We start from the raw sequence: 139,356 nt of genomic DNA, 5'->3' as shown, positions 1-139,356 counted from the left end.
ACCGTAATTTATCGTTTTTAGAGCCTTATTAACTCATAATTTGAAAGCTACAAAATTATAATAAAATTACAGCAATAATATTCAGTATATTATGAACGTTTCTTTTAAAGTTATTTATTTCCTATTTTTGTTTATTATATTACCTTATCATTAAGTGGTAAAACAGGCCCTTACTCATGATATCAGCTTCCAAAGTAATACCAATTTATTTCAATTCAAGAACACATTCAGAATCTCCCTAGTATTTACAAATTACTAGTATTTATTAATAATTTAAAGGAGTCCCCTCGATTCCTCATGGATTCCATCATCAGATCACCACTTTTGTGAACATGGTACCTAACCTTTAAAGATAAGCTATAACAGAGGAAGGCAGAAAAGTGCGGCTATTCTGGCTAAAAGCGCACGCGGGTACTCCAGGAAACGAAAGAGCGGATGAACTGGCAAAAAAGGCTGCACTTACCATAAACACGGCCTCAGATTACAACAGAGTGCCAATGTCCTATATACGGAGAAAAATAAGGGAGGGGACAACAGTTAAGTGGCAGGAAAGATACCAATCCTCCTCAACCGGATCGGTCACAAAAGTTTTTTTCCCCACTGTTAAAAAGGCGTGGGAAATACTAAGGCACGTTACAATAACGCCTACACACGTGCAAGCCATGACCGGTCATGGAGGATTCGCAGCATACTTGTATCGTTTCCACCTTAAAGACAGCCCCTCCTGCATTTGTGACCCCGTAAAGGACGAGACAATATTCCACCTGCTCATTGAATGCCCAAGGTTTGGTAGTAACAGGTCTGACTTAGAAATACAACTGGAAATGGAGCTAAGTCAGGCAACCCTCCCTACCATCATGGAGGAAAAAGCCACCAGAGAACCGTTGATGGTATTCATTAGCAAAGTTGTCTCCAGTGCAGCCACAGCAAATGGCTCAACGTTATACACAGGCCACAACAAATTAAACTATACACCAAGGCGAGTAATAACAAACACATCAACACAACACACACGAAATCAAACACAACGCACACGATCACAAACCCCAACGTCCACACAGACACACTTCACATCAACCCACAGGCCAGGAGAAATACATGCGCCAACACAATCACAGGCACACACAGAAATACAACGGGCAGTTTCAACCGAAATTGTAACACAGCCGACCCTAGAGCAAACCCAACAATTACTAGCCCGCGGACAAAACGGGGAACCGAAAATTAAACTAAGGCCGATCCCTCTCTTTATGTCTAATCCAACCGAAACATTGGGTATAACATACAGCCGTCTTAGCACTCCCAACCACGTCAACATCTCACCGGGACTAGCAGCAATCCTAAACGGAAGTACATCAAAGACGAACATGAAAATGAGCAAATACTTAGCTCTCCCAACAACTACCTTCGCTGGCCAACCATGCAGAATACTGAAATCAGACACCAAAACGATAATAGTATTCGAATGGGATGCGCAAACAGCCTTTGAACGGGCATGTTCGTCTTTGAAGGAGTTGGGAGCAATGGGAATAAGACACAGTATCACCCCACGCATAATCAGCGTAGACGCCATGTCACTGGGACAGGACAAAGGCAGGGCTGCAAATTACTATGGAATAGTAAAAGCCTCAGAACATCATGAGATAATCGTCTACGAGAACAGAGGGGATGACCTAAGCTTCCTCAAAAAGAATCGTGATGATCAGCCAGCAACGTCCCAACCCAGCAATAAGGCGAACTCATCCTCCGCAAGTGAACGACTCCAAGCATCACGGGAGACCAAAAAAGAGGATGAGAAAGAGAGAAATAAAAATGAAATTAAGAAGTCTCTAAACTCAACGGCCAAATTAAAAGCGTTTGTGGGCTCCATCAAAAAAGTACTTCATCGTGAAAGAATGATCGAGGATAAAAACACCCTTTCTCGGATCAAGGCTTCGTCACAAACAAATCGGCAGGCTTTAGCAATGGAGGCTTTTTTGAGGGAACCATCTACACAAACACCGGCAAATAAAAACAAAAGATATAGGGCCGATCTCGGGCAAGTGCTCCCGCCAAAACTCAGACTGGCCCAGAGCCCCGAAGATCATATAATAAATGCCTTCCTCGAGTTCCAGGCGATAATAAGAGCAAATAAGACCATAAAGCTCTTGACCTGCAATAAGATCATGCAGGCCTATCAGCGGAAAAATCAAAAGCTGTTAGAAGTGAGACTCGAGGATGCAAAAGCTGCCATATACGACAATGTCACCTCCACAATAATTGCCGGGGCGATGACAGGGCAGTATATGGCGGCGTTAAGTGCCGACTGCGGATTCGTGGTTCTGGACGAGGATGAGACAAAACGCACGGGAACTCTCAAATTTATCACAAAATCTGAGGATCCAATAGTGGTAATAGCGGAATGTACCAGAATAATGCTGGAAGACAGGATACTAGAAATGGCAGAAGTCCTATCTGGGGACCCCGAATCCAGCATGGACTGGGATATATTCGCGAAACCTATCAACTACTCGTGGGTCAATGGGGTTCCTGGATGTGGGAAAACAACTTGGATCATTAATAACTTCAATGAGGAAACAGACGTTATAATAACAACGACAATCGAAGCAGCCGAGGATCTAAAGCAAAGGCTATCGCTACGAACTGGCAACAAAGTTAAAGATAAAGTTCGTACCATGGCCTCTTTGCTGGTAAATGGGACAAAAGAAACCTACAAAAGGTTGATAGTTGACGAGGCCCTCATGAACCATTTCGGCTCAATCGTCATGGCGAATCAGTTAACAGGCGCCAACGATGTTATCCTCATTGGAGATATTAACCAACTCCCGTTTATAGAGCGTGAAAACCTCTTTAAACTTAATTACACTCGTCCAAACCTGGTAACCAGCATCACCCAGGAGTTGTCTTGCACACACAGGAGCCCTATGGATGTGGCATACGCCTTAAGCATGGTCTATAATAACATCTATTCATCGAAGGAAATAGTGCGGTCCCTAAAGCTAATGAAGTATTCAGGAGCGAGAATACCTAAAACCAATCTAAATACCCTGTATCTTGTCCACACACAAGAGGAGAAAGCAGCCCTCACTAATACAGGCTATGGATCGGGAACGGACTCTCGCGTCCTCACAATCCATGAAGCTCAGGGATTAACGAGTCCCTCGGTGATCATCATACAGACCAAGTCCCGAAAGCTGGCAATCCATGACAGCGTTCCTCATGCAGTTGTAGCCATATCCCGGCACACTAACACCTGTGTCTATTACACTGACACTGATGGAGACGCTGTGGCAAGCTTCATAAAAAGAGCCACGGAGGTGTCAACCGAACACATAAGAGATTATAATATAAAAATGGCTATAAAAGACAGGAACGATAAAGTCCTAAGCCACATGGCGGGTAGATTCGACACAGAACGATGTCTTTTTAACAACCTAGAAACTCCACCTAGCTTGAGTGACCCCTCTCCACCAAGCCAATGTCACAACATCTAAAGGCAAAGGGTGGAGCAGCATAAAATCTAAGGAAATCGGAAAATGTCGGATCTACTGGCCGCCACACCGACTGGGACCTCACCGTTCAAAACATTAATATTATTATTATGCAATTTATAAAACAATAAATGTATATATTTATTTATTATATGTACAACATATTATACTCTATTCTATTAAATATACATATACACATATATATATATATATATATATATATATATATATATATATATATATATATATATATATATATATATATATATATATATATATATATATAAAAAAAAAAAAAAAAAAGTGTCCATGGCGTGATGGACCACAATTAATTAAAATTCATAATATTATTTCAATTATCCTTGGTGCGAAAAATCTAAATAATAAAATAACAAAAAAAGGATATGGACGAACAGTCTATAGACGGCCCCAATTTTAAAATAAAAAAAAAAAAAAAAACCTTTAAAGATAATAATAATAATAACTTTTTTTTATGAAATAAGGGGGCAAACGAGCAAACGGGTCACCTGATGGAAAGCAACTTCCGTCGCCCATGGACACTCGCAGCATCAGAAGAGCTGCAGGTGCGTTGCCGGCCTTTAAGAGGGAATAGGGTAATAGGGGAGGGTAGGGATGGGAAGGGAAGGGAATAGGGGAGGGTAGGAAAGTGAATATAATAAAAAAAAGGGAATATAATAAATTAAATATAATAATATAATTATATATTTTACGTGGGAGAGCCATGCTTCGGCACGAATGGGCCGGCTCGACCGGAGAAATACCACGTTCTCACAGAAAACCGGCGTGAAACAGCGCTTGCGCTGTGTTTCGCCGAGTGAGTGAGTTTACCGGAGGCCCAATCCCCTACCCTATTCCCTTCCCTTCCCTACCCTACCCTATTACACTATTCCCTCTTAAAAAGCCGGCAACGCACCTGCAGCTTGTCTGCTACTGCGAGTGTCAAGGAACGGAAAATGAACGGAAGTTGTTTTCCATCAGGTGAACCGTTTTCTCGTTTGCTCCCTTATTTTCATTAAAAACAAAAACTGTTTAAGAGGTGTCCGGGGAAATAACCACATTTCGGCCAAATGTCCGGGAATTTGGGTGATGGCAACCCTACTTATACATGTTAGAGAGTTTCAGCGTTGTTTAACGAAGGAAAGATATTGTCTTTAAATGCTACTATGCAGATCACATTTATCAGCATCTTCGTCATCACCACCATTAACCCATCCAAGATTCAAGCCCGATACGAGCACCGGTGTTCGCGACAACAATAGAATACAATAGCATTTCCGAGAATCCCCGATCGAAAGATTCAAATAATTATGCATCCTTACAATTATTATGACCTTATTATTCGTACTATTCGCATTTAGCTCAAGTCTGATGTTTTTGTTTGACAAGACGATGTTTGCCGAATAGGCGCTGGCAGCCTATTCGGCAAACATCGCGTGACTTCGGCAAACTTCGGAGTTCGGAAAACGGCGCCGGCAGACATTTTGGCAACCGGCGCCGGCAGCGGAGGCACTCCCTAATACTTTTTATTACAATAATTTTTAACCGACTTTAAGGAGGAGGTTAGACGTTCGGCTGTGGATATAATATTTTTTATGTATGATCAACGATTACTCCGCCGTTTGTGAACCGATTTGAAGGTAAAGACAATAGTAATATTATACATGAACTAAAAAGTATTAAATAATCCTTATTCTGTATTCAGTATTTCTGTTCTCAATCTTCATAATTTTGAAGTCGGTACCAGTCCTAATAAGTATAATATAAGTTGCACTTATACCTATTCTGTCAGATAACTGTCTATCATATTATTGAAAGCTGCATTCAATTAGATTGAAGTGACTGATCTGTGAAACCTTGATTTTATACTAGGTATGTCAAAAGATAATTATTACTTAAAAACAATCGTTAAAATAAGATAATATGTCCTTTTTAAGGTGATAAATATAAAGGTAAATGATTTTATTTTAGTTTTATGTTATTGTAAAATATCGATAAGCATATCGATAAATTTGATTCAAGCACTAGCGTATATGTAAAAAAATTTAATGAAAATTTTTTCTTCAAAATTTGTGTAATATTTAAGAACAATAGTAAAGTTACGCAAAATATGAAAGTAAAAGGGAGGATTCACAATATTTTATTTGAAATAGAGAGCTAAAGACCAGAATATAGCAAAAATAAACACATCGTAGCAATTAGGACATGAAGATTAATTACGGGTGAAATTTATTTTTCAGGATTATTCCTATGATTTACACTGCAATCACTCACAGCACAAGTTATTATTGTTATATATAATAGTATTTGTTGAAAATAACATACGATTTAAATAATAAATTGCAAATTCCGAAAGGGCATAAAAACGATTGACGACTTTTGACGACCTGTCAAATAAAAGTTGTTACAATTTTCATTAGACTGCCTCTCTCTTTTCATCTTGTTATAATTCCATAAAGGATTTTCTTCTCTCTCGCACTCTTTGTTGGTCTATGCATTATATGGTCTGCGCAATGTTTTTGGTGGGATATATTATACGTAGTACCATAGACTTATTTATATACAAGTTTATGCGTTATAGTACAGGCAACTAAGGGTTGATTCAGACCGCAACGCGACGCGTACATGCATTTCTAAATTTATATGGATTTGACAGATTCGTAAGACGTCTCACGCAATTGAAATCTGTCAAATCCATAAAATTTATGCCGCGCCATGCTTCGCTTGCCTCGTCGCGTTGCGGTCAATTTTTTTTTGCCGGGCTGCTAATCTATACTAATATTATAAATGCGAAAGTATCTCTGTCTGTCTGTCTGTCTGTCTGTCTCGCTTTCACGCCAAAACTACTGAAATGATTGTAATGAAATTTTGTACACATATAGTCTGAAGCCTGAGAAAGGACATAGGCTACTTTTTAACTGGAAAAAGGGGTTTTAAGGGGGTGAAAATGCGTAAATTTGTTCAAATTAAGTTGGTTCTAAAAATTCAAAACAGATGGCGCTAAGAGTCATTTGCATCGCGCTATCGCTTGCTTTTAAAAGTTTCTATAAGATGTTGTACCATTCCAAATTATGTTTATCGATTCTTTAGATTGTTTTATACGATTTTCAATTAGTCACTACTCAGTAATTTATCTATGCAGTATGCAGTGACGTAACCTTAAACCTATGAATGATAAATTATAGCTGTTTATGGGTAAAGTTGTGTAATGGGGGGCTATATAAGCTTTAAAATTTGGCATAAATAAAGTTTAATTTAAAATAATGAAATATTATGTGCTGTTTTTGGGTATTTTGATTTAGGGGGTACCAGGGTTTTAAAAAGCTTTTAAATTTAACAACAATTTTGTTGACACCGCGCGCTTTAAACTGAAGTCCACGCGGACGAAGTCGCGGGCAACAGCTAGTCTAACATAATAGGCATATCTGTGTTATCAAATCAACGCGCCGAAAAACGTGCCTGCTATCACAGGCGATGCAATTTGTTTTTCGATTGATAACATTGATAACGATGGCCCCAACGAATAAACGTGCAAGAGCTCTTACCCAAAAATTTCTTTTTTATTTTTCGTTTGCATGGCCTATGTAATTTTAGTAATTTTTTGGAAATTTTTTGACTTAAAATAACGATTTTATAGCAATGTAGACCTTTATTGTACGGAAAAAATAATAACATATATCACATTCATAATAAAACATGCGATTATTTTGTTTATTTGAGTTCACCAGAATAAACGTGTTAAAACAATCTGGCGCACGTGTCTATCCTTTCCTTTGGGTTTTAACTCTTGCACGATTATTCGTGTAAAAATGCAAGCGACTTCTATGAGCAATGCCTCCATGCAGATGGCGAAACTTTGAATATAATAATCACAGCTATTCTATTATATTTTACTAATTTCTCTTGTCTTTTCTGTTTTGTTAGGTGTTATTGGCTATTGTAAAGTTTATCAGAAGAGCTGCTGGTGAGTTTCCGGTCTTTTTAAGAGGGAATACGCTCTCTTCTTGAAGGTTTGCAGGTCGTATAGGTCCGGAAATACTTCTGGCGACAGTGCATTCCAAATTTTACAGCGCGCGGCAGAAAGTTACGCGAAAACAGCACGGTGGAAGACTGGTGGAAGACATCAAAGTTATGAGGATGGTATATTTTTCACGTGGAACGATGGCGAAAAGTTACAGGAGGTATGATTCCGAACAATTCCTCAGAGCACTCCCCGTGATACAACAGATTGAGGATGCAGAGTGAAGCTATTTACATCTCGGCGTAATTCCAAGGGGTTCAGCCTGTTTGAAACATTGTGGCAGTCAAGCCACCGATTTTAACTAATGTGTAGAGTTTTTAGGTTCTCGTCAACCGGCTGACACATTATAATATTATTATCAAATATTTTCCCGCGCTTTAGTGTAAAATTACGGTTTTTAGATTTAGGGCTGAGTATGTAAGGTTAGAAACTTGGCTCTACATGAGATCTCACTACTTTTTGACACGACGAACTATAATATTATTATGTTCTCATCTTGGCAACATTTTTACATGAAAATGTTTTTGGTGGGATTTCATTTCTTTTTGTAAGCTGGTTTACGTTGTTTTTTCTTTTAGTTCATTCTTTAGGGTTCCGTATCCATCCATCCAAAAACGGAAGCCTATTACTGAGACTTCGATGTCTGTCCGTCTGCCTGTCTCCAGGCTGTATCTCAAGAACCGCTATAGCAAGACTTCTGAAATTTTCACAGATTGTGTATTTCTGGTGCCGCTATAACAACAAATACTAAAAACAAAATAAAATATATAAGGGGGGCTCCCATACAACAAACGTGATTTTTTGGCCTTTTTTGCTCTATATCAATAATGGCAACAGGTAGGTACTTGACTTTTTCTCAAAGTCCTTAGTTATATGTCTACTTTAATATTTAATAATAATATTAAAATAAAGTAAAAAATTAAGAGGGGCTCCCATACAAAAAAAAAAAACACAAAATTTTGCCTAATTTTGCTTTATAATGGTACGGATATAGGTTAAGTTGGTTTTGATAATTTTTTTGTTGTTTTAGTACTAATATAATGTTACATACCAAATTTCAGCTTTCTAAGACTTCAGGAAGTACCCTAACAGTTTTGATGATCGGTGAGTCAGTGACCAAATTGTGGGTTTTTGGACTCCTATAAAATCTAAAGTATAATAGCTACGATATTCAAATTTTGCGCATTTAATAACTATACCCATGTCACTTTATCTTAAAAATTTCAACTATCTGGCATTATTCAAACCAAAGTTACGAGGGTTCAAAAATACAACGAAACTTTTCGAGAAAAGGTAGGTAGTGCCCTTGCGCGCTTCGCTTGGCTCATCTTGGCGGGGGCACTCCCGTGCCCCCAGATTGACTTTATAATTTTTTTTCAACTCTTGTCTCTGGGACTAAGCTGATCGTATAAGCATTGTCTAATTGGCATAAAAAAACAATAATCCATTTTCAATTTGTCAACTTGTTGTCAACAGACTTCAACCTTAAAATATGATAAAAGCATAATTTTAAAATTAGCTCGATGCACTCCTTCACCATATAAACTATAACTGTGCAAAATTTCATTCACCTACGTTTCCGCATTTTTCGTCAAAAGGGTTACAAAGTTTTTCGTTCGCGTAATAATATTATGATATAGCATTTAAATACATCAGAATAACACATAGGCAATTTTAACCGACTTTCAAAATGGGGGAGGTGTTATGTTCGTTTTCTTATATTCAACGATTACTCCGCCGTTTGTTAACCGATTTTCAAAATTTTTCTTTTGGTATATAGGGTATCATCCCAATTTGGTATTATATTCACAAAAGTGGTGATCTGATGAAGTATCCATAAGTAATCGAGGGAACTCCTCAAAACTTATAGGGCAACATGTGGTGACTTCGGTTTCGTGAGAAGTATTCTAAGCATATGCTACCAACAAGTAAGATTTTGCACCGAGATATACCTGGTATACCGTGGTTCGGAAGGAGTTGAGAGAACTCCTGATTCTTTATAGATACAAGTTTGGGAGTTTCGGCATTGTTTTAAGAACAGAAAACTGCTACTATGCAAATTACATTCAAATTACATTCATCATCATCATCACTACCATATTATACCATTTCATAGTCTTTTAGATCGAGACTCGAGTATGTCAAGCGATAATTAAAAAAAATCTATACCTACCTAATATTATAAACCTGAAGAGTATGTTTGCTTGAACGCGTCAATCTCAGGATCTACAGGTCCGATTTAAAAACTTATCTCAGTGTTAGATAGATCATTTATCGAGTAAGACTATAGGCTATAAGTATTATATTATAACGCTAAGACTAATATGACCGAAGAAACTCAGGAAAATGTGGGAAAAACGGGGGAAATATTTTTTATGGGAAAATGTACGGTTTCTGTAAAACTACTAATTTACGCGGGCGAAGCCGCGCGGGACATCTAGTTAAAAATAATTTAATTCTGTAGTCGCCATATTATACTAACTAGAGATCGCCCCTTGTCGAAATTCGACCTTAGTTTCAACGACATTAGGACTACCTATAATTTGTAAAAAATATTGACTTTATCATATTTTTTTCAACTCTCGTCTCTGGAACTCAGCTGATCTCAGACTGGCCGTGTAAACCATAGACTTATAATATATACTGTCGAAAACATTGTCTAATAGTATCTAAAGTGGCCCATTCATTATCCTGCTTTGCAGTCCATCTAGGGATGTGATATACTAGCAAAATTTAATGTCAGGGCTTCTAAGTACGAATACGTAACGAAACGAAGCTTAGAGGCATGCTCTACGTGGAAAATTAAGATGGTTTTGTTCAGAGTAGAACCTTCTAAAGGGTAATTTGAGGGAGAAACAATAGTTTTTTTTTAATGACACGGCTCACGTGTCATACGCCACATGTTAAAAACATATATGACACGGCTGCCGCGTCATCCGCACTAAATCAGTTAAAGTATTTATTTATTTACACGATTTTGCTCCTTATTATTTTCATACATATACAGATTGAAGTCCTATGCAAGTATTTTCAGGGAGCCTTAGTGATTCAAGAGGAAGGTTTATAAGTATAATAACATTCATTAAATAGCGGAGAAATACTGTTATTGTTGGGGTTTGTAATGACGTGATGTCGTAAATAATTATATTTTTTCCGCTTACATTGCAAACGCAGGCTGAACCCTACGAGCTTTATCAAAATAATGTACCAAGTATTGTACATATTAAAAAGGTATACAGAAAACTCCGCGATGGTAGGTATATGTCTGTCTCTTATGGATATCCCCTACGAATAATAAAAACTAAGGAAAAGTAACTCCGTCAAAAAACATGCTCCACAATACTTGTCAAAAAAGTGTACCTTAGGTACACATTTCAATACATTTGCAATATTTAGGTGACCTTAAACGGTACTAGGCTGACGTTACATGACAGATCAAAAGGAACCAAATTTAAAACGGTAATAGTATCGGAGTTACGATTTCCTACGAGTTTTTATTATTCGTAGGCTATCCCACAATAACAGTTTTTTGTCATTTACTTTTAACGACAAATAATGGGTAATTTTCGAAGCGATTTTAACTAATAAAGCATTAATCCTTATTCAATTAAACACTTTAAATATATTATTGATTTAATATAGATGTATATGGCCCTTTACAGCATATGATTTAAATGAATGTTTTCGAAGATAATATGACATACAGCTCGACAAGGCTTTAAATGAACGTGGGTGATATTGACCTGTTGATAAAAGAGTGCAACGTTTTTGTATGGTAGCATCATAGATTAAGTATAGCATTATGATAGAAACGTTTAGTTCCTTTTCTCGCCACGTTCATATAAAGCCTTGTCGAACTGTATTTAAAAATTGCGAGACGTAGCTTTTGCGGCGGCACCGAATGCAGGCCACGGGTTACTACCCGTGGCCTGCATTTTGCTTCATCTCAATTCGATAATGAATATAAATCAAAACTGCTAAATCGATTTTAATTATTTTTTCAGTCGCTATATATTTTATACCCGTGCGAAGCTGGAGCGAGTGTCCACAAAGAGCTTTGCCGGGAATGGGAAATAGTGATGTTGTGTTTTTGTATTATTTTCCTAAAATTGTGTTACTGGGTTTTTAATGTGTAATATTGGTAGGATGTTAACCATTAGATATTCGTTATCGTGCACAAGTATGGGAAAGTGATGCAATATCCAGAAACGTGATATTTTGTGTTCCTTCCAAAATTCCATAGAAAGTTTCAGTAAAGCGTCTACCACTTTACTGAATCGACCGACTTGACTTCCTGACTGTATTGACTTTTACTTAGATTTTGACTAGACTTTTAGACCTGACAATATAGAAAAACGAAGCTGAAATTATATTGTTTTCCCGCCATAATATACTCCGCCGAAGTGCCATACTAGCCGAAGTGCTATATTAAGAAAACAAAATGTCAAAATGCAGGCCTGCAAACATCCTGCAACCACATTCACAGTCCTTTGCGGCGGACTGCAAGTGGTGGGCGGAGCTTGCACACTTTGTGCAGGACTCAGGTCGCGTCCTGCTCGGTGTTGCAGGCTGCCGTGCAGGCCTGCAACACCATTCACTATCCTGCTAAGCCGGCGGACTGCAAGGCAGTCGGGCCTTTTTAGATTCAATAAAAAAAAACTATAATCCATTTTCAATTTGTCAACTTGTTGTCAACAGACTTCAACCATAAATAAAAGAGTATAATTCGTATGTATAGGCATGTCACTCAAAAATTTGTCATTTCTCATGTGTGTGTGTGTGTTGTAGTGTGTGTAATGTTTTATTTGTTAAAAAAATGTATGATAAAAGCATAATTTCAGAATAATATCTTGTAAAATAGCGGCCATTCCGCTCGAGCGTTAGAAAGAACACATTCGCAACTCGCAGTACATAGTTATAATATAAACCGAAATGATAATGATTATAGGTAACAAGTGGGGTCTCTACACAAATATCAACAATATACTATCTTTCATAAACAATTATTATCGAACAAAGTTACCGACAATGGGGATTGTCCATTTTTTTTTAATTTTGCTCATTACAAAAACATTTCGAGGAATAAGGTCAGTGACCGTTTTTCTGTATATAAACGAAAAAAATACCCATTAGTTACTTATATTTTTGAACAAATACGTTTAACCTTTGTTTGACCTTCAATGGCGTTAAATTAGCAATAAATTCGACCAACATTACGTTTCGAACTTTTGGTAAGCTTCTCGTATCAGCTTTCACATAATGAGAACTTGCATTTGACGAACCAGCCATTATAAATAAGATTGAAAGGAAATTTAAAACATATGCAGAGGTCAATTGGCGGCCGATGATGACGTCAGAGCGAAACTTTAAAAATTTATTGAGAAAAAACTAGCCAATGAATTTCAAAATTATTTAATTTATATTCTTAAAATACCCTATTTTAACGAAAAAAAATATAAAAAGTACATGTGATTTTTTTTGGACAATGCCCATTAGCTTATCATACACTTGAGCACAGTGGCCGGCCAAGATCTTTTGATGTGGGCAAGATAGTTTTTGCGAGGCCCTCTGATGGATGTATGGATGGACGTAGGCGGACGAATATTTTTGACGAAAATAATTTTATGATACTCGATTTTTATTTTTAAAAAATTAACCTGCCTACGTCTTGCGCCACCTCCGCTAGAGCATAAATAAATGCAAGCTAATCCTGTTTCTCGCGAGATCTCGTTTTCTCGAGATCTCAGCCTTTTTAGTGAGATTGATCTGGATCGAAAAATGGGCGAGATCCCGCGAGATTAACGAGGTTTTATTCGAGCATTAGAAGTGTCTAAACACACTATGCCGAAGTTTCGCGGCGGAATTTCCGCATAATTCCGCCTGCAATGTATTTTAAATTACCTATGATGACACACTATGCCGAAATTCCGTCGCGTCATATTGTTACATGCGTTTAAGATTGCTGAGATGCTGACGTAATCATGTAGAATTTACGCCGCGGATCTTCGGCATAGTGTGTTTAGACCATAAAGTTAATCTAGGTATATTAACTTTATGGTTTAGACACATAGGTGGGATTTCACCAGGCACACTCAAAACTTCGTTTTATAAAACTTAGTTCTCATTGAACGCGTTCACGCGGTGACGTAAATCTCGTTCTGTTTCAAATAGATTTCACAAACTTCTTTTGATCGCGATTATTAAATCTAAGTTTACGTGACATCACACGATTATTTTACATGTTTTCATCATTTTAAAGCCTTTTCACGTTAATTTAACCACAAAATAGCAAGAAACAATACATACTTAAACTAGCCAAACGCATGTGTCGAAACTGTCATTTCTTTTCTTTGACATTTCTTTTGTCTATGTTTTTCGTTCCGCCATGACAGGGCTTGAACGAGTTTTATGACGTTAAACTTCGGACTTTGGATGTTCAGAAGATAAAACTCGGATTTGCTGTGAACACGTTCAGTTTATGTTCGTGAAATGCAATTCGAAGTTATAATCGCGTTTAAATACGTTTTGAACCGGTTCAGTGTGCATTGAACGCGTTCCATTTCTTTGATGAAATCGCACACGTAAAAATCAGGTTAAAGTGGCCTAAATCGGATTTTTACGTGTTTTATCCGGTCTGATTTTTGCATTCCCTACTTGAGCACCGGCACAGGGTCAATAGGTTGTCAAATCAATGTATTATCACCAAACACAATGTGCCGACGAATTTTATCTTTATGCTGTAATAAAATAGTAAATTTTTACTATTGTGACTAATAAACATGTTAATATTATCGTTGGGCGAGGCATTTTATCAGGCGCGGCGGATTTCTGTGCGTTTGTCCCGCACTTTTTAACCGACTTCAAAAAAGGAGGTTATCAATTCAATATGTAATATTTCCAGAACTTCCCAGTTTCCGCATATATGTTAGTCTATATCAGCGTCTGAACAATCGATCCGTTCGAACTGATCGCAGGCCGACCTGACTGGACTCCCGTGCATTCCCGTGTGTGTGTACGAGCCTGGGGCCGTACCACGAAACCGTTTTGAGACTCAAACGAATCAATCGGAATCGTGAAATGACATTGTTACATTGCGCTGCGCGGCATTCCGATTTTGAGTCTCAAGACAGTTTCGTTGTAGGCCTCCAGGTTAGGTTAGCTTGCGAACAGTGCGAAGGATCAATCAGCTTCCCGTATCACCCTTATCACTTCTGTCTGCAACTCTGCAGCCGTTAGACACCGGAAATTCATTGCTTCAACGATAGCATCGAAACCGCGGTCATTTGCTGTCACAGATACCAGAGTAGACAGAACTAAGGAGTATACCTACCTCGACTTCAAACAAACGGGTGAATATACGCGAGTTGGGCGTTAGTATCAATTTCAACATGTTTCACAATATTTAGTACTTACTAACCAGCTTAATGCGTTACTACTTACTAACGCATTAAGCTGGTTTCAGACTACGCTATAATATAAAAGCATAATATAGTACTTAAAAGTATATCAATAATATCAACAATCAATAATATTAAAAATAATAATGCGCGATAATCTTGTGCTATGAGCTATATACTATGGTATGATATTATCCTACTAATATTATAAAGGCGAAAGTTTGTTTGGATGTATGGATGTGTGGATGTATGGATGTTTGTTACTCTTTCACGCAAAAACTACTGAACGGATTTTAATGAAACTTTACAATAATATAGCTTATACATCAGAATAACACATAGGCTACAATTTTAACCGACTTTCAAAATGGGGGAGGTGTTATGTTCGTTTTCTTATATTCAACGATTACTCCGCCGTTTGTTAACCGATTTTCAAAATTTTTCTTTTGGTATATAGGGTATCATCCCAATTTAATATGATATTCACAAAAGTGGTGATCTGATGAAGGATCCATAAGTAATCGAGGGAACTCCTCAAAATTTATGGGGAAACATGTGGTGACTTTGGTTTCGTGAGAAGTATTCTAAGCATATGCTACAAACAAGTAAGATTTTGCACCGAGGTATACCTGGTATACCGTGGTTCGGGAGGTGCTGAGAGAACTCCTGATTCTTTATAGATACAAGTTTGGGAGTTTCGGCGTTGTTTTAAGAACGGAAAGCATATGCTACTATGCAAATTACATTCATCATCATCATCATCACTACCATAATATTCTACCATGCATCGTCCCATGATTATGAGCCTTTTCATAGTCTTTTAGATCGAGGCTCTAGTTTGTCAAGCGATAATTTAAAAAAATCTATATTTAATATTATAAACCTGAAGAGTATGTTTGCTTGAATGCGCTAATCTCAGGAATCCCAGGTCCGATTTAAAAACTTATTTCAGTGTTAGATATCTCATTTATCGAGTAAGGCTATAGGCTATATTATATTATCACGCTAAGACTAATACGACCGAAGAAACTCAGGAAAATATGGTAAAAACGGGGAAAATATTAGAAAGGGTTTATCTCACGAAATACTGGATCAATTTTTATAGCAATATTTGGCACTTATATAGAGTAGACCACGTGAAAGGAGTATTTATAGCTATTTTAATTCGAAAATGTACGGTTTCTGTGAAATTCCTAATTTACGCGGGCGAAGCCGCGCGGGACATCTAATATTATTATAGTGTAGTCTGAAACCAGCTATAGACTATAGTACGGCGCGGGCGCGCGCCGGCCGATGACATTATACGTCCAACAATGTCCAACGTATAAATTTCGAGATCGATACCTTACTGACAATGGCTAATTACTCCATTTATATTTCAATAATCACCTACCTGAATTACTCACAAATAAGATAAGTCGATAATAACGAACATTCCTAGCTGATAAAAATATTGTTAATTCAAAAATTCTAGAAAGATTAAAATTTCCGTTGTGATTGATTAATAATCCGGTAAATATCTTGTTGTTTTTCACATAATTTTGTAACTTTTTTTCAAAATGACATTCTTATTTGGCTTATTTTAAAAGGGAGAGAATTAACAGGTAAAATACTTGCCAAAACAAATTAAGAAACATTTCAAATTGTTGTGCAATAATTTTGATAAGTACCAGAAATTTCAATTTATCGTAAAGGTCATTTTGGTGAAAATGAGTAATTAATAAAACAATAATTAATAATTGTACTACTGATAAAGTGCCGGATAGGCTATCCACAGACCACAACTTATTTGACAGATTCTCCATGCTTTATCTGTCAAGTTAAGTGGTTGATAGCCTATCCGGAACTTATCAGGAAGTGGTGAAACTGGCCTACTATATCACGTAATTTGTGGACGCCCCCTATTCAGTGTTTACTTTATTCCAGTAGCAATCTAGCGCTGGATTGGATCACTGGATTGGAATAATGTACACCGGCCATTATGTTTATTTTTCCTGTTAGTTTATAGACTTGTTTCTAGACTTAGTCCACATGTCTGTTACCTAGGCTTGTGCATTGAACCTATCAACGCGAAATATTCAGAATGCAACAAAACTAAACGATAATACTTAAGGGTGTACAAGGGTCACATTCCCTTGTACAGGGCGTAACAAAACTAAGTGATAATACTTTAGGGTGTGTATGGGTCTAATGGGTCCCATAAATAGAGTTCGCTGTAAAAGTAGCAGCACTGAATGAGTATTTTTTTTTCACCTTTGTATGGAAATAGTGATGACGCGTGGGCGCTTGCCCATACTCATTAAAATTAGCTCTTAAGTTCTGCTACTTGCTATACAAGGGACACATACACACCCTAAAGTATTATCAATTAGTCTTGTTACACCTTTCGTATGCCATCAAATTATTATCTCTATTCGCACCAACTTATAGGTACGAAATTATTTTTGATAATCAAAATGGATAATTTTCAATGTGGCTGTGTGTGTGTGTATAATATGGTGAATAGGATAGTATGCCATCAACATATTAACAGGGGGTTTGATGAGGCACAATTTAAATTAAAATTCAATTTCATTAAACCTACTTGCTTTAATAAAACAATACTATTTCTCAGTAACAGAAAACAGGTTGATTTTTCCGATACGGCATCATCGTTCACGCAGCACGCTATTCAATTCACAATTATTATTGTGACAAATAAATTATGAATAATTTATTTCGAATAATTTATTTAAATTGAACACATTTAAAATGGCGGTCTCTTATATCTCCGTTGTGCTATCTTGGCACATCTAATAGACCGACTATATTATTATTGACGGACTTGATTTTCGTCATGAATATTTACGAAACATCCTTAATTTATTTAGTAACAAACGATATTTGGAACGTTGTATAAAATTAGAAATTAACATTTTGTCAATAATCAGCATTTTAAGGATCGGCAAGTTCTGACTCTACATTTTCGAGAAGATCCGTAAAAAACAGAAATGAGATCATTGATCAACTATGGTTTTCACAGCCAGCCAAAGATAAACATAGAAAGAAATTGAAATAAAAAAAGGTAACACTAGATGAAAATGAACAAAAACTAAAAAGAAATGAAGTTGTTAAAATAATTTGATAACAATTCTATAAAAATACCAACAAGAAATTATATGAAATTATACGGTCTATATCATCAGTATATATTAAGTCTATGGTCTATATTATAACAAGAAAATTTTCTTTTTTGGATTCTAGATTTATACACGATAATTTCTATACATTTTCGTGTATACTTGTTTAAGTACTTGAAGCGGGCAAGGTAAATAATAAAAAATCGAGCAAGCTTAACACTCTGCGAGGACGTTGCCCTATTCATACGTCCTGTATGTAAACTGCAGACACAAATTCCCTCCCTAATCTTCGTTGTTCACCTATTTTTAAGTATCAGCATACTGGTCCGTGGTATCAGTAATTCCGCTGATCGACATGAAAGATGTTGCGATAAGATTACATTATTATAAGGTGATAACTTTAAAAACATATCGCCATTTTCAAGTGTAAATTTAAGTGGTGTGGTTGTAATAATGAGTCAATAGCCAATATGATTTTTGTGTTGATTCTGGCGTTCCTAGACTTAAGTAGTGCTCAAATTATACAACAAGGACAATGTGATCCGGATATCCAGTTGGCTACGAATTTCAACGACACGGAAGTAAGTGAAGTCAGATACTGGCGGATTTAAGTCTCACGCTGACCGTCGGCGCTGGTGGCCTGAAATTTTACGGCCTGTCCACATCTCCACGTCACGACATCGTCAACGGTGCGGTCACGTGATACGGTTAACGTGATGTGCAAAACGTCAACGTAACGTAAAAATGCACTTCTTTTTACTTCTCTTTCTCCGTTTTTAACAAAAGCAGAATACGTATTGTGCGGTCTACTTCTAGATCAGTAGTGAAGAATAAAGTATACAAGGCATGTCGTCATGCCTTGTATACAACAATGTTGCTATATCATGTTGTGCATTTAACGTTACGTTGAATTTGCATGTCAACGTACCGTTCCACGTCGATGACGTCGTGACGTAGAGACTTAGGAACATTTATGAGTAGGCGCAGACGTTTTCTTAATCGCTTCTTTATAGTTTATAGAATCGCCGATCAAAATGTATGGAATTGACATTAGACGAGTCGAACGTCAACGTCATATTAACGAACGCTTTATACAAGGAAAAGTCTTGGCTAAAGGGCCTGATATACGATATTTCAGGCCCTTCGGTATCGGCGCCGACGGTGAGTGATAAAACGAGATGAGATAGATGGCCCGGCCGCAACGGTACATGAAGAAACCGTTGACGTCGCTGCTACAGCCGCGTGATCGAACTTATTTTAAAGTTGGCAAAACCATAAAGTTAATATACCTAGCGGAATAGAGAAACAAAGGAATGAGCAAGAGAGATGTCACTATCACTTTTTACTGCGTGGTAAAAAGAGACGTGTGATACATGACAGCAGCACTCTTTTTTTGACGTCCAGTCGGCACGTGCCGCACGTTGACAATATAATCTCATAGAAATCATGTTCAATGATGCTTGTGTAAGTGTATATTACGTACACATATTTTTCACACAGATGAAAACCAATTATTTTGGTTTCGTTTGATAGCTCGAGATTGTTGCTCTATTCCGCTAGGTATATTAACTTTATGGGTAAAACTCGTTGCAAAAATATCGTACCGGCCACCGCTCTATGCCGCGAAATGAGGCTTTATTAGTAAATAAAGTTGCAATTTGGAATGGTTAATTTAAAATGTATTACTATTTCAAGTTTTGTTTTGTTTCGGTGTAAGCAAACCCATGAGTAGTTTGGTTCACAAGTTTTGAAATAAATTGCAAACTTTATGTCGGTGATTGTTAATCCTCCTGATAGTCTAAGTATGAAAATCACTGATAAGTGATAACAAACAGGTGTGTCCGTTTTGGCCACGTTTAAACAGATTATAAACATTTTATCACATGCCCTTTAGCCCGCTATACAAATTGGGCCAACACAATCATGACCCAGCGTATTAAGGCCATCCCCTGAACAAACGACCTTGACCATACATTTGGCGCGTTGCCGAGATCGTACCAAAACCAATTTTTTTACATATCATAGTTCAAAATTGACTAGAAAAAAGTTCAAACGGCGAATAATTATGTAGGTCATGAAATTTTATATCTATTGGCGTGTGTTTCAAATAAACGTAATTTGTAAATACTAGGGAGATACTGAATATTGCTTGAATTTAAATAAATTGGTGTTACTTTGGAAGCTGATATCATGAGTATAATAAACAAAAATAGTAAATTAATAACTATGAAAGGAACGTTCATATACTGAAGATTATTACTGTATTTTTATTATAATTTTGTAGCTTTCAAATTATAAGTTAATAAGACTCTAAAAACGGTAAATTACGGCATCTCCGTAGGAGGAGCGCCTTAAGGTACAAATTGGAAGCCGGCTACATGAAGCTGCAGAAGACGACGTGTCGTCGCGACACTATAGGTTTCTATGTACTAATTTCTATGAATAAGTGTCGCTAGCTTCGTGTCGCTAGCTGCGCAGGGTATTTCATAGACATAGAAATAGTGTCGCGAAGATACTACAACGGGACACGGGTGTAAAAACACCCGGTTCTTAAAATTGGAACATAATGACTTAATTAAAATCTCACTTTGCCAAATATGGCCTCAAAATGTAATTTGGACTTTTAACTTTTAAACAAATGCATAAAAACGTCGTATTTATTATAAGAATATCTTCTACCATGACAATTAAGCAGAATCCTGAAAACTGAAGAAATATTACTACCCGTATGAAAAATCTACTATATTGTATACACGAGTGTTTTAATTTATTGACAAGTCTTATTATTTTTTATAATCATAGTAGAGACATAACAATAAGGCACACAAAAATATTTATGAACTTAAACAAATATATCTTCTTTTTGTAATTGAAATTTCCATAAAATTTGTATATTAAAAAGTTTCTATATCACGAAATAAATTATCCGTACATGGCAAAAAATACAAATTTATATCGTAAACGTAAACAAAATCAAAATAAGCTTAGAAAGTTCAGCTTGACAGCCTTTTTTGGCGACAATACTTCATGCATTATTTAGTAAACGACTTTTGCTTGTGGTCCAATTTATCAGACTTGTCGATGTCCGAGGTAGTATTTGAGACAGTATATGATCTAAATGAAACATAAGAACGAATTTTTAAATAATGTGTTAATAATAAAACTAGGCATCAAAATAAACAATTTAATTTTGGACAAATTTTAATAGCCCACTATGACTACAACAGTCCACCTTCGTATATATCAAAATCTGCGTGTGCTAGCCGCTGTTTTTCCTGCTTATTCGGAGGCTACTTACCTTTTAGAAGAATACACGATATCACAAGCGATCAGTTTGCGCAAAAAAAAACTATAGCCAAAAGATTTCGTGAGACGTGTGTAAAAACACCGTTGTAGCCTTTAAGGGTTAAGGCACTGAATATTGGCATCGCGTAGCGGCAAACAGCGTGCTACGACGGCCTACGACGTAGACGTGAAGGGATTGTGGCGTAGCACAGAGCGTAGAGCCGTAGCCCGTAGTAAGTGGTCCTTACTTTACTCAACTTTTTAAAAAGTGCACGGATCGTACTCAGTAAATTTTGTGCAATTATTAAGAGGATACACCAGGGGCTAGAGAAATGAAAAAAAAGAACGTGTAATATCTATAGCTGTCTCTCTTACCTCAAGCCTATACCGCAGAACGCGATAGAGACAACTGCAGAAAATCCAGAAAATCAACGATTCGTTGTCCCCTGATTCCTTCTCCAAAACTTAACCGATTTAAGTACTTTTTTCATTAAAGATTAAAAAAAGGCTTGAGCTGTGTTCCTATGTTTTGCTTTTTTATGTATAATCTAGCCAAATCTGTTTTCTGGACGTTTGAACACAGCGGAAAATCTGACCATTTTTTTGGGTTTTTGAACGTTCATATCTTATTTAATAATTAAATTATGCAAAAAAAGAAAACATAGGGACATTGTATTAGTGGCCGTAGATATTCAGGAAAAAAATTATAAATCTAGGTACTAGCATTATCCAGGGAGGAAACAGGGGACAACGTTTGTATGGAAAAAAGGGCGGTGTGGACTCCTCTTAAATTGGAAACATAACTTTAATTTTGTTTTTGGTTTATTTTATCAACATATTGTATATTGTATAGCAATGGTAACGAAACACAATGTAATTATACTCCAGTGTAAAATTTTAAAGTTCATAATATTGTTATTGTTATTCAAGACAGCTGAGAGTGAAACTAGAGAAAGCTTATACTTAGTGACTTCCGCTAGATCCACACTTATAATTATATTTTTCTTATAATATTATAATCCATCCATATCCATACTTCCATACTAATATTATAAATGCGAAAGTGGGTCCGTCTGTCTGTCTGTTTGTGTGTCTATCTGTCTGTTACCTCTTCACGGCCCGCTGAACCGATTTTGATGTAATTTGGTATGGAGATTATTTGAGTCCCGGGAAAGGACATAGGATACTGTATATGTCCCGGGAAAATGTACGGTTCCCGCGCGATAAACGAGTTTTGGCGCAACGGAGTTGCGGGCGTCATCTACAGTTGCTATAAAAAACTAAAATGGTGCTGAAAAACATTTAAAAATATATCATTTTATTATTATTCAGCTTCCTTAATAAATGTAATAACTAATAAGAAATAAAAAATCGGCCAAGTGCGACTCGGACTCGCGCACGAAGGGTTCCGTACCGTTATTGAGCGAAAGTTGGCAAAAAATTGTGTTTTTATTTTTATCGGAGCCCCACTTAAATATTTATTGTATTTTAATTTTATTATTAATTATTAAAGTACAAATATAATTAAGAATATTGTGAGTGCCTAACTGCTACCATTGTTGATTACGTTGCTCGTAAAAAAAAGGCCAAAAAATTACGTTGGTTGTATGAGAGCCCCCCCTCAAATATTTATTATATTTTATTTTTAGTATTTATTGTTATAGCAGCAATAGAAATACACAATCTATGAAAAATTCAGAAGGTTAGCTATAGCGGTTCTTGAGATACAGCCTGGAGACAGACAGACGGACAGACATACGGACAGACATCGTAGTCTTAGTAATAGGGTCCCGTTTTTACCCTTTGAGTAAGGAACCCTACAAAAAATTCTTATCATCACGATAACCTTTTTATAAGTTTAAATAATTAAAAATATCACCATCAGATCAAAGGTGACGCTATCATAATTCGAAAGCAAATATAATGATTATAAAATACATTAGTGATATCAGATAATATATCATAATCTTGTTGGTAATGTAGGTGAAAATGTTTTTCATGATGCAAGAATATCCTGTTCTAGAATAAACAATGGCAGGAAATCTAATCTGATCTAACAGGATGTGATAGGATGGATAATGTTTTTAGAGAACATGTACTATAATTTTATTTTTTATTAAGAACTGTTTAGCTAGAGCAACAAGGGGCTAACTTGAACAAAATGATGCATGCGGCAAAATTCATTTATCGCGCGAGAACCGTACATTTTTCCAGGATAAATGTCCTATGTCCTTTCCCGGGACTCAAAGTATCTAAATAACCAATTTCAGCCGAATTTGGGCATGAAGACTGAAGAGGTAACAAACATAATTTATGATATAAGTATGGATATAGATGGGTTGCTCTTAGTTCCTGCTGTTATAACTCTAACTATTGAGGTCTAAGCCAGACCTTCAATAATTCAAGTGGCACACACACACTACAGCTTGAAGGTCAACTGGTAGTCAAACTTCTAAACTTTTTCTTGTCTCAGTCAACTCTCAACTCAACTCTTCGGCACGAATGGGCCGGCTCGACCAGAGAAATACCACGTCCTCACAGAAAACCGGCGTGAACCATCGCTTGCGCTGTGTTTCGCCGAGTGAGTGAGTTTACCGGAGGCCCAATCCCCTACCCTATTCCCTTCCATACCCTCCCCAATTCCTTTCCCTTCCCTACCCTCCCCTATTACCCTATTCCCTATTAAAAGGCCGGCAACGCACCTGCAGCTCTCTGATGCTGCGAGTGTCCATGGGCGACGGAAGTTGCTTTCCATCAGGTGACCCGTTTGCTCGTTTGCCCCCTTATATCATAAAAAAAAAAAACTCTGGAAAATTCTTCGACAGACTTCATCCTAGTCTATCAGTAAAATGTAACCTAACACACAAAAATTCATATACACACAACCCAATACACTATACCCCTAGTGGAGCTTCTTCGAGAGGAGAAGTTTCCATCCCAAGATATGAGATATCGTAGGGCTAGGGCTACACAGGGTTACATACACATTAATTCACCACCCCCTAGCGGAACTGGATCGTATAGGAAGCAGTTATCATCCCAAGATAACTTGTAGGGCTAGGATCATTTCCATACACGACACACAGAGAGACAACACACTAAAGTTAGTACCTATAAGAACGGGTCATGTGACCTAGTTTAGGTACTTAGTACCATAAAATTGTTTATATTAAAATTAACTAGATATTTGACCGAGCTTTGTCAGTATTTGATAGAACACGAATTAAATGGCCATTTCTAAAAATAATTCCTCGATTCGATCGATTTATCGCCCCCGAAACCCCCTATATACTAAATTTCGTGAAAATCGTTGGAGCCGATTCCGAGATTCCAATTATATATATATACAAGAATTGTTCGTTTAAAGATATAAGATATATTGTAACAATAATAATTATTATAGAACTGTCAACAATGTACCTGTACCTATATTATTGTCATCAAGAAAGATTATTATTATTATTGTTATCTACTAAAAGGCAATACATTCTTTCGCAGTTCTATGGGAGATGGTACGTAGTGGCCAGTACAAGTAGCAACCTCATCAACGGGGATTGCTCGTACTTTGAGTTTGCAAATGAGAACAACGCTATATCTTTATACAAGAGGAGCGTGAGGAACAATTTCCTGGAGGAGCTATCCGGAACAGCCTCCCTCCAAGCTGGAACTGCTAAATTGTCCTTGACAACTACATCTTCAACGCAACGTGAGTAAAAAGTGATATGTACCAAGACGATCAAACAAACACTTTTTGAAATTTCCTACAACTAGGTGGGAATTCTGGGAGTAGCCTGGTTAAAAATACCGGGATAAGAAACTCGCACGGGCCATGTTTTAGTTAAATTATTAAGGCCTCATTATTTAAATATATAAATACTATGTTTCACGATACAAACTTTTTACCAATAAAAAAAACAGTTTCAAATAACCTACAGTCTGTCAAGAAAGTGAAGAAATTAAAAAGTGGCAACATCGTAGTGTCATCCCTTTTTTCTTAGATTGATTTGAAAGGGATGACACTACGATGTTGCCACTTTTTAATTTCTTCACTTTCTTGACAGACTTTACCTCTTTATTAAAAACCATTAACATTTTCTTTTCTTTTGCAGCCACCGATTTTTGGATTCTTTTAACCGACCCCGACTTGTACGCCTTGGGATATTCTTGCGAGAATCTCGGCACAACTCAAAGAAGCAGTAAGAATATTTTTTATTAATTATTTTAAGGTCTTTTTTGCGCTACTGTGTTTTACATTTGATTGTAGATGGTATCATTGCCATTTTGAATTTTTTGTCTAAAGCACATTGAAAATATTTCATGAGCTTTGCATTTTTTTGAGGACGCGTTTTTTTGGGACATGTGAGGGGTATTAATTTCTATTGATCGTGGCGACCCCACAAACTTAAGGTTAAAAATTTGTGGGGTCGCAAAATTCATTTAATTAATCATCGCTACCTCCAACATAAGATGCTGCTCGTTTTCACAGTCTCCGAGTATATCACCAGGTCCAGTCGTGGCTCGGAAGATTCCAAAATCCCGAAGATTGGGCCTGGAAAAAGAATGCAAACATTTGGATGCCATAACAAACTTCCAAGCCTCCAGAACCCCCGATCTCATAAAATGAGTTTCCTGCAGCTGCAATCGAAACTGTGGAAGCATGTGTAGCTGCAGAAAAGCGGGCATTCAATGCTCTACACTCTACAGTATGCCTCGACTGTTCTGGCGAAACATGCAGTGATATAAATATTTTCTCAAACTTGAGATTAAGCTTCTATATTGATCTCCCGATGATCCAAAAATAAAATTGCGTCCTGTAATAAATGCAATATTCGGTCCTTAAATTGTAACATTTCAATGGACTACTATAATAATATTATATTGATTATTATCTACTTCTGCATTTAAAAATAGAAGGCATGGCCAACTCTAGTGCATGAAGGTTTCAGGTTAATACTTCGATCACAGTTTCCAGGAAATGCTGTTGTATTCTATTGTTGTCGCGATCACCGGTGCTCTTATGGGGCTTGAAGAATTAAAATGTAATAAATAAAAATAAAGTTGATTTTGGAAAGCAGATAGACTAATTTTAATATAAATTACTGAGACCAGTTCGTGCCTACTGCCTACCAATTCATTCGCAATGGATCGAAATCAACGATCGCGATTAAGTCAGCTAATATACTCTTCTTCATATTATCCTTCGTTTTATTCCAGTAACAATATGGCAGTTGGGTCGAGAATCTGTCTTCGAATTCGAACTGATCAAAGCCCTTATGAATGTGACCTTGAACAATCTTCTGGGCATAACTCTGGACGATCTAAACAAGCTGGATCACTCGGAGATGGCTTGTGCAGTACTGCCACAGATCCCAGAAGGAGAATCTGTGGTGTTGCCTGGACAATGTGATCCCAATGTAAGCGTGGTGGAAAATTTTGATGTTGAAGCGGTAAGTTTTTTTTTTTGGTAAAAAATGAATTATGATAACAAAAGTTTTAGGATTTTTGTATTAGACACTTTGACAAGCAGATAAAAATCAGGTAACTAAGCCCGGCCGCACATTGTCCGAATTCTGATCAGAAACAATAATTTCGCCGGACCGCCCGCGCCACCCCGCACACTATCCAAAATATCTTTCCGGCGAGTTCGAGCTCACTCGGCTCAGTACAAAATGTAAGAGACAGCGCGGACGTTCAACTGTTTCGTATCAGAAATTTCGGACAATGTGCGGCCGGGCTAAAGTGAAAACAAAAATCGTTGCCGAGTACTGCTAGTAGGGTAGTAAGTTGCTATACTGTACTCGGCGGAACATGGCGGTAGCGGTCATTGACTCCCCGTCAAAAACTTGTCATTTTCTATACAAAACCGCGATAGTCAACATCTGACATTTCATTGTCAATCGCGGTTTATATAGGAAATTAAAGTTTTTGACAGGGAGTCAATGACCGCTACCACCATGTTTCGCCGGGTACAGTATAGTATCCATGTAAAAGCTTTATATCTTCTTCAGACGAAATATGAGGATGACAACTTAAGATTGATATTGTGTTACAATTATTATGCCAACTCTATACTAAGTACATCCTTGTTTCTAGGTGATTGATAATATTGCTATCGGTACTTTATAGCTATTAGCTATTAGCATGCTTTTAGGCATTCAGATAATATTTGATTTGAATTGTCTAACATTATAAATAGATTGACAGAAGTTTTTAGTGAATTCGACTATCGATATAGTCTATTTAAATTTTTAATACGTTTAACAATAATAATTATTAATTATAGTATTTATTAAGAAGATCGATGAAATGGTTCTAAAAGTATCAATTGCAAAAGTATAAAAGCAAAATACTGGTAGGTACTCATTACTTCAGAACAAAAATCTCGAGACTGAATTATGAGCTGCTGACGTAGTTTATAGAACCTGTACTAGTTCAAGTATAAGCAAACAGATTAAAAAGTAAGATAATAATATTAAAAGTAATATAAAAATACTCCTAATATTCGCACGGAAGAACTTTTATACGTATAGAGGATCGTATTCCCTCATTTATGAACTTACAACCTCTCAGATGTTTCAATGTGAGACGGTAAATGAAGGTGTTCGACAGAATATCACAACATTGAATTGACATGATCCGACCATATGGCGTTGGTCTGTCAACTGCCTAGAAATCAATTTCCTCGATGGTACATATATGTTATAACGGTACACAAAAGCTTTTCTGTCAGGAGTTCCATATTTTAAACAAACCATAAATGTCTGCAGTTCACCGGTGTCTGGCACGAGATCGCCAGCTACTACTCCCCAAACGCGCTGGGCGACTGTCCTCGAGCTGAGTACACCTTGGCAGGCAACGTTGTCAATGTGGTTAACAGCCAAGTGGTCAATCAGGCCCTGGACACGGTATCTGGCACGGCCACACTCGCCAGCACTGACGGAAGCGGACGCCTGACAGTCCGACTGGAAATAGCCCCAGGATGTAAGTATAGCACTAACCTCTATAATACACTGGACAGGCGATCGCTATCAATAAAATGTTCCTATTTGAAAGTCGCCATATTGGCGCTGATTGCTATGTGAAAGCAGTAGCGAGTGTACTTGGAACTACTATTTTGCAAATGGCGGTTGTAATTTTCTATGTAATTAGTTCACAGTACGCTCACCGCGGCGCTTCAAATCGGCACAAAAAATAGCTGTCATTTTCTACGGCATAGCCTGTCCAGTGTATTATAGAGGTCAGTGAAGTTTAGGCTTAAAATTATGCTCACTGCTTTGCAGATTTATGACACAAACATCAAAACTATCGTCTACGTTGCTTTAGCGCCATAGCACAACAGCAGGAGCTAACGGCGCACCTCATCATTCCCACCCTCACGAGATATCCTCACTCCTCAGTCCTCACTCCTGCAGCTGTCGTTACGTCAAAACACCGACTCTCATGACGCATTAACATGCTATGTGAATGTGAAATGCCGTTGCGATGATGCACTGAAATGCTAACCAAGAACAATGGTTAAATTATTTATAAAAATAACCAACACTAACATTCACAGTAATTATTGTATTGTATTGTATTCAACTCTTTTAACAAACTTGACGCGAATGTTCCAAAGTTGGTAACAGGAAAATACGAGTTATTTATTATTAATCAGCTATAGCTATTGATCGAACATAGTTCTTTCAGTTGGTTAGTGTTTTGTCTTCTTATAATATTTTGATATCATCTTTAAAACGCACGTATGACGTTACGTTATACAAACATAGTATTTTGGAGATAGGTGACCTATCCGGGTCGCTTTCTGCAATCGGTATAAACGTGGGAGAGCCATGCTTCGGCACGAATGGGCCGGCTCGACCGGAGAAATACCACATTCTCGCTGTGTTTCGCCGAGTGAGTGAGTTTACCGGAGGCCCAATCCCCTACTTTATTTCCTTCCCTACCCTCCCCTAATTCCTTCTCATCCCTACGCTCCCCTATTACCCTATTCCCTCTTAAAAGGCCGGCAACGCACCTGCAGCTCTTCTGATGCTGCGAGTGCCCATGGGCGACGGAAGTTGCTTACCATCAGGTGACCCGTTTGGTCGTTTGCCCCCTTATTTCATAAAAAAAAAATCGGTACGAAGCTTGATTGATAAAACATTTTATGAATATATAAAAATATTGTTAAACCGTTATAATGATGCCCGTTGAAAAAATATGTTGAGCGATTCTCGTGTGTCACCGACGCGAGCCGAGTAAGTTCGCGAACTTATAACCCGCGTGCTTTAAGTTCGTACGTCTATCAGGCCTTTAAGGCCATCCTCTGAGCAGACGACCTTGACCATACATTTGCCGCGTTGTCGAGATCGCACCAAAATCCTATTTTTTTACATAACTTAGTTCAAAATTGACCTAAAAAAAATCAAACGGCAAATATGTAGTTAATTGTGTTTCAAATAAACGTAATTTGTAAATACTAGGAAGATGATTCGTTCTGTCTATAATTGTGGTAGAATTTTACCTATTACGTTTATAGTTACTAACGGCGGTTCCCAATATTTCATCTATCTCTGGTTTGGCCCTACTAGAGATAGGAATAACTCACATTAGACATTAGAGACATATATTTTACGTCAATTGTGAGCTATTCCTATCTCTAGTAGGGCAAAACCAGAGATAGATCAAATATTGGGAACGGCCGTTAGTGTATTAATTCATCGATAGAGCTAACAGAGAGGGGTAACAAACTTTGACTTTTTGTTTCAAGTGCCGCAACTATACATAACATAATATTATGTACTTAGTAAAATAAATTAATTTATTATTTTCTGTTTCCAGTCTTTACCGAGTCTACTCTATTGATACTTGCAACTGACTATAGTGATTATGCTGTATCCTATGTTTGTGTGGATCTTCCTGACAACCAGAAGCAAGGTATATTTTGTACTTGTATAGTATACTTTAGTATTAAGAGGAGTCCTCACCACCGATTTTCCATACAAACGTTGTCCCCTGTTTCCTCCCTGGATAATGCCGCTAGAGTTATGATTTTTTCCTGAATATCTATGGCCACTATTAGCATGTCTCAATGTTTTCTTTTTTTTCATAATTTTATTATTAAAAAAGATAAGAACGTCCAAAAACCCAAAAAAAAATGGCCAGATTTTTCTCTGTGTTCGAACACCCAGAAAACAAAACTGGCTAAAATATACAAAAAAAATAAAACAGGAACACAGCTCAAGCCTTGCTTTAATTTTTAATGAAAAACGTACTTAAATCGGTTAATTTTTGGAGAAAGAATCAGCGGACAACGAATCGAAGATTTTCTGTTCTTATATTAGAACTTTTGTCATGTTGTCTCTATCGCGCTCTGCGGTGGGAGACTTGAGATTGGTGAGACAGCAATACATTTTCAAATACCTATTTTCTATTTCTCTTGCCCCTGGTGTATCCTCTTAAGCTTTTAGTTCTTAAAATTAATACCATCTAAACCAGAATTTTTTAGTGCCTCTAGTTTTAAAAGTGTTGCGTCACAATTGATTTCAATTGCATGATTATAATTAATGATTTAGCGTTTGGCCTAATGAAAAAATAATCTCAAATCTTAATACAGTGGTTTCTAAATGATAAAAAAATTGAGCAGTAATTCCTTTTTTAACTACTGCTTATGTAAGTATTGAATATATTTAAAAAAATATTATTTAGTATTGTGATCAATTCGACTTCACCAGGCTTTATCGGAAAAATGTAATTACAGTAACAAGTTGGATTGTGAGTAGAACCCGCCAACTGTCAGCAAACGCGACGGCTGCTGTCGCACAAGTGATAAACTCGCAACTGGACTTGAACACGCAGTTCTTCATACCGGCTGACCAGAGCGATGCAGCGTGCTTCTACTTCCCCGACCCAGTGCCGAAACAGCCCGTCATCTTCAGGGGACAGTGCGATGAAAGTATTCCGGCTATGGCCAACTTTGATCCGGAAAGAGTAAGTTTTTATAGATTTGCGAGTGCAAAAACAAAATGAAAAAGTTTACCCATCTTTATACCAGAATGGGCTTTTAGCAAGGGGTCCGAGCCTAATGCAAATTAGGCTCGGAAGATCCTGTTACTGTTTGGCCTTAAAAATTATTAAAGTTTACCATTAACGTGGGAGAGCCATGCTTCGGCGCGAATGGGCCGGCTCGACTGGAGAAATACCACGTTCTCACAGAAAACCGGCGTGAAACAGCGCTTGCGCTGTGTTTCGCCGAGTGAGTGAGTTTATCGGAGGCCAAATTCCCTTCCCTATTCCCTTCCCTACCCTCCTCTATTCCCTTCCCTTCCCATCCCTACCCTCCTCTATTACCCTATTCTCTCTTAAAAGGCCGGCAACGCACCTGCAGCTCTTCTGATGCTGCGAGTGTCCATGGGCGACGGAAGTTGCTTTCCATCAGGTGACCCGTTTGCTCGTTTGCCCCCTTATTTCGTTAAAAAAAACTATTTTACAGTTCGTCTACCACGATGAAGAATCATTCAGTCGTTAAGCTTGGAATTGATAAATTGTTTTATTTACAGTACATGGGAATCTGGCATGACATTGAGTCATATCCATCAGAATTTCAAGAAGGCGCTTGTAACAATGCGGAATATGAACTCAGGGACGGTGTAGTCGACGTATATAATACTCAAGTAATAGAACAGCAGCTGGACACCATAAGAGGAGTAGCGAGATTAGCATCTACCGATGGTAGCGCAAAATTGGTGGTCAGCTTCCCTATAGAAGGAACAAATCGTAAGTTTTGGTGATAACCGATAGTTTTGGTGAATATTTTAAAATTAAATCTCTGGATTCTCTAATACCTTCTGGGGAATATTTATTATAACCGGCCCTTTTAATTTTTCAGAAACAACCGAAACAAATTATTGGGTTCTTGACACTGACTACTCAAACTATGCCTTAGTTTACTCTTGTGCAAATATAAACGAAGACGAAAGAAGAGGTAAGTGCCAAAATTTGTTTCCTGAATATTATGATTCTCATTAGCCAAGCATTTTTAACCGACTTCCAAAAAACGAGGAGGTTATATATTCGACTGTGGCACAGTATAGCAATGTTAGTTAGGGATATGTCATATTGCTATACTGTGGCTGTGGATATTTTTTTTTTGTATGATTACTCCGCCGTTTGTGAACCGATTTTCGAAATTTTTGTTTTCACAATATGCATTTGTGCCTCGATTTCAGTTTGGAGTTGGAAACTAAGCAGAAGAAAACAATTGACTGTGGAACAAAATAATCTAATCAATCAAGTTATTGCAACTACACCTGTACTCGACCAGCGATACTACGAAATGAAGGATCAAAGCGTGGAAGGTTGTTTCTACTTCCCAGAACCACAGGGGGGGGTGCCAGTGGTGTTCCCTGGACAATGCGATGAGAATATCCCTGTCGTACAGACATTTAATTTAGAAGAGGTAGGCTATTTATTTCATATGCTCAGTCATCATAATATTGCTTTATATGTAAGGACTATTATGGGGCCGGCCACGCACCTCTTCTGATGTTGCGAGTGTCCATGGACGACGGTAGTTGCTTTCCATCAGGTGACCCGTTTGCTCGTTTTCCCCCTTATTTTATAAAAAAAGAACATGGGTTCGCAATGCCCGATTCAGAAAGTATGAAAAAAGATTTCATTACTATAATAATTTATTTTTTACCTCCACCACGCATTATTAGAGATACTAATAAATAATTATCTATCTATCTATCTATCTGTGGACGCTTCACACCACGTCAGTCTGGCGCCGTGTTAAGTACCTGAAGAACTTGTGTTACGGGTTCCAGACAACGGAAATATATTTAATACTTTATACTATGTATTTAAGATTTTTATTATATTATACACGTATTGAATACACATCCATGAACTTTGAAAACTTTTTGTTCCGTCGGTGGGATTCGAACCCGCGACCCCGACTTGAGCTACCAACAGCCTACCAACTGAGCCACAGAGGTCGTCAATACTAATATCTCTTGAGAGATGTAAAAACCTATATAAAATACTAGTACTATATAGCATAGAGGAAAACAATACATGAAAAAATAGTATTGTGCAATGATCACAAAATATACATATTATTATGTAAACTGAATGTTGGCAATGTTGACTTTAATGAAAATGATTTTAAAGTTCGCAGGTACATGGTACGAAGTTCAGGCATACCCAAAGGAACAACAGTCCGGACAATGTATCGGACACGCAATGACGTCATCAATGAACGTCCTAAACCTTCAGTCCTCAAGTGTTACGGACCAACAACTGCAGGTTACTACCGGGACCATCTCATTCGCATCAACCGACGGAAGCGCGAAATTGGTTATAACCATCAACAATGGTAAGTGTTCTTTCATCACTGTCAATAGTAGCATGAATTATTTTTGTTAACATAATAATATTATAGACTTTAAAATTTTTTCATTAAGCACTAACTAGTATCCTCTGAAATAATTTCCCCATTATAAACTTCCTTCCCTTTTTTTAGGTGTACAAATACCTTATTGGATTTTACGGACTGATTACTCAAAATATGCCTTGGCGTACGCCTGTGAAAATGATGGTGAAGACTTCAGACGAAGTAAGTACACTAGATATTTACTTAATAAAGGCAGAATAATAAATAAATATTTCAACTATAACATTTACCTTTTTTACAGTTTACAGTTGGAAACTTAGCCGCGAGACTCAGCTTAGTAATAATTCCATCAACGAGATTAATATTGCTACGTCCGACATTGTCGTTCTGGATGACCGGTATTTTGAAGACATAGACCATTCAGATAGAGCTTGTTTCTACTTACCTGACATTCCTGCTGGAGAACCTTTTATCATTGATGGGCAATGTGATACCAATATCCAGGGAATAGCGAATTTTGATGCAGGCAGCGTAAGGATTGATTATTTTTGTTCTCATTATTTACTAGCTAAAAGCCGAGCTTTGCGAGGGCTTGCGTCGTCACACCTTGATTGACTAATGATAACACATCTACATAATATAAATAAAAAATACTATGTTAAAGCACAAATCAATAGGCGTGATATTTTGTCGTAAGATGTACCACAAAATGTACAGGTTGTGGGATATACTAGGGCTCGCTTCACTCGCCCTGATTAAACCATACTTAGTGAAATTTCTATTATCGAACTTTTTAAATTTTAGTATTTAGGTCGTTGGCGACTGATTGAGAGCTACGCAAGTGAATTCCAAACTGGTACTTGTAGTGATGCTACTTATTCCCTGGGAAGTGACAATACCGTAGTCGTCGTGAACAGTGAAGTCGTCAATCAGAATCTGGTGACGATCACTGGTAGTGCAGTCGTATCGAGCACAGATAATAGTGGGAAACTTCTTGTAACTTTCCCTGGAGGTATAATATTCATCTATTATTTGAAACAGCATGATTTCTCAATAAAGACACGTTTACTAGTGTAGTGCTTGACCGGTAGATAAATATGTGATTTCCTTATTATTTATTTTAGCTCCGGAACCGATTGAATACATCATTCTGGATACGGATTACAGTAACTATTCACTTGTGTACAGCTGTTCCAACATCAACAACCAACAAAGACGAAGTGAGTATCAAATAGTTTCCAAGATTTATATCAAAAGTGTGACAGTTAAATTATTATAATGTTTTGTAATTTACTTTCTCAGTTTGGAGTTGGAAAATGAGCAGATCACGAGAATTAACTGAAACGGCTATAGAGAATATTAATCGAGTGATAGATGATATTGATGTTCTAAATAACCGTTTCTATGAAGTTGTCAACCAGTCAGATGACGGATGCTTCTATTTTCCCACATACGACGATCCAAATACGCCCGTAATTTTCCGTGGAAAATGCGACCCTAATGTCAACGTTGTTAGAGATTTTGATGCTCAAGCGGTATTAAATATTTTTGATTTAACTAACCGAATATTAGAGTTTTTTATTCGCTTATTTACTAGAATATTTTTTCTTTCCATCCCATTAATGGCAAAATTGTCTACTAAATGTATTTTGAAAATACAAATTTCTTCTTTGATATTTTAGTACATGGGAAAATGGTATGATATTTCTTCGTATCCTTCTGTGTTCCAAAGTGGTTCATGTAACACGGCAGAGTATACACTAGTCGGAGGTACTGTGGACGTATTTAATACACAAGTAATCAATGAAACTTTGGATACTATAAATGGCGTTGCCAGAATTTCCAGTACTGATGGAAGTGCCAAACTAGTGGTGAATTTCCCCATCGAAAACACTAATCGTAAGTTATTTTGTTACTTTTTATATTGTATATCTAGTAATTGAGTATGAATTACAGACAGAAATAAGTACACATAGGAAGTGTAATTATATCTAGTAAGAATTTAAATTTTTCAAGTATAATAAAAAATGATGTCTCACTAAATAGTTATAAAATTTTATTTCCAGTCACAACTGAAACCGACTACTGGGTACTTGCTACGGACTACATTAGCTATTCCCTTGTTTATACATGCGTAGATATACCAGAAGATGAAAGTAGACAAGGTAGGTATTACCATATTAGGCTACAATTAAGTCACCTAAAACAACTGATTATTAAAGTTTAAATATTTTACATATAAATTTTGCAGTATGGTCTTGGAAGCTAAGCAGAAGCAGGCAGCTAACTGAAAATGCTGTAAATAACATAAATACTGCTATTAACGCTGTCCAAGTCCTTGACAATCGGTATTATGTCGACAATGATCACAGTGATGAAGGATGCTTCTACTATCCCGAACCAGAGGCTGGCGTTCCAGTGGTATTTCCTGGATTATGTGACTCCACCATACAGGCTGTACCTAACTTCAACATGGAATCTGTAAGTATTTAAGCAAAAAAAAAACACCTCACGAAAAATTTCCGATGCAAATGCCATAATAGACGTAATTAAAAATTATCAAACTCTCATTTCTTCTAGTTCAGCGGGGATTGGTATGAAATTGAGGCATACCCCAAGGAGTTCCAACCCGGACAATGCGTGAGCCACGAATACACGTCTGGTACTGGCAACACATTGAATCTCGTTTCAACTAATGTCAACAACGAGACACTAGGTACCAGCTCTAGTGTTCTTCGGTTTGCCTCTGTTCAGGATACAAGTGGAAGATTAGAACTGGTGACCACATCTAATGGCGCTGGTAAGGATGCAATAAAAAATATTATTGTCAACGATAATAAGCACAAATTATGATATTGTTATACTAAATATTAGTGCTTTCTTTTTTCAGAGATAGTAATACCTTTCTGGATTATTGCCACAGACTACAATAGATATGCATTAGCTTACAGTTGTGTCGATGATGTTGCTAATAACCAAAGAACTGGTGAGTTAGACGGTTCCTTTATTAATTTGATGTTTTGTACTAGAAGTTAGTTTACGAATGAAACGAATCTATTTATTCTAGTATACAGCTGGAAGTTAAGCCGATCTAAAGAATTGTCGACTATTGATAGAACTTTGATCGATGCCGCCATTAATAATGTCCAAGTGCTGGATAACAAATATTTCGAGCCAATCGATCAGTCAGATGATGCTTGTTTCTACCTACCTGTTCATGTTCCTGGACAACCTGTCATCTTCCCTGGACAGTGTGATGAAAATATTACCGTCATTCAAGACTTTAATGCTGCTGGTGTAAGTAGCTTTTCGAGCCATTAAGAAGATGACCAAAAGATGGTCAATTAGGATGGATTGTAAAAGTTTATGTTTCAACGTTTTTATGATTTTAGTATTTGAATCGTTGGCGTTTGATTGAGAGCTACCCGAATGAATTTCAAGACGGTGACTGTATCGACGCCACATATACCCTTAACGACAATGGTTCCATTGACGTTTACAATACACAAGTGATAAACCAAGAGCTTGATACTATTGTAGGTTATGCTACCTTCGCTGTTGATGCTACGACAGGGAAACTTCTAGTGTATTTCCCGGACAGTACGTAATATTTTGGGTTACATCAAAATTTGATTAACTATTATATGCGCGAACGTTTAAATCAATAAAATTGTGTTCTATTTTAGCTCCATTTCCGGCGGAGTATTGGGTGTTGGATACTGATTATGACACTTTTGCACTTGTGTATAGCTGCTTCAATTTAAACACCGAACAGAGAAGAGGTGGGTTTTATTTTTGTTACTGGGAAGTAAAAAAGATATTATATTTCTATATCTGTAAATGATTATTATTGTATCAGTGTTTTCTCTAAAATAACATTTGAATGTTAAAATTAATCTTCTTGCAGTAACGAGTTGGAAGATGAGTCGTACAGCACAGTTAAGTTTAGAAGCAGAAGAAAGAATAGAAAGGGTTATGGAACGTATTCCCGTATTAAATTCCCGATACTTCGAGCCCGTGGATCAGTCAGATGCTGCTTGCTTCTACTATCCTGAGGCAACTGGTCAACCAGTGGTTTTCCGTGGGCAATGTGACCCTAATGTCAATGTTGTTAGAGATTTTGATGCTCAAGCGGTATTAAATATTTTCTATTTAGCTAACCGAATATTAGATTTTTTTTATTCGCATATTTACTTGAATTTATTTCATATTTTCTTTTAATCCTTATTGGCAAAGATGTCTACTAAATATGTTATGAAAATACAAATTTCTTCTTTGATATTTTAGTACATGGGAAAATGGTATGATATTTCTTCGTATCCTTCTGTGTTTCAAAATGGTTCATGTAACACGGCAGAGTATACACTAGTCGGAGGTACTGTGGACGTATTTAATACACAAGTAATCGATGAAACTTTGGATACTATAAATGGCGTTGCCAGAATTGCTAGTACTGATGGAAGTGCCAAACTAGTAGTGAATTTCCCCATCGAAAACACTAATCGTAAGTTATTTTGTTACCTTTTATATTGTATATCTAGTAATTGAGTATGAATTACAGACAGAAATAAGTACACATATGAAGTGTAATTATATCTAGTAATAAATTTTTCGAGTATAATAAAAAATGGTGTCTCACTAAATAGTTATAAAATTTTATTTCCAGTCACAACTGAAACCGACTACTGGGTACTTGCTACGGATTACATTAGCTATTCCCTTGTTTATACATGCGTAGATATACCAGAAGATGAAAGTAGACAAGGTAGGTATTACCATATTAGGCTACAATTAAGTCACCTAAAACAACTGATTATTAAAGTTGAAATATTTTACATATAAATTTTGCAGTATGGTCTTGGAAGCTAAGCAGAAGCAGGCAGCTAACTGAAAATGCTGTAAATAACATAAATACTGCTATTAACGCTGTCCAAGTCCTTGACAATCGGTATTATGTCGACAATGATCACAGTGATGAAGGATGCTTCTACTATCCCGAAGTAGAGGCTGGCGTTCCAGTGGTATTTCCTGGATTATGTGACTCCACCATACAGGCTGTACCTAACTTCAACATGGAATCTGTAAGTATTTAAGCAAAAAAAAAAAAACACCTCACGAAAAATTTCCGATGCAAATGCCTTAGTAGACGCAATCAAAAATTATCAAACTCTCATTTCTTCTAGTTCAGCGGGGATTGGTATGAAATTGAGGCATACCCCAAGGAGTTCCAACCCGGACAATGCGTGAGCCACGAATACACGTCTGGTACTGGCAACACATTGAATCTCGTTTCAACTAATGTCAACAACGAGACACTTGGTACCACCTCTAGTGTTCTTCGGTTTGCCTCTGTTCAGGATACAAGTGGAAGATTAGAACTGGTGACCACATCTAATGGCACTGGTAAGGATGCAATAAAAATTATTATTGTCAGCGATAATAAGCACAAATTATGATATTGTTATACTTAATATTAGTGCTTTCTTTTTTCAGAGATAGTAATACCTTTCTGGATTATTGCCACAGACTACAATAGATATGCATTAGCTTACAGCTGTGTCGATGATGTTGCTAATAACCAAAGAACTGGTGAGTTAGACGGTTCCTTTATTAATTTGATGTTTTGTACTAGAAGTTAGTTTACGAATGAAATGAATCTATTTATTCTAGTATACAGCTGGAAGTTAAGCCGATCTAAAGAATTGTCGACTATTGATAGAACTTTGATCGATGCCGCCATTAATAATGTCCAAGTGCTGGATAACAAATATTTCGAGCCAATCGATCAGTCAGATGATGCTTGTTTCTACCTACCTGTTCATGTTCCTGGACAACCTGTCATCTTCCCTGGACAGTGTGATGAAAATATTACCGTCATTCAAGACTTCAATGCTGCTGGTGTAAGTAGTTTTTCGAGCCATTAAGAAGATGACCAAAAGATGGTCAATTTGGATGGATTGTAAAAGTTTATGTTTTAACGTTTTTATGTTTTTAGTATTTGAATCGTTGGCGTTTGATTGAGAGCTACCCGAATGAATTTCAAGACGGTGACTGTATCGACGCCACATATACCCTTAACAACAATGGTTCCATTGACGTTTACAATACACAAGTGATAAACCAAGAGCTTGATACTATTGTAGGTTATGCTACCTTCGCTGTTAATGCTTCGACAGGGAAACTTCTAGTGTATTTCCCGGACAGTACGTAATATTTTGGGTTACATCAAAATTTGATTAACTATTATATGCGCGAATGTTTAAATCAATAAAATTGTGTTCTATTTTAGCTCCATTTCCGGCGGAGTACTGGGTGTTGGATACTGATTATGACACTTTTGCACTTGTGTATAGCTGCTTCAATATAAACACCGAACAGAGAAGAGGTAGGTTTTATTTTTGTTACTGGGAAGTAAAAAAGATATTATATTTCTATATCTGTAAATGATTATTATTGTATCAGTGTTTTCTCTAAAATAACATTTGAATGTTAAAATTAATCTTCTTGCAGTAACGAGTTGGAAGATGAGTCGTACAGCACAGCTAAGTTTAGAAGCAGAAGAAAGAATAGAAAGGGTTATGGAACGTATTCCCGTATTAAATTCCCGATACTTCGAGCCCGTGGATCAGTCAGATGCTGCTTGCTTCTACTATCCTGAGGCAACTGGTCAACCAGTGGTTTTCCGTGGGCAATGTGACCCTAATGTCAACGTTGTTAGAGATTTTGATGCTCAAGCGGTATTAAATATTTTTGATTTAGCTAACCGAATATTAGAGTTTTTTATTCGCTTATTTACTAAATTTTATTTTATATTTTCTTTTAATCCTTATTGGCAAAGATGTCTACTAAATATGTTATGAAAATACAAATTTCTTCTTTGATATTTTAGTACATGGGAAAATGGTATGATATTTCTTCGTATCCTTCTGTGTTTCAAAATGGTTCATGTAACACGGCAGAGTATACACTAGTCGGAGATACTGTGGACGTATTTAATACACAAGTAATCGATGAAACTTTGGATACTATAAATGGCGTTGCCAGAATTGCCAGTACTGATGGAAGTGCCAAACTAGTGGTGAATTTCCCCATCGAAAACACTAATCGTAAGTTATTTTGTTACTTTTTATATTGTATATCTAGTAATTGAGTATGAATTACAGACAGAAATAAGTACACATAGGAAGTGTAATTATATCTAGTAAGAATTTAAATTTTTCAAGTATAATAAAAATGGTGTCTCACTAAATAGTTATAAAATTTTATTTCCAGTCACAACTGAAACCGACTACTGGGTACTTGCTACGGACTACATTAGCTATTCCCTTGTTTATACATGCGTAGATATACCAGAAGATGAAAGTAGACAAGGTAGGTATTACCATATTAGCTACAATTAAGTCACCTAAAACAACTGATTATTAAAGTTTAAATATTTTACATATAAATTTTGCAGTATGGTCTTGGAAGCTAAGTAGAAGCAGGCAGCTAACTGAAAATGCTGTAAATAACATAAATACTGCTATTAACGCTGTCCAAGTCCTTGACAATCGGTATTATGTCGACAATGATCACAGTGATGAAGGATGCTTCTACTATCCCGAACCAGAGGCTGGCGTTCCAGTGGTATTTCCTGGATTATGTGACTCCACCATACAGGCTGTACCTAACTTCAACATGGAATCTGTAAGTATTTAAGCAAAAAAAAAACACCTCACGAAAAATTTCCGATGCAAATGCCTTAGTAGACGCAATCAAAAATTATCAAACTCTCATTTCTTCTAGTTCAGCGGGGATTGGTATGAAATTGAGGCATACCCCAAGGAGTTCCAACCCGGACAATGCGTGAGCCACGAATACACGTCTGGTACTGGCAACACATTGAATCTCGTTTCAACTAATGTCAACAACGAGACACTTGGTACCAGCTCTAGTGTTCTTCGGTTTGCCTCTGTTCAGGATACTAGTGGAAGACTGGAATTAGTCACTACATCAAACGGTGCCGGTAAAGACAGAGTTAAAATAAATATGAATTAATTTTTATAAAATATAAATTTAAGTTGCAAACTTTAACGAGATGCTAACTTTCTGATGGAAACTATATTTTTTTTCAGAGACAGTGATACCTTTCTGGATAATTGACACTGACTACAGCCGATATGCGTTAGCTTACAGTTGTGTTAATGATGTACCCAACAACCGAAGAGCAGGTAAAATGCATGATTAAAATATTAATTGTTTTAAAAAAAATCTCGAAAGTGTTAGAATGCGGAACACATTGACTAGGTAATCTGCAGATTTCCTGATACCATCCGGCAAAGTGTTAAATGTAATTTAAAAAAATCGGCGTTCCGTCCCGGTATAGAGTGAAAGTAACAAAAAATTGTGTTTTTTGTATGGGAGCCCCCCTTAAATATTTGCTTCATTTTAATTTTATCATTAATTATTAAAATTCAAATATAATTAAGGGTTTTGTGAAAATTTCAAGTGCCTAACTGTTACCGTTACTGATTACGAGCCAAAAAGGCTAAAAATCACGTTTCTTGTATGGATGCCCTCCTTAAATATTAACTTTATTTTATTTTAAGTATTTGTTGTTATAGCGGCAACACAATCTGTGAAAATTTCAGAAGTCTAGCTATAGCAGTTCTTGAGATACAGCCTGATGACATACAGACGGACAGACGGACAGACATCGAAGTCTTAGTAATAGAGTCCCGTTTTTACTCTTTGGGTACGGAACCCTAAAACGCTTATTTTTTCACTTTACCTAGTTAGATTGCATAGTGACGAATGGTACATCATTAAATTGCGGAAGACAGTGAACGAAACACTTTTGTTACGCTCGATCGTTGGGACTGCGCCTGTCTGTAGGAACAGACAGGCGCAGTCCCAACGATCGACAAAAATATAACAGATCAAATCATCGAACATAGGAATGTTCGATGATTTGATCTGTTATATTTTATCAGTGGAGTAACATTAACAACAACATTGAAGTTAATATTGAATATTTTATCTTTTGTTTTTTTTTTCTTATTATCAAATAAGTGGCGGGAAAACTATGTTCTTGTAACAATAATTTTTAACATCGATTTTCTATTTGGTAAAGTCCAAAGTCTAGTCAAAGTCTAAGTAAAGTCAATGCAGTCAAGGACTCAAGTCGGTCGATTCAGTAAAATAGTAGACACTTCACTGAAACTTTCGATGGAGTTTAGGTGGGAACACAAAAGGCACGTTTCTGAAAGTTGTACCACTGGCCTACACGTCTTGTGCATGATAACAAAATATATATTTAAATGGTTAATATTCTACTTATAAAACACATTTAAAACCCAGAACAATCTTATGAAATTCTTGGCAAAACTCTTCCTTAGTTTATGTCCTAATTTAAAAAAAAAAACTTTGACTTAAGCATGTCAACCTTATGACTGCCATACACGCTACGATCTACCGGAGAGGTCATCTGCAGGTATGCCTGCGCAGGCGTCACTCGAAAGAATTGATTTTTGATTTTGCGCCGGTCGCCTGCGCAGGTCCAAACAACTGCACAGGTCTTTCTTTCACACACATTCAGATTAGTATACCTGCACAGGTAGACCTCTACGGTATACCGTAGCGTGTATGGCTAACATAAGAGTGTTTTTTTTTCTAGTTGATTTGATCTGTTATATTTCACCAGTGTAGGAACAGTTTAGTTAAAATTTAATATTAATTTATTCCTTTGTAAATGTCCTAAAAATTATATTCAACTAGCTGTCCCGGTGAACTTCGTGTCACTTTAAAACCTTCTCTCGACTTCTACGAATATTTTAAGACTAAAATTAGCCGAATCCGTTCAGCCGTTTTCGAGTTTTAGCGCGACTAACACTACTACACTACACACTATATTTTTATTTATTTTTTATATATAAGATAATCCCTATCCCTATAACTAAATAACATGATATTTTATTCAAACAAGAACCTGTTTTATGCAAATTACCGTATGCATGGTCGGTAGTCTGCAGATTGCCTAGATATTTTACAGATTATCTAGGTATTGTAAGAATTTAATCAACTTTTTGCACTTTAACTGACTCATCCAGATAATCTGAAGAAAACTGGTTTACACACATTAACGGTAACATATATATTAACATTTTAGTATACAGTTGGAAATTGAGCAGATCAAAAGGATTATCAGCTATTGACAACAATTTTATCAACACCGCAATGAACGATATCCAGGTGTTGGATAACATGTATTTTGAAACGATCGATCAAACGGACGATGCCTGCTTTTACTTACCTGAGTATGTTCCCGGACAGACGGTTACTTTCCCTGGACAGTGTGATCAAAATATAAGAGTTGTGCAAAACTTTAATGCTACCGCTGTAAGTATTTGGAAATAATAACTTTGTTTTATTAGACTGGGTTGCACCAACTAACATTGACTTTAACCTTAACTATAACCCGAAAAAATTGACAGATGTCGTATGAGAATATGGGGTGTTTAGACGCCATATTTAACTTTAACTTACATTTTAATATTTCTTTTGTTCCGTCTAGTATCAAGGACGCTGGAGGATGATCGAAACCTACCCATCAGACTTCCAAGGCGGTGACTGTAGTGACGCTACATACACTATCAACGAACAGGGATCTGTAGATGTGTACAATACGCAAGTCATAAGTCAGAATCTCGATACTGTTAACGGGAATGCAGTGTTAGCGACGACTGATGGTAGTGGAAAATTACTCGTCACCTTCCCCGACGGTAAATGATTATTTTAATGCTGAAAGTACTTTTAACACTAGAAATAAATACATATTATGATAATTTATACATAATATTATGTTTCGTTTACTAAATTGTTATTTTTTGTTCTAGCCCCATTTGCGTCTGAGTATTGGATTTTGGATACGGACTATGATAATTTTGCTCTTGTCTATAGCTGTTTCAACGTCAACAGTGAAGAACGTAGAGGTAAAAGAGTTAAAATATATTATTTGAATAATTATTATTAATATATCCAGATTACTGGTTACTTTAGCATAAGCTGAAGAAGTATAATATTATGAATTAAAACAATTTTTTTTTTATTTTAGTCTGGAGCTGGAAGCTAAGTCGTACAACTTCTCTTAGCACTGAATCACAAAACGCTATTAACGCAGCAGTCGATTCAATCAATGTACTGAATGATCGGTACTATGAAAGGATAGACCATTCAGATGATGCCTGTTTCTATTACCCAATACCTGATGGAAATCCTGTTATATTCAGAGGCCAGTGTGATGAAAGTATAGAAGTGGTACAAAACTTTGATGCTGTGGCGGTAAGAATTACTTATGAAACAGACTTCTTGTTACTTTTTTGAGGCACTTAATGCCGGCAACACACCTGCAGCTCTTCTAATGTTGCGAGTGTCCATGGGCGACGGTAGTTGCTTTCCATCAGGTGACCCGTTTCCTCGTTTACCACCTTATTTATATTTAAAAAGAAACTTAACATGCGACGCTGTATTTTAGATACAATGTTAAATATCGTTTCGTAGTTGCTTTCCATCAGAGGACCCGTTTTCTCGTTTACTCGCTTATTTATATTTAAAAAAAAAACTTAAAATGCGACGCTGTATGTTAGATACAATGATATAATCGGTTTTTTTCAGTACATGGGTAAATGGTATGACTTAGAGAGCTATCCGGTAGCATTCCAAGACGGTACTTGCCCTACTGCCACATACGAGCTGACTGGTGATGGAGTCTCTGTTTACAATACTCAAGTAGTGGCCCAAGAACTGGACTTTATTTATGGGCAGGCTCAACTTGCTTCTACTGACGGATCAGCTAAGCTGTTAGTTACCTTCCCAATTGCTGGAACAGATAGTAAGTTTGTATTTCACCCATATTATTTTATTGATGTGACTAAATAAGTATGTTACCATGACAACGTCCATCGCTATCCCGTCCCACAAACAATGGTCGTCAGTCTCGAGTTGTAATAATTTACTATTATTTATTCAACAAATGCACTTATCAATATAATAAGTACCCAGTAGCCGATTCTCAGACCCACCGAATATGCATACAAAATCAGTAAAGCCGTTTCGGAAGATAATGATTTGCCGGTACATTTGTTACCAAAGACATTTTTAAAACGAGCATCATTTAATTTCAGTAATGACGCCACCGTCACCCTACTGGGTACTAGATACGGACTACAGTAGCTTTTCGCTGGTTTACTCTTGTGTAAACGTTGATGAAGAACATCGCAGAGGTAAGATTATACTTTAACAGGTGTATTTTATAGCACTGTTTTAGTTTTCACAATATTTTTGGTGTTCATAAGAGCGTTATCTCTTAGGCCCCTTACACACTGCGACTTTTAGCAGCGATGCAGTCGCGCGTTTTCGAAACGCGCGATAGCATCGCGACACCCGCAATTTTTGCATCGATGCTGTCGCGCGTTAGTATCGATACAGTGTCGCGTTAGCATCGATACACACGCGCGACACCAGCAATGAACAGATTTTTGCATCGATGCTGTCGCGCGTTAGTATCGATACAGTTGCACGTTAGCATCGATACACACGCGCGACCCCAGCAATGAACAGATTTTTGCATCGATGCTGTCGCGCGTTAGTATCGATACAGTTTCGCGTTAGCATCGATCCACACGCGCGACAGCATTGATGCAGACGCGCGTTAGCATCGATGCAGATTTGCAGACGCGGGCGGACTGTAAATGGGTGGACCCAATACTTCCTCTGTTTACGTTTACGTTTCTTTTTTAAAAGTAATAATTTCAATCGAAAAAAAGTTTCAATCGAACTCATCGCGCTGTGATAGTTAACGAATGACTGACCACAATACGTTCGCCGTACTTTCGCGTCGTGGCTCACGTTAGCATCGATACAGTCGCGATGCTAACGCGATACAGCATCGATGCAGCGTCGCGATTGCATCGATGCTGCATCGCGACAGCATCGCTACTTTATCGCGACAGCATCGTGACTGTATCGATGCTTAAAGTAGTGCAAGTGTGTAAAGGTGGACTATTTGCGACTGCATCGATGCTGCTAAAAGTCGCAGTGTGTAAGGGGCCTAAAACGTTGTACCATGTAATTAACATTTTGCTTAAAATAAAAATTACTTTAATTATTTATTTACTAGCTGTTGCCCGCGACTTCGTCCGCGTGGACTTCAGTTTATAGCGCGCGGTGTCAACAAAATGGGTGTCAAAAGCTTTTTAAAACCCTGGTACCCCTTAAATCAAAATACCCAAAACAGCCGTGTAGTGTGCACATAATATGTTTTTTTTTTACTTATTAAACTTTTTATACCAAATTTTAAAGCTTATTTAGCGTTAAACAACTTAGCTGCATAATGCATTACACAACCTTAGCTTTGCCCAATGCCCATAAACTATTCATTATTTATTATTGGTAGACTGTTTCTGATATCTATGTTGGTAGGTGAGTTATTTAATAACATGTATACTCGTAACAATCGAAAGAATCGCAAATACTAATAACTCATCATGGTACCACCTCTTATAGAAATACATAATATGAGCAAGCGATAGCGCGATCTAGGCGACTCTTGGCGCCATCTGTTCCAGTTTTTGGAACTAACTTAATTTGAACAAATTTACGCATAAACACCCCCTTACAACCCCTTTTTCCAGTAAAAAGTAGCCTATGTCCTTTCTCAGGCTTTAGACTATCTGTGTACAAAATTTCATTACAATCGGTTCAGTAGTTTTGGCGCTGTTGTTTTTGAATTTGATATCTAAGTTGGTAGGTGAGTTATTAGTTAATAACTTGTACTTATAACAATCGAAAGAATCGAAAAATGTGTCTCATCATGGTACCACCTCTTATAGAAATACGCATGAGCAAGCGATAGCGCGATCTAGGGGACTCTTGGCGCCATCTATTTTGAGTTTTTGGAACTAACTTAATTTGACCAAATTTACGCATTTTCACCCCCTTACAACCCCTTTTTCCAGTTAAAAAGTAGCCTATGTCCTTTCTCAGGCTTTAGACTATCTGTGTACAAAATTTCATTACAATCGGTTCAGTAGTTTTGGCGTGAAAGCGAGACAGACAGACAGAGATACTTTCGCATTTATAATATTAGTATAGATAATATTCTAACGTATTAAAAACTATAAACAAAAACATACTAACTAATAAGTATGATTAGTTCTAAGTTACAATAAAGTAAAAAATAAAACGCCATCTGTTGAATCGTATTAGAACTAAAATGTTCATTCCATCGATATATTTCTGGATTTTTTATAATATTATACATAAAATATGTTTAAGATTTTTGAAATTTTATTTTAATACACATCCAAGACCCAGGAACATTGAAAACTTTTTGTTCCGCCTGCGGGACTCGAACCCAGGACCCCCGGGATGAGCGCTGGCCACGCGCAATGCGAATTCATTTTCATCGATATTTTCATGGAAATAAGATATTTTCCCACATCAAAATGTAGCCTATGTCCTTTCTCAGACTCTAGAATAACTGTGTACAAAATTTCATTGCAATCGGTTCAGTAGTTTTGGCGTGAAAGCAAGACAGACAGACAGACAGACAGACAGACAGAGATACTTTCGCATTTATAATATTAGTATGGATTTACAGTATCTAGCTGGAAGTTAAGCAGGGAGTGGAATCTTAATCAGACAGCAGTGGACGCTATCAATGCTGCTATCGCAAGAGTACCTGTACTAAGCCAAGATTATTATGTGACGCGAGGTCATGATGAAGAGTCTTGCTTCTATTATCCTGACAATGAAGGTGGACCGGTGGTGTTGAGCGGGAGCTGCGATATCGACAGCATCAACATCGTCTCCGGTTTCGATGTCAACGCTGTGAGTAACGTTCTTTGGTACTTTTTAAGTCGGGCTGTGGCCCAACACACATTCCCACCGCTGTATCTCCTGTGTCACCAGGATCGACAGCTGTATGCAACCACGAAAACCCTTGATATGATCTCAGGGAGCCAGAGGGACATGCTAAAGCCGTCTCTGGATCGCAACGAAATTTATCAGAAGAAGATAGGAGGAGTAGAAAGTACAATGATCTTTTTTTAATATGTGTTCAAAGTCCGAAAGTAGATTTTTAATTTTTCATCTTTCAGTTCTCCGGCAGTTGGTATGAAGTGGAACGGTACCCGTCAGAACTGCAGTCAGGTGATTGTGTGGCGAACGTCTATGAAGTTGTCGGAACAAATTCATTTGACGTTACGATGAGCATCGTAGACAATGAACGTACCACAGTCGTGACTGGTCCAGCTACTGTATCAGACAATAGAGGCATATTAGATGTCAACTTATCTAATGGGGAAGGCGGTAAGTTATTTATAATCACGTTGATTGTTTTTTTGTGTTTTGAATTTTATGTTCCGTTAAAGTAGGTAATCTTTTTTATGACTCGGTAAATAAATATTTGCGGTTTCGCTTTCAGTGAGCTTCGCTGGAACCATGTTCGTGGTGGATGTTGAATACAACGATTTCGCATTGCTGTACGCATGCGCTGATGTTGGCAATAGCAGCAGACAACGTAAGAAATATACATTTTCTTTGCTTTTTTTGGATGATACTATAAACCATTGGGAGCGTCCGTGGCCTAATGGGTAGACCTTTGGTTCGCACTCTTAGAAGGTGCAGGTTCGAACCCGGGTGGAGGCGTATTTTTATGAGACATTTTCTGATCTCAAGTAGGTACATAATACGACGAAGTACATAATAGACGCTCGTACGGTAAAGGAAAACATTGTGAGGAAACCCGCACATAGTTGGTCCCAGACGTATTGACTAGTTCTTTTCTCTGGACTAGGCCGACTATGATATGAGAATGCCATATGCGCTTGGGCATCACATCAAACACAGGACATTTAAAAATCTTGTCCCAGGCACTACAGTATTTGTGGAGTGGTTACTTCGCTCTGATAAATACTGTATAAATCATCCATTACGGATGTAAAGGCCTAGTTATAAACCATTACTCTTTTTTTTTATTTTTATAGATTTTTTAAATTAATTTCACGTTTTTCTCACAGTCTACAGCTGGAAGCTTAGCAGATCACAGGAAGGCCTATCTACTAACGCCAATGAAAGGATTGAGGCAATTGTCAACAATACCGTGGATTTGTTCAGCGGTTACTATGAAGAGACTGATCAGACTCTCAACGGTTGTTTCTACTATCCAGAATATGAAGGCGAACCTTCAATAGACTTAATTGGACCATGTGATGAAACTATACAAGCAAAACAAGACTTTGACGCAGAAAAGGTAAAAAAATTCACAAGGAGATGTTTGATTGTAATCAATTACGCGGCGGTTAGTCACTAAAGGTCACATTCAGAGACGTTTAATTATTATGATTTAAATTTATAGTTTGTGCGTTCTAAGATGATATGGGTGACAGTTTTCATGTTCCTTGCTACGGGTTTTTTTTACAAGAAAACAAAAAAGAATCAAAATATAATAAATTATATTCCATCTATAAAAACAAATGTTTCCTTTAATTGTAAATGAATAAAAATGAAAAGATGCTAAATGCTAACTTATTAATAAAAATTATAAATATTAACTGTGGAATAGGAGTATAAAATTATTGTTACGAAAACATTTGAAAAATGTCATATGCATGAAATGGAACTTATGTCAATAGAGATTGACTCGGTTGAATCGAAATCAAATCGATAAAAAAGGGTGGCCATCTTAAATCGCCGGCACCACTGAATTGCAATTCCTTTACGAAGTGATTCGATATTTTTAAACTATCGATTAATTTTTGTTAGGTAACTTCCCTACTATTGTCAATAGGCATGATGACTATTTTTTTTTCTTATCGGTACTTAATTGAAAGACACTTAAAAAACAGAAACATCATCGAAAGAATGACTCTAATAGCTTAAAAATTCACCAAGTTATGACAATTCAAATATTTCATAAAAAAGACCTGCCCGTAACGCTCCATACAAAGTGCTACGAAAGTATGACGTCAGTCTTTCGTAGTTTGTACGCATCGGAAGACTTTGTTCGACAGGTATATTAAATATTGCGTTTATGAAAGTGGTTTCATAACAAAAGTTGCTTTTAATTGCATAAGTTATCGATTTGTATACAAATATTAAGAAATTTAATTGAAAAAAAAATCGACTTGAATATCCAAATTTGAAGGCGCATATCAAAAAAAAATACAAATGCTATCAAGCTGAAATTTTGGGAACATTTATTTTTTACCATGATTTCTTAATTTTATTAACAAAATTCGCAAATCTTTGACCTTGCCATCATCCCTATTATAATGTGTCACGCATATCATCATAAAACGCACAAACTATAGTTTCATGAAAGATTTGACAAATAATAAAGGCTTACGTCAAAATATCCATGATTACACTTATGTAATTAATATTTATTTCTGAGTGCGGTAGTTAGTGTAAAAAATTCAGTAGCTGCCTCGTATATCGGTGATGTACACTCGTAGATATGTATAGCATAACAAATAGTACCTCTAATTAACAATTAATCTTTTAGTACCTCGGCCAATGGTATGAGATCGCCAGCTATCCTCAATTATTCCAATTTGGCGAATGTGCGCGTGCGATATATTCCCTCGGCGACGACGTCGTGGATGTATTCAACACTCAAGTTTTTAACCGCACTCTGGATACCATGACTGGAACTGCTGTCGTCGCTTCTACCGATGGCAGTGGATTGCTCTCAGTCACGTTCGAACTGGCGGGTGGAAGTAAGAATAATTAAAGTGTTACGGGAGACCTAAGGCTGCCTTCACATTAAGTCTAATCGCGAGTAGTGCGGCAGCCGCGCGGCTCGCGACGTAATGTGAAGGCAGTCTTAGACTAGCTGAAATAAAATCGTAATAAAATAAAACGTAGTGATTATATTATTCTCTTTGATCATATATGCGTGTACATAATAATAATAATTAATATAATGTTTTGTGTTTCAGTAGTCAACGTGGCCAATTACTACGTACTTGAAACGGACTACGAAAGTTTTGCGCTGGTGTACAGTTGCAGAAACTTAGATAATGGAAATAGACAAGGTAACTTATTGTGAATAAAAAATAACCCTTTACCATACCTCTTAAAAATTACAACTACCCCTTAATATTCAACTTAAAGTCTAAATCATAGAACATTTAGCACAATTAATAGAAATATTGTTTCTATCTTTTAGTTACAAGCTGGAAACTCAGTCGCGGTCCAACTTTAAGTAGTGAAGCGGAGGAAATCATGAAACCAATCATCGATTCAACCCAGGGACTGCTAGAAGAATACTATCAACCGACTAGTCAAACGGAAGACTCTTGTTTCTACATACCAGAGGTTAACACAAATGAGGCTCCTCTCTTCCGTGGTCGATGCGAAGAAATATCTGGAATGAATGGATTTGACCCCCAGAGGGTAAGTGCAGTGGCTCTTAAAAGTTACCAATTTTATACGTTAAACAAGTGAATTTATATACCTACTTACAGGTTTCTTGATAACCACTGTTACTATTTTTAGTATAAGTAGTATTTAGCATGTGTGGATAGAGAAACAAACTATTAACAAGGTCTCATCCTCGGATATATTTTTATAAAAAATATTATTGTTCTTGACAGTATGAAGGATGGTGGCATGAAATCGAGCGGTATCCAGTCGACGGCAATGTTGGTGACTGCATCAGCTCAACCTTCAGCGCTGTAGGCAACCAATACCAAGTCGTCGATACCAGCGTCTTCGACGTCGTCGCTGAAAGTAGCACCAGTACAGTCACAGTTACCAGTGATGGCAGACTCACGAAGACTTACAGCGATGGACGTGTTGAAGGTACGTAGCCAACATTTATTTGGCCAAAATAGATATAACTTTTTATAACGTATTCATAATAGCGGCCGCACTCAGAGTTTATGATTAACGAACTTTTGCCCGCGGCTTCGCTCGCGTTAAAAAGTATTATTATATACAAACTTTCATCCCCTATTTGAACCCCTTGGGATTGGAATTTATCAAAATCCTTTCTTAGCGGATGCCTACGTTATAACATCTACCTGCTTGCCAAATTTCAGCCCGATCCGTCCAGTGGTTTGGGCTGTGCATTGATAGATCACTATGTCAATCAGTCAGTCACCTTTGAGTTTTATATATATAGATTAACTTCAATTTAACATTGAGTTAAGTAAAACTTTTGAGTTGCCTGCCGCAGTAAATCGTTTTCTCTTCAAAATGAAGACTTCCCAGGCCAAGGATCTCTCTTACATTCGCAATATATCCTAGAACCGTTACATAAAATATTTGGTAGAAGTAGAAATGAATAAAACATATCTTGACATATCGATTTTTAGACCTTTTTCTTATAATTTCAGACGTATGGGTGCTTGCGACAGATTATGATAGTTATTCTCTATTGTACTCTTGCGAGAATATTCCTGATAGTGAATATATGAGAGGTAAGTTCTCATTTCGCAAAAAAAATATGTGAATAATTAAGTTATATTGTTGCCCAATGAATGTTTTTTTTTTTAATTTTGTAGTATGGAGCGCAAAACACAGTAAAGCAAGAAGTCTAACACAAGCTGCGCAATATTCTATGGCACCACTCATTGCTGCTAATAGAGTGCTGGAACCACATTTCTACCTGGCAGTAAACCAAAGTGATGACGCCTGTTTCCACTACCCAGAACAGAGCGGTGACCAGGTGATCCTACCTGGACAGTGTGATGAGAATATACCAGTTCAACAGCAGTTCGATCCAGCACAAGTAAGTTTAAGGTTACCTTAAAATGTAGTTCAAGCCATAAAGTTAATATACCTAGCGGAATAGAGAAACAAAGGCCTGAGCAAGCTCTTTTTTTTCAATTTTGGTTTCGTTTGACAGCTCGAGATTGTTGCTCTATTCCGCTAGGTATATTAACTTTATGGTTTAAACTTATAATATTTTGATTAATAAATATATATAGAATTTTTTGATCTTTAAAAAATGTTGAGTTATTTTTTTTCGTTATATTTTTATGTAATTTTTCAAATCTTTAATTTTACATTATCCTAATCAGACAGGTCCATTTTTATTAACATAGGAGTTAAAATATTGCATTTTCACAGTACACAGGGACATGGTATCAGATAGAGAGGTACCCTCAGATCCACGAAAGTGGATCTTGCGTCGGTGCCAGGTACACGCTGGACGAGGACACTGGCGTAGTGACTGTCCTGAACTGGCAAGTGATCGAGGACGCACTGGACACAGTGACTGGAACAGCTACTGTGAATTCAACTGACGGATCCGCTAAGCTAGTCGTCAATCTGCCCATCCGAGATGGTGATGATGGTAAGTAAACTAAGAATTTACAAGAAAAACTTTTCCACTTCATAATGAGAGATGGAAGGACTAACTTATAAAGTAAACACTTGTTGTCTATATAAAATTACATTGAATTCCAGTTTTAAATCCACGTTACTAAAACTCTTTGTTATTCTACTAAAATGCTTTGTTATTCTGTGGAAATTTGTGATAAAAACATGACAATTGCCGAAAGACAAACGTGGTATATCCTCTGTCAGAGATTCATTCATTTTCTTTTTTTTTACAGAAGAGAATCCCACCATGGTGTCGATGTGGCTTTACGTGTTGGAGACGAACTACCTCTCATACTCGGTGGCGTACAGCTGCGTTAATGTAGGAGACTTCCACCGATCGGGTAAGTTGTTATGACACTAGTTTGGTTACATTGCAGAACGACCTTTATATACAGGCAACTTTTTTAAGTTGTGGCTACTAAATCTGGGACTCACTATCAAATTTATGAGGTCTAAAGGTGATTCAAGATTTTAAGGAGTAGTATGCGTGTATGCGATGCAATTGTCTAAAAGGCAGCTTAATCACCTACTAGCTATGTCCACACTATGCGCTTTCGTCTTCAATTTTCGTCATCTTCTTTGTATTCAAATTTCGTTTGGCGCTTTCAATAATTGAAGGCGTTAACGAACGCAACGCCAGCATTGTTATTTTTGTTCAGTTTCAGTGTCTGTCAGCTTTGTAACATGTGCGACGAGAACGTTTTACTGGGTGGAATATGTGCGGCTTATTTGGTTATAAGGAATTCCAGAAACAAAATAACAAAGCGAAAGTTTTGGATACGGTCAGAGGGCATGCGTCGCGGGTATTCCTCACGTTCGCTGTTAACTGTGCTATAACGCATGCCATTGACGAACAGAAACAGGCACAGTGTGGACAAAGCTATTAGCTATGTCCACATTATGCAATTGCGTCTTCAAATTTCGTCATCTCCTTTTTATTCAACTTTCTTTGGCATATTCAATAATTGAATGCGTCAAAATCCACCCGCGTTGAAAGAAAAGTGTCATAGCGAGCGCTACGATTTCAACGCGCGTCAGGGGCATGCGGCATGCCTCACGTTCGCTGTTGACTGCGCTATAACGCATGCCCTTGATGAACAAAAAAAAAGCACAGTGTGGACAAAGCTAATCTACAATTTATCTCTTTGCTTTCTGGTCTGCTTTCGGTCCACTCGTTTTGTCATATTTATTATATTCAGAAATGAAATCGTGTATGTGTTCCATCGAGGAAATTGATTCATAGGCAGTTGACAGACCCACGTCACGTCGACATTCGTTAATTGTACAGTTCTGTTGACATAACGCGACCAAGTTACATAGGTCTACCATCTGCCTATGAATCAACTTCTCTGATAGTACAAATAATAACACAATGATTGAATTCAAACCAATTAATCAGTAAAATCTGTTTTCAGTTGGCGTATGGAAGCTGAGTAGGACTCGTAGCATGCTCGAAGCTGACGTCACCACCATCAACGCGTTAATATCACGCAGACCGGAGCTCCACCAGCCTTACTTCATCCAGGTGGAACAGAGCGAAGACTGCGACGAGCCCAGTTCGTCGGCGACTGTCTACAGTAGTATTATTGTATTGTTACTTTGTGTTATCGTTAATGCATTATCTTAATGTAGTAGTTTATTTTTATTTATTTTTATTAATAAAATATAATAGCAAATAGTATGATTTTTTTTTTACTCTCTTGTTCTCAATCTTAAGTTGATTATGCTTCTATTCAATGGTTTTGTCGCTTATCCTATCACGCCAAAATTATCCTAAACAATAAATACAACCTAGCTTAATTGAATTTTTTTTAACTTGAGAGGTGTCAAGGGACACCACGATGAAACGTTGTTATAATAAAAAAAAAAAAAAAAAGAGAAACAGAGAGAGAAACACGCGCTACCGCACGGCTTACAACTATTATAGCATTTTTGCTCTAGTTGTAATATATTGACAATTTTGTGTCATGTCGTTACAACTTTTTCCGTCTAGCCCCTTTTCGCAACGCGTGATAAGGAACTTCGTTCCAAAAGTAATAAAAACAGCAAGTTAAAATTATTGTATTTGTTAAGGTATGGTGATATTATTTTGACTATATTAGTATTAGTGCAATGATGGATAAGCGCAAAATAAACCTTTAAAACATTAACAACAAGATAATGCGTAAGGTAGCAACAGGCATTGTTACCTTTATTTCAATATTTAAACGCCAAACCGAATAAGAAGATATCATAAAAACAGTTACGGTACGTAAAATATGTTTTTACAACAAATGCATCTAACCGCGCGCCGCGCCGTACTCAGAGACATTTAATGATAATTAAATGACGTCTTTGACAGATAATGTATGCAGTTTGGCGCTTAAGTCAAAATCTTTATTTAAATACAATTAAGTAATTAATAATCGTCTCTGAGTGCGGCAGTGAGATGATTACCAAAAATTCCATAAGCAAAAAAACATCAAAATTATCTCAACTTTTTAGAAGCCCGAAAGTATTCGGATAACAGTAGACCTTTAACGTTTGACCAGAGATAAAAGTTAACAATTTTATAAATACCGGCGCCGGAGACTTTGTTGTCAGTCAGATCTGAACCTTGGCAACCATGTACCGATTTGTCCTACTCGCCCTGGTGGCTGCAGCTGCTGCTGACCACAGCTGTCCCCCGGTGGACACCGTCGCTGACTTTAAATATGACGAAGTAAGTTCTGACAAAGTTTTTAAATATCAGATGGTGTAAGTAATTTAGTTGTGATAATAATTATATCAAACCCAGCCGATAGCTTACGACCAATATTGAAATAAAATAATCCGACTAAATGACGTAGGTCCTATCAATCAATTTCTTCCATCCATACTTCCATACTATCCATACACATATTATAAATACTTAAATACTAATATAATGAATGCGAAAGTGTGTCTGTCTGTCTGTCTCATGTCTATGAGTCTGTCTGTTACCTGATACCTCTTCACGCTTAAACTGCTGAAATGATTTTGCTGGTCATGGAGATATCTTGAGTCCCGGGAAAGACAAATTATAGTTTTTATCCCGGAAAAATGTACGGTTCCGGCGCGATAAACAAATTTAGGCACAACGTAGTTGCGGACGTTCTTTAATGATACAATAATATGTCATCTAAAAACTCAAATATAACTTTTTATTGTACGGCTCTGCTAAAACAAACTCCTACATTATGTTACAGTTCGCACAAGGTACATGGTACGAGCTAGCCAGATACAAGAACACCGCGAGGGAACAGGGCATGTGTGGCAGGGCTGAATACACGTTGGAAGGAGACACTTTCAAAATCAAGAACTGCAACGTCCTCAACGGCAAGGAGCGATGCATTGACGGAGTCGGCAAACTGGACCCTGAGGCGGCCAACCATGGAAAACTGATCTGCTCATACCCATACGGACGTGAGTAGATTTGATTGTTCGTATCTTAGTTGCCTCTATTTTAAGAACTGCTACTAGGAATATCATAGAAAAAAGCCTTCTTAATAAAGAATGCCTAAAAATATTACTTTCTTTGAGTACAAAGCTTTATGACAATCCCTTCTACAAAATTATTAAAATATGTAACGTTTTCGTCTCTTCTCCAGCTAGCAGAAAAATGGTGGACAGCAAACTGAACGTCATTGCTACTGACTACAAGACCTACGCCATCCTGCACTACTGCAAACACGACGAGGCTAACAACATTCATATGGGTAAGTGTCTTGTAACGTTACTAAAGGGAACGTGCAGTAACAAAAAAAATTGTGGCACGGATACAAGTTTCGGATTGGTGACAGCAATTTTCATTTCAGGAAATATTTTCTTAGCACAAGCAAAGACGACATAATATAAAATCTTCTTTCTTCATTTTATGAAGAAAGAAGATAGATTCGACTGTTAGATTCATCTTTTCTACTACTATTAACTAAATATTATTTTCAAGGGTCAATGTTGGTTATTTATACTTAGCTAATGAATTATTTTCATTTCTTTCAGACCTCTCCTGGGTGCTGGGTAGATCCAAGAGCATTTCCCCTGAAGACAGGGAAAAGGTTATCAAAATCATCAAGGACTCCCCAGTCCTCGTGGAAAAGAAATACGAAGAAGTTGACTTTTCTGAAGAAGCTTGCAAAATCACTGTCTAATCAATTTAAGTTAAAGATATCCTGATAGTCACCTTAAATAAAATTATTCTAGCTATCTCCCCTTTTTCTTTATTTGCCTTTAAACTTGTTTACAAATACTTATCTAAAAGCAGCTAAAACTATAATATGCTATTATTATTAATAATGTTTTAAGTTATATTGGTTATGTTGTGTGTAAATAATATTTATTTAACACACATCCTATTCATATCAATATTATATTACAAGGGATACATATTTTATTATTAAACAATACTTCTCTCGTATTGGTCTTGTAGGTATCTCGTATTGCAAGTGACAAATATTTTATTTTTAATGATTGTAGGGTTCAAACTTCGTAGAAGGAAGTCTTGTGATTTCACTCTGTCCGTCAGTACGGTATTTTATAACTACAGTAATTATAAACAATACATAATACTATTACGAAATTTTGGACAGCTAGATTGCAAGAATATTTTCAATCACATCTGCCCGTTTCTTGACTACATTGACATCAAGCTATTAACTACCCCTAATTTTTGTGATTTTGCACACCACCCTAAAATATTGAAACTACGTTACGAAGATAGTGGTTCAATCTTAGTTTTGCACCAGACTTAAATGGTTAAACAAAATAATTTAAGGGGTGTTATAAATTTCACTTATCAATAAAACTATACGTGGGAGAGCCATGCTTCGGTACGAATGGGCCGGCTCTACCGGAGAAATACCACGTTCTCACAGAAAACCTGCGTGAAACAGCGCTAGCGCTATGTTTCGCCGAGTGAGTGAGTTTACCGGAGGCCCAGTCCCCTACCCTTCCCTATTCCCTTCCCATCCCTACCCACCCCTATTACCCTATTCCCTCTTAAAAGGCCGGCAACGCACCTGCAGCTCTTCTGATGCTGCGAGTTTCCATGGGCGACGGAAGTTGCTTTCCATCAGGTGACCCGTTTGCTCATTTGCCCCCTTATTTCATAAAAAAAAACTTATAACGCCTCTTGTGTTTGTGTGTGTGTGTGTGTGTGTGTTTGTCAGTCATATAATAATAATAATCTTTATTTCTCCTCACAATACAAGTTTAAGATACATACATAATAACAGATTTTTCGATAGTCAGGTGAAATTGTAAGGAGCGGTGTCCATTATAGGTCATGCCTGTATTGATGATGATGATGATGATCACCAGGTCCTCACCCCAAGGAACATTATATTTATTTAGGTGGGATTCCGATTTACAATCATAGCATGATACAGCATTATGAAAATATATTTTTTTTAACCTTTATTTATCAATAAAAATTACAAAAATCTTAATGTTATACGGCGCAATATAAAAGAAGTTTTACCATGCGCCGTCCTATATATATTACAATATAAAATAAAATATAAACTGTTTTTAATAAGAGTAAATGTACTTGAAGTAAGTTCTCTGTAGGACCGTATTTCAAATTTTGTAACCATTGAGTCACTACAGACTTACATTTCTGTTTCGTCAAAGAGTAAATTTTTAGACTCTTATTAATTTTAGTAATCAAAAAAGCGTTGTGCGAATGAGGTATTGCATTTTGGCCAATTAAAAACTCTATCTTTTCTGCGACGTTTTTCTATTATATTAGGATCGAAGGAAGATATGCAGTGTTGTTTTAGTATAGTCTGAAGGACATAAAGCTGGCGAACGGTAATAACCTACTTTTAGTACTACTCTCTGAGATCTTTCAAGTTTTAACATAAGGTTCTTTGCAGCACCTCCCCAAGCAGAAATACAGTAGCTCAGCTGTGATTGGACCAGCGCAAGGTATACAGACCTTACAAGCTCCTTGGAGGCAACGTGACGAAGGTTTTTGATCACATACATCAGTTTGCGTGTTCTAGCTACTAAACAGTTAATATGTTCCCGGAAGGATAGGTTATTATCAAATACTATTCCTAGGTATTTAACTGTGTCAGTCTTCTCAATTTTTGCACAATCGCACTTCGCAGCCACGGCTACTATACTCTGGGCATTTATGAGATATTATACTGTAATGCATGTTAGTATCATTTTTATTTCTTAACGAGAATGTAATGTATTTAGTTTTATTTGTGTTTAAAGTTAAGAGATTTAATCGTAGCCATTCAGTTACCGCATTAAAATCATTTTGTGCATATGTGTAAACATCAGCCCAATTTTTACCGCTAAAAAGTAAAACCGTGTCATCGGCAAAAGTTATAATTTTTGCATGTGGTATAGCTAATTGACACAGGTCATTAATATATATTAGGAATAATAGTAGTGTACTACCCTGGGGAACTCCAAAGTGAATTGTAAAATCGCCGCTTTTTAGGTTCTCAATTTTTACACACTGTATTCTATCGTATTATATGGTAGCAATAAACGAATGGACCAATGCTGATCATTTTTATTTTTGTTTTAAAGCTGACATGATCTAAAATATAATATTATCATCAGCCCGCTTAGTCAAGAAATAATTTCTAACCCTAAGCGGGCTGATGATAATATTATACTTTAGATCATTATTTTGAGTTTGTCTTTAAGTAACAGTTATAACCAACTTCCAGTGATTTGATGGTTCCTACATTTTGTATTCTGATTAATGACACGTCATATTAGAGTTTTAAAATTAGAGGTTATTTTTAAGTTTATTCTCAATTTAACATTAATATAATAACTTTGGTTTCGTCATCTATCGGACTAAGCAATGAAATATAAAATTCTTTTCAATAATAATTTATTTGTACAATACTATATTGCTACTTATGAACACTAATATGTTTACCATACACAGTAATATTATATCATCCGATGCTAACCTTGAATAGTGTAACGTAAGTACTATATCAGATAAATTGATTCATGTAGACCATACCATGATACCATGATCGTCTGATGTGATTTCTACGAGTACTACTAAATTAATAAAAACATCCCATTTTGTAAGTTATTTCAACAAGCATGCTTCATCGCTAAGATGACTGTAAACAAGTTTGCTTTTATCAATGAATCCACTCGATGCTATATAGTTATCAATTTTACTCCTGACGTCGTCGCTTGGTTTTCGACTTCTTGTGATGATCCAACAGAAATCTGTAACGAAAAGTTGCCGTTTCTTTTGAAAGCTGCTGTAAATTACTTCTCTTAGGGTCTGTTTAAGGTTCCGAATAGGCTATTCACAACTTTTTTGACAGATTCTTTATACTTGATCTGTCAAGTTAATTGATGGATAGCCTATTCGTCACTTATCAGGAAGTGGTGAAACAGGCCCTTACTGAAGCAGTTTATCTATTCATTATTTTATCGTTTTTGATTCACTAACGTCAAAAACCAATCAAAAATCGGCCAAGTGCGAGTTGGACTCGCGCACGAAGGGTTCCGTACCACTATAGTGAAAAATAAGAAAAATATGAGTGTTTTTGTATGGGAGCCCTCAATTATGAATTTCATTTAAATTTTATTATGAATTATTAAAGTACAAATAAAACTGAGTAATTTGTGAACATTTCAGGTGGCTACCTGTTGTCACCATTAATAACGAGCAAAAAATGTTAAAAAAATCACGTTTGTTGTATCGAAGCCCCCTTTAAATATTAAATTTATTTTGTTTTTAGTATATATTTTGTTGTTGTAGCGGCAACAGATATACAGAATCTGTGAAAATTTCAACTCTTTAGCTATTACCTTTTTTGAGTTACAGCCTGGAGACAGATGGACAGATGGATATACATCGAAGTCTATGTAATGGGGTCCCGTTTTTACCCTTTAGGTACGGAACCCTAAAAACGCTATTGAAAAGATAAACTCTTGTCAAAAAACCTCAGAAACCGGATATTAGACAAGACTATTTTTTGTAACTGTTCCTACATTGTCTGTCTCATGCATTAGAAAATCAATTAGATTTGTAACTGAATGATACAAGTGTCAGCTTATATTATTATTAGTAGCTATTTGCCCGAGCTTTGCTCGGTATTCGATAAAACACGAATAAAATGACATTTTCTAAAAATGATTCCTAGCTAGATCGATTTATCGCCCCCGAAACCCCCTATATATACTAATTCCGAGATTTCAATTATATATATATATATATATATATATATATATATGTATATGTATATATGTATATATATATATATATATATATATATATATATATATATATATATATATATATATATATATATATATATATATATATATATAATTGAAATATATTTCTATATTTCTATATATATTCTTGTATATATATATATATACAAGAATTGCTCGTTGTTTATAGAAGATATAAGATTCTTCGTTTAATGATAAGGTCGTTATGAAATTAATTTCTAATAAATATAAGTTACCATGTCTAATTTTTTTCGCCTCGTCATATTTACATTCGTAAACTATAGCGTAGTTGTTATAGTCAACCTCGACAATGTTTACAGGAATAACAGAAGTCCCTTCTAAATCTGAAACAAATTAAAGTTATAATTACAAAATTGAAACCTTATCTATCCCAACAGGATAAATTACTTCAATGTTTTCACGCTAGAAGGCACCAGCATAGACAGTAAATAAAAAAAATATTCAATGTTCGACAACGTTTCTGTCAGTATTCCGACGTGTGAAACATATCAGATTTTGGTCGGATTATTTACTGTATATATGCTAGTAACTCTCTCCCTTCCCTCCCTCTCAACTTTGCTTAATATTCCCCAGTCTCTAAAATCAGCTACAATCATATTTTATTAATTATTAGGTGACACCCGCAACTCCGTTGCGCCAAAATTCGTTTATTGCGCGTCAACCGTACATTTTTCCAAGATAAAAAGTATCCTACGTCCTTTCCTGGGACTTAATGTATCTCCATACGAAATTTCAGCAAAATCGGTTGAATCACTTTAAAATTAAATGACCTCATTCTGTGATACTACATTTACTTACTTGTAAAATCTGAAGAGTCATGTAACAGGACTCCTCCTTCGGTCTTCACTGTACCTAGCACGGACGTGCGTTTCCCGTTGACGACGTTGCTGAGGTTGAAGGCATTGTTGGGGTTGTTGACGTCGTACTCCATCACCCCACAGTCGCCTTTTTTCTCCCAGTCGTCAGGATACCTGGCTATTTCGTACCATACTCCCTTGTACTAAAAACAAGTGGATTTGATTATAATAAAGCTGTTACCGGAAATGTATGTAATCCGTCATTATATACAATTCCTAGGAAATGTATGTAATTCCTAAAATCGTACGGAAATGTGTAAAATTAATTATATTAGATACATTTCCTAGGAAATATAATATATATTTCCTAAATAGTAATCGGAAATGTAAAACATTTAAGATATCAATGGGATAGCGGGGCGAGACTACGGTCTGTTACTAACCTACAATCCACTGGAACCGGCCAGGGATTTAAAAATGCCTTTGCAATAAAAACTGTACTACTGTAGGGGCGAGGACCCCTACACTACAACGATGGGCAGAAAGGAAACTGGGGTTACCTGGTGGCTGAGGTAGCTGGGCAGATGAGCTGAGATGGGATGAGCTGATGTGCTGATGCTCGCAGTCACACGACACTGTCACCTTCTATTTCACTGAGCTGAGGATTTATCGCGAATCACGGGAACGGCTAGCCGATATTTTTCGTATGTAACGATCGCGCGCCGGTAATGGACTGTGTCATTGGCATGTCAAAACGTATGACAGCTGACAGCGCAGACTCATGCGCAGTGTTGCCAACTGCCACATTCGTCGCGCTAAAGTTTGGCGCGAACATCCTGGGGGGGCCCGGCAATGGGCGTGAGCTGATCCCCATCTTGAGCTGAATCCAGTGGGAGCCGGGCAATCTTGCCGACAGGTCTCCGCAGCTGGCCTTGTGAGGTGGCCAAGTCCACAACTCTGATGACTCCATCCTTCCCAGGTAGTAGGCGTGTGATTCTTCCCATCTTCCATTGGAGCGGAGGCAGATTGTCTTCTTTGAGCAGAACCAGTTCCCCAATTTTGGGTGGAGAGGAAGAGGAAAGCCATTTGGAGCGGATTTGAAGGGTATGGAGGTAGGACTTGGTCCAGAGAGCCCAAAAACGCTGAGAGAGAGATTGAATGAGCTGAAAGCGCTTAAGGGGGGAGATGACTCTGTCATCTATTGTGTGCTCGGGAAGAGCTGTGAGCGGACGGCCTATGAGGAAATGGCCGGCTGTGAGGGGCTGATAGTCCGTAGGATCGGACGATAGTGGGCTGATGGGCCGAGAATTTAATACGGCCTCAATTCTAGCGAGCAGAGTTGAGAATTCCTCAAATGTGAGGCGTTGTTCACCGATTACACGGTAGAGAAGTTGCTTGGTAGATTTAACATTAATCTCGTGGATGCCTCCCATCCACGGGGCCTTGGGCGGATTAAGTAACCAAGTTATATTTTGAGCTGAGAGTTTATGGGAAATAGCGTCATTATTGTCATTGAGAAATTGTTGAACTTCTAGGAGCTGATTCCTAGCACCTACATAGTTTGTGCCGCAATCGGAACGTATTAAAACGGGAACACCACGACGTGAGCAAAATCTTTGTAACGTGGCAATAAATGCATCTGTAGAAAGTGCGGATACGGGTTCCAAGTGAACCGCCTTTGTAGTGAGACAAACGAATATACAAAAGTAACCTTTTATTAACTTAGCATTTCGTAGTTGACTCGATTTAAGTAAAAATGGGCCGGCAAAATCTGTAGACACGTGACTAAATACGGGCTGAGGTATAACTCTGTCGGCTGGAAGGTCAGCCATGACAGGCATTTCGGGCTGAGCGCGGCAACGGAAACATCTTATACATTTATACGTTTTATGTCGAATGATGCGGCGTGCTGACAATATCCAGAATTGTTGACGTACATCATCTACATCAATATGTCTGTGCTATAAAAATAAATTATTTTGTAAGTACTTCCAAGTGCCATTCCAACTTACCCTGCAAAAATAAATAGCCATATGGAGGCCTATGTAGCTATTTTAAATGTCAGTACTCGTTTAGTATATATGTATATATATTATATGTTAAAACATACATAGTGTAATTAATAATAATATTTACTTTATTGTGATATTGTGACATTTATAATTACTTAAACTACATACTGATTACTTACCAAACGAAAGTTTGACTTTATAACGATAAAATAAGTCGCTTTTGTGATAAATACATCTTAAAAGTTACAATATAGTTGACTAGATGACGCGTGCAACTTCGTTGCGCCAAAACTCGTTTATCGCGCGAGAACCGTTCATTTTTCCATCCTCCGCAAGTGAACGACTCCAAGCATCACGGGAGAAGAGGATGAGAAAGAGAGAGATAAAAATGAAATTAAGAAGTCTCTAAACTCAACGGCCAAATTAAAAGCGTTTGTGGGCTCCATCAAAAAGGTACTTCATCGTGGAAGAATGATCGAGGATAAAAACACCCTTTCTCGGATCAAGGCTTCGTCACAAACAAATCGGCAGGCTTTAGCAATGGAGGTTTTTTTGAGGGAACCATCTACACAAACACCGGCAAATAAAAACAAAAGATATAGGGCCAATCTCGGGCAAGTGCTCCCGCCAAAACTCAGACTGGCCCAGAACCCCGAAGATCATATAATAAATGCCTTCCTCGAGTTTCAGGCGATAATAAGAGCAAATAAGACCATAAAGCTCTTGACCTGCAATAAGATCATGCAGGCCTATCAGCGAAAAAATCAAAAGCTGTTAGAAGTGAGACTCGAGGATGCAAAAGCTGCTGTATACGACAATGTCACCTCCACAATAATTGCTGGGGCGATGACAGGGCAGTATATGGCGGCATTAAGTGCCGACTGCGGATTCGTGGTTCTGGACGAGGATGAGACAAAACGCACGGGAACACTCAAATTTATCACAAAATCTGAGGATCCAGTAGTGGTAATAGCGGAATGTACCAGAATAATGCTGGAAGACAGGATACTAGAAATGGCAGAAGTCCTATCTGGGGACCCCGAATCCAGCATGGACTGGGATATATTCGCGAAACCTATCAACAACTCGAGGGTCAATGGGGTTCCTGGATGTGGGAAGATAACTTGGATCATTAATAACTTCAATGAGGAAACAGACATTATAATAACAACGACAATCGAAGCAGTCGAGGATCTAAAGCAAAGGCTATCGCTACGAACTGGCAACAAAGTTAAAGATAAAGTTCGTACCATGGCCTCTTTGCTGGTAAATGGGACAAAAGAAACCTACAAAAGGTTGATAGTTGACGAGGCCCTCATGCACCATTTCGGCACAATCGTCATGGCGAATCAGTTAACAGGCGCCAACGATGTCATCCTCATTGGAGATATTAACCAACTCCCGTTTATAGAGCGTGAAAACCTCTTTAAAATTACACTCGTCCAAACCTGGTAACCAGCATCACCCAGGAGTTGTCTTGCACACACAGGAGCCCTATGGATGTGGCATACGCCTTAAGCATGGTCTATAATAACATCTATTCATCGAAGGAAATTGTGCGGTCCCTAAAGCTAATGAAGTATACAGGAGCGAGAATACCTAAAACCGATCTAAATACCCTGTATCTTGTCCACACACAAGAGGAGAAAGCAGCCCTCACTAATACAGGCTATGGATCGAGAACGGACTCTCGCGTCCTCACAATCCATGAAGCTCAGGAATTAACGAGTCCCTCGGTGATCATCATACAGACCAAGTCCCGAAAGCTGGCAATCCATGACAGCGTTCCTCATGCAGTTGTAGCCATATCCCGGCACACTAACACCTGTGTCTATTACACTGACACTGATGGAGATGCTGTGGCAAGCTTCATAAAAAGAGCCACGGAGGTGTCAACCGAACACATAAAAGATTATAACATGGCTATAAAAGACAGGAACGATAAAGTCCTAAGACACATGGCGGGTAGATTCGACACAGAACGATATATCTTTAACGGCCATTCCCAATATTTGATCTATCTCTGGTTTTGCCCTACTAGAGATAGGAATAGCTCACAATTGACATAAAATATATGTCTCTAATGTCTAATGTGAGCTATTCCTATCTCTAGTAGGGCAAAACCAGAGATAGATCAAATATTGGGAACGGCCGTTACACCCTAGAAACTCCACCCAGCTTGAGTGACCCCTCTCCACCAAGCCAATGTCACAACATCTAAAGGCAAAGGGTGGAGCAGCATAAAATCTAAGGAAATCGGAAAATGTCGGACCTACTGGCCGCTACACCGCTATATATATATATAATATATATATATTTTTTAATATTACTTATATTAAAAAGAAAAAAAAGTGTCCATGGCGTGATGGACCACAATTAATCTCATCAAACACAACAAATGTAGAAAAACAATTTTGGTCTGTTTTACATATTTTTGGAGATGTTAAAACGTTTTAAAATACTTATAACTAATCATTTCTCCTTAGATAAATGATTGAACGAGACCCATCATTTATCTAAGCTTTCTCTAAAAATTAAATACGCACAATAAGTACGTGTAACACACTTTTCGTTACAGCCCTAAAATCCTCCCAAACCAAGTATCTTGGTTACGACGAGCGTTATTCTCTAAAAACTTTGCAAAAATCTTATAGTTTCATTTAGCTTAGCAAAGCAAACTTTCCTTTTTTTAAAATTGTGTTTTTGGTTGATTTTCAATGTAAACAATCCGATAAGAGTCATTAAATAACAGGAATAAAAAAAAATCTGGTTTTATAATATGGTGAAATATTAATTTTTAATTAAGTAACTAAAAAATTAAAAGTCCAAATAAATAAATAAATAAATAAATAAAATAAAATATCTTTTTATTCAAAATGGGTATCATGATACACTTTTTGAAAGTCGAACGAAGAAACTACGTTGCCTACCACCGGTTCGGGAACTACCCCGCCGAGAAGAACCGGCGTAAGAAACTCGCACGGGGCCATCTTTTGCAAAAAAAAAATGGAAAATTACAATGTTATGGCTTACAGCTATGTAACAAAATTAAAAGAAAAGTAACCTGCATGGAGCCACCCTATTCCCAAGGTGTGCTGTCCTCGAAGAAATCATTGACTTTATAATACGCTTTAGCACACAAACGTTCTTTAACTGCTTTTTTAAATTTGTTTAAAGGTAGATTTTGAACATTTTCTGGGATTTTATTGTATAGGCGTATACATTGGCCTTTAAAGGATTTGCTTATTTTGGCTAGTCTGAACATTGGTATTGCTAACTTGTTCTTATTTCTAGTATTTACATTATGATTATCACTTTTCTTTTTGAAAATATTTATGTTCTTTCTAACATATAAGAGATTTTCCAAAATGTATTGAGATGTGACGGTCAGAATTCTTATTTCTTTAAATTTTTCTCTTAGAGATTCCAAAGACGACATCTTATAAATAGAACGAATAGCTCGCTTCTGCAGCACAAATATTGTATTAATGTCCGCCGCGTTTCCCCACAAGAGGATGCCGTAAGACATTATGCTATGAAAGTAGCTAAAGTAAACTAATCGCGCGGTCTCTACATCAGTGATTTCACGAATTTTTTTAACAGCATATGCTGCAGAACTAAGCTTATCTGCCAGTTTCGCAATATGTGGACCCCATTGTAACTTACAATCCAGCGTTATGCCTAGGAATACGGTGGTGTCTACTAAATTCATTTTCTCATCATTTAATAGTACATTGGTTTGTACTTGCCTAACATTTGGCAAGATAAATTTTAAACATTTTGTTTTATTAGAGTTCAAAAGTAAATTATTAGCATTAAACCAATGTACTATTTTTGAGAGAGCACTATTTACCTCGTCATAATTAAATTGTGGCCTCTTCACATTAAAAATTAGTGAAGTGTCATCAGCAAAAAGTACTATCTCATGCTTATCTTTAAAAAATTTTTGGTTAACTTTGCAAGTTATACTTAGTGTAAAAAAGAAAATTACACCTCAAAAACAAAAATCCATTCACTATTACAATTTTCGGAGGTTGAAACCTCTGGGGACTCCACTAAAAGCAATCTCTGTAATTATCAGTGTGGGCAAATCTATATATTATATAAAACTCAAAGGTGACTGACTGACTGATTGACATAGTGATCTATCAACGCACAGCCCAAACCACTGGACGGATTCGGCTGAAATTTGGCATGCAGGTAGATGTAGGCATCCGCTAAGAAAGGATTTTGATAAATTCCAACCCTTAGGGGTTCAAATAGGGGATGAAAGTTTGTATATAATAATATGTACTTCTTAACGCGAGCAAAGCCGCGGGTAAAAGCTCGTTGATTTTATAAAATTAAGATAGAAATACTTACAGCAGGCCAGTTAAAATTAGCAGCAGGTTTCGCATCTGGACACGGGGCTTTGACAAGCACCGTGGAAGATACAAAAGAAATAGACGCAAAAAACACTACTGATAATGCGTACATGTTTGTCAAAAATACAATTTACAAATTAGTCACAGATGCAAATTGTACATGATTAATGATTACAAAAAGTAATCAAACCTTTTATATGATTATAAAATTTATAATTATAATAATACTAGATGTTCCACGCGGCTTCGCCCGCGTAATTTAGGAACGTCACGGAAACCGTACATTTTTTCGCTAAAAAAGAAGTATATGTCCTTTCACGTGGTCTATTCTTCATGTGTGCCAAATAACATAAAAATTGCTCCAGTACGTTCAAATAAGCCCTTTCAAATAATTTCCCCCGTTTTTTCCATACTTTCCTCTATTTCTTCACTCCTTTTAGTATTAGCGTGATAAAATATAGCATATAGCCGTCCTCGATAAATGGGCTATCTAACACTGATAGAATTTTTCAAATCGGACCAGTAGTTCCTGAGATTAGCGCGTTCAAAGAAACAAACTCTTCCCAATTATAATATTAAGTATAGATTATAATATTAGTATAGATGCATATTTCACATATTTTGTATTCTTAGCATTAATTTATTTGGCAATTATTATTTTACTAATTGTCAGAAAATGTTAATCTTGAATTAATTTTAACATAGAAACAGAAACGCAGAATCCATTAGCTTTGTCCACATTGTGCCTTTTTCTGTTCATCAAGGGCATGCCTTATAGCGCTGTCGAACAAAAAGGCACCTACCTATATACTTTAATCAATTATAAATAAACTTTATATAAAAAAAAAAAAACTTTTGAATTTTATATAAAATGCGAAGAAACTTTTTCCCCAACCTAATAATTCAAAGTGGAAACCTTTTTTTTCATTCTGTCTTTATTTTTCGTTGGTAGTTTTTATAGTAATGCACATCATTTATTTTTTTTAGATTTATCGTGCCCCTACCTTAGAAGTTAGGGGGAAGCATTACGCATCCCCAGCCCCCTCGGGGGAAGGGGCAGAGGTATGTCAGACTCCCTCCGCAAAGGTTTACCGACGTAGATGAATGCACTGCGATCCCGATCCTTCACGTGTAGCGTTGACGAGGGCATTCCATGCCCTCGTCGGTACTTTCTTCTTTTTCTTCTTCTTTGGGGCGGCTGTAGATGGTGTAGCCGCCCCCTTCTTCTTCTTACCTTTCGGACCCACCGTGGTCCAAGGGGTCTCTGTACGGGTGGAGCTGGTGTTCGCTCCCCCTTGCGCCGCCACCTGAGCGGCCATTGTGGGCCGCTTCTTCTTCTTCTTAGCCGGTTTCCCTTTCGCCTTCTGCAGAAGGGGGTCCCGGCATTTCTTCCTCAATCGCCGGCCTTTTGTCCGACGCTAGCGAGGGTCTCCATCTCGGCTCGGGCAGGAGACGGTCCTCCAACCCAGCAAGCCTGGCGTTGAGCATATTGAAAAAGGTCTTGGAGCATATTGAAAAAGGTCAGCCAATAGCTCACGCACGTCACCACCAGTTGACCGGGAGGTCTGTCTGCGCAACTCGTCAAGCTCCTGGCGTAACTTCGCCACTTGCTCTTTGAGCCGCGCATTCTGAGCTTCCAGCCTCTTGATCTCCTCCGATGAGGAACGATCTTTCAGTTCTTCGAAGACCATTTTAATGGTCGCCACTGATTCTTTAAGGTACCTTACGTAGGTACCTTTAAGATTGGATTTCAATGGTCTTCAGCGAAGTCTCCACCGTCCTCATGAGATCAACGCATGTCCGCTCCATAGCCTCTTCTCACGAAGGAGAAGAAACGGGGAGTCCGGATTGGGACCGGGCGGAGCTGAAGGTCGCTCGCGTTTTCCTCGCCTCCCGCGCTGCCTCAGCAATCTCTTCCTCAGCCTGTAAACGAAAGGCCTCTTCTTTCTCCCGATTAAAGTCGGCCTGCGCCTTCGCCAAACCAACATATTGGCCGGTTATCGGCGGGCGGCCATGACCTCTCTTTGGTTTGGGCGCCACCCTTTTGCTGAGGGGCGGTGCCATGTCATCATCTGATCGCCTCTTTCGGCGTTTCCTGTCCAGGAATGCGGGCAGGCCCCCGGAATCCAGCGACATGCCAGACATTTCGCTGGAGTCCGAGAGCCAGTCCTCGCTGTCTAGGCCAGGAGTGTCTCGTCCGGGGATTCGAGTCGGAGGCAGCATGATCGCATCGCGTGTCAGCAGGACACGCGGAAGATCTTTGTCACCCCTCAACTTCTTCTCAGTCCGTTGTTCCGCCGCCGGCGCGGTAATGGGCACCGGCTTCGGGCTGTCACGTTTTTTCGCGCCGTCATCGCCTCCTAGGGCCGCCAAAATAGCCCTCTGCCTCGCCGCTTTTGCGGCCTCCGATTCACTCAACGCAATTTGTGCCGCCCCCGTATACGCGCGGCAGACATCCCCTTTCGGGGATGTGCGGGATTCCCCTGGCAGTTGCGCTCTGCCATCTTAATCTCTTCGACACCCCGGGTCGCGGGCCCGTTCTTCACACTGCGGATGCAGCCAAACACACACAACAAGCACGCACACAAACACACGCCATACCGGCGTTCAGCCACCCCTCCCGTGTCAGCGTGAAAAAGCTCACGATAGCACGGGGGAGGTGACCCAGGGACACGACGTGGACGGACCGGTATCGCCCCTATAAATGGCAAACCTTAATTTAACTTTCATTATATCAACTGAAATATGAAAATAAAATATCAAAAACCTTTTAATTTCATAAAAATAAACCTTATTGCTGCTGCGGAACCCTTCATGGGCGAGTCCAACTCGCACTTGGCCGGTTTTATTTTTTCTCGCTCATAATAATTACGACTAGCGGTCGCAATATCGTAATTATTATGAACTTAGGTATGAAGTGACCATTGTGCACCGATTTTTTTTGGGATAAAATATGTTATTGTAAAAAAAATTAACACCTTATTTTTTGGTTTAGTGGACTCACCTAATGATACTTAAGCCCCAAAAAAAATTTGGCAGGTAGGTTTAATTGCACCCTGTATAGTAAGGTAAGCTAAGGAATAAGGGAGTTGCGACGGAGACGGATGGGAAGCCACTTTACTTGAATTTTAATCTGTATTCAGAAATGTGATCGCACTTTTTTAGGCCAAAAATGCAGAGATTCTTCAGGCGTTCTAATTTTGTCAGTTGTTCCTCAATAAGGTCTAAGTAGCAGGAATCGGCATAGTCGAGGATAGGGAAAATTAGCTTTATTATAAAAAAATGAGCCTTATTTTTATTGTTTTAAAATAAATTAGCATAATAACATTTTAAATACAACATTACTGTATTGTAAATAATATTCATTTTTATTTTTAGATTTATTTTATTCAGTCTGTGAGTTATGAGATTGTATAATGAATTTCTCGAAATTTAATGCCTATATTTTTAGTAACTATTGTGTAATAAAAGGGACCTTGTCACACTACGCGCTGCTACTTTGACAGTGACCTCTGTACAGGTGTATACAGGGTGTAACAAAACTAAGTGATAATACTTTAGGGTGTGTATATTGTGTTCCTTATAGAGAGTGCACTGTGCAGCGCTGAAAGACCAATTTCATAGCCAATTTTTTTGTGATTTGCCCCGACGTCACGAGTTTCACCATACAAAAGTGAAAAAATTTTTGCTCTTTAAGTGCTGCTACATTTACAGTTAACTCTCTACAAGGAACACATGCATACCCTCAAGTATTATCGCTTGTTACATTCTGCATAAGGGACACATACATAAGTATATTAAACAGTACGCACCCTTAAGCATTATCACTTTATTTTGTTACGCCCTGTGTAGGTTCATAATTATTAGTTTTTTATTAAATTTTTAACTCTGTTTTTATGGATAATTAATGACCACTACCACCAAAAATACTAACGACAGTGGAAATAGTGGAAATACCAACAATCCCCTGACTACCACAGCTGTATGTGTGATGCGACAAGTACCCTAATATTTACTAAAATCACAGTATTGCTTAGAAAAGTGATCCCAAATCAGCTGTCTTTGATCTATGATGGTGGAATTGAGGAAAGCGTCGATTGTATTCCTTGTGTCTGGCGATAGGTCTGGTGTCCTTGATAAAATCCAAATGAATTCTGCAAAAAAAAAATACGTTAAGGGTGTAATAACCCAAAATTTTTGATTTTATAATTCATTTTTATATTTGAAAATAAGCCCCGAATTGTTTTATTTTCGAAACATAAATACTACATTATACTTATTTCAAAAGCACGATATCTTAAAATTTTCTTGATAGAAAAAATCACGAAGATGCATCTAATTTTCACGAATTTTTCATTTATTGCCATAACCGTGCATTGTTAATATTAATTGTATAAAATTCTATCATTGAGAAACCGACCTAGCGGATTTTTAAAATGTTGTAAATTTTTTGAGTTATTGAAAAAAAACTAATTTGGCGATGAATCCGCGTAGTCCTTTTTCACCTGGCATATGAAAGACGGGCATGAGTGTGAAGAGAGAAGGACGATGTTAGATTTTTTGGGTCAGTCTACCTCTTCATGCAATAAGCCAATATTTTATCAATTTGCGTTCGAGTTTCCTATTTTATAAAGTTGCGTTGCTGGCATATTCTGTGATTTCTATTTTATTTCTTGTTGGTACCACTATTGACTTTACAATGTAATTAAAATATACAATTTGTCTAACAATCACTTAAAACTTTAACAGAAAGTAGTTTTACCTGAACCGCATCTTCAAATCGTTCTTTTTTCATTACTTTCATCTCTTGTCTTTTTTTCGAGACTCATATATACGTGGGAGAGCCATGCTTCGGCACGAATGGGCCGGCTCGACCGGATAAATACCACGTTCTCACAGAAAACCGACGTGAAACAGCGCTTGCGCTGTGTTTCGCCGAGTGAGTGAGTTTACCGGAGGCCCAATCCCCTAACCCTACCCTATTCCTTTCCCTACCCTCAACTATTCCCTTCCCTTCCCTTCCCTACCCTCCCCTATTACCCTATTCCCTCTTAAAAGGTCGGCAACGCACTTGCAGCTCTTCTGATGCTGCGAGTGTCCATAGGCGATGGAAGTTGCTTTCCATCAGGTGACCCGTTTGCTCGTTTGCCGCCTTATTTCATAAAAAAAAAACTCAGATAAGCTATATCGCTAATATTGATAATATCAATAGACGCCTGTCTATGAAAATTAAACATTATATCGAGGGAAATGTTTCAGGTGTTAAGCTTACCATGATGGAACTTCTTCTTACTGTCGTGCTTACAGTGGTGTACTATGCAGTAGCTGGCGTAGTCTATACTCAACACATCCGCGTCGAATATTGTTTCATTTTCAGATGCTGGAAATTCAAATAAGTATGATAATCGTTATCTTATATTTAAAATTCTCGTGTCACAATGTTAGTTACCTTACTCCTCCGAAACTTTACTGATTTTTACCAAATTTTATATGCCTATTCAGTAGGTCTGAGAATCGGCTACTGGCTACTTTTTATATTGATAAACTGCATTTGTTGAATAAAATATAAAAATTATTACAACTCGAGACTGACGGCAACCATTGTTTGTGCGACGGGATAGCGATGGATGTTGCCATGGTGACATACTTATTTAGTCACTTCAATAAAATAATACGGACGAAATACTTTATATTGCAAAGAAACGTTTGCCGGGAAAGCTAGTCGTAGTCTATACTTATAAAATTACATGTCCTGACTGACTGACTGACTGATTCATCATCGCTGAGCAAAAACTGTAAAAGTTACAACCACGAAATTTGGTGAGTAGGGTTGTTTTATTAAGTAGACACTCACTAAGGAAGGAATTTTGAAAATTTTACCCCGAAAGGCGTGAAATAAGAGTTGAAAGCTTTAATGAAAGTCCGTCATTTCTTGAGTTAGAAACATGAAACTTTATTTTTGGGTTACTGATTAAAAATGAATGGATACGTATTTAAGTGTTTTTGGAAATTCTACCCCCAAGGGGGTGAAATTGGGGTTGAAAGTTTGAATGAATTATGATTATGATTATGATGAAACTCCGTTATTTCTTGAGTTAGAAACATGAAATTTTATGTTTGGGTTACTGGTTAAAATTATTGGATACGTGTTTAAGCGTTTCTGAAAATTCTACCCTCAAGGGGGTGAAATAGGGGTTGAAAGTTTAAATGAAAGTCCATCATTACTTAAGTTAGAAACATGAAAGTTTATTTTTGGACTGCTGATTAAAAATGAATGGATAGGTATTTAAGCGTTTTTAGAAATTCTACCCCCAAGGGGGTGAAATTGGAGTTGAAAGTTTGAATGAAAGTCCGTCATTTCTTGAGTCAGAAACATGAAACTTTATTTTTGTGCTACTGATTAAAAATGAATGGATACGTATTTAAGTGCTTCTGGTAATTCTATCCCAAGGGGGTGAAATTGGGGTAGAAAGTTTCAATGAAAGTCCGTCATTTCTTGAGTTAGAAACATGAAAGTTTATTGACGTTTGCGTTTGACGTTTGCTTAAATAAGGTCCATTTTTACCCTTTGTATAAGGAACCACAAAAACAAAAATGAGAAAACTATCCATCTTTGTTATTATACTATGTTAACGCGGATGAAGTCGCGGGCAACAGCTAGTCGTTATATAAAATACTAGCTGTCCCGGTGAACTTCGTGTTACTTTAAAATCTTCCCTGGATTTTTACGAATATTTTAAGACTAAAATCAGTCCAATCCGTTCAGCCGTTTTCGATTTTTAGCGCGACTAACACATGTGAAAATCCATTTTTATAATATACTAGCTGTCCCGGTGAATTTCGTGTCACTTTAAAACCTTCCCTGGACTTTTACGAATATTTTAAGACTAAAATCAGCCCGATCCGATCAGCCGTTTCCGAGTTTTAGCGCGACTAACACATTTGAAAATCCATTTTTATATATAAGATAAGATTCACTGCGCTTAGTAAAGTTAATTTAAAGTTTAAGGGCCTGTTTCACCGCTTCCTGATAAGGCTACCACCACTTAATTTGACAGATGGAGTATGGAAAATCTGTCAAATAACCCTATCGGGCACCTTATCAGAAGGCGGTGAAACAGGCCATAAGGTAAATAAAAATATATCATAAGTACATTTAATGATTATATCCATGGGCGTACCCAGGGGGGGGGGGGGGCGCTGCCCCCCCCCCCCTGGAAGATAAAATAATAAAGTAAACGTCAATATTCCTGGCAAATGGGAATTAGAAACGTGCTACTCTGCGCAAAACGAAGTTTTGGAAACTAAATATTTTATTCAGTCAGATTCATAAAAGCCAATTTTCATGATTTTATGTTTCAATATACCAGACCCACCATCTTCTCGAAACCGGTATGCTGCCCCCCCCTGGGTTGGGTGGTAGCTGAAATCCTGGGTACGCCATGATTGTATCATTAAACATTATGTTAGAAACGTCCTAATAACAAAATAGCAACGACAATAAGCAGGTATTTACTTTTATACCAGGCGTTTTATAAAAAAATATACTTATTGTATAAAATAAAAATATTTTTAAATTTTGTTAGTCTCGCTAAAATTTGATAACAGCATAACCGATTTGGCTAATCTTGAAATATTCGTGGAAGTGCAGACGAGGGAAGTGATACGAATTTCAGTTGATCATCAAGATAATATTATGTAATTGCTTCATTTCTATCAAATGTTAATAGAAATGAAGCGATTACAAGTAAAGCAAGCAAAAATATACTTGGACAGCTACACAAAAATTATATCGTATTTATTAAGAACAAAGGATCTTTTAATATTTTCATGCAAATAATAATTTTCTATAGCGTTACGATTATCCTATATTCATTCCTGGGAGGTGAACATCAATTCCTGCAGACAGCTAGGTAATGGAAATGATCAACTGTTGCCATTTTTTTTATTTTCGATCAGGTTAAGATGAATTATCTACACAAATTCAAGCTTTACCTTAGATTACCGCACATGAACCCTTACAATTGTTTTTTTTTTTTTTTATGAAATAAGAAGGCAAACGGTTTACCTGATGGAAAGCAACTTCCGTCGTCCATGGACACTCGCAGCATCAGAAGAGCTGCAGGTGCGTTGCCGTCCTTTTAAGAGGTAATAGGGGAGGGTAGGGATGGGAGGGGAAGGAAATAGGGGAGGGTAGGGATGGGAATAGGGTAGGAGATTGGGCCTCCGGTAAACTCACTCACTCGGCGAAACACAGCGCAAGCGCCGTTTCACGCCGGTTTTCTGTGAGAACGTCGTATTTCTCCGGTCGAGCCGGCCCATTCGTGCCGAAGCATGGCTCTCCCACGTATGAACGTACTTACATTTATAGAAATTTCCTGAGTAGATAATATGGCCGATATTGTTGTCTCCTTCAAACTTGGTCTCGACGACTCCTCCTACGCTCGCCAGCTTATGGTTGACAACATCCGAGATGGTGAAAGTGTATCTGTTGCCGTCTCTGGTGTGGTCCATGTAGACGCAGTCACCCCTGCCGATCCAGTCGTTGGAGTAGCGAGCTATCTCGTACCATCTACTGGAGGCGTACTGTAAGTTTAAAATAATAATAGTAATAACATCTGCATCGGTTTCGGTGACGGTGGCCGGTTTCGATTGAACCAAGCCATTTTCGCAGGAGTAATTTTTTAGTGCCCAAGTGTGTGCACAGTATACAAGAGCACTCTCTCTTCATTTGCTCTTATAACCTAGTGGGATGGAGGACCGACCAACTTCCACGGTTGAACGGTCACTTCGCGGCGGTGGGTAGAGCGGGGAAGTGCGGGGGTGACGTAGGGATGGCGCCTCCCGCACGCGCCGCCGGTGACACGTAGTGTCTATTAATTGTGGTGTTTTTTAGGATAACTTTCGGAGGCTTTTTCCTCAACATTTTAGTACTCAGTGATTATAAAAGAAAAAATACGTGTATTTTTATTTTTAACAAGGATCTGCAATCTATCGAAATTTGGCCGGAAAGCTTAACTGCACCCTGTATAATACTAGGTGACCCGGCAAACGTTGTTTTGGTATATAAATTATTCCTTTTATCAATATAAAAAGTAGATAAAAACCTATTCTCAGGCTTAACGAATATACACACAAAGATTAAAATCGGTTGAGCCAGTTTCGAGGACATCGTGCATAAGCACTGTGACACGAGAATTTTATATATTAGAGAAGGAGAAGATCTAATGTATAACGCATCATTTTCATTTTTGGATAATCAAGTGATCAGCATTATGTCCTATCCAAACTAGGAAACAATATTGATGATTATTCAATGTGCTCAGAAATCGTACCCACTACCAAGAGCCAAGTCTCTACTTCTCTACTCAACGATGAACGAGAGAGGACTCTCCTCATGGAGACGATAAATGAAATATAATATACTGATATCTTGATCCTAGTTGAGCCAAGAAATTACTCCATTTGTAGCATGAAATTTAATAATGTGTAAAATAAATTACTGAATAAACGAAAACTCAAACAAAAAATACTACCAACATTTTCCTGTAATCGCTCTGTAGGAATGTTATTGTTTTAGAAAATAACTATTTAGGTAAAAAAAATTGGAATAAATCACGCAATCACAATATGTACTGGCTAATGCTGCTAGTGGTGGTGGGCGCCGTGATCACCGAAGCCGCGACCGATGTCGAATGTCCACCAGGGACAGTGAAAACAAAGGGTGGGTTTTGTGAGATTATAGCGAGACGCGCCGCCTTCTCCAAAGACATTTCCGACGAGCCATATTGCCCAAAAGGGAAATTTTATCTTAAAGGAGATTGCGTGGGAAGAGGTAGACGCACCGCTGACGATCCCGACTGTCCACAGGGGACAGTGAAGAGCGATTATGGTTGCATAGATATACGTAGACGCGCCTATGACGCCTCCAAATTCCAAGACGGTTCCGACGAGCCCTACTGCCCGACGGGGACATTTTACCAAGATGGACTGTGCGTGGCAAGACCTAAACGCTCCCCTGACGACTGTCCAGCCGGGACGGTGAATATCAATGGGGAGTGTGTGCCTGACTCCGGAGATACTGTCGACGAGCCAGACTGTCCAGTGAATTTAAAGAAGGAAGACGGAGGATGCGGACCTAATTGACAAATCGTAAAGAATTTCACGTTGACGCACGTTAAAAATATTAATGTTTTTGGAATATTATGTTCGTAGAGAATATAAGAATAAAATTATGAACTTTGCGTACTATTAGTTATTGTTGGTTAAGTACCCAAAAAAGACATTGAAACCGTAGTAGAACTTACCGCAGTAAAATTGAAATTTGTAACCGGTTTCAGATCAGGACAGGGGCTCTCGATATATTTTCGGTCGTACGCCATCACCAGAGATACCAACAATAACATTTTGTATAAAATCATTGTTAAAAGAAGCGACAAAAGTTGTTTCAAGAACGTAGAATACAATAAGCTAAGTACGTGTAACCCTTAATTTATAGGCTCTGCTTATATTTAAGTAATTATTAAAGATTTATGGAATGTCAACAGCCAATTAAAATTGTACATGATAAGTATATGTAAATTTTACACGTGGCTTCACTTGTCCAAAGATAGCAAATTTTACATTGCGCTAGCATGACTTCTTCCATCAAAGAATATGTTGACATCATAGAAACATAGGCAAGGAAAATTTGACATATTGTCCTTGTACAGTATTTGTTATAAAGAATTTCTACTGTGGTTATGCTAATCTGCAATCCATACTAATATTATAAATGCGAAAGTATCTCTGTCTGTCTGTCTGTCTGTCTGTCTTGCTTTCACGCCAAAACTACTGAACCGATTGCAATGAAATTTTGTATACAGTTATTTCTGAGAAAGGACATAGGCTACATTTTGATGTGGGAAAATATCTTATTTCCATGAAAATTTCGATGAAAATGAATTCGCATTGCGCGTGGCCAGCGCTCATCCCGGGGGTCCTGGGTTCGAGTCCCGCAGGCGGAACAAAAAGTTTTCAATTTTCCTGGGTCTTGGATGTGTATTAAAATAAAATTTCAAAAATCTTAAACATATTTTATGTATAATATTATAAAAAATCCAGAAATATATCGATGGAATGAACATTTTAGTTCTAATACGATTCAACAGATGGCGTTTTATTTTTTACTTTATTGTAACATAGAACTAATCATACTTATTAGTTAGTATGTTTTTGTTTATAGTTTTTAATACGTTAGAATATTATCTATACTAATATTATAAATGCGAAAGTATCTCTGTCTGTCTGTCTGTCTGTCTGTCTGTCTCGCTTTCACGCCAAAACTACTGAACCGATAGTAATGAAATTTTGTACACAGATAGTCTAAAGCCTGAGAAAGGACATAGGCTACTTTTTAACTGAAAAAAGGGGTTGTAAGGGGGTGAAAATGCGTAAATTTGGTCAAATTAACTTAGTTCCAAAAACTTAAAACAGATGGCGCCAAGAGTCCCCTAGATCGCGCTATTGCTTGCTCATACGTATTTCTATAAGAGGTGGTACCATATTGAGCTAGATTTTTCGATTCTTTCGATTGTTATACACGTTATTAACTAATAACTCACCTACCAACTTAGACATCAAATTCAAAAACAACAGCGCCAAAACTACTGAACCGATTGTAATGAAACTTTGTACACAGATAGTCTAAAGCTTGAGAAAGGACATAGGCTACTTTTTAACTGGAAAAAGGGGTTGTAAGGGGGTGAAAATGCGTAAATTTGGTTAAATTAACTTAGTTCCAAAAACTCAAAACAGATGGCGCCAAGAGTCCCCTAGATCGCGCTATTGCTTGCTCATGCGTATTTCTATAAGAGGTGGTACCATGTTGATGTAGGCTTTACGATTCTTTCGATTGTTATACACGTTAATATTAACTAACTAGCTGTTGCCCGCGACTTCGTCCGCGTGGTCTTTAGTTTATAGCGCGCGGTGTCAACAAAATTTGTGTCAAATTTAAAAACTTTTGAAAACCCTGGTAAGTGGTACCCCTCTTAGGGCCGCGTTACACCGGAATGGCAGCGCTGAAAGTGCTCGCCTCGCCGCTGCCATTCCGGTGTAGGGCGGCCCTTAATTAATCAAAATACCCAAAAACAGCTGTGCAGTGTGCACATAATCTATACTAATATTATAAATGCGAAAGTATCTTTGTCTGTCTGTCTGTCTGTCAGTCTCGCTTTCACGCCAAACGCCAAAAGTATCTCTGTCTGTCTGTCTGTCTGTCAGTCTCGCTTTCACGCCAAACGCCAAAACTACCGAACCGATGGTAATGAAATTTTGTATACAGATAGTCTAAAGCCTGAGAAAGGACATAGGCTACTTTTTTTTACTGGAAAAAAGGGTTGTAAGGGGGTGAAAATGCGTAAATTTGTTCAAATTAAGTTAGTTCCAACAATTCATAATAGATGGCGCCGTGCGTCTTCTACATCGCGCTGACGCTTGCTCAAAAGTCTTCCTATAAGACGTGGTATCATCTTACATTTAAGTTTCGATTTTTTTCGATTGTTATATCTATTCTACGGTATTAAATAACTCAGTACTTTATCTGTGCAGTGACGTAACCTTAAATCTATCAATGATAAATAGTTTATGGGTAAAGTTGTGTAATCGGAGGGCTAAATAAGCTTTAAAATTTGGCATAAAATATAAAGTTTAATATAAAAAAATGAAATACTTATTGTGTGCACACTGCACAGCTGTATTGATTTAAGGGGTACCAGGGTTTTTTTATAAAAGCTTTTGACACCAATTTTGTTGACATCGCGCGCTATAAAGTACTATAAACTGAAGTTCACGCGGACGAAGTCGCGGGCAACAGCTAGTGATCTATATGTTGACAATATTATGTTTAAGTCACAAATCACAATATTTTGATTTCATTATTATGAAGAGGAAAAACATGTTTTTGTTTGTAGCCCCTAAACCGCTTTTTATTAAGATTGCAACAGATATCATAGATGAGCAGTGAACAGCTTATTAAACTGCTCGCTACCGTGTATAGTATGACTATTATTCAAACAAACATATTTTATGTATGCAATATACATAATAAAGGATTTGCTATTTCTTAAAAATAATATTAATATAAAATCTCACAATTAAAAAGCAATTAATATAATTAGTTGACATGAGGGAATTATTCTTTAAATTAACCAAAGTAAATGTCTAAACACATTAGGCCGAAGTAACGCGGCGTAAATTCCGCAAGATCGCAATCATGCGGAGTTTACGCCGCGTAACTTGGGCCTAGTGTGTTTAGACACCTTAAAGTTAACAAGAATATAACTATTAACCTTTCAGTATACAAATAATTAGCTTGTTAGGGTTCCGTTTTAGGGTTCAGTAGTCAACCAAGTTTTGCTTATTACAGAACCCTATAACGGAACCCTAACGAGCATATATTTTTTTATATTAATAGACTAATATTTATATGACTAATAAATATTATTAGTCATATAATTTAAGAGTAATATTGTCCTACAAATAAAACAGTCCATATTTTAGGACCATCAATTCAAAGTATGAAATCCTTTCTATTTCTGTTAGCTACCACCTTTAAGATTTTTCGCAAATAAAAATTTTGTTTCAAGTCTTGTCAAAATGAAGCTACTCACAAAAAATTTGCTTGATAGTAATAAAAAAAATTGTTCTAGGGCTCCCGTACTACCTATTATACTTTATCATACTCACATCAGATCAAATTGCCTCTCGTATGTGAATCAAAACTCTACTTAATGTCATAATATTATTATGATTACTCTTCACCAGCCGTTGCCGGCAATTTTATTCTGCCGCTTTAGTATTATTTGTTACTTCATACTCATCAAAATCAGTTCAACGGCTAACACGTGAAGAGGTCCCAGATAGCTATTTTGCATTTCTAATATTAGTACAGATAACAATTATAATAATTACATTGTTATCTTAAATAGCTCACGCCGTGTTGCATGCAATTATAACTTACTAGATGACCCGGTGAACTTTGTATCACATCCTTCTTTCCTTTACTTCCACGAATATTTCAATTTTCAAGACTATAATTAGCCCAATCGCCTTTAGCCCCTTCTCGAGTTTGGGCGGGACTAACAAAATTAAATTCATTTCAATTTATACAGATACAACTATCACCTAGTTTCATATTTCCAATATCTAGTCAATAAACATTATTTATATCCTTATTTTCTAGTCATGATTTTGTATACGAAACAGAAATATCTTCTCAGAAATAATAATAATCATTTTCGTGGTACCGAGCAAGAAATATAAATAAATAGAACATACTTACGATAACCTTTGACAATGCTTCGACTGTATCTTTCTCTACAGTTGTGATCATGGATTCCAGTAAAATACTCGTTATTCTTTTATTCTTCTGTTGCTTCAATAACATTTACAGTTATTTCACACTGCCAGGACAATGTCCTGATGTACTATATTATTTGCAAGAGGATTTTAGATTGGCTGATGTAAGTATACCCTTATTTTTCACGTTTCCCAAAGGATCTTGGTTTTCAAAAGAAATATCTTTTGAAAACCAAAATAATAAATGATTATGATCCGATAAGTATACATTCATTTTTAACTCGACTGGAAATTGATTTGTCGCACGAGAACCGTACATTTTTCCGGGATCTAAAGTATCCTATTGTCCTTTACCGGGACTCAAAATCTCAATACCTCAGCAATCGATTCAGCGCTTTTGGCGTGAAGAGGTAGAGACACACAGAGGAGAAACAGTTACACACATATTTGTATAGGATTTTAATCTTATAAGGCTCACCTTTTTAGTTCTACGGAAAGTGGTACCAGTCCTACCACTACTCCAGCGATGGGCAGAACCAGAACAACTGTTCCTCTATGGAGCTGATGACGAGACCTTCGGGAATCTACCTGAACATCTCCAGGGTAGACCGTGGGCTGTTCCACCGGTTCAGCGTCGGGAAGTTGGACATACCTGTCAAGGTGGATGATGCGGCGAGGCTGGATCTCATATTTGGATTTAAAAACGCACCTCGACGATGTAAGTAAATGCTTTGTTTTAACGAAATTGATATAAAGAAAATACTAGTTAATGCCCGTAACTCCGTTAAGCAGAAAATCGTTTATCGTGCTGGAATCGTACATTTTCCTGGATGTAAAGTATCCTATATCATTTCACGGAATTTCAAGTATCTCCACACCAAGTTTCAGCAAAATTGGTTCAGCGCATGGGCGTACCCAGGTTCTGGGCCAGGGGGGGGCAAATTACCCAGGTTCTGGTGCCAGGGGGGGGGCGAAAATCACCCAGGTTCTGGGCCAGGGGGGGGGCAAATCAAATTTTTCATAAGCTAGGTGTTTATAAAGAATAAAAAAATAATAATTTTTAGTTGTAAAAATATTGTATTGCAAACAAATGGCAAAAATTCGTTCTTAATTTTTAATTTTTATAGATAAAAGTACTAGATAATATACTTAGTAGGAACGTCAATATGATCCAGCTGCCCCCCCTGCCCCCCCCTCGGTACGCCCATGGTTCAGCGTTTTGGGTGCGAAGAGCTAACAGATAGATAAATAGACACATTCCTATAAATTAAAATATTAGTATGGAAGTATTGATGATTGTGTTCGCATTAGTAAATCCAACCTTTTTCATTTTATAGTAAAAACGAGAAGATATCCGTTTCATGTCCTGGCGACTAACTACAAATACTACGCTACTGTATACACTTGTCAGTACAGCCCTCTTATTGATAAACATTATGGTAAGTAACCAAGGACACACTTTTTAACCGACCTCCAAAAAGGAGGTTCTATATTCGGATGTGGATATTTTTTTCTAAAGTATGGTCGCTCTAACCAGCGATAAAATTAATTGACCTTTTGTCCTCATTTTCTCCCATCCAGTGACCGCTGGAATCCTTTAATTATTAAACTTTAAATTCAAGTAAATACTCAAAATATCTGAGATTCCCAGGCTTAAGTTTAGAATGTTTTGATTATAAATTGCAGTAACAAAATAAAAATCAGCCAAGTGCGAGTTGGACTCGCGCACGAATGGTTCCGTACCATTAAAGAGCAAAAATAGGTAAAAAATGTATTTTTTTGTATGGAAGCCCCCTTTATTTTTTATTTTATTTAAATTTTATTATTGATCATTAAAGTATAAATACATGAGTATTTTGTAAACATTTCAAGTGCCTACGTATTGCCATTATTGATATCGAGCAAAAACTAGCAAAAAATACGTTTACTGATGGACAGACAGACAGACGGACAGACAGACAGACGGACAGACAGACATCGAAGTCTTAGTAATAGTGTCCCGTTTTTACCCTTTGGGTACGGAACCCTAATAATACTTACTTTAGAGTGAAAATATTGTCTTTTATAGAGTTCACTCTAAAAGTATAATTATAGCAGCGATGACTTCACTGTAACAATAGCTGAAAGAGTATTTTTTTTAAAACTGTAATGGGCAAAGTCATGACGTTGGGGGGCCTGCCCATTTAAAATTAAAATACTTTCAGCGCTGCTATTTTTACAGAATACATAAGGGATATGTACAAACCATAACCTTGTTATGATAATATAATTATATCAAATGAAATGAGTTCTACCATGTCGTGAGACTAGAAATTATAAATGGCCTAAAATGAATAACATTTTTGCAGTGTACGTATGGGTATTGTCAAGACATCACACACTCAACGAAGTTTCAAAGGAGTTAGCACTGAAGCCACTCAGGGAAATTGGAATCAAAGATTCGGACTTACTAAAAGATGAGTTCGATAAATGTGAACCGAAATACTACGAAGACTTTCCTGCGGAACCTCTGACATTTAGATTTCCTGTACCCATTTAAATAAATATTACTGACAATGTTTTCAACTCAATTGAAATTTATTAATAGTTTTTTGTTTATATAATATTATGCTCTAAATTAAATAAAGTTAAAAGATATACTTTGAAACGTTCAATTTATTTTCTATTTTATTATTCCCTGTACGCATTGTGGTGTGCTTGAATTAGAAAAGAATATTGTAAGTAAAAGCCTGTTAAATAAGGATTTTATAATGTATGTTAATAAGAAGCAATTAGCTAAAATTTAAAAAAAATTAACAGCAATTTATAAATCATTAAAACATTCTTTGTAATTACAATTTACGAGCATGATTATAAATAGCTACAGAAGAACATCCAGGTTTGATTCTAAATAATTATGAAAGACATCAATGATAGCTTTTTAAACAGACATTTATAAGAATAACAAGCAAAAAATATGTCTGATGATAACGCTATGAAAAAAAATTAAGAGATTTCAACTTTCTGCATGGTGTAATGAGCAGTGAACTACATAAAATCTACAGAATATTTGGCAGCTAGTGAAGTTGCATATTATAATTATTATTTTTAACAAAAAATTAAAACCGACTTCCAAGGTAAAAACAATAATAACATCCTTATAATGTGAACTAAAAAGTATTGAATAATTTTTCCTATCTAATAGTGCCTTTTTCCAAATTCGGCTAAAATTCAACTAAGTATATTTTATGTAATTGTACTCAATCTTCATCATTTTGAAGTCTGTACCAGATAGCTGAATCTTCAGTCTGCCAGAATATTTGAAACTTTTGGAACTGGCACCGACTTCAAAATTATGAAGTTTGAGTACATTACAGTAAAAAAAACCACAATCGAACATAATATTATAACCTCCTCCTTTTTGGAAGTCGGTTAAAAATAGAAGAGATAATTTTAAGTACCCATTTGGAAGTTAAATTTTCTATTTTACATATATAAAACTATACATAAAAATAACATTTTATGGGCTTACACATACCATTAATTTGTGTGTAAAACTGATTTAGCTGCGAATTAAGTTAAATAATTGCTTAAAATATATAAAAGGGGAATATTATGATCGATGCCTACCTATATCTAGTAAAATGTTCCGATCCGGTGCCATAGTAAGCTTCATGTTCATTGTACCGTTAGCTGTAGTGAAATCAGAAAAATGTCCAAATGTAAATCCTGTGCCAAATTTTAATCTCACTGCTGTAAGTACAATAATGTTATTGAAGTCAGTTCTAAGAATAATATCTGCAAAAATAAAAATGAACTTTTTTTTAATATTCGTGAAATGTCCGGGGAAGGTTCATGTTAGGAGTAAAGTGATACGATCACCGGATCATCTAGTTAGTAAGTATAGTTTTCACAGAGCCAGTACTGGCTGTCAATAAGACTGGCAGCCAGTATTGGCTTGGTATATGCCGCGTGTGAACATTTTGGCCTGGCTTGAAAAACTGTTCACACGCGGCATATCCAAGCCAATACTGGCTGCCAGTCTTATTGGCAGCCAGTACTGGCTCTGTGAAAACTATACTTACTAACTAGATGATCCGGTGATCGTATAACTTTACTCCTAACATGAACCTTCCCCGGACATTTCACGAATATTTAAAAAAAGTTCATTTTTATTTTAAACTATACTTTATGTAATAAATTATTGAAGACACGCTAATTTTCAGCTAACTGGGACGTGGTTTAAAGTCGCTAGATATAAAGAAGATACAATTGAAAAGACAGCAAACGGAACCAATATAACTCTTTCTTTTGTCAAGAACGACTTAACCTACTCCATGTCTTCTTTCGTTGGTAATAAGTTACACACGATCAATGGTACTATCAAACCTGCACCTGAAGCTGAAGGTAAAGGGATTATAATCTATACAATGGAAACAGAAGGTAATTACTCAATCATTTTATTTTCTTAACGATTTGTAATATCATTGTAACCGTTCATGAAATATATTATGCTTTAAAAACTATTTTTTTAAATGAAATAAGGGGGCAAACGAGCAAACGCGTCACCTGATGGAAAGCAACTTTCGTTGCTCATGGACACTCGCAGCATCAGAAGAGCTGCAGGTGCGTTGCCGGCCTTTTAAGAGGGAATAGGGTAATGAGGGTAGAGAAGGGAATAGGGGAGGGTAGGAAAGGAAATAGGGGAGGGTAGGGAAGGGAAAAGGGTAGGGGATTGGGCCTCCGGCAAACTCACTCACTCGGCGAAACATAGCGCAAGCGCTGTTTCACGCCGGTTTTCTGTGAGCCCGTGGTATTTCTCCGGTCGAGCCGGCCCATTCATGGCGAAGCATGGCTCTCCCACGTCAAAAAATAAAAATCAAGGAAGTATAATTTAACCTTAAATTATACATCCTATTTTCTAAATTGATCAAGTGACAGATATACATACTCTAAAGTTGAAATTACCTAGTTTTTAATTGTTCACTGTGTTACTGTTATAGATGGGACACATTTACCAAATGTTTATATTTACGTCTTGGCAATAGACTATCACAAATACCTAATTTTATATGACTGCATCTATAATGAGAAAACTAAAAAAGCTACAGGTGAGTATAAGAATAAGAGATGATATAACTTAAAGGCAACGTTCCGATCGTCGCAACACGCGACCGCGACCGACAAAAATTTAAATACAAAGCCGGTTTCTAAAATAGGCACTCACACTCGTCTTTCATATGCCAGGTGAAAAAGGACGACGCGGAGTCATCGGCAAGTTAGTTTTCTATGAATAAAAGATGAACTATAATGATATAAATATTAAAGAAAAGACAGCAAACTTCGAAGATCCAAGCAAAAATGTGTCTAAAACAAGGTTTTTTTGTAAAAATACAACTATCGAGCACTTTTTTACTAATCGTGTTATCGTCTTGAGTACTTGTACTATTATCCATTCTGTGTCTTGAGCATTTAATCTTCATGAACTGAAGTTACTTGTGTAAAAAAATCAGTTTTCTAGACCATACAGATTTTGAGATCTAGGTTTAAGTATAATATAGTCAAGTTAGGGTCAGGTGCATTCTTAAAGTTTTCATTTTCTACTGACGTTGGCCTAGCGACCGCAGCAGCAGCTTTGTAGTGGCGTTGACCAAAATGAAACACGAAGTGGCATTTTGTTTAAATTTTTGTCGAACGTGCTGACGCGTGCTGAAGTAATTATTCATTTCAGAGTTAGTATGGATATCAGTCAGAAATCTCCATGTACATAAGGACATTGAAGATGCAATCAACGCTTTTGTAAACGCCAATCATCTTATCAATTTGGACAAACTCGTATGGGAGAGACCATCAGATCACAAATATGCATGATTTTTAAGATATTATCATAAGTAAATTAAGAAGATATTATGCAATAATGTGCAATTAAAATAAAAGATACAGAAATTATATCCAAAGCGAACTGAAAATTTGTTTTCTTTCATTTTATTTTGATTCGTCAATAAAATCGTTAAGTATCTGGATTAAAATCTCCACAGATATCAGTATCTCTATGAAAATATCTCAAACTTTTTTGACCGACTACATCAGCCGTTACTAGTTCCTTATGCGTTTTGGTATTGCAATATTTCAGACTATAAATTTAAAGACACAATAATTAAATTTTAATTATTATAATATCATTAGGTTAATTAAAACTACCTTAACTTCTAATTTTTAATACAACCTTCTGAATAATGCCATAGCAGCAGCTGAACTTATGAGTAGGGACGCAGAATTGGGCGAGTAAGCCTTACTGATGACGCAAGAATCTTCAGTGTTGTTGAAGAACATGAAACTCGTGTTCTGTAGATTGTAAGTGATAAGAGCTTGGTCCAATTTGACTGCATCACTCTTCTTCAGATGTGGTGATCTTGTCAACTTCCAAAGCTCATCTGAAATTAGGAAGATAGTAAATTAAAAACTATACAGTTGTGTTTTTGAGAAGTTTAATACTTGCGGCTTTATTTTGTATATAGGAATATTATGAATAATAATATAATATGACCCATCAATCCCCAAGCGGCACCCGGCTGTCGCATAGCAATTGAAAATCTATTGTGTATGCGATTCCCACGATCGAGGTATTAGTAAATCGATATTTGACCATGTCTCATAAAGTCATGATAGTAATTCTATGTTCTCTTCTCGCTAAATTTTAAATAGTTTATAGTAACTAAATAAGAGGTAACCAATATAAAAGAGAAGCAGGTTTTTTTAAATTATTATTCAATGCATACTTAAATACTACGAGTATACAGGGTGTAACAAAAATAAGTGATAATACTTTAGGGTGTGTACGTGTTCCTTGTAGAGAGTTCACTGTGAGAGTAGCAGCGCTGAAAGATCAAAAAAATTTTTCAGTTTTGTATGGGGAAACTCGGGCCCTTGCTCATACAAAAGTGAAAAAAAAATTTTGGTCTTTCAGCGCTGCTACTTTCACAGTGAACTCTCTACAAGGAACATGTACACACCCTAAAGTATTATCACTTATTTTTGTTACACACTGTATAAGTAGATTGCTGTCTTATTTTTTCAAACAAATGGCCGTCTCAAACTCAATGTCGAAAGTGAAATGAACACAAAAGTATTTCAATGTCATGATCTTTCCGCGTGACTGAAGGAGATTATTGAAGCGACAAATTAGTTGAGTAGGCACATGAATTGTAAAAAAAAGTTTTTATCTTTTCCACAACAGACCGAATTTTTGCGACAACCAGAAGAAACACGACGATGAAGAGGACATGAACAGTAATAAAAGTATGTGGAGAAGTACTTACTGCCGCTGCCGCACTTTGAGATTAATAATAATTACTAATTAATAATTAAATAAAATTACTAATATTAATAAAATTAATAATTACTAATTAAATAAAATCGATCGTGGGAATCGCAGACAGATTTTCATTATCATAATCATATTTATTTGCTCAAAAACACTTACAAGGGTTGTTACAGTTATTGTTACAGTGCGGCATATTTTTCTATGACAATAGCGTGCAAAATTGAAAAAGAAACATAGTTCAATTGTTATTCGACAGCCGGCTGCCGCTTGGGGATTGATGGGTAAAATAAATATTTTGACATAATCCTCAAAGATTAAATTCTGTCAAAAAAGATTCTGTCTAACTCTTCATTAAGGGTTTACACAGACGGACCGCATTTCAACTGTAATCCAACCGAAAATTGCAGTGCAAGTGCAGTTTGAATGCAGTTGACACGACGGTGGTAGGCCCCAGTAGCAACAACGTTCGGAAAATGTTTGAAAAAAACTTATTCTGAATAAAATTTTTTGACTTTGACTTTGACTTTGACTGCAATACGACTGCAATAGAGCTGCAAACCAAACAGTTCACACGACTGCACGCCGACTGCAACTGAACTGCAATACGACTGCGCGTTTGTCGTGTCAACTGCATTCAAACTGCACTTGAACTGCAATTTGCAGTTGGGTTGCAGTTGAAATGCGGTCTGTCTGTGTAGACCCTGAGTGCGGCAGTAAGTTACACTAGTTGTCTCATAGCTTCACCCTGTGGTGTTTGGTCACTTTTATAAGTAAGACTAAACATCGGTATACTTACATGTACTGCTGTTTCCAACTGGATCGTCATAGCACGCAAATATAACAGCATAGTGCTCATAGTTTATACCCAATATGGAATATGTTTCTGTTTTTTGATCTGCAAGAATAATAAATACTTACCTATAACAAATTCTGATGGAAATAAATAAATTAAAAATGTGTACAAAGAAGTTAGACGTACAAAATATGATTAAAGAATGTAATTGCAAAAACTCTAGGACAAAAAACACTGAAATTCTTTTTGATTCATTACAAATAGTACCTACATGTTCGCTAGAATGTTTTTTATTACTATCAAGCTAATATTTTGTGAGTAGCTTCATTTTGATAAGACGAACAACAATTTCCTCTTCGAAAAATCTCGAAAGTGGTATAGCTGACAGAGATAGAAAGGATGGAAGGAAGGATAGTATAAGAATATAATATTTTCGATATTTTGATGGTCCCAAAATATGGATTGTTCTATTTGTAACATTGTCCTACAAATAGAACAATCCATATTTTGGGACCATCAAATCGAAATATTCTTATCCTTTCCTTCCTTCCATCCGGTCCTTACTATCCTTTCTATCTCTGTTAGCTACCACTTTCGAGATTTTCTGCAGAGGAAATTGTTGTTCGTCTTATCAAAATGAAGCTACTAACAAAAAATTAACTTGATATTAATTTAAAAAAAGTTCTAGGAAACCTGTACTGCAGGATCGTTCGTTTAGTTGTCAATTTATTTCGACTTTGAAATCTTCATAAAAAATTATCCTTACCTGTATAAGTAACAAGAAGAACGTCGTTGTTGCTCTTAGCATCGACAGCGAGGGAGACCGACCCGTTGTAGAAGCTGGAGGTGTTGTTGGCTATCCAGTGGATGGAGATATCGGTGGTGTTGTTGGTCTTGTGGCTGAACATGATCATGGCACAGTCTCCATCGATGTTCATATCAGACGCGACGGCTGCTAAATACCATTTTCCGTCTAGCTACAATTTTTTATTAAAAACTTTGATGGCAGTTCTGTTTTTGATGAAAGCGTTATATGTAGCATTGGTTACATTTAGTAAATAATTGACGATATAACAATGAACCAAGCATTCGGCTTGTTTACAAATTATGATACTATTGTTTAAGAATAAATTAATTCGATTACGTAATCCAATTTATCCTATTATTAATTAAGAAATATCAGTTCACTTACTTCTTTCAAATCAATCTCCATAGGTGCAATTTCTGGACAGCTGGCATTTTGTACTACACCTTCCACTTGATATTCTAGAAGGAACAGAATGACAACAATCTCCAACATTATGGCATTACTCGACTAAACCTTCGCAAGATGGAACAGATCTTAAATAAGATTTTTTCTAATTAACTCCTAGTTCAATTCCGTGAAGAAGTTGGTAATTGTTCTTTTAAGGTCGTCTCAAATAAAGAAACTACTGATGTATAAATCAAAGTTTTTCCACTTAAGTGCTCCCGATGTTTCGAATGACAAGATCAACATTAAAATCCTTAAAATGGAGAAAATCTATGCAATAATAATTATGTAAAAGCAGCTATCTTTATTAGCGACAGAAAACAAAATAAAGAATTCGTATTTCTTCTTATGCCACCAAAAATAAATTCAATTAATGATGCTTCTTGCTTTGCTATCGTAAATCGACATCATGAACAAATAAATAAAATATTTAGTATAATTAAACATTATTTTTTGTTACATACTTAAAGTGCCATTAATATTCATAAGTCACATAAAATTATTATAAAAATATTTGACTTTGTAGTCAAAAAAAAATAACGTTATCGTTCGTCAAGATTTTTATGAAAAGGGCTGCCGACATATCTTATATCTTTAAACGAGCAATTCTTGTCCATCATGATGATCCAAATCCAACGATTTTCATGAAATTTAGTATATAGGGGGTTTCGGGGGTGATAAATCGATCTAGCTAGGAATCATTTTTAGAAAATGTCATTTTATTCCTGTTTTATTGAATACCGAGCAAAGCTCGGTCACATAGCTAGTTATTATTATATGAGGGATATGTAGTATTATATTACGTTCCTCTCTTTGTTTTAATTTCATTGAACTAATTAAATATTCTGTCAATGAGTTCATATTATGATTTTTATCAAGCTATGGTGATGACTGATGAGTAATTTAAAATATCACACCTACTTACATATTTCTATTTACAGATTTAAGCTATTTTCTTAAATAATTTTGAAAATACGAGTTTCGCGACCACTAACGCTTTGCGTTTTACAGACCCTACCAAAATACTTAAAAAACAATATTATAATTATTAATTTCAAGGTTTTTAGTGTAATTGTCAATGCGAAATAAAATTATTAAAGGTAATTACCGTGGTGTATATAACATTTAATTTGTTGAAGCAAATTAAAAAACCGTCGTTTTCATAGAGACATCTTACTAGACGCTAGTATAATTTTGTTCATATTTTTTATAAGTACTTCATTATTTTTACAAATGAATTATTTTGTAAGCATTAGTCTTTTATCATTATGGATAGCATTACTTGTATTAGCAGATCCAAAATGTCCAGAATTAAAACCTGTTACACATTACAATTTTACTGCTGTAAGTATGAACTCTTTACTTTTTTAATCAAGAAGACATTACCTTTTTATTCAGATCTCCAAAACATGCCTACTTTTCTCCTATGTCCATAATATTACGATTATCAACAATTTAACCCATTTTACTAATACCTCTAGTTATGTACTTTAATAATAATATTATTGAAAATTTTAACTTCTTTTAGATGACGACAGGTGTTTGGTATGATTTAGCTCGCTACGAGGAACCAACAATTGAGAAGTCATCGACTGGAAACAGGTACACATTTGGCGCGAGGAAGGGATCTTCAGTTTTCTTCACTGTGGACGAGCTGTTAGATGGCAAACTAAACACCTTTAATGGCACACTGAAAGTTGCTGAAAATGCCGGTGATACTGCTCAGCTCATATACGATGTCAATGAAGAAGGTATTTCTTATATTATAGCCAAAATATAACCACTGAAATAAGATTGGTGTTTTCATATCATAAAAGAAAGTGATAATTATGTACGTGGGAGATGGCTCTCCCACAAGCTCCTCTTCGTGCTTCGGCACGAATGGGCTGGCTCGACCGGAGAAATACCACGTTCTCACAGAAAACCGGCGTGAAACAGCGCTTGCGCTGTATTTCGCCGAGTGAGTGAGTTCACCGGAGGCCCAATCCCCTACCCTATTCCCTGCCCTAAGCTCCCCTATTCCCTTCCCATCCCTAGCCTCCCCTATTCCCTCTTAAAAGGCCGGCAATGCACCTGCAGCTCTTCTGATGCTGTGACTCGTGTTCATGGGCGACGGAAGTTGCTTTCCATCAGGTGACCCGATTGCTCGTTTGCCCCCTTATTTCATAAAAAAAATACGTTAGGGTGTGTATGTACCGGAGGCCCAATCCCCTACCCTATTCCCTTCCCTACCCTCCCCTATTCCCTTCCCTTCCCTTCCCTAACCTCCCCTATTGCCCTGTTCCCTCTTAAAAGGCCGGCAACGCACCTGCAGCTGATGCTGCGAGTGTCCATGGGCGACGGAAGTTGCTTTCCATCAGGTGACCCGTTTGCTCGTTTGCCCCCTTATTTCATAAAAAAAAAAAAAAAAATGTGTCCCTTGCCTTCATTAAATTCGCTGTGAAAGTAGCTGCGCTGAAAGAGATTTTTTTTTGGTTTGAAGTTTAAAAAGTAACTCTTTAAATGTTGCTCCTTTCGCAGTCAGCTCTATACAGGGGTTATATACACCCAAAAGTGTTATCACGTTGTTTTGTCACGCTCTGTGTAATTAAAATTAATATTAATTAATTTGTCTCATTTCTTTTCCAGGGGGAATCCTAGTGTATCTTGATGTAATGGCAATCGAATATGATAAGTTCCTCATTATGTACTATTGCTTATTTGACGACAAGGCACAGAAGCGTAAAGGTGAGAATTTAATTTGTACTTATACTAGGACAGGTGCCCTATTATGAGCTGTTAAATCCATTCACTTTACGTCCTTATACAGTCAGATAAGGACGTAAAAAGAATGGATTTAAGAGCTCATGATAGAGGCCCAGGGCAAGTTTTATTGATTACTGATCGATACTCATTTTTTACTTTTGTGTGTTTATCCGTCTTTTACAGTAACGCCTTAGTTACTAACCTAATTAAAACATTACATACATAACTATGCACACTAAGTATGAAACGTAAGTGAAATTGTGTTGTTGGTACGGTAACAAAACCTTTAGTAAGAAATTTAGTACTTTAGGCTACTTTAGGCTATATTTTAGCTAGTCATGTAGATTGTATTGAATAATAGCTTTGTCCACACTGTGCTTTTTTCTGTTCGTCAAGGGCATGCGTTATAGCGCAGTCAATAGCAAACGTGAGGCATGCCCACGACGCATGCCCTCTGACCGTATCCAAAACTTCAAAAATGACAATATTGGCGTTGCGTTCCTTGACGCATTCAATTATTGAATGCGCCAATATGAAAGTTGATGACGAAAATAAGATGAAAGTGTACAGTGTGGACTTAGCTAATTATAATTTTCTAACAAGAAACGTACATTTTTAGACTATGTATGGATTTCCTCAAGAAAAATTGGAGCTGATAAGGAAAGTATTGATAAAATAAAGAATTTTATCAACAAGGCAGGTCTAATCGATCCTAAAAAATTGTTTTGGATTAAAGACGAAGATCATAAGAAAGTATCGGAACTATTAAAGCAACAAAGTTAAAATTGTAAAGACATCGGCGATCAGCCAGTAAGTATTGAAATATTAATAAGATTTAATAAAAATTATTGAAAAAAATAAATCTTTTAAATTTAAAGTTACCTATAATTACCCCATTAATATTAATTTGTTAGTAAACTTTCATGAAACAAAAGTAACTATTCATATTTCATTTATTGTCTATGTTTTGATAATATTTAGTCATTCTCTTTCTCCCTTCTACTTCTTCATCGACCTCTGTAGTATTGACATACTGTGCTTGCACATGAGCCGTCCAATATGAATCACACAATTCTGGACTGTGGTGTACTGTTTCTAAATAAACTGCACTCGACGATGTTCTTTTGACCAGAATATCTCGAGCTTTTGATAATGTTTCCTCGTCCAGTGAGTAAGATCTCGAAAGAATCCATGCAGAGACTGAAATCAACATAATATTTTTAGATTTTAATAGAATTAGGTTGGCTACATAAAATTCATAATTTTATTTTTACAGTTAGACAAATAACTCTATTTGTATGGTGAACTCTGTTTGTATGGTGAATAATCGTATTTGAAGCTCATTTTAGTCAATCAGCAAATTGATACTCCATCAAACTCATTTAAATTATTAACTTTAAGTTTTTATTTCAAATAGAAATATATTTTTGAGTAATAAAGTTCCAGAAAAGAATGATACTAAAGCAACAAATTTTATACTTACTGTATTTTATACGTAAATCATCACTCTTACATCCATATATTACGGCGTAGTCTTTATAGTCTGTATCAACTACCACCAAGGGAATCCCCACAGGATCTGCAAAAGTATGAAATTGATAAATATGTAAAAAATTTAACACTGAAGTAACAATCGGAATTTTATCGTGCTCTTCAGGTTTTCTTTCGAATTCCGCATCATAGTAAAATTTCAACAATATGAATAATAATTGGTGGGTATTTAGTCCTGCTAATTAGTCTGAGGCTCCAAGTAGTGGTCAGCTCACAAGGTCTGCTGACCTATGAGCTGACCACTACGTACATACGAATAACTACACTACACACGACATAGAAATATGTAAGTAGGTGTATTGTAAAATTTCAACAATATGAATAATAAATGGTGGGTATTTAGTCCTGCTAATTAGTCTGAGGCTCCAAGTAGTGGTCAGCTCACAAGGTCTGCTGACCTTGTGAGCTGACCACTACTATTCAATTTTGTATTATTCATCGTGAAGTCGCGCTTGGCCTGGTCTTACCTATATTACTTTTTGGTGTTGTGAATACTGCTTCATCTCCAGGGGCATAGGTCGTGTTCACGTGGAGCACATATTCTACTCTGTCCTTGATGTAGCCATGGCTGATCTCCAGTCTTCGTCCACAATAGTCGAAGATCTTGTAAGCGCATTGGCCGTAGTCTTCATACCAGGTTGGAAACCGTTGCATCTCGTACCACGTTCCAAGGAACTTAAAATTAGTGTTATGACTTATAATTTATAACATAAAGGTGCCGGTTGGCAGCGGGCGACACGAATCGGCGGCAGACGACGTGTCGTCGCGACGCTACTGGTTTCTATGTATTTATGAAAAGTGTCGCTAGCTTCGTGTCGCTAGCTGCGCAGGGTATTTCAACCGACTTCCAACTTGTACCTCAATATCACTGGATGGCATGGTTTATGTAATGGTGGTTATTATTTCAAACTTCGCGACAGAAAAACATAGATAGGTATACTTAACGATAAGGTATAATGAGTTTGTTGACTTGTTTTGTTATGATTTTATGACATACCTTTTCCATTTCAAAATATTTCATACTTTCTACTTCTGGACACAATCCAATCTGCAGCACTTGTCCATTACACAAGTAATATCTAAGGAAAACAATAACAATAATTAAAAATTTAAACATCTTAGATTTATTTATTTTTTATACGCATACATCTTACAACGAGATCTTATTTAGATAAACTGAATGTAGCCGATAACTGATAAAGATACGAGAGGTATATCTGCATTATCTGTTATGTTTTCCCAATTCAGAATTATTCTATAGCATGAAATGATGCAAGTTTCAATATTTTATTTCGGATTTTTATTTCAATTATTCAAAAGCAACTATATTTTACAAACACCGTTATTGGCTATAACTTGTGAAAAAAATCTTGTTAAATTCAAGCTTTAGCAGGTAGGATTATGTTAGTAAGTGCCATCTATCTGTAATATTATGTACCATACCAACAACTCGTTTCACAGTTGTTTCACAATGCGTTCACTAGATGGCAGAAAATTAATTTTTGATGGCAATTTCAGTTTGCTGCCTAAATTGTTCCTTCTATTAACCTACTGCAGCATATTAATAAGAAGGGGAAAAAGTTATACGCTGTATTACTTTTTCCCCTCTTAGTATGTAGGCTATTAAGTATCCCTTATGTAGACAAGAGTTCACTGTAAAGGTAGTAGCGCTGAAAGAGTTACTTTTAACTTCTATGTACTTACGAGAAATACGAGAAACATGTATAAATACAACCTGTAGGTATAAATAAAAATTTGTTTGTTTGTTGTTTAAATTGAAGACATAAGTTAATGACTTCATTAAGAGTCCGGGTGCCATTGAAATTCTCATACAAACTATAGGTAATTACCATCTTAAGCTGAATAATAACTCAAATATGGTAAATATTCTCAAATATGGGATTGATATTGGAAACGTTTGTATGAGAATTTCGATGGCACCAGGACTCTTAACTTATGTTTTCTATTTACCCACTTGGGTAACTAACAATTTGAACAATCCTTGTAACTTACAGCTACCTACTTCATCATCTAATCACTAATGTAACGATTTGGATGTTGTCTATAAAAACATACCAATGAGGTTTTATATGTGATATTGTCTAATACTGGCTGGAGACGCCTGAACTGATTTTTTTTCGGCTTGATATTTCTTAAGAGCGAATTTCATCGTGCAGAAGAATTACTTAAAATTAATTAATTCTTTTTTTGCATTTAATTCAATTCAATTCAATTCAAATCATTTATTTCGGGCATCAGTGGCCCATATAACAAATACCTTAAATCTAACATACATATCAATTATATAATAAATACCTTAAAACTAACATACATATCTTAATATATATATTTCTTGTGTGCGTGTGTATGTGACTGAACTCCTCCTAAACGACTGGACCAATTTTGATGAAATTTTTTGTGTGTGTTCGTGGAGATTCGAGAATGGTTTAGATTTACAGTTTGGTCTACTGGAAAATGTTTTTTCAATTAATTTCTTATTTATAAGGAGTTGTTGATTTTGGAATGTTTTACATTAGATCCGGCGGACGGCGCTATCATCGCATTTAATATTATTCTATTTCAATTTTAGTTTGTCCTGACAGATGGTGCTACGATTAATTTGAAAAAGATTTTGTTATTCAATTCATGTGCTGATTAAATATTAAATAAATAACACATAGGCTACAATTTTAACCGACTTTCAAAATGGGGGAGGTGTTATGTTCGTTTTCTTATATTCAACGATTACTCCGCCGTTTGTTAACCGATTTTCAAAATTTTTCTTTTGGTATATAGGGTATCATCCCAATTTGGTATTATATTCAGAAAAGTGGTGATCTGATGAAGGACCCATAAGTAATCGAGGGAACTCCTCAAAACTTATAGGGAAACATATGGTGACTTCGGTTTCGTGAGAAGTATTCTAAGCATATGCTACCAACAAGTAAGATTTTGCACCGAGATATACCTGGTATACCGTGGTTCGGAAGGTGCTGAGAGAATTCCTGATTCTTTATAGATACAAGTTTGGGAGTTTCGGCGTTGTTTTAAGAACAGAAAGCATATGCTACTATGCAAATTACATTCTTCATCATCATCATCATCATCATCACTACCATATTATACCATTTCATAGTCTTTTAGATCGAGACTCGAGTTTGTCAAGCGATAATTAAAAAAAATCTATATCTACCTAATATTATAAACCTGAAGAGTATGTTTGCTTGAACGCGTCAATCTCAGAAACTACAGGTCCGATTTAAAAACTTATCTCAGTGTTAGATAGATCATTTATCGAGTAAGACTCATCATTTATCGAGAAGGTTATATTATATTATTACTCTAAGACTAATACGACAGAAGAAACTCAGGAAAATGTGGGAAAAACGGGGGAAATATTTTTTATGGGAAAATGTACCTACGGATTCTGTAAAATTTCTAATTTACGCGGGCGAAGCCGCGCGGGACATCTAGTTTTATATATATTCTTAATATTAAGTTGTATTATATCCCCACTTGGGTATCACCGCGACGGGTAAATTTCGACGAGCTCACCTCTCCAGGCTCTGCGGCCGCTGCGAGAGCAACCTACCTGCCTACAACCAGCCTATCTGAATAATACCTGCCTGCATCTAGCCTACCTGCAACCTACCTATCTACAACCTACCTACCGAAACCTTTCCACCTGCACTCAAGTCCTATCTTCCTACAGCCTTCAGGGAAGTAAAGTACACATAGGCACAACAGGGTCACACTTTCTGAACGTTGAACCACGGCCCCTATTTTTTATATTCTATTTTTAAGTTAATTTCTATTACTTTTATTTTAACACTCTCTAACTACTATAAGTGTTACAACCTATACATAGAATCCACGTTTTTTATTCAAAATCATTTCCCGGTCCTATGGCCTCTATTTATACAAAAAACGACAGTTTTCAAAATGTTAGTTACCCACTCATGACTTTATCCAATCATGTCTTTAATTACAAAAAATTCTGTCTGTTGAAACCAATGATATTCTATGTTACTAACGTAACTAGATTGGAAGTTTACGGTAGCAAGAGCAACGCGTTGCCACTTCGAAGATGCCTGCAGGCATATCTCACATACATAATGACATAACGAATATATGACTTGACATTGTCTTTTGAACAAAAAAGTGGTTACGCATTTCTGAGAATCTTTTGTAAGACATTGCTACTCTAGTATTTTAAGAAACTCATTGGTTGAAACCGTCTAAGTCTAATAACTACAAAAATGACTTCTTCAGGTACTGAATTTCCTAAGAATTCAAAAGGATAGAACTTATCACTTCAATCAGTTCCAGTTACTTATTGCGATTACCTCCTGAAACTCCCGACAGTTTATGTTCTCGGGAACTTGCAGAGTTTAGACGCTCGTTGAATTTTATGGCACTTTTTACACTCGCGTATACTAAGCTGGTTCAAGGGGTTGACACAGTAGCATCTTGCGTGAAAAAGGAGAGTTTTTTTTCAAATGACGCAGTTGCGCTTCATCATAAAGCCGAAGACAATAAGAAAGTTGCATTACGTACTATCAGAGAAGATGATTCCTAGGCAGATGGCAGACCTAAGTAATTTGGTGGAGTTAAGTCAAACCCATCCGACCGATCACAGCTAACATTGAATTGACATAAGCCGACCATATGACGTAGGTCGTCATATATAACATATGACGTCAACTGCCTAATTTCATCGATGGTACATTCAAACTGCTCAATTTTATATTGTTAGTCGTTTTATATTCTTTACTAGCTGTTGCCCGCGACTTCGTCCGCGTGGACTTCAGTTTATAGCGCGCGATGTCAACAAAATTGGTGTCAAAAGATTTTATAAGAAAAAACCCTGATCAACAAAACCTTAAATCAAAACAGCTGTGCAGTGTGCACATAATATTTCATTTTTTAAATTAAACTTTATATTTTATGCCAAATTTTAAAGCTTATTTAGTCCCCCAATTACACAACTTTAACCATAAACTATTTATCATTGATAGGTTTAAGGTTACGTCACTGTATATAATATAAAGTACTGACTCATTAAATAACGTAAAAAAGAAATAACAATTGAAAAAACTCGATCAGTATAATATATATTATGATGATACCACCTCTTATAGAAAGATGTTGGGCAAGCGTTAGCGCGATGTAAGAGACGCACGGCGCCATCTAGTATGAATTTTTGTAACTAACTTAATTTGAACAAATTTTCGTATTTTCACCCCCTTACAACCCTTTTTTCCAGTAAAAAAGTAGCCTATGTCCTTTCTCAGGCTTTAGACTATCTGTATACAAAATTTCATTACAATCGGTTCGGTAGTTTTGGCGTGAAAGCGAGACAGACAGACAGACAGACAGAGATACTTTCGCATTTATAATATTAGTATAGATTGTCATTTATAATTGATAATGAAACAACTCATGTCATTTTATTATCTCACCGAATTTCACATGACAGGTATTTCAAGAATCTCCGACCTGTTAATTAAAGATTTCCATTCACGTGGCACCGGTGGTAAGCCTTTCAATCCTGGGATTAAGTAGGCCAAGGACAGCCCTGAACCTCAATCAATTTCATCAGATCTACGAGTATGTATTTGTGGATTATGGTATAACCAATGTACTCACCGCATAGTCTGATAACGGAATTCACACCGATATTGTCATCCTGAACTACGCCAGGCGTTTACGCTATCCCTATTAACATACAAAATATATTATTCTCTGACTGTCTGTCTGTCTGCTACGTCTTCACGCCCAAACCCTTGAATCGATTCTGCTAAAATTTGTATAGAGATACTTTGAGTCCCTAAAAAGGCATAGTATACTTTCTATCCCGAAAGATGTAAGGTTCCAGCGCGATGAACAAATTTGGCGCAACGGAGTTGTGGGAATCATCTACTCGTAGTTGATTGATATTTTCATTTGCAAAATACTACCAGTTTAACTTTATTATTATTTACTTCACCATTACCAGAAATTAGTAAATATACTCTTCTAGTTACATCGTTACAATATTGTATTAGTCTATTTGTTATTTAATTATAACTTATTATGTATTAATATGATCATTGATTTGTAACTTGTCACTTCATATTTTTAATATTCTTTCTATATTTAAAATTATCATTTTCATTTTTAATTTTGGTCAACTTGCTGGCAGCCCTAGTCAAGTTCTGTTGGAAATGCACAAACTTATCTTTGCTGCTGCCACAACATAATGTAATCTGTTGATAAGAAGACTGAGTCGAAATTGGCTTACCACGGTCGGAGTTGTTGATACTATCTACTGGCTGAAGTGAGGGGTTGATTACTATAATGCCTGAAGGTGAAATAGTAAATCGTGTACATCCTATCCTCCCGAGGTTTGTGGGATACAGTTTAGATAATAGTGGCGCTAAAACTATACCGTAAATACTTTCCTATCGATGCGATATAAAGCCAATTTAGTTTTCGTGTACCTCTTTATTTACTATGTTCTAACAAACATTTATTGGGAGCTGTTATAAATATTATAGCCTGAGGTTCTGCGAATGTATTTTTCTAAATTACTAGCTGTCCCGGCAAACGTTTCTTTGCGATATAAAGTAAGTATTTCGCCCGTATTATTTTATTGAAGTGACTAAATAAGTATGCCACCATGGCAACGTCCATCGCTATCCCGTCGCACAAACAATGGTCGCCGTCAGTCTCGAGTTGTAATAATTTACTATTATTTATTCAACAAATGCACATATCAATATAAAAAGTAGCCGATTTACAGACCCACTGAATATGCATATAAAATTTGGTTAAAATCAGTAAAGCCGTTTCGGTGGAATACGCGGCCTAACATTGTGACACGAGAATTTTATATAAGTATAAGATGATATTGTGTTTAGTACGGGAAAATGAAACAACAGATTGTGAAGTAATAATGTTAAAATCACCAGAAGTTAGTTGTGAAAAAGTCTACTCCATATTTTTCTGTGTATGCACAACTTGCGTCTGAGAAATCTTTCAGCACAAATGACTTTCTGTGTTCGGCTAACTCGGAATACTTCGTTAGAACAGCTTCTATTCGTTCCAAGTTCTGGCCTTGTAGCTTCTCCTTATTTCTGGACAGCACCCAGGTAAAAACTGGAATAAGAAGAACCTAAGTGTAGCTCATATTTTTACTACATTTTAAACATAAGGATTTCGTATAGGGTGAAACATTAAAAAGTGGTTCAACGGACAGCAATATTTCAATGTGGGAGAGAAAGTGGAGGACAGTGTGCGTTGGCATTTGCAATAACAGCTGAATAAAATATACTACGGCCTCACAGAAAACATGGTATCAATTTTAACGCTGTATTAAGTTGAGTTGGGTAAGTCCCAAGGAGGTAAGGATTTTAAAGGTGCAGAGATGGAACTCATGTTGTCAGAGTCCATAGTTTAGGGGCTCATATTGAAAAATCATTAAATGCAGTCGTGGATGATATTCAGAATATCCATATTTATGGATCATATAATATCCATATGATAGTCATGGATGATATTCAGAATTTGGAATTCCTGCCAAAACGGCTTCAGCACTTCATTAAGATTTAAGTGGAAAATTAAATGCAACAATACCAACCGTAATGAGTCCTCATTTTCTTCTTTAAAGTCTTGCAGGTGTATGCGATCGCGTAATTGTCGTAGTCCGTAGACAATATGAAGAATGGAAATTGGAGAACTTTGTCTGTGAAATAAAGATATTATAATATAGGTATACCTAAATGATGCCAGATTGCTATGAGCTTGTTCAAGGGTACCTCTAGATGTTGCCATAAGCTCGTTTATCATGCGGAAAGTACATTCGATGTGGTGAAACCTGGCCTTTTTGGGCGTAAGTACTCCATACGAAATTTGTTTAAACCGGTTTAACAATTTAAGAATAGTTACCTGTTTACATTATTCCCACCAAATAATCCAATCAAGCACTGGATTGTTACTAGAATAATGTAAATGTGGGTTACTGGAACTTTAACGTGGGAGAGACATGCTTCGTCACGAATGGGCCGGCTCAACCGGAGAAATACCACGGGCCCACAGAAAACCGGCGTGTAACAGCGCTTGCGCTGTGCTTCGCCGAGTGAGTGAGTTTACCGGAGGACCAACCCCCTATCCCTTTTCCCTTCCCTACCCTCCCCTATTACCCTATTCCCTCTTAAAAGGCCGGCAACGCTCCTGCAGCTTTTCTGATGCTGCGAGTGTCCATAGGCGACAGAAGTTGCTTTCCATCAGGTGACCCGCTTGCTCGTTTGTCCCCTTATTACATTAAAAAACAGTGATCAGATCACTAGATTGTAGTAATGTAAACCCGCAATAAGATGACAAATACTCAGACTCTATCTAACATATTTAAAAAAATCCTACCTCCATCTTCATGACTGACTATGAACTGCGCCTTGGTACCAGCATCAAAAGTAGGGTCCACTCTTGCAAAATACGACTTCTGAGTTCGGTTCCCGTTGTCAGTATCCACATAAGTCTCTCTGAGGGTGTATCCAAGATTGTCTTCTTGGAATTCGAGAGAGGCACAGTCGTAGATACTGCGACCATCGCTAGCGTAGCTGCCTACATTGTACCATAAGCCTGAAAACTGAAAGTATGTAACATTAGTATTTATAGAGGATCATGCAACAGGCTTTTTATGAGACCAGTCAGGTTGAGGTGATATTTAAATTGATGACAAGTATTAAAGTTATTGTTTATATTCATAACTTAAGTAAAAGCTTATCGCAGAATTTATCGCATAACTACAATAATATTAAGTTCTAAGAATATATTCTTCTTAATACTATCAGTTTGTAGAATTGTTTACTGTTGTTTAAAATAGATATTATATTTTACACTTAGCTTTAGGATTTGAATTTAATTTTATTTAAATGTAATTCAAATTTTCTTAATTTAATTCGAATTTATGTAAATGGTAAAGCCAAAAAAATATTTTTTAAATTCGTCTCACCTTGGTATAATCCAGGTTCTCGTGTATTTTCACGTTCGGACATTCACCAGGTAGGGTGAATTCTGCGCAATAAGCGCAAGCCACCAGCGATATGAGTATGAGCAACATCTTGGGGCACAAACTGGCCGAGTGTTTGCTCACAAGTGGATAGCGGGACGCGTCCCACGCTGTAATTATCCAATGACCTGACCCCACGATTGTGGCAGTAAGATTGCTGATTAGGCAGCAACAGACAAAGCGTAAAACTCTGGGCTCCTTAAAATCCATACTAATACTATAAATGCGAAAGTCTGTCTGTCGGTTACCTCCTCACGCCCAAACCGTTGAAGTCTCTGAACCGATTTGCTGCGTACGGAGTTGATTTGGTATGGAGAACGGAGATGCGGGCGTCATTTAAGGCGTAAGCGACAAAATGGTTTTTGTCGCATAATTTAAAAACCATAAATACATTTCATATAAGCTATGGGCAAATTAAAGAGTATGCTTGAACCAATTTATGTACAAATTTTGGAAGCTTAAATCACTCTCCTCTGTTGGCAAAATAGGAATCCCTTTTTTTACAGAGGTCATTTTGATTGATTATTCTGTGTTATAAAAGTTGACCAATGGTGTTATGATATGGGTAATTCAAAGACAAAGACATGATGAATACTGACAATGAACTTTCATTTCTTAGCTTTAGTCATTGCTGAGAAAAATCGATATCGCTGCAGCCAAATTATCAAGGCGTCGCGTCGCCTCATCTTCGCGCAAAGTAAACATTTCACCACAATATATTGTTATAACTTATAATATGTATTTATGTAAATATCTCAAAACTTTAAAAATAGAAATATTTCAATAGCCAATAGTACAAACATACTGTTCCCTTCAAGTTATTCTGACTTAGATAGCGTAGGCATGAAAATATTAAAGTGCCCATAAACTGTAACCGATGCGGATACTAAAAACTGTTCATTCTGGAAAATCATTCTTAAAAGAATGACAACGTACGAAGCCATGTCTGTTATAGTCAGCCCCACGGCCGTAGCTAGAGGGGGGCATTGGGGGGCAATGCCCTACCTTAAAATCATAATGCCCTACCTTAAAAATACCAAAACCCAAGAAATCAATAAATTATGATCATTTTTTTGTACTTCTGCCCTACCTGTAACCAATGCTGCCCTACCTCAAATCTGACTGTAGCTACAGCCCTGGTCAGCCCAATTAGTGAAGGCAGTAAGTGCTCTATTGCCACTCTTTAAGGAATCGCTCAGTGCGACCAGGGCCTTATGTGCAACAGTTTTTATCTTGCAAGTATACACGCGCGACGCTGGAAATAAAAGGGAGCATTTATTTTTAATACATAAGAGGAAGCCATCAATTTGCGCAGACTTATATTGAAACTCTTATGTATTTTATTTGCAATTTCCTCAACTTTATATGACGCAGCGCACGTATTCGCTTTTGACCAAATGAAACTGCAATAAATGCACCGCTGCTATTAATTTTAAGCAGGTGAGCTTCGGACTGAAATTTAAAAAGTTGAATGCAACCTCTACCAACCCGGCTTTACTAGTTATGTTGTGAATTATAAAATAGCGTGCCTTCTCACGCATATAATATTATATACGAATAATAAGAGAGCGATATCATTTTGTTAGGCCAAGTTGTACCTATCTGGGTTTGCTAATCTATATTAAAATGGTGCCTTGAAGAATAGAAGAGATTAATCGTATTTGAGTTAGGTTATATCTTTATTATTTAGGATTTACTTCAGAGCAGGCAGAAGTCTTTTGACGTGGGAGAGCCATGCTTCGGCACGAATGGACCGGCTCGACCGGAGAAATACCACGTCCTCACAGAAAACCGGCGTGAAACAGCGCTTGCGCTGTGTTTCGCCGAGTGAGTGAGTTTACCGGAGGCCCAATCCCCTACCCTATTCCCTTCCCTACCCTCCCCTATTCCCTTCCCTTCCCATCCCTACCCTCCCCTTACCTATTCCCTCTTAAAAGGCCGGCAACGCACCTGCAGCTCTTCTGATGCTGCGAGTGTCCATGGGCGACGGAAGTTGCTTTCCATCAGGTGACCCGTTTGCTCGTTTGCCCCCTTATTTAAAAAAAAAGTGGACCTAGATGTACAGGTAAAATAGAAACAAAGGCATAGTAGAAAGCAGATTATGTATATCAGATATACATAATCTGCTTTCTACTATGCCTTACTATACTACTAGATTCTGTTGCCGCTATAACAACAAATACTACAAACAAAATAAAATTAATATTTAAGGGGGCTCCCATGCAACAAACGTGATTTTTTTGGCCTTTCTTGTTCTATATCAATAATAGCAACAGGTAGGTACTTGAATTTTTCTCAAAGTCCTTAGTTATACGAGTATGTGTACCTAGTTTAATATTTAATATTAATATTAAAATAAAATATAAAATAAAGGGTACAAAGGCTCCCTACAAAAACACAATTGTTGGCCTAATTTTGTTCTATAATGGTTCGGAACCCTTCGTGCGCGAGTCCGACTCGCACTTGGCTGATTATTTTTGTATCTTGCAAGGCTTTAATGTGTTAGTGTCTAAACACACCATGCCGAATTTCCGCGGCGGAAATTCCGCATGATTACGTCAGCAAATTTCGGCATGGAGTGTCATCGGTAATTTAAAATACGAGTACATTGCAGGCGGAATCAAGCCGAACTTCCGCCGCGGAAATTCGGCATAGTGTGCTTAGACATTAGGCTGCCTTACTGTTGGCAGGTTCCGGGTTCCAGGCAATCGAGAGCAATCTTAATAAGTGGTAGCGGTCAGCTAGCGCTGGTGCATGCGTCGGTACTCTCTTGAGCGCTGACCCCATGCGACCACTTACGTGACTTTTTTGTCACAAGATAAGTTCCTATTTTTATAATATTATGTTTGCTTCTTCCCAGCAATCGAGAGTAATCTCATGTAGTATTTAATTGGTATCACGTTCCAGTACTGAATATTTTATTCAGTGAACGCAAAGTTGGTACGTTCGGCTAATCGCCTCAGGACTTAAAGTTTCTATGAAGTTTTGAGCGAGGGATCTTCAACCTAAAATGTTAGGTAAGGTTTAACAGTGTTGTAGTTTCATTATCTGACTTGTTTATTTTAAGTTACCGTTACAATATAATATTACTTACTGTCGAATACGAATACGAATATTAATATTTGTTTTTTTTGTCAGCATCAGTTTTGTTTGTAAACTTAGGAGATACAGATATAATATTTTGTTTGTATACTTCTACGGAACTTGTGCGTAATTTGATCGGGTACTGCCAAATGGCGATGACTTTGCACTGCTCGACCAAATAACGACTTTAAATTAATTTCTTTGATGGTACATACGACTCGAATGATCTAGGACTTACGAATATACTAAGTACATTTTGAACAGTGAGATTAATAATATTTGCAGGTTTCCACTTTTATATAACTTCAAAAGGTATTATAAATATCTGTCATTAGAGAAGCTATCTAAAATTTAATATATTTTATTCAAAACTATTCTAGCTATTTGCGTTGGCGTCAATCAAGGAGCCTCATGCCGGCTCTTGATATAGGCGAACGCGTTGGCCAACGCGTCTGCAGACGCGTTGGCCCAATGTGTAGAACGGGCGTTCGCGCGTTGGCCGTAGGTATTTAGACGTTGGCCGACGCATCTGCGAACTTGCCGCGCGGGTCGGAAATGTCGGCAAAAGATCAAAGGACATTTGTCGCAAGCTTCGCGCTCCATCCACACATAGGCCGCGCGATCAGTTTGCCCGGAGTTATAATTATGATAATTATTATAATATGTAATAATTTTTGTATGTAATAATTTAATAAATAATAAGTAGGTAATAAAATAATTACTTATATTATTTTAATATTATAAAATATTATGTAAAAGTGAGTTTATTTCTTTGTTTGTTACGTTTTCTCGCCTTTTATTTATTTATTTCCAGAATACTCTTTAAAAACTTTTTCTTGTCCACATTTACAAAGTAATTATAAGCTGTGAATAAATAAACAGCTGCAGCTGTTAGCGACTAAACATCCATTTTGAATCCGTCCGCACATTGGCGCGATCCAAAGCATACTGAACGACCTTCCTATGTGTGGATTACTCACAAACGCCGTTGCAAGCGCACTGCCAACGCGTCTGCAGACGCGTTGGCCAACGCGTTCGCCTATATCAAGAGCCGGCATCAGGTACGCCCTTTCGGAATACTCAATACCCTACAACTTGAACAATGCTTCATTACTTCTACAGTCAATATTGCCACTGAAACGGAGAATTTATACAACCTGTTTTAGAAATTGATAGCTTTAATGATTTTACTCTTTGTCTGCCTTAAATAGGCAATTTTTTGTTAAAATTTTAATTACTTGTATTGAATATGTACCTTATTTCAGCAAATAAATATGGTAGAGCCATGGTCGAGCCGGCCCATTCGTGCATGCCATGCACGAATGGGCCGGCTCGACCGGAGAAATACCACGGGCTCACAGAAAACCGGCGTGTAACAGCGCTTGCGCTGTGTTTCGCCGACTAAGTGAGTTTACCGGAGGCCTAATTCCCTAACCTTCCCTTCCCTATTCCCTTCCTTACCTCCCCTACCCTGTAATTCCCTCTTGAAAGGCCGCCAACGCACCTGCAGCTCTTCTGATGTTGCGTGTGTCTATGGGCGACGAAAGTTGATTTCCATCAGGTGACCCGTTTGCTCGTTTGCCCCCTTATTTCATTTAAAAAAAAAGATTTCTACTATTATATTTTATTGATCGTCTTGTTCCGATTATTGTTAACAAAATGAACTACTTACGAGTATCACTTAATAGAAAACCTAAGCTTATAAATAACATTCCTTTACATTTTTGTGCCACTAGCATCATTATATTTTAATTAGATAAAAGACTCACTAATAATAATAAGAAATTGTGTAGAATGTAGATTATAATAACACAAAATATAATATTATTAATTCTAATAGCACGAAAATGGCAGTCAAAACTGAGACATTATCCAAAATCTAAACTACTTTTGAATATTTCCGTATCTTAATAGCTTAGGCTCACCCAAAACTTAGCATTGCGGAAATCTGAAATGTTAGCGAGTACCATTAAAGTATGAAATGGGGTTACATAATATTATTCTCGTTTATTAGGCAAGCGTTATGTTATCACAGAGGTTTCTTATGGTTCTGTTACACGCTACGTCTCGTCGGGATCGTAGCAGGATGTTAGTCCTTGGGGCCAATGGGGATTGTCCATTTTTTTTTTAATTTTGCTCATTACAAAAACATTTCGAGGAATAAGGTCAGTGATCGTTTTTCTGTACTTATATAAAAGAAAAAAATACCCATTAGTTACTTATATTTTTGAACAAATATGTTTAACCTTTGTTTGACCTTCAATGGCGTTAAATTAGCAATAAATTCGACCAACATTACGTTTCGAACTTTTGGTAAGCTTCTCGTATCAGCTTTCACATAATGAGAACTTGCATTTGACGAACCAGCCATTATAAATAAGATTGAAAGGAAAAAACATACTGCAGAGGTCAATTATTGACCGCCGATGATGACGTCAGAGCGAAACTTTAAAAATTTATTGAGAAAAAACTAGCCGATGAATTTCAAAATTATTTAATTTATATTCTTAAAATACCCTATTTTAACGGATAAAAATATAAAAAGTACATGTGATTTTTTTTGGACAATGCCCATTGCCAAGCCACCAATGCAGCATGAAAATTTCTGATGCGACAGCGCATAAAGAGTGCTTACAATGTTTTTTGCGTTGCGACGTTGTAGCCTGACCCTTAGTCGTCGGTTAAAGGTCTATAACTTCAGAATGGATGCAAAAAATATGTACTTCGTAACCAAATAAGATGTTGCCACAAATCGGTCAAGCAGGAACCTCTATGAAACTTGTCCCAGTGTTTCAAATTCTCTACTCGTCATATTTCATTTGAATCCATTTAATGTAAAGTGGTAATAGGTAGACAGAAAGATGCATGTGTATTGTGTACACAATATATGCAGTATGAATACTGCATAGTAAGAATTATAACGTCTTTAATTTCTATATTTTTGATGAATTTTGAAAGCATTAGCGTCATCATCATCATCATATTCGTCATGTCTGTCCTGCAAGATGTATTGTGTAACGGAGGCATTATATCGCGCTATGTGCTCACCTCCGAATAACCACTGTAATTATTCGCCTGTTCCGTAGATTGTATTTTCCGGTAACTTGCTTAGCCTCTCATCAGACCGTACTGTAATGCTGCTGGTACTAAAAAAAACTCATGCTCGAACCCATTAAACTCAACATGGAGTAGTTTACGCTGAAGTTCACGTCAAAGGTAAATTTTGTGTTATTAACGAGGAAAGTATTATAGTATATTTCGGTGCAATAATGTAGGCTTGATCTATTGAAATATCAACATTTTTTTAAAAACGAAAAAGGGCAACTGGTCATTACACCATGGTGTTCCGGTGAAATACAACCCATAGAGCATTACTAAATATAATTACTGCGAATTGCGTTAGAGCGTCTGAAGACCGCACTCGGAGAGATTAATAAAATTTATTATTACATTTTAATTTAATGATGATTTTGACATGAATTCCGTACATTTTGAAACTCTTCAATAAACTAACATTAACTGCCTGTAGTGCGGCCACAAGATTTCTTTTTTTATGAAATAAGGGGGCAAACGATCAAACGGGTCACCTGATGGAAAGCAACCACCGTCGCCCATGGACACTCGCAGCATCAGAAGAGCTGCAGGTACGTTGCCGCCCTTTTAAGAGGGAATAGGGTAATAGGGTAGGGGAGGGAAGGGAATAGGGGAGGGTAGGGAAGGGAAAAGGGTAGGGGATTGAGACTCCGGTAAACTCACTCACTCGGCGAAACACAGCGCAAGCGCTGTTTCACGCCGGTTTTCTGTGAGGCCGTGGTATTTCTCCGGTCGAGCCGGCCCATTCGTGCAGGGTGCATGGGTCTCCCACGGCGAAAAGCTTTACGAAATAACGGTGTAATGCACATCCAGCTCTGTTCCATTTGTTTTTAATGTAACCCAAACCGAAAAGGTTTGGGCTCGGATATTGCGAATGTAATTGGTAACGTCTTTGCAACTGATAGTTTTACAAAATACCCACAACGTGTAATATTACATACACTGATAATGTTTCCTAAATTCCGGTTTCCGTTACGAATAGGTAACAATTTCAAAAAGGACCGGGCTATTGAGTTACAAGTTACAAGCTACTAACAATATTAATTACTTAACTGTAAGTAATGAAGATTTTGACATAAGCCCCATATTTAAAAAAAAATATCCTTAATCATTGGATATTTTTTTACATTTACACGCAGAATCAGCCACTATAAGGAAAAAAAGTACGGTATCAAACGTTTTTCTCCAATTTCTCCAGTATTGGTAGCGTCCATTTCTTTTTTCCATCTTTTGCCATCAGATTCTGGTAGACCAGAATCTGATAGAAATTATATTGTTTATTGAAAAAATTACAAAAAAATAATGGTCTGAATATTTAAAATGATATAACCGTAGGATAAAACTTTAAACACAAAAATGTCATGGAAGCGGACTTTTCACTGTTGACGCAAAAAGTGCAGTTTTGTAGTTTTCAAAAGCTATCCCTGAAGCTTTAAAATTAATTTCCGCACATTACCCTAGGCCCACACTACAGACCCGCTAAGCCCGACATTTAATGTGTCTGAATTCTGAACTAACTTTCAAATAAATGTACTTTTTGTTCATTTCATCGCGAAGCTTTTTATCGTAGGCGATTCCAGGATTTGAAACTTACTAGCTAGTACCCAATATTACCAATTTTATATTAATGACTAGATGACGCCTGCAACTCCGTTGCGCCAAAATTCGTTTATCGCGCGGGAACCGCACATTTTCCGGGATAAAAACTATCCTATGTCCTTTCTCGGGACTCAAAGTATCTCCATGCCAAATTTCAGCAAAATCGGTTCAGCGGTTCGAGCGTGAAGAGGTAATAGACAGACAGACACACTTTCGCATTTATAATATTAGTATAGATATGTTTCATTTAAAAAAAAGGCACTTAGATAGCTGTAAAGTGATCACTTAATTACTCCCATTTATACTTTTAATTATAGTAAATACTTTATACTTATTATATTATATATATATATATATATATATATAAAAGGGATATTATTAAATGCACATCAGAATAATTTTTCAGCACACTAACTTAACTCCGCTAATTAACTGAATGCATACCAGAAAAACTAATGCTGATCAAAAAAAAACAATTGATTAACTGAACATGTCCTTCAAAAAAAAACTTAAACATCATACAAAACGAGACGACCTTTATAACCGAATTCACACCAAAAATATGGTTCATACTTCGGATATATTTTTTTTAAAACTAAAATTTAAATTGTTTATCAAAAATGCTAACTTGCACTCTAAATTGGACAATCTTACAACGGAATTTCGAAAAACGATATCGAAAGGTGCACCACAATAAAATCAATTTATATTATCAAAACAAGTCTACAAATTGATAAATCGCGCAACTAAAATATTTTTAACCTAACTCTATTTTCTTTTTGTTTCTCTGTTTTACCGAAAAACATGTTGATTGTTGGGGCCTCCTCATCTAACGCCGCACTCACTCCTTTGCGCTCGCTCTTTAGTCTTTAGCGACCACAGATATATCTTGATCTATTTCTGTGTAAGCAGTGTTAGCGACAAAGATTTTTGGTAATTATGATGAGATATGGTGAAAGATTTTATCATTCTAAAACCATATAATTCAAGGTTTCTTGATAAAAATTAAGAAAAATTATCAAAATTCACTACTGTATTGTAATTGTATGGGTTAATAAATTTATTAATGATTCTTTAATAATTAATAGCAATGTTGGCCCAATACGACTTGATTGGGTTAGGCTACGCTGCGCTACGCTCCCGCCTTAGCCATCGTGGTTATTTTTTGTGAACCACTCAGAAGCAGGAGCCCCGCGTAGCGGGGCTCCGTCGACTCATAATTGAAGCCAGTTATTTTTTATTTTTTTTCTTTAATAGCTTGTCAACCCCTAGAGTGCAATTCCTAAACTGGAGGCTTAATTATTTTGCAATATATCGGTAAGGAACCCTTTGTGCGCGAATCCAACTCGCTCTTTGCCGATTGCTTATTATTATTGTTTATAAACTGAGTTATCATTCACTATGACAAAGTTTAGTCCATGTTAAATTAGCACTTGATGATTTTTATGTGTTCTTAATTATATGAACATAACAGATTAAATTGGGTTTTATTTAGAATAAAATATGATGTTCCTAAAAGTAATTTAGGTGATGGTTTTCCTTTAAAAAGTTGTAGTATGTTTGTTGAACTAAGGAATTGTTAGATATACTATTTTAATAATAGTTATTCGTTCAGTAAAACAGTTTCGCAAATAACTTTAAATAGTATGCTGAATTCGCATTACTTAGGGTGCATAATTAGTGTGCAAGTCAGTATTTTTGGTGAAACTTTCAAATATTTTGATCGAGAAAAGAGAATATACGGATATTGATTTAAATACATGCCTATATAAAACAATAAAACGAATGGACAGAAAACATCAAAAATATTGTGTGTAAAAACTATACGTCACGGACTCAGGGTACGCCAAACTTAGATACAAAAGAAAATCTACGTTTTAGACTGATCATTTTAAAGTAGTTTTAAAGTTATCTTTATGTCAAGTTAAAATGTATGTCATAGACATAAAAGGTTTGTTTTAGACCACTTTGCTAGATCAATTTTCGATCGAAAGAGATTTAAGTAAAGGCTACATCAAACCATATTAGATAATTGCTACTTCGACCAGACGCAGAGCTTGGCAAGTCTATGTCTGCATTTAAGCTGTACTGAAACTATGTCTAATGGTTTTGTTTCAAGATATTAAATTTTGTAGATGTGGCGTCTGGGAAAAATTAGTTTTTTTTTATAAAATGAACCTAAAAAAATCAGAAGGATCACCCTTCAACACTGATCAATAAGGGAAAGGATTTTTTAACGACTCAGCTACTTATTACCTCTATGTTGTGACTTGTGTCCGTTCCCGGACCAGCTGGTCCCTAAAATCCCAGGCTATAGATGGACATAAAGGTCTTCTTACAAAATACAATAAGTACTTCCATACTATGTGTCTTCATTCTTCAAATCTAGCTTTAAGAGCACATTAACTGTCGGCCTGCAGGCTTTGGTCGGCAGGCTGCCTGACAGTCATTGACCGTCAGGGGAACTGTGAGTCTGTGGTCTTTTCCGATTAACTGTCAGGCGACAAATGAGATGACCTGTGAATGTGTGGGGCCCTTTGACATGTTATATTCTACTTTCTTTATTTTTAGTTGAATAAGGGTTAAATCAGACCCAAACGCAAATTTTTTAAATTTGTATGGATTTCACAGGTTTGCAAGACGTCTCATGCAATTGAAATCTGTTCATTCGGTACAGAAATGCATCTACGCGTCGCGTTGCGATCTGAATTGACCCTTAGAATCAAGATTTACGTATCCAAAAGATTGTAAATTACGTGAAATTTTCGAATACTATTGAAACTCAAATATTATATTATAGTATACAACATTTTCGTGTATCGTATTTTTTGCCAAACACCAAAATGGTTTAATCAATTTTATTTTGTGTGCTTGTTGGATAAGGTGATACTTACCTAAGGTTTGATTATGTGTCAGAAAATAGATGCTCTAATTTTCACACCCGAAAGAACGTGAAACAACGGGTGCCCGTTCAGCTAGTGCTACATAATTACAATTTAGGACATGTCTGTATTTTGCAGATCTATGGTAACGGTGCAAACTTGCTACTTTAAAACATTGAAAACTATGTGGTCGCATCGCCTATTAGTGTATCACAAAACAATACTAACTTCTATAAGCTACTTAATATTGCTCTTTAATATCTATTTATTGAACTTGGCTTTGAAAAGTGAAGTAAAAATATAAAATTCTGCTTCAATGATTTGATATATTTTACTGAAAACTTCTTTTGTGGCTTGTACTTTTTGGGATGGGTAAAAAATGTTAAAACTTCTCAGTACACGTGACTAGATGATTTAGTAAGACAGAGGGAGAGATTAAGAGAGGAAGTAATAATATCCCGCTTTTTTCTACTGCGCCTCGCGAAAATGTACACAAAGTGCTCCTGCAGTTTCGTTTTTCACTTCCGTCGGCAGTCCCAGAGTGCAGCAACCCGATGTTTTTTTTTTCTATTATAATTTTTCTGCAATACGACCCACTAGTCTAGTAAAATAAAGTACGTGACACGTAAATAATAATCTTTAAATCCTAATATTATTCCCCAGATAAAATACAATCTCAAACTTGTTGGAGTCAAATTAACGCTTTCATAATGATTATTTGCATTAAATAGCAAACTACCCTGGTTAGAAGACAAACGCTAGCACGCTGGAATTACCTGGGGGACCCTTTTGTTTCAGATAGGGGAGAATTACACCCGACGTTTATCTTTTATAGCTGATGTCGGCAGTTAATATTCGATTTCATTTAGATTATTTACAGAGGAGAGAGTAAAAACTAAAACATATTATTATTCTTCATATAAAAAACTCGATAATTTTATTGAATTACTAGATGACGCCTGCAACCCCGTTGTGCCAAAATTTGTTTATCGCGTGGGAACCGTACATTTTTCGAGATAATCCTATGTCCTTTCCCGGGATTCAAGGTCTATCTATGCCAAATTTCAGCAAAATCGGTTCAGCGGTTTTGGCGTGAAAATGTAACAGACAGACAGACACACTTTCGCATTTATAATATTAGTAGGTACGGAAGTATGGATTGTATCTCAGATCTCGGCGTTAGTTATCCCCTAGAATCCCCTGGAGCAATTCTGAAAACTACTTGTATTATAAAAAGATCCATTGATGATGATAATGTTCAAAGTAATATCTTGGTCTTTTACTTTATTACCGATTAAAAGAAACTAAATATTATTATTATACCTGCTGAAATGTTATATCATTACTTAATCAGTATAATTATGGTAACATTCTTTTATGTTAAAATTATTCGTTTGTAGAATAAAAATTGTATCATTACTTAGAGATTTTTTGATTAGATGTTTTTTTTATTAGGTTCACAAAACAAGATACAATTCACAATACATGCAGTTATAATAAAAATAGAGTATAAATGACTAATACTAGAGAATGCATCTCTCTTAGAAGTGAACACAACATGCACATAACAAAATAAAAGAGTTGTGTCAACTAAATACTAAATTAAATACAAAAAGGAAAAGAAAAAAGAAAACATCCATTAATAAGATCGCTTAAAAGTATTTATCAACATTCTTAAATGTTTCTTGAAGCTACTGCAAGGATCTAATGGCATTGGGAGGACGGTGGTGGCATGGGTGCGAACCTACGAAATACGAATAATAAAAACTAGTGTGAACAGTCTAATTTTCATTTCGGCCACGCGCTAATAGATTTTTTATGTGACATTTTGCAAGATGGCGACGTTAGTTCTACGATTTTTTCAAGTTTGCGAATTCATTCTTACACTTTCCTCCGTTTGTTCTTGTTTTTCTCCTAAGTCTTTCTTATTAGGTTCAACTTCTTGTGCTGGCAGAGTTGTGATAGGTGCTATCATACGTGTAGTACGCAATATTGCCAAGTAGGGAGCGCCATGGGATTTTAATGCATAGACCGTACGCCAAAGGAGTCCGGCGGGTATCCCCAATCCGCCCGGGATGCGTAAAGTATTTTCACAATATTAAAAAAAATCAACTACTTGTGGGCTACGGATTACAGCGGATTCATGCGTCTCAACTCTCATGTCATCTTCGAATGCACTCATGTTAGGTACCTGCAAAAGTTACATTTTAATGTAGTGTCAGTTTCTAATATTATAGTTGGTATGAAACAATAGTGCTACAATCTTACTAGTTTAATACCGATGGCACGGCATAGGACAAAGTTGACGATGTTTGGAACTAACGAGTTTATTGAAGCGGAAACATCGGAGCTGTGCTAATCCTTAGCGCGAAGAACATCGCATACCGAAATAACAGTTCGGAATTGTGATGAAATTTCATATTGGAGTTGCCCAAGGTTCAATAGGCGGCCTAATATCAGAGGCTTCATATTCAATATCCTGGTCTTTAGTTTAATTTATTTCTAGTTATTTGCATATTATGATAACAGCATACAGAAAAATGAAACCATTATTACGCTTGTATTTTCCTAAAAATACTGTTTTGCTTAAAATATTTGGCGTAGGTATTTATAAAAATGATAAAGACTTAATAAAAGTTTTTTCAGTTATGGGTGATGCTGGAGATATCATTTTTAATAATAAGAATTTGCAGATTTAGCACACATTAAAATAATGCCTTAAAAATAATAATATTTAATCACAATCGCACTCAGTTATCAAAATTAAACCCATGCGATAAAGAAATTCACTCGTTTCGTAACTTCATAGTTCATTTCCTCGCATCTTTTTAACGATTTTAGCCCACTTCAGAATAATACAGTCCAAAGGAATTATCAAAATTCTTTTCAAAATTATTAGAAATATTTTGAATAATTTATTTTTAAATTGCAACACTGTAGCCTTGGTTGGTCTGTTTTGCGCCTGATATTTTGGAACCACAGAATATCAGGGACTGTGGTTATCCATAGTCGTTTTACCTGAGGGGACTCCATTTCAATGGCTTGAGCATTACACCTCGTACCTTCCCATAACACTCTTGCTTGCTAAGTTACGATTGAAATGTTTGTTACTTTTTCATTTTATTTTTTGTTCAATCTTAGTTAGGCTAATTACAGTTCATATTATAGACTACTGCACAATAGACATAACTACCAGTAGTTCGACTGCAAAGAAACGGACAGGTTTCAATATCTGTCAAATTCGTCGGGTTTCACTAGGATTATGAACGGATTGTGCCTCGCGCTGGCTGATATAATTTATTTTTAAATATTTAAAATAAAGATTTCAAAATTGGATTCTAACAATTTTAATCGCATGTGCCAAAACACAAACAACAATACAACCAAAGAGGAACACGTCCAGCGAATTTGTCATATTTTTAAATTCGTAGGCAACAAGTTAACAACCCTAGCGACGATTTTCGTCATAATACGTCAAATTTAAAAATTTCAACATCAGCTCTAAGTCGGCGTACTCTATCATTCTGTCTACTCTGACTACTGTTTTGTATTCCCATGTCAACATCATTTTAACTGTTCTGTGTTTTTGTTTTTTTTTTTTGTAATGTAGTGTGGTATAATGCCCTAAGTTCTTGAATAAATGTTTTATTATTATTAAAATTATTTTCCGTTCCACACACAACTGCGAAGTGAGGCTTTTAATTTGCTCGAGTATTTGTTGCTTTGAGGAAACAACAGGCGGAAATGTAAAGTAATTGTGTGGTTATATCAGTCTCTAGTATCAGTAATAACTGTGAAGTTAACGGTTAGATAAACTTTGTTTCAGCCAATTTGAAAATGTAACTAGCGTGTAAATGTGAGTGTCTTTTTTAACTTTAAGTTCTTTGTTCTTTAGCACTACTAGACGTCCCTCGCGGCTCCGCCTGCGTAAATAAGGGAGTCATACATTTTCCGCTACAACGGATTGAGTCCTGGAAAATGGTGTAACATAGTTTTTATCACAAAATAATGAATTTCTACGCGAACGGAGTTACGGGCAATATCTAGCAATCATTATAAAATTTATTATCAAACAACGTCTAGATGAACGACTAAAGTGTAAATTTCGTGAAACCGATACACCTCGGATAACATGTTTATCTTGTTTTTTTTTACTCTTGTCCATTCTTTTAAATACTCTCCAGCGAAATTATGATCTCATACTATTTTAAATTCCCATAGAATACGTTTGTTTTTAGTTTAAAATGATTCATATATTTTTCATTTCTTTGCTCGTTGCTCTCTCGTGTGTCAGCGAGTCGGTAGCTTCAGGCTGTCCAGATGTGAAGGGTGTGGAAAATTTTAACTTGACTGGCGTAAGTTTTTATTACTTTAGCTGACGTGGGAGAGCCATGCTTCGGCACGAATGGGCTGGCTCGACCGGAGAAATCAACGTCCTCACAGAAAACCGGCGTGAAACAGCGCTTCCGCTGTGTTTCGCCGAGTAAGTGAGTTTACCGGAGGCCCAATCTAGGGGATTGGGCCTCCGGTAAACTCACCCTTTTCCTTTCCCTACCCTCCCCTATTTCCTTCCGTACCCTCCCCTATTCCCTTCCGTACCCTCCCCTATTCCCTTCCCTACCCTCCCCTATTACCCCTTAGAAGGCCGGCAACGCACCTGCAGCTCTTCTGATGCTGCGAGTGTCCATGGGCGACGGAAGTTGCTTTCCATCAGGTGACCCGTTTGCTCGCTTGCCCCCTTATTTCATAAAAAAAAAATTGAGTAAAAGAAACATTGGTTAGCAGTCGGCAAAAGTAATTATACAGCAATAATAATTGCTATGGGGTAGTAAGAGAAGGGGATTATCTCCACTCCTTCAATGCGCTGTGCACCCTCCGTTTTATGAATCCTATAGCCTATAGCTTGGTTTCAGAGAAAACTATAGTGATTTAATTTTTTTTGCCATTTTTTTTTAAGAGCCTATGCTGTCCCACTGCTGGGTAAAGGCCTCTCCCAAGTCCTTCCATTTATCCCGCTGCAACGCCAACGCCGGCCAACCTGGCTTGTATGTGTCTTTTAGAATTAAAAATAAATCCTATTTTTTTCAGGTTTCCGAAGGTATCTGGTATGAATTAGGCAGGTATGAGTATGACATCGAGGTGGCGACGTCCTGTGTCGTGGTGCGCACGTGGCCCCAGGGTGCCGGATTCGTGGGGGAGTCCATCAACGTCCCCAGCAGCTCCCCGGAGCACCTGAGGGGGGAGTGCAACATAGTCGACGACAGCGGCCGAGGAGTTCTGAACTTCACTCTGTCTTCTGGAGGAGGTATAGAAAATGTTGGGTAAATAGGAACAGTTATTAACAGCTCCATATTCGTGTCGAATGGTTATTCTATGGATGGATATGTAGCAGTAAATTGTTTTCACTTACCCTGCTACAAACATTTTGTAGGACTATTAATTATTCTTGCTTTGATGTCTAGACAAGTCATAAAACGGCACATAATTATTTTGTTCCTAAAACATCTGTTTAACTCCAAACTTAAATTAAATATACTAATTCTTCAATATTATTTAAAAAATATTATGGCGCCCAATAGCCCAATAACTAGAAAAGTTCTTGTTTTTAGTTCCTAGTATTTTGGTTACAATTTCAAGGTGTGTAATAAGTTTTTCCTACTTTGTTCAACTATGCCTAAAAGTGTATTCACCCCTTTCTAATTACTTTCCAGAGGCGAAGAAAACGCGTCAGCTTCCAAAGGTAGTAGTAATCTACAACGAGGGTGATAACATCATAAACTACAGCTGCCTTGAGGATGAAGCTAATAATAAAAAGGAAGGTAAGTCAAATAACACCAGTTAAGTAATGATCATTTACATAGGTACCTATTTAGTCGCTTTTAAGCATTTCTGTACTAACCCACAAAAATTGCTGTGCTATAAATGCTATCTTGACATAAATGATATAAAGAACATGACTTAAGGCCATCCCCCGAGCAAACGACCTTGACCATACATTTGACGCGTTGCCAAGATCGCTCAAAAATCCTATTTTTTACTTATCTTAATTCAAAATTGATAAAATAAATCAAACGGAATATGTAGTTTATGAAATTGTCTATCTATTATCGTGTGTTTCAAATAAACGTAATTTGTAAATGCTAGGGAGATGCTGAAAGTATGCCTAAATTTTAATAAATTGGTATTACTTTGGAAGCTAATATCACGAATATAATAAACAAAAATAGAAAATTAATGATGGAGAAAGGAATGTTGATATACTGAAGAATACTGCTGTATTTTTATTATAAAATATAACTTTGTAGCTTTCAAATTAAGCGTTTATAAGGCTTTAAATACGGTAAATTACGGCATCTCCGTAGGGGGAGCGCCTTAATCCGTAATGTTTGCGGGATGATACATGCTTAACAGCGCCCATTTAATAATGAACATTTAATAATTCAATATAGCTGTTGATTTCGTAAAAAGAGTTTTCAGTACTTCATACCATGTAGGAACAAAATAAGAGAATTATTGTGAAAGTAATGTAATAATTTGAGAATGAGATCACACTCTCTCTACAATAAACCAAGTAAAATTCTCAAAATCATATGCAAGTGATGTTTTATTATTGATATTTTTTGTTTCAGAATTCGCCTGGATATTTTCTAGGAAACCACAGATTGTGGGTGTCGAAAGAGAAGATTTTATATCGACTATAAGGTCCCTCGATGTCTTAGATATCAACAAATTTATCTGGATAGACCAAAGCCAATGCAACTAAAGTAAAAAATGAGATGTAAATTAACCTTTTAATAAATGGGTTAAATAAAAAATAGCACAGACAATATATTCTTTCATTACAAGTTATACGCAAGTAGCCCCATGGCCATTCTGCTAATGCAGAGCTCGATTTTTTTTTATTTTTGAAGTAAAAACTTAACAGGTTCTTTTTTTTTATTAAATGAGGGGGCAAATGAGCAAACGGGTCACCTGATGGTAAGCAACTACCGTCGCCCATGGACACTCACAACATCAGAAGAGCTGCAGGTGCGTTGCCGGCCTAAATTCAATTAGTTAAAATCATTAGTTTTGCATGGAATTATATTATAGCTGATGCGGATCACTTTGAAAGCAGAGTAGGCGCTGAAAGTACATTAAATACAATGTTGAGTTTATCTCAAATAAAATCGAAGCCACGTTTCCGAGAATCTCGACTCGAGAGGTCTTTGAAAGCAGTTTTATTTGTAGAGACTTTCACCCCTTCTAGTATATAGATAGGTCAAAATGTATGACTATTGACTTCGCAGCATTAAAAGAACCTAATGGAAAAGTGTGATCGGAATGCCGAAGCAAATATAGATTATTCTCGATCTTTTGAAATGTAAGATTGTCGCTTCGAAGTCGAATGTTTTTATTTACACGCTTTTCCTTTTCGATCGTATTTTTGCTTTAGTGAGTATTGGCATCATCATCATCTTAATTTATAATGTATAGTTATGGTCGCCTACGTATATATAACGCCTCCGTGGTCTAGTGGTTAGAGTTAGAGGTCGTGGGTTCGAATCCCGCGTTGGAAACATGTTATTTCCAAGTTTGATTAGGACAATGCAGGCTGATCACCTGATTATCTGACAAGTAAGATGATCCATGCGTCGGATGGGTATGTAAAAAGTCGGTCCTGCGCCTGATCTCTCGCCAGTCGTATCGGTCTTCCGTCCCACTGGGTTATGAGAGTAAAGGAATAGGGAGTGCTCTTGTGTACTGCGCATACACTTGGGCACTATAAAATTACTCCTGCGTACCTGGTCTGGTTTCAATGAAACCGGCTACCGTCACCGAAGCCGGTGTGGGGAGTATTATTATTAGTTATGGTCGATTGCCATAACATTTGATATTGTTTTGTAAGTACCATACTATGTAAGTATTTTTAAGTTTTTTATTTTGGGTTTGTATCTTGAATGTATTTTCTTCGATATTCTACTTCTTTAGCAGTAGCATCAGGGTTCCCAAAATACAACCGGGCCTAAAGATTAATGATTAATTAAGCAGATTAATTTAGTATCTAGACTTAAATTGTACTTCCCAGTACTACATTATTAAAGTATCCTATTAAGTCTAATTGATTAAAACATTGTGCTAACATCTAATCTATAATAACAGTCGGTCAACACGAATTATATGCGTTAATGTATGCATATTATGCAAGCCATATTAGTATGTTGTGCCTACATAGTGATATATTGTCTGTGATTATGTTATTAGAGGCTTACCATATCTCGGAATAATTAGACGCAATAGGCCTTGCACGTACTCGCACTGTAGAGCAAGATCTTGTTTAAATATTAACTAGCTATTTGACCGAGCTTTGCTCGGTATTCGATAAAACACGAATAAAATGACATTTCCTAAAAATGATTCCTAGCTAGATAGATTTATTGCCCCCGAAACCCCCTATATAATAAATTTCATGAAAATCATTGGAGCCGATTCCGAGATTCCAATTATATATTTATACTAGACGTTCCGTGCGGCTTCGCCCGCGTAAATTAGATATTTCATAGACAAATTAGTCCACAAAAAATAGCCTATGATCCTTCACGTGGTCTACTTCTTATCTGTGCCAAATAACATAAAAGTGCTTCAGTAGTTCGTGAGATAAGCCCTTTCAAATAATCTCCCCCCATTTTTTATACATTTTTTTTTTCGCTCCTATTAGTCTTATCGTGATAAAATATAGCCTATAGCCTACCTCGATAAATCCTCGAAAAATCTAACTGTAGTTCCTGAGATAAGCGCGTTCAAACAAACAAATTCTTTCGCTTTATAATATTATATAGATATATATCATACAAAAATTGCTCAGTTAAAGATACTATGTACTGTCAGAGAAATTAATTCGTAAGCGGTGGCACAATAGACATAACTACCAGTAGTTCGACTGCAAAGAAACGGACAGGTTTAAATATCTGTCAAATTCGTCGGGTTTCACTAGGATTATGAACGGAATGCCTCGCGCTGGCTGATATAATTTATTTTTAAATATTTAAAATAAAGATTTCAAAATTGGATTCTGTCAATTTTAATCGCATTTGCCAAAACACAAACAACAATACGACCAAAGAGGAACGCGTCCAGCGAATATGTCATAGTTTTAAATTCGTAGGTAACCAGATAACAACCCTAGCGACGATTTTCGTCATAATACGTCAAATTTAAAAATTTCAACATCAGTTCTAAGTCGGTATACTCTATAATTCTGTCTACTCTGGCGGTGGGCCTATTTAATTCGGTCAGGGTGTGTCAACTGTCAAAATAATGGTACCTGTGATCTGACGGCTGGACTACCAGAGACCAGACCATAAAGTTAATATACCTAGCGGAATAGAGAAACAAAGGCCTGAGCAAGAGAGATGTCACTATCAGTAACACTGCGTGGTAAAAAGAGACGTATGATACATGACAGCAGCACTCTTTTTTTGACGTCCAGTCGACACGTGCCGCACGTTGACAATTTAACCTCATAGAAATCATGTTCAGTCATGCTTGTGTAAGTGTTTGGTTTCATCTATCTGTAAAAATATGTGTACGTATACACATATTTTTACACAATATGTGTACGTATACACATATTTTTACACATAGATGAAACCAATTTCGGTTTCGTTTGACAGCTCGAGATTGTTGCTCTATTCCGCTAGGTATATTAACCAAGTCCAGACCAAATTATATAGGTAATTCCTCTGATAGTACCAAAAGTACTCTACTAACGTTAGGATAACACATAAAATATTTAATTCTGAAGATCTGAAAATAAGAAAAGTCCTCATAATAATGATTCAAATATTATTCTTTTAAATGAATTTAAACATCGCGACAAGCCCTATTATCCAAATAAATGTACCGTGTCCTAAACGCATACAGAGAATAATAGACAGACATTTACAAAGACAACTTGAGGGATTCACCGCTTTATAGGGTCAACTGGTTACTGGTCTTCAGCGAGATAATAAAAATGCTATTTATAAAGTAAATGCTCCATATAAAATATTATTGGACATTAAATCATTAATGCAAGAGAGTGTTAATAACATTTTAATAAAGAAAAAGAAAATTATGCTATACGTGAGATGTCTTTTGAAGACGGACGGATAAAATATAATCCTCTTCTACGATCAGTCTCTAATTGAATACATAGGCATACTTTTAATCCCAAAAATGTGCCGTGTATCTATGTAATACAGTATTCAGCTGGGCAGAGCCGTTGACAATATATTAATCCTAAGTATACAAGTATCATAAGCTGCAGATTTCGTAATATTCATGATAAAAATATAATATTACATACTGCGCGAAGATTAGAGGAAATTGCGTATTAAAATTTCGCCTGTTATCTCTAAATGCTCCCTAGTCACACTTCCGCATAAGAAGATATGTCATAAAGAACCCAAATTGGCCAAATTCTAATTTTGAATTCTGTCCCAACGCGGGGTCATAAAGATGTGTACAGTCGGTATGGCGTAAGATCAGCGCACATTATAGTTTAAATCTCAAAGCAAAAACACAGTTTGTCTATTTTATATTTGTTCATTTAAGGTCTATTTGTTGCAAATCAAAATTCCAGGGACAATTATACTAGCTAAAAGCCGAGCTTTGTGAGGGTTCGCGTCGTCACACCGTGGCTGACTGATTATAAAACATCTACGTAATATAAAAAACCTTGACTGACTGATGATACAACATCAACAATATATAAGTAAAAAATACTATGTTAAAGCAAAAATCAATAAGTAGGCGTGATATTTTTTCGTAAAGTGTACCACAAAATGTAAAAGTTGTGGAATACTGGGGCTCGCTTCGCTCGCCCTGATTATAATTTCGATTAAATATTCTCTAAAATATTTATCTTTCATGTTTGTTAGCTTTAAGTACAACCTAAGAAATTCGTGTTTCACAGTAATAAAACAAAATCTTTCACTTCCTGACAGAACAGTAGAATTAAGTGCAAGAAAACTGTATTATCAGATAAACATTTTGTTTCTCTTGACATTCCTCATTACCTTTTTCCATAGCCATAGATATACTTTTAAAATTCTTGCGTATAGTGCGCGTGTTCCTTATACTAAGACTTTTATGAATTTCGTCTAGTACACGGTTTATTCGGCCAGATGCTGCAGGCTTATTAAATTTTAGCCGCTCGTTAAATTTCATATGTTTGTCTAAATGGGATATAGTTTCTACGTTTTATCGCGATAACCCCTGTTTGGACACTATTTATTAATATTAGTTCTGATTGTTTGTGCAAATTAAAGGTGTTCCTGTGACATATTTTAATTTATTAGCATCCTCAAATTGCAGCGATTTTTTTACTCCTGTGTTATTTATTGTCATGAATTATTACTTCATTTTTAGTACTTACTTATGAAAAGTTGTTTTAAGGACAGTAATAATGCATTTACTTTTAATACACATAAGTATATTAATTGTTTTCAGGATTTATAAGACAAAAAATGACATCTAAATAATTAAATGCTGTTTTTTATATTATAACAACCTTATGGTATTACTTTTCGGATCCATAATATGTTTCTAGTCTTATTTTTAAATGGCTGGGTGTGCTCATACGTCATGACGAAGATAAACTAATCTGGTATGATCAGGAGGGACCTGATCATACCAGATTAGTTTATCTTCGTCAAGTCCTGTCCTTTTACATATTTCAGTGAATTCTTCTTTCGATTTCCCAATATCCGGTTTAGTCCGTGATAAAATTCACCCATACTCTGTATAAGGAATAACTTTGTAAAATATACAATATAATATAAGTAAGTAATCGCTCAGTATGAAATTTAAATTCATCATTTCAACTTATCGTACTTAAAGTTTTTATGAGGCGAGTAACAGAAAATAATGTAACATAATAAAATATAAAATAATAAATAATGTAACATATGAAAATTATAAAAGTAGTAAGTAGAGAAAATAATACCAACCTTGAATTTCTTTTTTGGCAGCATCATAAACACAAGTATATGGGACAAAATATTTGTCGTAGTCCACACCCAAAATATACAAAACTGGTGACTCGATTAGGCGACCCCGATCTGAATATAAAGCAATAAATAAATAAGATAAAAAAGCTTTTACTTTAATTTAATTTTTTTTTTAGAAATACATGAAAAGCCGACAACGAAGCAAAATAATATAAATAGGTATTGTATCAGAAACTGTCGTCTGTTCGTTAAGAATATACCTAATCAATAGACTGTTTTTTAATAAAACTTACTTTTACTATTAAAAAACTATTAAATATCTTTAGTTATCAGGGGCTTAAAGCCAAAGGTCGTAACATTGACTATTTGTGCAAATCGCTAACTTCTTTCTTACTATCTTCTTCTACTTTAGTGTAATATGACTTACCTTTTCTTATTGCAATTTATTTCTGATAATATTACGCTACAAAATAGTTATGTGGTACTAAAATAGTTAAAATGTTGATAGATATTTTTATTATGATCATAATAAGGTATTTTCTAGTTTGAATTTCCTACGTTTGATGAATAATGAAATTATGTCCCTATGCCATGGTTGTGTACCTATTTAAAGTAATGCTATTTCACATGATTATAGCTATACTTTATTTACTTATTTAACAAAAAAATCTGTTAAACTTGCTGCAAAATTAAAGATTTTAATTAAGTATGGTGTTTAAAATAGCAAAAAAAAAACAAAAGTAAAAGGTGGCTTGCTATAACTAATTTAATTCTTTTTGGTTAGTTTATTTAAACATTTAATTGTTGTTTGAAGCTTTAGTGATACCAAATCAGCTCATCTTCATCAAGGCCTACGCTTTTGCTGATTTCCAAAAAATCTCTTTTCGCTTTTCCCGGAATTGGTGGCGTTCGAGATAAAACCCAAGCATGTTCTGAAAATTTATATAAGTGGTCAATTCAAACTATACTAAAATAGACGAGGCTTTCATATTTGAAGTCATGACTGGATCAAGGGTAATTATGAACTGTTTATATTTTGGTTGCTCATTTTTGTTTTTACGTAATAATCATAAAAATAATATATATACCTCGGAATTTGTTCTGGCTTTCATCATAAACACAAGTATATGCGATGAAAAACTTATCATAATCCACCGCCAGAATGTACATCACAGGTGAATCGATTAACAGACCTCGTTCTGAAAAAGACATTGTTTTATTTTGCAGATGCTTCAAAAGAAGAGCCTTTGGTTTATAAAACTATAAAATGTTTGTCAACAGACTTATGAAATTTTTTAGGCTCGATTATTGACGCGTCCGCGCCATAGAGCAGGTCCGGTCGGCCGCTACAAACGAAATCACAAGCAATTGTACCTCGTAGTTGTATTTAAAATTTAAATTAATCGTTACATACAATTGATTATTATCTCGTTGTGTAGCGGCCAAACCACTCTGTCGCGCGGATGCCTATAAATCGAGCCTATGTATCAGAGTAGGATATTTACACATTGTTTTTTCCATTGGATGTTAAAAACAATCAAAACGCTCATAGCGCTTTATATTTTGAGTGTTTTGATCGTTTTTATCAAATGGAACGCGGGGTTTAAGTAAGTTACACAATTAAAATACACTGAAGAACATTTTTTTGGAAAAATGAAAGAAGTTTTTTATAGATAAATTAAATTAGCTAAATAAAATAACAAACCTGAAGAAGAGAATTCGAATGTAATTCTTCCTCTCTTGCGTGAATCAGGTAGCATCCTGGAGAACACCTCCGTGAAGTAAGGCGAGGTTCTGTTGACGTTGATCGTCTCCGCTACGTACAGATCCCCCTCCATTCTACTCTCGTATACCAGGAATTGGATCGGCTCCCGGGACGGATAGGGATACCTTGCTACTTCGTACCATATCCCTCTACCAATCTGATGTTAAATCAATTTAAAATTTAAGACAAGACATTCAGACGCTTTTTGTCAAAAACGGGACTGCCAATGATGTGATAGGGGTTATTTTTTTCCATTCCAAATCATTTTCATCTACTGTATGTTAAAAAAATAGTATGGCTGGCTGTGTAGTGTATAATAATTAATAATTCTATGAAAAAATTCAAGAAATTCACTGCGCAATAAAGAAATTGAATGTTTACACATTTCTTTATTGCGCAATGTTTGCTTACACCTAGATCGAAAGATTCGACAAAACACAAAAATAACATTATTTGCGTTTCATGATTTTAGTATTATCCTGTATGCATCAATCAATATATTTTGAAAGTATACGTATCGCTCTAATATACAAAAAAGTATTTTTTATTCTGATGAAAACTAGTTTTTATCAGAATAAAAATTTTCAAAAACTTTATGAAATTACTGATGTAATTAAAACTGGCCAAGTTAGATCTAATTTACTTTAGACCCAATTTCACCAGCCTCTGTTTGTTAAATCCTAACAAGGCATTACTTAACGGACCTTGGAAAATTAAACAGACTGTTAAAATACTTATGTCCCACAGTAAAAATTTAACAGCGGATTAGTAAATGCAATGTTAAGTAAACAACGAGTGAATAACATTCAATTCGTTCGTTCTTGTTATAATAAGGCGACGAAATTGCAATGTACAAGTTTAATACGACATGTTGGCTGCAATGTGTCATTTTCACCTTAATCGTATCATCGTACAAATCAGTGTATTTGCAATGTCAAGGAAAATCCGAGAGCTGAATTTTTGATAAAATGAAAATAAATAATTATGCATAACATGAATGAATAATAATAAATAATATGTAAGGATGTGGCGAAACATGGTGGAAACACTCAAAAATCAAAACAGGTTCTTATATTGATATTGGATATTGTCTTTGACAGTTGTTGTTTTGACTATTATAACGGCCTGTTATATTTATATTTAACGGACCTCCCCAGCAGGATTTAAAATTTAACACCGTGTTAGGCGATTTGACATGACATTAGCGTGGTTATATTTATATATATATATTAGCATGGTGGAACGCTCGATAGCTCTAACAGGCTGTTAACTGATTTAACAAGCCATTATTTATTTAACATTGCTTGATGAAACTTTGTCTTAATATCTCACATTATTTAAATAAGAGCGATTGTTATAGATATTATATAAATGAAAGAAATATACTCTATTATATTTTTAACCGACTTCCAAATAGGAGGAGGAGGTTATAATATGTTCGGCTGTGTATATTTTTTTTGTTCATAATGTTATTTGGTTCCTTTCGATTTCGATACATATTACGATTTTCCATAGAACTTGGCACTCATTTAGATATCCATTCTTTTTACGGCGAAGTCCATACATTACAACATAATGACTATTGAACTTGGCTCTTCTTTTTTTTACATTTATGTTTTTGGTGGGATATACATTCTACGCCATTCTACGCGTCGCTTTGCGGTCTATAATTATTGACCGTCTACACTTTTCTTTAGACATTTAGATATCTATACCGACTAGCCAAGAGCGAGTGCCTAGTAGGGTGCTATTTCTATTTCTGTCTTTTTCATTAATTGTCACAATTCAAAAATTAGTTTAACTGTAGTTAAATGAAGAATTTGATAGATATTGCATGGATCTTACGTCAAAATCTTCACTTAATTACAGTAATATTCGTCACTGGGAGCGGCAGTTAGAAAAAATTACTAAGAATAAGGAGAAATTTACTTACTCCGTTGATGTCAAAATCTTCAACTGGTGTCTTTTCGGGACACTGTGTCACTATAACACTTAAAGCTTCAGTTACAAAACAAATGATAAAAATAAACAACATCATAATTATCTTATTTCGGTCTGTTTTGTATCAATAGTATCGTAAAACTGTCATTAAATTCATAATTTACTTTAATTGCATAACTTAAAACAATATCTAGTTATCATTATCAGAAGGTAAAGGTCGAATAATTGTTGCATAATAATATTTTTTTTATAATAATTTATTTATTTCAAATCATATACATTGAGAAGCTTATAAATAAGGGATATTTAATTTCAATACGAGATCAGTGATTATAGCATTGGAAGCTGTTATACTAGTTAGAACTGTGACACAGCTCCCAAATAATATTAATGTAACAATTACTATAATGGCCTTCGACTTTTCTCAACTACGGTTATACGGTCAGTCTGGCATCAGTAATTACGACTTCAGTCAATCAATTGAGATTTGAGACTGACGTCAGAATGATGGCTGAAAAATACATAATAAAAAATGATCAGTCAGTAAACCAATCGATTAGGGGTCAATTCAGACCGCAACACGAAGCGCAGATGGATTTATAAATTTGTACTGAATTGACAGATTTCATTTGCGTGAAATGTCTTGCAAGTCTGTTAAATCTATACAAAAGAAATGTGCGAAAACGCGTCGCGTTGTGGTCTGAATTGACCCTTAGACGATCATTCTCACCCGTCAACCCGTCATTTCTGACCAAACTGGTGGACTGAACGGATGCCAGACTGACCGTGTAACCGTAGTCTTAGATTAGGAGCCCAAGCAGAGGCAATATGTATTCACAACAGACTGATCCAGACTGCCAAAAGAACGATCGTGCAACCGTGTGATTGACGGACTGATTATAATCAGTCAGTCTGAGACGTCTTACGGCCGTTCCCAATATTTGATCTATCTCTGGTTTTGCCCTACTAGAGATAGGAATAGCTCACAATTGACATTAGAGACATATATTTTATGTCAATTGTGAGCTATTCCTATCTCTAGTAGGGTAAAACTAAAAGAGATAGATCAAATATTGGGAACGGCCGTTAAATAATTATAGGTCTACCAGGATCTGATGGCAATTTTTACAGCAGATTTTCAAAAAATATCCTTGATCATTGGATAAATGTTTATATTTGGATGTTTGACACACAGAATTAGCCGCTATAAGAAAAAAAAAAAAACAAAATGTTTTATTCCAATTACCCCGGTATTACTAGAGTCAATTTATTTTCTCACTTTTTGCCATCAGATTCTGGTAGACCTATAATAGGTACATTACCGTAGAATAAATAACCCACTCCTTTTTCTACCAGTGCGGCGAAAATATGTGCCTGCTTCAGCTGTTTCGTATTCAAAATAAAACGAAATAATCGGCCGAGTGCGAGTCGGACTCGAGCACGAAGGGTTCCGTACCATTATAGAGCATAATTAGCCCAAAATTTGTATTTTTTGTATGGGAGCTCCTCTTAATTTTTTATTTTATATTAATATTATTATTCAATATTAAATAACACATAAAACTAAGGATTGTGTGCAAAATTCAAGTACCTACCTATTGCTATTATTGATATAGAGCAAAAGAGGCTGTTGTTGTATGGGAGCCCCCCCTCAAATCTTAAAATTATTTTGTTTTTAGTATTTATAGCGGTAACAGCTATACACAATCTGTGAAAATTTCAACTCTCTAGCTTCGTTATCTGTCCGTCTGTCTATCTGTATGTCTGTCAGACTCAAGAACGGTACTACTACCGTTCTTACAACGAAGTCTTAGTAATATAGGGTCCCGTTTTTTACCCTTTGGGTACGGAACCCATAGATTTTATTGTAAGTTTATTTCATTACTCTTCACCAAACCAAATTAATTTATCGTTATCTAGTCCTAACTCGTTTTGAATATCCATAAATTCTTCTTTTGCTTTCCCTGGAATTGGTTTTGTCCGTGAAATTATCCAAGCGAACTCTGTGAAACAAAAGCTACACTTACAAATTTAATATAACTATCCACATTTCCATAATTTCCTAGTATTATAAATGCGTAAGTGCGTCTGTCTAAATAACGTCTTCACGCTAAAACAACTGAGCCGATTTTGATTAACCTCGTATGGCTTTGAGTTCCAGAAAAGGACGTTGACAAGATAATAGCGGGCGGCATTGTAATTGCTCTTGAAAATGACTTGAAGAGAAATTCAGGCAGCAAGTGATATTTGCAAAAATCTTGATAGATAACACACGCTTACAACTTTTTGACTCTTCACGATGATGATATGATGCCGGCAACCGAAAATATTAGGCATCCATTACACGTTCACGCATACGACAGTCAATTCCGTCAATCATGAATTATGTTTGAATGATGGTGATTGATGGACTGACGAATGGTATTAATAGACGGTCACTCAATTCTCTTCAGTTTTATGTCAGTCAAAGCCAACATTTTCAAAGGTATAGGTTTCCAATTTTTTTCCTATTTTGTCAGATGTGACAACACTCACTAAAAATTCGACAAACACTGATGGTTGCATGAAGCAAAAATCAAGATATCCAGATTTTCATCAATCAACTTCATACAACCGCCTGTCACGCTCTTACACGGCAGGTTATACATCAGTTACAGCCATGACTGTGGTAAAAGTGACAGCAAAACCTACCGTGTACTGGTTGCCTTAGAGTTAGACTATTGAAAAGGTCAGTTAACATTGCGACGTGAAGAGGCGATGCGGTTAACTTTCAATAAGCCATTAAAATTGGAATGGCCGCCCACCGTTATAAAGTTCCATTACATAAATTAATACATACTAGTGTTTTATTCAAGAGAGATATTATGATGTCTGTCTCATGTGTGTTAAAAATCTCCAAGCCTTGACCGCTGAACCAAATTAGTTCAAATACAGTAGAAGTCTGGATAATCGCTAATCCGTATAACTGAGGGCCGGATAATCGTATTTCTACTAGACTAACGAAATATCAGGCAACATACTAATATTTTACCTTGTAATTCATCTTTGTCACCATCATACATACAGATAAGTAAGCAGTAAGGAACCATGTACTTATTGTAGTCCACCGCCAAGATGTACGTTAAAGGCGATCGAAGTTGTAACCGATTATCTAAAAAAAACAAAACGAAGTTATAATACTTTATAGTTATACGGGAATCCTACAACATTTTTTTTAATACATAATATATTATATCAAGCAAATTTTTTGTGTGTACCTAGCTTCATTTTGATAAGACGAACAACATTTTATTTGCGAAAAAAGTCAACCAAGTTTGGTTGATTACAGAACCCTATAACGGAACCCTAACACGCTGATTTTTTGTATATTGATAGATTAATAGTCAGATAATTTAGGAGTAACATTGTTCTACAAATAGAACAATCCATATTTTAAGACCATCAAGTCAAAGTATGAAATCCTTTCTATTTCTGTTAGCTACCACTTTCAAGATTTTTCGCAGATAAAAATGTTGTTCGTCTTATCAAAACGAAGCTACTCATAAAAAATTAGCTTGATAGTAAAAAAAATGATCTAGGGCTCCCGTACTATTAGGGTATGTATGTTCGTTTATAATTATAGAGTTCACAGTAAAAGTAATAAAAAATTCAAAAGAAAATTGTATGTGTTAACTCAACATAACAATAATAATTATTAATTTACTATTATCTTAAGAGATTGTTTATTAAGCTATCATAATACACGAGGAACTAATAGATTTACACGTAAATGCATCTTAAAACGGTCTTACCAACCTGCGATCCGATCGGATTTCCTTTCCTTATATGGAGGCCTTAAAGTATAAAATAAAAACTTTGATAGTACCCTTACCAGAATATACAGCGCATCTCATCATGGCTTTACCATCAGCATCAGGCAACATGCTGCAAAACACAGTCGTATGGTACGGAGAACTTTTGTTCACATTGACGCTCTCAGCTATATACAAGTCTTCTTCCATCCTTGAGGCATACGTCATGTGTTTTACAGGATTCGGGGCTGGGTAAGGATACCTTGCAACTTCATACCATATACCAGTTCCCACCTATTGGTGAATAAAATAATTCTGACTGAAAGAAATGTTCTCAGGATTGTCTTACTTGTTGACTTACCACCGGCAAGCACGCGTACGGACGGATGTATATAAATCTATTATATGCATCCGTCCGTACGCGTGCTTTGTCGGTTACACTACGAGAGCAAGCAAATGTATGTAACGAATAACGATTTATTTCAATAACGGCGCAGTTGCGCTGTCATTTGCATCTCGCAATGTAGCGGCCGAATCGCGCAACTAAACCGCGCGTTCGCGACGCCCTATGTAAATCCAGCCTTCGAACGAAACCGGCACTAACCCGGCGAGAAATAATTATTGTCCTACCAAAGATTATTATCTATATATATATATATATATATAAATTTTCAATTGTGTTAGTAACGCTAAAACTGGAAAACGGCTGAACGGATTAGGCTAATTTTAGTCTTAAAATATTCATAGAAGTCCAGGGAAGGTTTTAAAGTGACACCAAGTTCACCGGGACAGCTAGTTTATAATAATTCTTGGTAGGACAATAATTATTGAACGTCTCCGTGGTTAAGAGCGTGACTTTTGGAGCGGAGGTCGTGGGTTCGATTCCCGCGTTGGAAAAATGTTATTTCCAAGTTTGGTTAGGACAATGCAGGCTGATCACCTGATTGTCTGACAAGTAAGATGATCCAAGCGCCGGATGGGCATGTAAAAAGTCGATCCTGCGAATGATCTCTCGTCAGTCGTGTCGGTCGTCCGTCCCACTGGGTTATGAGAGAATTAGAGAGTGCTCTTGTGTACTGCGCACACACTTGGACACTATAAAATTACTCCTGCGTAACTGGCCTGGTTTCAATGAAACTGGCCACCGTCACCGAAACCGGTGTGGGAGCTATTATTTAGAATGATGTCTATAAGAGAGTAATTACTAAACTCCCAATACATCTTGAAGAAAGAAGTACGAGTATCATACCTCTACTAGTGAAACTTCATACAAGCTAACCTAACCATTTCGCTTTCATTGATTATTAAGATATGAGTTATATAAATAAATAATGTAAATCAATTATTAAATTGTACTTTTTTTTTATGAAATAAGGGGGCAAATGAGCAAACGGGTCACCTGATGGAAAGCAACTTCCGTCGCTCATGGACACTCGCAGCATCAGAAGAGCTGCATGTGCGTTGCCGGCCTTTTAAGAGGGAATAGGGTAATAGGGGAGGGTAGGGAAGGGAAATATAATTGAATTTTATATAAAAACTTACCTCAGTTAAATTGAAAATTTCCGCTAATTTTTTCCCTGCACAATGTGAATCAAAAGTGATACAACTAACTTTCAAAACAAAACCCAAGATAAAAATTAACAGCATTGTTTTTTTTTTTCTGTTTAAATCTAAAACTGTGTGAAAAGAAACAATTTTGTACAGAAACTGCTAGATGTAGATAAACAATGCAGAAATGAGATGTTTTAACTTTTTTTAAGTAAACATCAATTTAATCTACTACGTGGCGAAAGGGTTATCTTTTATTTTACGCTTAGGGTCAGTTCACACTAAAATGAGATGTGACGTAACTATGCATAAAATACTTATCCTACTAATGTTATAAAGGCAAAAGTTTGTTTGGATGTATGGATGTTTGTTACTCTTTCACGCAAAAACTACTGAACGGATTTTAATGAAACTTTACAATAATATAGATTATACATCAGAATAACACATAGGCTACAATTTTAACCGACTTTCAAAATGGGGGAGGTGTTATGTTCGTTTTCTTATGTTCAACGATTACTCCGCCGTTTGTTAACCGATTTTCAAAATTTTTCTTTTGGTATCATCCCAATTTGGTATTATATTCACAAAAGTGGTGATCTGATGAAGGATCCATAAGTAATCGAGGGAACTCCACAAAATTTATAGGGAAACATGTGGTGACTTCGGTTTCGTGAGAAGTATTCTAAGCATATGCTACCAACAAGTAAGATTTTGCACTGAGATATACCTGGTATACCGTGGTTCGGAAGGTGCTGAGAGATCTCCTGATTCTTTATAGATACAAGTTTGGGAGTTTCGGCATTGTTTTAAGAACGGAAAGCATATGCTACTATGCAAATTACATTCATCATCATCATCATCATCACTACCATATTATTATACCATACATCGTCCCATGGTTATGACTTATGAGCCTATAATGTCAAATGTCATTGGTACTTTTCATAGTCTTTTAGATCGGGACTCGAGTTTGTCAAGCGATAATTGAAAAAAATCTATACTTAATATTATAAACCTGAAGAGTATGTTTGCTTGAACGCACTTATCTCAGGAACTACTGGTCCCATTTAGAAACTTATTTCAGTGTTAGATAACTAATTTATCGAGTAAGACTATAGGCTATATATTATCAC

The 139,356-nt window shown here is 36.5% G+C and overlaps 12 protein-coding genes across 14 annotated transcripts; 6 read left to right on the top strand and 6 right to left on the bottom strand.

Annotated features, from left to right (window-relative positions):
* Positions 1-18,478: 18,478 nt before the first annotated feature.
* Positions 18,479-55,707, top strand: LOC121726651. Its single transcript, XM_042114101.1, has 58 exons — positions 18,479-18,627; positions 24,830-25,037; positions 25,441-25,527; positions 26,546-26,778; positions 28,099-28,312; positions 30,152-30,247; positions 31,071-31,300; positions 31,870-32,086; positions 32,199-32,294; positions 32,539-32,768; positions 33,485-33,689; positions 33,837-33,929; positions 34,009-34,238; positions 34,512-34,719; positions 34,832-34,927; positions 35,010-35,242; positions 35,390-35,606; positions 35,774-35,872; positions 35,959-36,188; positions 36,288-36,507; positions 36,598-36,693; positions 36,775-37,004; positions 37,100-37,307; positions 37,394-37,489; positions 37,615-37,841; positions 37,995-38,211; positions 38,374-38,472; positions 38,559-38,788; positions 38,891-39,110; positions 39,201-39,296; positions 39,378-39,607; positions 39,703-39,910; positions 39,997-40,092; positions 40,218-40,444; positions 40,597-40,813; positions 40,980-41,078; positions 41,164-41,393; positions 41,493-41,712; positions 41,822-41,917; positions 43,855-44,084; positions 44,260-44,467; positions 44,582-44,677; positions 44,800-45,026; positions 45,360-45,576; positions 45,869-45,967; positions 48,346-48,575; positions 48,845-49,055; positions 49,171-49,266; positions 49,766-49,998; positions 51,253-51,466; positions 51,689-51,784; positions 51,919-52,145; positions 52,346-52,553; positions 53,090-53,173; positions 53,258-53,484; positions 53,826-54,051; positions 54,314-54,421; positions 55,496-55,707. The coding sequence occupies exons 1-58, from the start codon at positions 18,517-18,519 to the stop codon at positions 55,705-55,707; spliced, it is 10,344 nt and encodes a 3,447-aa protein (XP_041970035.1). The 5' UTR covers positions 18,479-18,516.
* LOC121726146 (bilin-binding protein-like) lies at positions 55,211-70,828 on the bottom strand. The gene is made up of 6 exons (XM_042113378.1): positions 70,639-70,828; positions 69,508-69,605; positions 63,135-63,336; positions 62,552-62,659; positions 61,120-61,295; positions 55,211-55,221 (listed from the first exon to the last, which is right to left on the bottom strand). Exons 1-5 carry the CDS (start codon positions 70,826-70,828, stop codon positions 61,150-61,152), a joined length of 744 nt encoding a protein of 247 aa, XP_041969312.1. The 3' UTR covers positions 55,211-55,221; positions 61,120-61,149.
* Positions 56,675-58,281, top strand: LOC121726658 (bilin-binding protein-like). Its single transcript, XM_042114108.1, has 4 exons — positions 56,675-56,781; positions 57,287-57,503; positions 57,689-57,796; positions 58,080-58,281. Exons 1-4 carry the CDS (start codon positions 56,686-56,688, stop codon positions 58,226-58,228), a joined length of 570 nt encoding a protein of 189 aa, XP_041970042.1. The 5' UTR covers positions 56,675-56,685; the 3' UTR covers positions 58,229-58,281.
* Positions 70,829-73,510: 2,682 nt separating the features above from the next.
* On the bottom strand, positions 73,511-78,098 carry LOC121726659 (bilin-binding protein-like). The gene is made up of 3 exons (XM_042114109.1): positions 77,873-78,098; positions 74,782-74,889; positions 73,511-73,663 (listed from the first exon to the last, which is right to left on the bottom strand). The coding sequence occupies exons 1-3, from the start codon at positions 78,021-78,023 to the stop codon at positions 73,515-73,517; spliced, it is 408 nt and encodes a 135-aa protein (XP_041970043.1). The 5' UTR covers positions 78,024-78,098; the 3' UTR covers positions 73,511-73,514.
* Positions 78,099-83,851: 5,753 nt separating this feature from the next.
* LOC121726652 (insecticyanin-A-like) lies at positions 83,852-86,416 on the top strand. The gene is made up of 4 exons (XM_042114102.1): positions 83,852-84,013; positions 84,336-84,567; positions 85,187-85,288; positions 86,198-86,416. Exons 1-4 carry the CDS (start codon positions 83,882-83,884, stop codon positions 86,386-86,388), a joined length of 657 nt encoding a protein of 218 aa, XP_041970036.1. The 5' UTR covers positions 83,852-83,881; the 3' UTR covers positions 86,389-86,416.
* A 1,030-nt stretch (positions 86,417-87,446) lies between these two features.
* Positions 87,447-89,708, top strand: LOC121726656 (insecticyanin-A-like). Of its 2 annotated transcripts, XM_042114106.1 has the most exons (4): positions 87,447-87,583; positions 88,055-88,271; positions 88,832-88,939; positions 89,560-89,708. In XM_042114106.1, exons 1-4 carry the CDS (start codon positions 87,473-87,475, stop codon positions 89,697-89,699), a joined length of 576 nt encoding a protein of 191 aa, XP_041970040.1. In that variant the 5' UTR covers positions 87,447-87,472; the 3' UTR covers positions 89,700-89,708. The 2 variants fall into 2 exon arrangements, with proteins under 2 accessions (XP_041970040.1, XP_041970041.1); XM_042114107.1 differs by lacking the exon at positions 88,832-88,939.
* A 299-nt stretch (positions 89,709-90,007) lies between these two features.
* Positions 90,008-93,414, bottom strand: LOC121726653 (insecticyanin-A-like). Its single transcript, XM_042114103.1, has 4 exons — positions 93,138-93,414; positions 92,712-92,922; positions 91,949-92,047; positions 90,008-90,262 (listed from the first exon to the last, which is right to left on the bottom strand). Exons 1-4 carry the CDS (start codon positions 93,243-93,245, stop codon positions 90,045-90,047), a joined length of 636 nt encoding a protein of 211 aa, XP_041970037.1. The 5' UTR covers positions 93,246-93,414; the 3' UTR covers positions 90,008-90,044.
* Positions 93,415-94,359: 945 nt separating this feature from the next.
* On the top strand, positions 94,360-96,771 carry LOC121726655 (bilin-binding protein-like). The gene is made up of 4 exons (XM_042114105.1): positions 94,360-94,541; positions 94,726-94,948; positions 95,826-95,924; positions 96,562-96,771. Exons 1-4 carry the CDS (start codon positions 94,431-94,433, stop codon positions 96,723-96,725), a joined length of 597 nt encoding a protein of 198 aa, XP_041970039.1. The 5' UTR covers positions 94,360-94,430; the 3' UTR covers positions 96,726-96,771.
* Positions 96,772-96,891: 120 nt separating this feature from the next.
* On the bottom strand, positions 96,892-98,622 carry LOC121726142 (lopap-like). Its single transcript, XM_042113374.1, has 4 exons — positions 98,491-98,622; positions 97,961-98,168; positions 97,426-97,521; positions 96,892-97,142 (listed from the first exon to the last, which is right to left on the bottom strand). Exons 1-4 carry the CDS (start codon positions 98,608-98,610, stop codon positions 96,892-96,894), a joined length of 675 nt encoding a protein of 224 aa, XP_041969308.1. The 5' UTR covers positions 98,611-98,622.
* A 5,795-nt stretch (positions 98,623-104,417) lies between these two features.
* LOC121726654 (insecticyanin-A-like) lies at positions 104,418-106,647 on the bottom strand. The gene is made up of 4 exons (XM_042114104.1): positions 106,489-106,647; positions 105,897-106,122; positions 105,115-105,219; positions 104,418-104,633 (listed from the first exon to the last, which is right to left on the bottom strand). The coding sequence occupies exons 1-4, from the start codon at positions 106,594-106,596 to the stop codon at positions 104,440-104,442; spliced, it is 633 nt and encodes a 210-aa protein (XP_041970038.1). The 5' UTR covers positions 106,597-106,647; the 3' UTR covers positions 104,418-104,439.
* A 15,518-nt stretch (positions 106,648-122,165) lies between these two features.
* Positions 122,166-123,966, top strand: LOC121726140 (bilin-binding protein-like). Its single transcript, XM_042113373.1, has 4 exons — positions 122,166-122,183; positions 122,292-122,508; positions 122,915-123,022; positions 123,833-123,966. Exons 1-4 carry the CDS (start codon positions 122,166-122,168, stop codon positions 123,964-123,966), a joined length of 477 nt encoding a protein of 158 aa, XP_041969307.1.
* Positions 123,967-129,961: 5,995 nt separating this feature from the next.
* LOC121726338 (insecticyanin-B-like) lies at positions 129,962-136,024 on the bottom strand. Of its 2 annotated transcripts, none has more exons than XM_042113654.1 (4): positions 135,913-136,024; positions 130,881-131,097; positions 130,264-130,374; positions 129,962-130,107 (listed from the first exon to the last, which is right to left on the bottom strand). In XM_042113654.1, the coding sequence occupies exons 1-4, from the start codon at positions 135,937-135,939 to the stop codon at positions 129,992-129,994; spliced, it is 471 nt and encodes a 156-aa protein (XP_041969588.1). In that variant the 5' UTR covers positions 135,940-136,024; the 3' UTR covers positions 129,962-129,991. The 2 variants fall into 2 exon arrangements, with proteins under 2 accessions (XP_041969588.1, XP_041969586.1); XM_042113652.1 differs by lacking the exon at positions 135,913-136,024 and adding an exon at positions 132,874-132,988.
* Positions 136,025-139,356: the final 3,332 nt, after the last annotated feature.

The sequence above is a fragment of the Aricia agestis genome, chromosome 4 (genome assembly GCF_905147365.1).
Source record: "Aricia agestis chromosome 4, ilAriAges1.1, whole genome shotgun sequence".
NCBI lineage: Eukaryota > Metazoa > Arthropoda > Insecta > Lepidoptera > Lycaenidae > Aricia > Aricia agestis.
Note: the sequence above shows the minus strand (reverse complement) of the source record. Positions and strands in the feature narration are given on the sequence as shown.

Coding starts and splice junctions, on each gene's coding strand:
- LOC121726652 (XM_042114102.1), top strand. CDS start 83,882: ATGGATTCCAGTAAAATACTCGTTATTCTTTTATTCTTCTGTTGCTTC. Junction 84,014..84,335: donor AGGATTTTAGATTGGCTGAT/GTAAGTATACCC, acceptor TCACCTTTTTAG/TTCTACGGAAAGTGGTACCA. Junction 85,289..86,197: donor TCTTATTGATAAACATTATG/GTAAGTAACCAA, acceptor ACATTTTTGCAG/TGTACGTATGGGTATTGTCA.
- LOC121726142 (XM_042113374.1), bottom strand. CDS start 98,610: ATGTTTAAATTTTTAATTATTGTTATTGTTTTCCTTAGATATTACTTG. Junction 98,169..98,490: donor AATATTTTGAAATGGAAAAG/GTATGTCATAAA, acceptor ACTAATTTTAAG/TTCCTTGGAACGTGGTACGA. Junction 97,143..97,425: donor TGATTTACGTATAAAATACA/GTAAGTATAAAA, acceptor TGTTGATTTCAG/TCTCTGCATGGATTCTTTCG.
- LOC121726146 (XM_042113378.1), bottom strand. CDS start 70,828: ATGGCCGCTCAGGTGGCGGCGCAAGGGGGAGCGAACACCAGCTCCACC. Junction 63,337..69,507: donor CTAATTTTAACTGGCCTGCT/GTAAGTATTTCT, acceptor ACTTGTTTTTAG/TACAAGGGAGTATGGTACGA. Junction 62,660..63,134: donor TGACTCTTCAGATTTTACAA/GTAAGTAAATGT, acceptor AATTTGTTTCAG/ATTTAGAAGGGACTTCTGTT.
- LOC121726654 (XM_042114104.1), bottom strand. CDS start 106,596: ATGTTGCTCATACTCATATCGCTGGTGGCTTGCGCTTATTGCGCAGAA. Junction 106,123..106,488: donor AGAACCTGGATTATACCAAG/GTGAGACGAATT, acceptor ACATACTTTCAG/TTTTCAGGCTTATGGTACAA. Junction 105,220..105,896: donor AGTCAGTCATGAAGATGGAG/GTAGGATTTTTT, acceptor TTTATTTCACAG/ACAAAGTTCTCCAATTTCCA.
- LOC121726659 (XM_042114109.1), bottom strand. CDS start 78,023: ATGGACCACACCAGAGACGGCAACAGATACACTTTCACCATCTCGGAT. Junction 74,890..77,872: donor CTCAGGAAATTTCTATAAAT/GTAAGTACGTTC, acceptor TTGAATTTCCAG/CATCTGAAAATGAAACAATA. Junction 73,664..74,781: donor TAAGAAGAAGTTCCATCATG/GTAAGCTTAACA, acceptor TTTTTTTTGCAG/AATTCATTTGGATTTTATCA.
- LOC121726338 (XM_042113652.1), bottom strand. CDS start 132,978: ATGATGTTGTTTATTTTTATCATTTGTTTTGTAACTGAAGCTTTAAGT. Junction 131,098..132,873: donor AAGATTTTGACATCAACGGA/GTAAGTAAATTT, acceptor ATTTAACATCAG/ATTGGTAGAGGGATATGGTA. Junction 130,108..130,263: donor AAGCCAGAACAAATTCCGAG/GTATATATATTA, acceptor ATAAATTTTCAG/AACATGCTTGGGTTTTATCT.
- LOC121726140 (XM_042113373.1), top strand. Junction 122,509..122,914: donor CACTCTGTCTTCTGGAGGAG/GTATAGAAAATG, acceptor ATTACTTTCCAG/AGGCGAAGAAAACGCGTCAG. Junction 123,023..123,832: donor AGCTAATAATAAAAAGGAAG/GTAAGTCAAATA, acceptor TTTTTGTTTCAG/AATTCGCCTGGATATTTTCT.
- LOC121726658 (XM_042114108.1), top strand. CDS start 56,686: ATGTACCGATTTGTCCTACTCGCCCTGGTGGCTGCAGCTGCTGCTGAC. Junction 56,782..57,286: donor CTGACTTTAAATATGACGAA/GTAAGTTCTGAC, acceptor ATTATGTTACAG/TTCGCACAAGGTACATGGTA. Junction 57,797..58,079: donor GGCTAACAACATTCATATGG/GTAAGTGTCTTG, acceptor CATTTCTTTCAG/ACCTCTCCTGGGTGCTGGGT.
- LOC121726651 (XM_042114101.1), top strand. CDS start 18,517: ATGATTTTTGTGTTGATTCTGGCGTTCCTAGACTTAAGTAGTGCTCAA. Junction 25,038..25,440: donor AACTACATCTTCAACGCAAC/GTGAGTAAAAAG, acceptor TTTCTTTTGCAG/CCACCGATTTTTGGATTCTT. Junction 37,308..37,393: donor TCTAGTGTATTTCCCGGACA/GTACGTAATATT, acceptor GTTCTATTTTAG/CTCCATTTCCGGCGGAGTAT.
- LOC121726653 (XM_042114103.1), bottom strand. CDS start 93,245: ATGTTGGAGATTGTTGTCATTCTGTTCCTTCTAGAATATCAAGTGGAA. Junction 92,048..92,711: donor TCTTCTTGTTACTTATACAG/GTAAGGATAATT, acceptor TTATTCTTGCAG/ATCAAAAAACAGAAACATAT. Junction 90,263..91,948: donor AGTTGGAAACAGCAGTACAT/GTAAGTATACCG, acceptor TCCTAATTTCAG/ATGAGCTTTGGAAGTTGACA.
- LOC121726656 (XM_042114106.1), top strand. CDS start 87,473: ATGTTCCGATCCGGTGCCATAGTAAGCTTCATGTTCATTGTACCGTTA. Junction 87,584..88,054: donor CAAATTTTAATCTCACTGCT/GTAAGTACAATA, acceptor GCTAATTTTCAG/CTAACTGGGACGTGGTTTAA. Junction 88,940..89,559: donor GAAAACTAAAAAAGCTACAG/GTGAGTATAAGA, acceptor TATTCATTTCAG/AGTTAGTATGGATATCAGTC.
- LOC121726655 (XM_042114105.1), top strand. CDS start 94,431: ATGAATTATTTTGTAAGCATTAGTCTTTTATCATTATGGATAGCATTA. Junction 94,949..95,825: donor ATACGATGTCAATGAAGAAG/GTATTTCTTATA, acceptor TTTCTTTTCCAG/GGGGAATCCTAGTGTATCTT. Junction 95,925..96,561: donor CAAGGCACAGAAGCGTAAAG/GTGAGAATTTAA, acceptor GTACATTTTTAG/ACTATGTATGGATTTCCTCA.